This window comes from Falco biarmicus, chromosome 9 (genome assembly GCF_023638135.1).
Source record: "Falco biarmicus isolate bFalBia1 chromosome 9, bFalBia1.pri, whole genome shotgun sequence".
Taxonomy (NCBI): domain Eukaryota; kingdom Metazoa; phylum Chordata; class Aves; order Falconiformes; family Falconidae; genus Falco; species Falco biarmicus.
The window spans coordinates 24,249,408-24,393,586 of NC_079296.1; the positions used below are offsets into that span (position 1 = coordinate 24,249,408).

Sequence of the window (144,179 nt, forward strand, 5' to 3'; positions counted from 1 at the left end):
CATGCAAAACCCTATCCACATGCATTAGAAATACCTCATTGCTGTGTTTTTAACACAAGGTGTCCTAATTTTTCAAAAATGAGCTGACACTAGAGAAAACTAAACAAAACCCCAATTTGTCACATTCTTTTCTGGAAAATATTACTATTTTATTAAGAAATCAGAAAGTATATCTTTTTTACTAGAACAGTTGGGTTTGGTTTTTATTTTTTGTTTTTGTTTTTTTACCCCTTAAGATGGCATCTTAAAGCCTTTTAGAAGACACTTACAGGAAAGAAGAAAAATAAAAGCCTAGTTCCCTTTATCAGAAGATTTTACTGATAAAGACTGCCAGACTTCCTCCTGTGCTGAATCTTATTCAACAGTTTGTAGATTTTGAGATACGTATACCATCACTATAAATAATATGTTTCAATCAGGCAGAAGCTTCCTCCAGAAAAACCCTGTGTGAACAGCAAGGATGATTATTAGCAATTTTTTTGTTTGTTTGATTGGAGTTCTCAGTTGTTGCAAACATGGTCATGATTATCCTATTAACCAGCAGACATAATAATTACCAAAAGACAAACCTGTGGGTTACTACTAGATTGAAGTTACTAAAGAATCCCATTGTTAATTAAATTCACTAATAACTCCTTAGCCTGAAGACTCATAAGTAGATCTTAGTTTTAAAATCTGTTTCAGCCAATAATCATTTAACTAATTTCAAATTCAATATCTTAGGATATTTCTCAGGGAATTGCATTTGAATATTATTATATCAACTAGGGAAATGTTTTCTTCCTAGCTATGAAAAGAAAAAAAAAAAAAGTCAACAAAAATGCTTTTCAATGGGATTTTAATTTATTTTTCTAAAAGTGAATTCAGCACTTGGCCACCTTGGAAACCAGCATCCTTCATTTACCCACAGACTGTAAGTGCTAAATTCTGCTCACATCATTATGTCAATCTACCTAGGTCATAGTTAGCAACATCTGTATCTTTGCTTTTCACTGCTGGGACACCAAACTGGTGTTACTGCTTTAAATAAATTGTACATTTTCCCAAGAATTAGATTTTTGGGAGAGGAGAAACCGCACTGTACACTCATTTGAGGGAAATTCTGACAGGCATTTTCTCCAAAAATATTTTTTTCCAGTTCTTAGTTCAGTTTTGAATATGCTGGTTTCACCGGAATAGAACATCACTATTTCTCCTCACAGAGCGTTTTTACTCACCAGAGCAGAACAACAGTGTAAAGTCTGTATCTCTGTTGCTGTGTCCGTAGCAGCCAGCAGTGTTTGCTGCAGAGGGCCCCGCAGAGCTCACATCAGTCTGGCTGGACCCTTCCCTGCTATATTGAAATGCAGCAAAAGCAGTTTAGTTCAGCCTGAGATCTTTTCCAGAATAACGAACAGAGGAGGAACCTTCTGGAACTCAGTGCTGCAGGCCCCAGGGTTGGGAAGCCTGTGTGGACAAGCCCACGCAGCCCTGCAGATGCAGCACTCTGCTGTGGGACGCGCTGGCGTTGGGTCTGCTCCAATGTGCTGGCACGGGCAGGTGAGGAAAGGTGAATATGAATAGGTTCCCACAGTGGTGTTTTTCTCTTGTGGGGATGCTCTGTTTTCCCCAACTCTTGCCTCTCCTGTTGTGGTTATACCACAAGACATGATCCAGAAAGGATGGTTCAGGGTTATTTTGAGGAAGATGCTCTTTTTTTCTGTAGAGATATTCCTATGGCAAGTGGACTTCATAGGCAATCCAGGCTCATCCTGATTCAGACTTACTCACCAGGGCAATCAGGGCATGAGGCAGGAGCTCTTGAAGGTATCCCCTTTCACAGCCTGTTCCTGCCTCCAGCCAGCAAAGAAAGAGTGAAGATGGGGTGGGTGTCTTGAGCACTGAAAACATCACAAACTAGAAAAATTCACTCCAGTTCCTGCTTTGAGCTTAGTGATGTCTAGCTGAGCTATTTCCTTTAGAAAGACATTTATTCTTAATTACAGCACTTGTGTCTTTTTGGTATAACATACATATATTTATATATAATAATATATATATATATTCACTTTCAGAAGAAAGTGAATTATGTGAGAAAATAAAAGGTATTCTAGAGGGTTCTGCAGAGCTTCCTCAAGACAGAAACCCCATTCAGTAACTAGATAATGAACAAGACCACAGCACTCACCTTTTCTCTACCACTGCGAATATACAGGAAAGATGAATCCCTGGAGAAGGTCTGGAAGCCACCAGGATTTGTCTGAGGTTGATCACAAACGGTAATGGTATAATACTTTTTTCCATTTAGTCTAATGACAGGATAGGGAAAAAAAACCCAAAAACAACCAAAAAAAGCCACCACAGTGAAAGAGCAATTTGAAAACTTAACTTTAGATATTCATATCCAGAAGGAATCTGTCAGTGTGAACTCACCTGGTTCTAGGGCTGAGCTATTTTTAGATGTGCTGGATTTAAAAAAAAAAAAAAAAAAAAAAAATTAAGATATAGGCTGGAAAAAAAATTGTTTTGCTTATGTCATTTGCCTGCTTTTTGAGCAATGTCATGTAATCTCTTGTAGGCAGGGCATTGGTAAGGAAAAGTCTACAATAATCACTATGAATTCTGCTTCCTCAGGTAGAATGCCTGCTGATAAGTCGTTCCACAAATCAGCCATACATTAACCTTCCTTCTGGGAGGTGATGGTGCACTAAGCAGTCTGAGAAAAGCACTGCTTAAGTAATAGGATCTGAGCACTGATTGTCCTGCTTATGCTTCTACAGTGGCATTTGCAGCCATTTTCACGCCTATCCATCACACTTAGGCAGGTATCCGCTCATCGAATCAGCGTGGTTCAGCTCCCAGCCCAAAGCACTTTATTTACCTGTCTCTGAACTGCTCTGAAGGTGAAGCACTGCTTTATAGCACTTTTCATGGTATATATTGCACTCTTCTAGATAAGCTGCTTTCTTTTTTAAAAAAAAAAATATCCTTTAATCAAGTCATCAGGAAGAGATTTCAGAACGCTGGAGAGAGAGGAAACAGAATGGCTCCATTATGAAATGAGAACAGACCTCACCCTGCCAATTTTCCAGCACACCGGGCCTCTGCCCTTGCTTTGGAGGAAGCTGAGTGGGTTGCAGTGATATGTGCAGGCAAACAAGAGGTCTCTGGGGTGGTATTGCTTTAATCACTTCAGTGAGTAAGGAAATCAGGCTGCGGCAAGTTGTCATGTAACGAGCTCATGCATAAAAGCCAGTGAAGCAAGAACTGCTACACAGGAAGACATTGTTCCTTTGTAGTCCTTTCAAACTTAATGCTGCGGGTTTTAGCTGTGTTTGTGTATAATTATACTATTTAGTTATGACAACAAAGATAAAAGAGTCATTGGGCCCTGAACTGCAGAATCATGAACATCCCATAAGAGAGAGATCTTCAGCCATGACTGGATGTATCGTGCCAGCAGGGTAAAGACCAAACAATTTCTGGTCTTCCAAATAAAAAAACTTTTTTTGTAAAGTCTCAGTTCAGCAAGGGCTTTTCAGTAGGACATGACAAACAACAGCTTGTCACATTGATGGTGGTTTCTATTGCTTCTACGCTGACAGACACATGGATAAGACTTCTCACTTAGCAAAGTGAGAGGATCTGCTAATTATAGCCTGGGTGTTAATGTAGCCTTTGGTTTAACTCAGGGGTGCTTCAATTAGGTTGCTTTTAGACCTTCTGCATTTGTATTTTCAGTACAAATTGCTGATCCTTCTCTGTTGCTGTCTGAAGTGATAGGCTGTGGTGCAGCCATAGAGCCTGGTAAGGTACAGCTACAAGCAAGCACGTTAATAAGCAAGTACAACATCAACAGGAATGGGACCAAAGGCTGGGAAAAAGTGAGGAACAGGTGAAAGTCCTACCCCGGTGGCTGTCATTGGGAGGTTGCCAGAATTTTGTTCCCATTCATCATGTATATCATCATTTAGAGGGCATCTAATGACTGCTCAGACAGGATATTTTAGCTGTCCACACATTGCAATTGACCTAGAAAAGGTCAATTGATGTCCTACTGCAATCAGCAGGAACTGATTAAACATGCAACAATTGTGGTGAACGGTATTGGGTGGGAGAAACCAATGTCATTCCACTGACAACTTCAATAGAAATCTGATATTTTTCACTAGAAATTGTCCAAAAGCTCTTGAAGTGCACTGGAGTTATGCCATTACCTTCAATGAGCTTCTAATCAGAACACACATCTGGATAAGGAATAAAATTAGTGTGTTATTCTTTAAACATGGAAAAAAATATATTGGAAATTCATTTTGTTTCACTTAGGCATATGTAATTCCCCACTACCACCACCCTTCCCTTCATTTGTCCTCATGCCTTTCACTATCAGAATGCCAATGAAATAAAGTTAACTCTCTTTGTTGTAGTACAAAAATAACCAACTGAATGCCTCGAAGCTTAACAAAGGTGGAGATTAAAATTAAATAAAACCTAAACCCCAGAAAAGAAAGAGAAAGGACTTAGCTTAAGCACACAAAAATACTGGTAGAAGACCTTTAAAAATTACCTTAATAGTTGCAACTGACAATTTCAGCAATAGCATCTGGAGAAAAAAAAAAATATACTGTCTTGCTTTGTGTTTTCAAGGCTGGATGTGAGGTGAAAGGGAAAAATAACTGAAATGCCCTAATATTCTTGATTTAGATGAATACGCCCCGAATACTTGGAGTGATGAATATAACCAAGAGGTGGCAGCAGTTCATGCACTATTCATTTATTTTGCTTTCAACATTATTTTCTTCCTATAAGGTACAAGAAAATTAAGTTGTTTTTAGCTTATGATGTAAATTGTTTCCATTATTATTAAAGGGAAAGGAGTGGCAGAGACAAAGGAGACAGGGAGGAATAGTCTGAGGAAGGGATCTGGAAATTTGTTTTGCACATGCATCTGAGGACTCTTTTTGGAAAGAAATGTTAACTGCATGCTGTATGAAAGAGCTTAAAAACTCCTCCAGTCAGAAACGTCTTATGGGCATACATGCTGTACAGATACACTACTAACTGGTAAACACATTTCCTGTGATCTGCTACGGTTCTAGGATACATCCCATTCTCACAGGCAAGGGTAACTGCTACCATCTGGAGAATCTTACATTTGCTTTGAAGACAGGATGCTCAAAATGATGCTCCAGTGAGTAGCTTAAACCTTGCTTCTTCAAGGAAGGAAACTGCTTCAGATGCACAGTAGTAGCATGCTAAAGAGAGAATCACAAGGTTTATGTTTAGTTACACATGCGCATCAAAAAAGAAATCCTCCTGTACACCGAATCACTGATTTTAACTCAATCAGACATACTTAAAGGCATCTCTTTCTTCAGGACCACATCTCGTAGGGACTAGACACTTCCCAGTGGCTTCCATCTTTTGTATCAATGAAAATGTGACACCTGTAAAAACGAGCAACTGTTTTGGCTAGGCAATAGAATTAAAAAAAGAAAAGCTGAAATGATCTTATTCTGAGGGTATTCTCTTCAAAGAGAATGCCGAGTAGATAAGGCATTGCTACAACAGTCAAAGGAAAATAGTGCAATTATTAGTTACATTTTATAAAGGACTGAACAGAGGGACAAAGACACACTCCAACACCCCGATTGTTTCAAGAAGAAAAAATTTGCATTAAGAAACTGAGTTAAAACATCTTGAGGGATTCAATAAATGTTCCATGACTTGGGAAAAGAAGATTGCATCTATAGAAAACTTAGATCATTGCTCAGTAGTTCAAATACAGATAATCATAGACTTGCTTAGCTGACAGGTAGATAGCTAGATAAATATACAAAAAACCTGAAGTTATCACCACCAGACTAAATTCCTTTGCATTGTGATTAGCCTAGTTAACCACCACTGTCTTTCACAGCATCAACAAATTATGCTTTTCTTCCTTCACTGCATCAGAGACAAAGGAATAGTCATGACAAAATCCAGGATGCAGATATTCCATCTGAAATGGCTTTAGGTCTTGTTTAACCCCAGTCTGCAGTCCAGGAAGGCGATCGCTGAGTATTGCCCAAGCACATCAGATATCACAGGCTTTTCTCCTGGACAACATGGGGGAAAAAAAAAAGAAAAAAAAAAGTCCTTTATCCTTTGTATGGCATATGTTTGAGCACTGCATACGTACAGGAGCACATTCATTTAGCCCATAGATCTTGCCAGCATGGTCTGGACCGAAGCCGAGTGGCTTAGTGCTGCCTAAATGCAACCAAAATCCTTGAGAAAGGTGCCCATCCAGGAAGAGCTGCCTGAGAAAGTCTTGCAGGTGCTTGTAAAACATAAACCCAAGTTTTCTGAGTACAGTCTACTCTTTGCCTACTAGTGCATGCATGAAAGATGTGGAAGATCTGCCCTGTAGTTCCCCTCCTTTCTGATTTTGTTAGATAGGGATGAAAATATCTGATTTCCCCCTGTCCTAACTGTCTGTGTTAAGTACTGGCCTTAATAGTCACATTTCCTCTCAGTGGCCCCCACAACAAGTTTTGTATTTCAGGGTGCAGCGTGCACTGTTACAAAAAGAAGATGGTAGTGCTTACCCCACTTCCAGAGTATTCAGTCACAATTCAGAATCAAGATTTTGAATCTTCCTAGACCAGAGCCGTAATTCCCCGTCTCCACAACAATCACTTTAAAATCAGAGGTAATTCAAAAGAAAGGATACAACAACAGTAGATTTTTTTTCTGGAAGTCTTAAGTAGCGCCTCATGATTATTATTGGCTAACTCTTAAGTGGCTGTCCTTTCAGCATAAAGAACATTCTTGACTGTTTTTCAGAAATCGCTATTTCTTCCACTCACACCATTCACTGTCAAGGTAAGCTAATATAAACAGTATGACTTTTTGCCCTAAAGCTAGGTGGTGAGATGATACAGGTAAATAATTTCAAGGACTTCATTCACATGCTTTCATAAAATGACATAGCATGACATGAAATACTCATCTCTTAACTTGCAACTAAAGAAAGCAGTAAACTATGGTCATTCTTAAATATGAGTACATTTCTCAAACAAATGCTAATGCTATTTAAACTTTTTTAAAAATTCTGAATATGTCAAAATTTATGTCATGAATTAATGTGCGTTAAAAAATGCTGCCTATTTAGCACTTCAAAATTAATAAGCAATGTTTTGCCAATTTTTTTGAGAAACCTCTGTGTCATCATGAATTTGCTTCCTAAGTATTTGTGTGGTATCCAGAATGCTTGTTTGCAGGCAATAGCTATTGTCAAGCTACAGTTATTTTCAAAATGATCATATGGCATAAATTCTTAACTTACAATAAAGATCCTACTCACTTTTTTTCAGTTTTCCTCTCCTTTGACTTTATGCTAATGTAATGCCATGGATTCTGCTAGGGTCAAAAGGATATAAAACTGTAGTAGCTTTGCTTCTTGTTGGAGGGAGATTGACTACATGGAAAGACCTACTCAAAAATTTCATCTCTCCCTGCCTACGTTTCTTTTTTAAGGAAGATTAATTTAAGGAATTGATTGAACAGGTCAGTCCACTAAGGAATAAGAGTCCTAAATGTAGAAATGGCAGCTTTTCCTGCTGTAGTCCAAAGTCCCTCTGGGGATCCAGGCCTGGAGCCATCAGCTTGTCAAGCCAAGGATGCCTTCTTACTGTGTCAGTAGCACCAGGAGCTTGACAGGCCACGCTGATCCCATCTGTAGATGTTACTGATATCTCTAGAACCAAGAAAGATCCAGAAAAGACTTAGTACCTTAGGACTGACACACTTTCTCTTTATATTGCCAGCTTCAGTTCGGGAAGATCCTGGCCATAACATTTTCATGCCCGTACATGTCCTTACAAAGCTCTTGGCAGATAGGCAGGAAGTGTCCCATGGACCTTTATTGCAGCAATGAGCCTTCTAGGGATGGCTTCTCAGGTTTCTGAGGTTATCTGTTGGAGGACTGAGCATTATCACCTTAAAATCTTCTCAGTCCATCCAGGAAGTGAAAGGATGCTGAGAAATCCTGGACATGAGCAAAGCATTCCTGTGAAGACCTCAGATGAATTTATGTGAAAAGTGCAAAGCATGATTGTAACAGTAGGGTAAAAATGCAGATAACATGGAAAAAAAGAAACGTAGGCAGGGAGAGATGAAATTTTTGAGTAGGTCTTTTCATGTAGTCAAATCTGTGTTAGTTCCAGTAATGTAGGAAGTCAGTGGGTGTCTGATTATCATCTCCTGAAGACAGAAAAATTGCCACTGTAACATTTTTTTTTAATCAGACGAATTTTTAAATAATAATTGAATTATATATAGCAGCTTTGTTGGGTTTTTTTTGTTTTTTGCTTTTTTTTGGGTTTGGTTTTTTTTCCGTTTCCCTCCACCTGGCTTTCTCATACAAAAGCTTCCCCTTCTCATACCGTTGGCAGCTTAGAATATGAACAATGTATTTTGTCTTCAGCTTAAGTTCATTATGTGTTTCTGAACTACTTGGCGGGAGGGTGGGGGGAATTCCTTTGTAATGGCTTCTAAATAAATTCAGTATCAATTTAAACTATTAGAGGAAGTTAAATCAAAATAATTGGGATATTAAAATACTTTGTGCATTTCCAATCACTGGTTTATTGCAAATCTGGATCTTTTCCAAGGAACAATAATAGAATGAATACATTAGAATGTTTCCTTCCCCTTAATATGAAACCATTTGCTCATGAAAAGATGATTGATAACTTGCATTAAACACAAAACCAGATTGATTCGCAGACATGCTTGAGGAGGGGCTGGAAGGAAAGGAGAATAAATGTCACATTAACAAAACATTACACAGACGCACATTCACACACTCTGGGTATATTAACCAAATAAAAAAGAAAACAACATAAAAGCTTTCATAACACCTCTTCTCATTAGAAAATATACTAACCCTGTGCAATGTAATTGCTAAATACACCTTGGCATGGGCAGAGAGAGGTATTTTGAGATTCTGATTGCAAGTGCTCTGAACCAGTTCAGAAAAAAGCTAGAGCAGGGTACAGAGAGAGATAAATGTAAGCTGATTGCAGTGTCAGCTAAGTTATTGGCTCCGTCTTGTTTCTGATCCCTCTACCATTCTTCTTCACAAAGTGAAGAATTATGTCTTCCAAACTGTATAGTTTACTGGGACTAGGGTAGATTTAGATTAGATATTAGGAAGAGTAGATGTTTCAAAGAAATCCTTTACTTTGAGGGTGGTGAGGCACTGGAATAGGTTGCCCAGAGAAGCTGTGGATGACCCATCCCTGGAAATGTTCAAGGCCAGGCTGGATGGGGCTTTGGGCAACCTTGTTTAGTGGAAGGTGTCCCTGCCCATGGCAGGGCAGGGTGGAACTAGATGGTCTTTAAAGTCCCTTCCAACTCACACCATTCTGTTATTCTATGAAATAAGCTTGCGCTGTGCAAGTCCACGGTCTGCAGGAGTTGCCACAGTCTTCTCTCTGCCACTGCCACAGAAATGTCTGTTTCTAATAGTTGCCACATTTGGTCTTAGGGCAGTCCTGAGTTTCCAGTCTTCGTTTCAAGCCCTGGTGCAATGTCTAGTGTGGCAATTGTTGCGCACAGGTACATATGCATCCATTGGCACGTTTCTGCCAGCTGGAGAGAGCAGGGCTGCAGTCAAAGCCCATTCTTGAGCAAAACACAGGGGACTGAGCAGTATCACTTGAAGATATCTCTGCATTTCTGTGACCCCTCAACACCTTTCTCATTTGTAGGTTTTTTTTGTTCTGCTTACTTTGGGGACAGAATTTTAATTTACCATATTCTCCTTGTTAGCTTTCAACTTCTTTCCTTTGCTTCCCCCTGAAGAAGACAGGTATCGCTGCAGTGGATCAGATTCAGTCTGTCTGTCTTAGGCATTATCCATTCACAGATTCTTAGGGTAGAATACAAGAAACAACATAAATATTCAGCCGTCTGTGGTACATTTCTCTACCTTTCTGAAGAGAGCACAAAGAGTATACCCCTTTTCTGTTCACTTAAATGTATTTAGAGTCACTGCTTGGGCCGTCTGGCATTCACAAAGCTTCAGAGTCACCTGATATACGCACTACTTGGTAGTCTAGCTCCTGCTGCAAAGGTTCTTGCACCTTAACCTCCTAAGAAAATCAGTCTGATTGTAACTAATGAATCCCAGCAGAGACAGAAGGGGAGTGAAGGGTGCTAGACATAGCTACAGCCTACATAAATGGGGAAGAGAAGAATTCCGCTGTAGTGAATTTGAAACAAGGATAAGTTTTCTTGAATCAAGTGAACATGTTGTTGCCAACAAAAGACGCGGGGGACAAATATGCATTACAGCATAAACAGAATTCTGAGTAGAAATCAAGATGCTAGATTTCCTCAGTATTTGATAATGCTGCGATCACTGCAGCAATGTTATGTCCAGCTCTGGCATCTGCCTGCATTTCAGGAAGGATATTGACAATTGTTCTGAAAAGAGGAATGAGCAAAATACTGGAAAACATGCCCCAAAGACAAATATTTAAAGAATTCAATCTATTGGTTTATAAAAGAGATGAAGTAGCTTCATCCCATTTCATATGGATTTCAGTGGGGAGAATGAACTAGTTTACTGTTGAAACTGAAACTGATAAAGCTACAGTAAACCCAGGGATTAGAATCCAAAGTTGAACAAACAATCTGTGTGATAAGATACACATTTTTAATAGGGAAGATATTAATCATTAGAATAATGCACCAAGAGCTTTCAGAGTATCACTGGGCAATTTCAGATTGCCATCAAATGCTTACAGGTTTTGTCTGATTTTGTTTTCTTTCCTAAATATATTGTTTAAAAGAAGCTTAAAGAGAATGTAGTTCAAGCATGTAGGAATATCCACATCATACAAGTAATCCCTTAGAAGTTCACTTTGGGTCCCTCTTGGATTTTATAACGTAGAAGCTGATGACTCCTGAAATACCTAAGGATGTTCAGCTGCACCTAGTGGAGCACAACTCTATCTCTGCAAACATATTTCAGTGCGAAGGCAAAGCAAAACCATACCTGATGCAGCGGCCCATTGATATTTGAATGTAAATCCCTTGGGTTTTAATTTATATGTCCTAAGATCCTTGTTTAAATGTGTGTTTCCTTTCTTGTAAGTCACCAAATAACTCCCTGCTAATCCCCCTCATTTACATTGAATATTAGCTTTGTGGAGAATGGAACTAATTAATCCTGCATAACTATAATTTAGTAGCTGGGCTGCACAACGGCATGAGAATTAGCATGGCACTGGGCGCCAGGTTATCAGATCCATTTTCTGGGTAAGTCTTATTATGTTCTGCAGGACAGGCACAGCACAGAACAGATTTAATTACACAGCCTTTCAATCAGCTTCCTTGTAAGCCAGGAAACTATCTTCTAACCCTCTCACTTTACAGCAAGCAATGCTTTCTCTGAAGCTACTCTTGCTTTGTACTTGACCAGCTGATCATTCTACCTGGACACTAATTATTAGTAGGAGCTAATGACTAATGACCTTTTCTGCAAGGTCATATCCCAAGATGACACCAGAGTCTATAAACATTCTCCTAGTTAGTTAATGACTAGTAGTAAAATGATGATTAACAGCAAACAGCCCACTTTCTGAATAAAATATAAATGAACATATGATTTTCACAATAAAAACAATATTACACTACTTAATAGCATGGGCAAATAAGTACATAAATAAATAAAATCTCAACTTCAGTTGATGACAAAGTGTGATGTTGTCTTACATCCTTCTCTCTAAAGGGACTTTACACGTCAGATGTTGTCCAGTAAAAGGTGTGGGTTTTGCTGCCAGGTCTGGCAGTGACCTGCCCCAATGAATCACTCAGACTTTCTCTGCCTGATCCTCCTACTGCTCTACTTTTTTTTTTTTTTTTTTCTTTTTCAATGTTGATAGTAAAGTAGTTTTGTTCAGTATCATGACACTCACACCCCCAGCAGAGACCTGTCCCGTGAAGGTGATTCTCAAATTGTGCTGTCAGTGGATACAGAACGTCTTTTGAGGGGGTAGCTCAGATCTGCGGTAGAACAGAGCACCCTTTGCAGGTTCTTCTCCAGGATACACAGTAGGTAGGCTCCTAGTTTTGATGATTTGGTTAAATACCTTGATATCATTAAAAAAGCCTGCCTTATGCATGCTCATTTCTCCTCTCTATCAGCTAAGAAAAAAAGAGATGGCAGAGTAAGGGAGACTTTTAGGCTTTCTTACTGCTAAAATGTTCGGATTATAAAGATACATCACTGTATTTCACCAAGGAAGGAAAAAGCAAGTCCAACCACGTGAAAACATTCAGGTGTGAGAAAAGCAGCACAGGACTACAAAGAGATTGCTGGAGATTCTCCTTGTTTCATTATTTATATTTCCCCACAGTGGCGAAAAACCACATTCCTATATTCAATATAAAATATAATGCATTTAATTGATCTAAGTAATTTCAAGGCTGCTGAATAGCAGAAGCCTCCGGAGTGGAATATTCTGACTTAATGATCACATAAAATTGCTCGAAGTGTTTTTAATGTCATTGTAATTTCTGAGTTTATTTAATAGTTGAGGGGAAGAGAGGGTAACATTAACAGTCATCTGCATGGCTTGCATGACTGTATATAACAAATGAGACGTGCGTATGCCACAAGAGCCATCATTTTAAAATGGCTGCAGTAAAAATGCAGTTTCACTGAGCATTTGCTTTAGGCCATGACACAGTTTAACGAGGATGATACTGCATTAAGATTCAGGACACCTCAGATTTGTTTCCAAGTGTTTGGCCTTTTATGGAGTCAGATCTCTTCTTGATTCCAGATTCCTTTCTCTTTCTTTCTCAACCTCAGCCATTCAGTTCATACAACCACCAGCAACAGCTGTCCAACTCCGATGTCTACGACAGTGTGGTTGTAATCCACGTTACACCTGGAAAGTATATGGTAAAGACATTTACTTTTTATTTAGTGTGTGTAAACAGCTGCCGCTCATCCCTAATCATCAAAACCTTGGTTAATGTCAGATATTATTTTTCTCACTGGCTAAGCCCAGGCTCACTTGCAGATGAGGGCCAACACATTCACCCACAGGCCAAAAGCGTAAATCCACTATGGGCCTGTTTTGAAGCACGAGAGGGGATTATGTATGCAGTCTGCACAGATGCTTTTTCCAGTGCTGGTGGCCTCCCTGATTCCAAACCAGTGATAGGTGGAGCAGCAGCATGTGTTGCTCTGCTGGATATCTTTATTCCCCTCATCCCAGCGTTTGCTAGTTGAAGTCTTTTCCCCAGTTTCTACTGACAATTTTCAGAATTATTTTGCAGTATTAAAACAAGAATTAAGATTTTAAAGCTAGTTCCATATTCTCCTCTACTCCTTCTACCCGTCTGATCTGTTTGAAGTTATTTTAATCTCCTCTCAACCTTGCCATTTTTTTTCCTATTGGACTTGTCTAATTTGCTTCATTTCTAAGTCATGATGATATCCTCAAGACACCAATTCATAACTTCCTCATGCTGAAATTGTTCATTAAAATCTAATTTTTACCGTCTAATTCTGGCTTTTTAGCTAATGAAATCAGAGCAATTATAAATATCCATCTTGCAACATTGCATATTGACATTTGAATATAAAGTCTCAGAATGGAAGAAAAGCATCACTGGAGAACTTTCTTTCCTCTAGCTGCAAAGGAAATTAGCTCAATCATAAATATATAGATTAAAATACTCTCATCTAAATTAATTTCAATATTAACTTTATACTGCCAATAAGGTTTGCCTGAACATGACCCATAAGGGGCTATATCTAATTTCACATGAGATATGCCTGGTTTGCTCAGATCCATTATTTAACAAAGAAACTGAAAAACTCAGAAAGAAAGGTACAGCTTGCTGTATTTGATCCAGAGTTCAGCAAGGGTTTTAACATCTTCCAAAAATATTAGAATATATTGAAGGAAAGAATCACTCAGGAGCACTCATAGTACTTTTTCCTAGACTTATTTTAGTTGTTGATTCTAGACTAGGTTCGTGGTTGAATTTTATGGGATCACTTTGCATTAAGACCCCCTGTGACATCAAAGAGCTACACCACAATTTATATGAATTAAAAGAGGAATTTCTTTATATTTCTAAATGTTTGGCAATCCTCCTAAAGTTATAAACATGGATGGATATTAATATATCGATGCAACAGTCTGAAAAATGTATAGATAAGGGTAAGACAATCAGACTTGCAATAGCTTAATATATTATCACCACAGGATGGGGATCTGATCCTGTGTGTAATTCTGCAGTTATAGATCCTTTTGAAATAGTTTGGAGAGCTGGATGTCAGTTCTGCAGGTACACCGCTTTAAAAAAAGACTTCAGAAAATCATAGGTAAGGTATTGTAAGGATGATCAAGTAGGTATGTAATATTTGTTCAATCAAAATTATTTACTTAGTGGCATCCATTTTCATAAGCTTTCTGTAGATCCCTGCTCAATTTCTTGCCAAACTGCTTTGTGAAGTGTGAGGATGCTTACTTATTGTTTGTGCTCCAGTGAGGCAGCCAAACTTCAGATTGCCTTGCAAATGGGCCCTGCTGGGCTTCCATGTCCTGCACCACAGAGCCAAGAGCCTGAATGAGCTGAAAGCCCCAGCCCATGGCAAAAGTAATGTCCTGACAGGTAATCTGCAATCTGAGAAGCAAGGAAATTTCAACTCCACTGGCTATGGATTGATTTAAAGATGAGAAGTGAAGTTTAACTGCTTTTTTTGGATCTAAGAGCCTAGACTCCTAGACTTGTCCTTATTCTAACTTTTCAACATTCTAAAAAGAAATACTTTGATGTTCTGTATCCTATTTTTTGAAAAAACGAAGCAGCAGATATAATCACTGAGGAAAGAAGTGCTGGGAAGAACGAAAACGCTAGACAGAAATTTTTTGCTCAGTGCCTCAGCCACAACAGAGTTGTTCTCTCTCACTCCATATTTCACACAACAGCTCAGAAGAGGTTTGTCTAGTGAAGGCAGCTAAAATCATCATTACCAGTCTCCACAACGTACAATTACTTTGATTCATGCAATCTGCCTCTGTGATGAGATGTCTCACAGTAAAGACATAATAACCACTAAAATAACTATTTAGTTATTATGGCTAGATGATTCTAAGTTCATTTTATTCAAAAGCTTCAGTATCAGCTGATTTGATATCTGTTGGCAAAAATACTCTTCTTGGCAATGGACCAACGAATTCACAGAACAGACACAAGGGAGACTTGTTTCAGGCCCAACATCAGTTAAAGGGAAATGTTCTTCATGGACATTGTGTCACAGCAGAGAGAATGGAGAATGGTGTGATTCAGTGGCAAAGATGAGAGATTCCTGCATGTAAGAGCATGTCCAGGCAAGCATTCCCTGGGCATGAGTATAAGCTGATCCTCCAGAAATTTGCAGCTGCAGCTTTTCATGCTGGAATTGAGAGCATCAGGCTGCAGCTTTTGGTTGGTAGGTCCTGATAAGATAACTGGCGGGCCACTGACATTGGTTGGTGCCCAGGAATGCACTGACTCTGGGGTTATCATTCATTAGCTCTTGTGAAAACAATTTAAGAATTTAATCTTGTGGCCATCAAAAAAGAAAGACCCTAACACTTCATACCATGCAAATGTTTGTTCTATTTCAAAGCATGGAATGTTGAATCTCTACAGCAGCCTGCTGGCTCTGATTTTACTTGCATGCAGAATGGTTATTCTGGAAGTCAGCTTTCTTTTGGAAATAAAAAGGATCTGGCAATTACTGCAACTGAGTATCGACATGAACAGAAAATGGTCACGCAAAGCAGTCTGCAACAGCTATCATTTACTTCTGTTGCTGGTTTGGTGGCATTAATGCACTGCATACCTGCATTTCAGAGAGGTCAGTGGTAGGTGGCACATGACTTTTTCAGATGTGAGCAACAGAATAAGCCTTTTGAAAGCATTGGACTTGGAGATGGCAGTTACACTATCATGGGCATAAAGCTAGTGAAGAGAGCATATGGAAAATACCCTGGACCTTGGAATATATTTGTTTGCAACCCAGCTTTTGTACCAGGGAAGCCCAAGTGTAAGGATTACCAGGTCAGTTAGGCCAAATCAAGTCAGCATTGCAGCCTACAGCTAAACAAAGAGCTGGTATAACTGTCTGTTCTCTTCCTCTAGGCACAAAGATCCAGAACCAAAATGCACAGATGCCAGTATGTTGGTTCATCTGTCCCGCTGCAAAACCCTAAAGAAGGTTTAATATTTTTCCTGAGAGGATCACAAATGCAGCAGGACTGAAGTCAATTGATGATCCTTTAGGGCACTCAGACCTATTTTGCAGTCTTCCTTTGTGTGATTATCTGAGCCACTGTCTTTTGGCATCATTGGTGCAGGGCCCAGGTATCCATGCCAGTAGCCTGAGTGCTCTTGCCAGCAAGTTACATAATTCATCAAGGAACCATGAGGGGGTATATGTAATTTATCCTTTTATTCCATGACCTATGATGCAACTCTCTATATAATACTGTAAATAAGCCATCCTGGCTCATCAGGCTTTTCCCCAAGCTTAGATAACAGATGCATGCAAGGAAAAGGCCATGAAACTCTATAAATGCACTTTTTAAAAGGCCTTACTTGGCTTCATCCTACCTAATTGTAAGCACCTAATCAGAAAGTCCGATTAGGGAGTATGGGCACCTTTGGCACCTTATGCCTTCAGTGAAGAAAATGCATCGATCTAAGAGATAATTTGATCTCGGGCACAACTCTTCCTGTCAAGGCTTTTTGCCTTGTTTCCTGCAGTGGAAGGGCACCTGACTTAGAAACCTCGGTTCTGGCCTAAGATGGGGGGAAATTATAGTCTGTGGTTTTTGCGTTATTCCCATTCTCTAGTATATTATCCCTATTTCTCTCGCTGTGAATCTTCAAATCCTTCCTCTACTTATGATTTCCCCCCCATCTCTCATTTCCTCTGTATGCAGTATTCCTACCCTTTGATTCTCTATTTCTTGCTTGTTGCACCCTCAGCTGCTCAGCTCTTTCCTTTCTCTGATCATGTGTTGTGCATTGAAGTGGATATTGAATTAGCAGTCAGTTTTCCCAAAATTGGCCTTGAAGCAGCTAGACTGGAACTTGGGTACTAATATCAGATTTGGTTAATAGAGTTAACTGAAAAGCAGAGGATATTTTGAAAATATATATTAAAAAATAATTACAGATTTTTCTCTTTGAACTGCCATTTTTGTGGAAGAATGAAAACAAAGGAGTTTTAAAGCTAAAAAATGTTTTCCCTTGAAAAACAGTGAAAACAGTGAAAAAGAAAAACTTTACATGACAGTAAAAGTACACAAACCAAAAAAAAGAAAAATCTCAAGACTTTTAATTTCAAATTAAACAAAATACCTCAGTGAAATTCAAAATCAGTTGGTTTGGGGTTTTTTTGTTTGTTTGTTTAGGATTTATGCTTGTGTTTTTAAAAGTTTGTTGCCATTAAGCTGTGAGCAATTTTTAAAGTCTTTCTTGGTCCACCACAGAAATGAAAGATCTATTATTCACCGAACTCTGTCTCCTGTTCCTCCTTTCCCTTCTATTTCTGAATCGTCAATTTTCTCTTTGTCTGGCTGCCATCGGTATTATATTGTCTCTACACGGTCTAGTCCAACCTCTCACACAATAGCACTCACTGGTCTATAAACACTAACAAATTAATGTTATATTCAATGGAATGAAGCAGTACCGTTGAAAGAGATTGAGGGCTAGCAATTGAGAAATCATAGATGTATTTGCAATGTGATACAGCAGCAAAAGGAAGGGCAATGCAATCTTAGGCTACGGTCAGAGAGACATTACATTATGGAGCAAAAATAAAAGCCAATAATTTTCCTCTGTACAGCTTGGCTGTGACTGCACCTGGAATATTATATTCAGTCCAAGGCACCAGAGAGAGATCGACAAATGGGCATTCAGAGAGAAGGGCTGTAGCAGTTGATTTACTGGGGAAAGTTTAAATGAGCTAAATAAGAGGGCTGTGCTCTGGGCAGCACAGGACAGAGAGCAGCATAGCTGGGAGCAAAGCACATACTGCCACGGGGACCTGGCTGTGAAGCTGTCTTCTAAGGAAGGTCAAAGCACCACCGGGCTGCATCTACATCCTACCTTTTCCTTCATCTATTCCCTCAGGATAAACCCTTCTGAAACTAAATTTTCTGACAACCAAGCCAAATGAACAAATTCGTCCTGGCCTGGGTGTAAAATATTTACCCTTAGAACAACAAAGCTCCAGACCATCTGCCAGGGGTTTGTAACCTCTGCCCAGCTGGAAGGGCTGGACCTCTGGGGAAAGTTTAGTCCACTCCTTTGCCTGTCACAGCTGGAAGAAGCAAATGTCACAAATGGATTAGCTAAAAAGGCTGTCTTATTTCCACTTCCCACTTTCACATCAGAACTTGGCACAAGATACTCAATGGGCTACAACAAACAAGATTAATAATGGAATTAAACCAACTGCGCAAGATCCAGACAAGACTAGGGTCCACATATTCTTTAGTTGTGCAAATATGTACTGTGGAAAGCCTTGAAATATCAAGAATAAGCAAACATCCTGTGACAGCATGCAATATGTTTGTATGAGATTAGATAGAACATTTGCTTTTCGTGATGCTCTAAGAACATCCGCGCTGCCCCTGCCCAAGCCGTCAACTGTACTTCTGCAAGCCATCTGCCCCCCCCAAAAAAGACACATTACATTCACCACAAAAACAGCAAGCCACTGCCCCAGCCCAGAGAGCTTCCCTCCTAGTTTCTGTGACACATCTGAGGAAAAACAACTTTTTTTGCAGGCGACTGTAGAAGGCTGTGAGTTGAGACTAGGTATAGAAACTGAAATTTCCAAGTTGATCATTTGGTATGGGAAGAGCTTGTTTTTTTAAGAGCAGAGTACTTCTGGTTTAGGGAGCACACTTTGGATGAGGACCACTTCCATGCAGACAGAAAAATGCACCGTCCTAAGGAGGTGTAAAAAAGGACATGATCAGGCACTTACCAGCGCCTGGCTTTTTAAGGAAGCTTCCACTCTTCAGTGTTTTCAATCCTGCATTTTCCTAGTTCTGTTAAGACTTTCTCCTCTGTCTTAATTGACTCTGTTGTGCATTGTGTCTCTGAAGACACACACTTGGGAAGCCAGCAGACACCCGGTGAAGCTACAGAAGCGTGGTGCAGTGGAAGGCAGGCTCCAGAGGCCAAATGCTACCACCTGGTTACTTCTCCAGGCAGAGCCCATCTGAGGGGTCTGAGCATAGTCCTGTGATCTGCAAGACCATGGAAGAAACTGGCATCGAGGATTTACTCAGATCTAACTGACCTGAAAATAGCCCACACTCAGCTGAATGTCCTTGAACCAGGTGCGTGGTGACAGAAACAGATACTGACTTAAGTGCAACTGAAGGGAAATAAAACTGTTGTCATTTTATAGAAAGGAGATGTAGGTAGGACATTTTAGCAGAAACAGGAAAAAAAAAATCAAAGTCTAATGTACATCCAGGAGTTATTTGAAGCTAAGAATTCACTGTGCAGTAAGAAGTAGAACTTGCTAACTGGCTCAACTATCATTTAGAAATCAACAGTGAAATAGCTAATTTATTATACAAATTAGACCAAAGCAGAATAAGGTATTCTGTTTAATCATAAAGATTGGGTGTGGGGTGTGTGTGTGTGGAAGTCCTATATTTTTGAGCAAGACTGAATATTCTATGAAGTCAAATCTCCTCACTTCAATGAAGGTATTAGAATAGAGGGAAGAAAGTGGAAGAGGTCATGTAGTTTCATCAGGATTGCTTTCAAGTAGTTAGTCACTAACTGATTGGGCTTTTCAGGAGAAAAATGGCTCAAGTTTCTCTTGCAGCTAACGCAGCTGCTACATGATGCAAGAAGTGGCTAGTTAAATTACTTCTATAAACCAAGAAAGGTCAGGATTTCTTGTCAATAATTCTGTCTGGGGGATAAATATGTTTCCTTTTTGTCTGCTCCCAGAATGTATTATATACATCTGCTCTTTGTGACATTAGCAGTAAGTTGAGTAAGTGCTTGATTCATCAACTGGTTCACAAGCAGAGATAATTCTTATCTTCACAGGCAGGAAAAGTGTCTGCTAGGAGGAAAACCTGCAGTTAATTTCAAGCTTTAATCCCAAGAAGCCTGAAGCATGCGCAGCACTGTTCCCCTCGAGGAACTTTGTGTTAATTATGGTCGTTGGCCAAATTTGTGAGGATTATGTTAAAACTGTAGTCCCCTAGCCAGTAAAATGTCTAAATATCTCTACATCCTAACCCCTTTCTAGTTTTACCTGGCCTGGGATTGCTTTCTCAACTCAGTTATGCTGTGGGAAGGATGCAAAGATAAAGTGATTCTTTGAAGTTCTCAGGTCATCCTGACCTCCACTGCTTCGCTAGAAATAGATGGAGCAAGAGAAATACCAGCCCCCTGAGCCTTCTTTTCTTCCTGTTCCAAGCACTTTGAGAGGAAAAGTTATCGAGCAGATGAAACCAGAAAGACAAACATTGCTTTGCTACTGGTAAGGCAGCCAGTGAAGCTTGTTTCAGACTTTTTTTCTCTTTTTTTTGCCAGTGAAGTTCAGTGTGTGAAGTACTGCACAAGACCTGGGCATGCTTTGTCTATTAAAGGCCTGGTTGAAACTTTCACAAAGTCAAGGCAAACTGTCCATTGAGATCATATGCTTTGGATTAGGCTTTAAAACTTCTGACTTAAAGCCATTAAGATCCAGACTCTCATGCAAAAGTTCCTGAACTTCAGAAAGGTTTCTGTGAAGAGTTCCTTGGGGAAGCGTCATTATCTTTAATCAACTTTTGGGATTCACAAAGTAAGCTGTTGTTGATGACATGATTTATATATGCTCTTTATAGACTTGGAGTGGCTTTATGCATTATTTTACGGTGTTTATTGCTTATTATGGAAACTACATGATAACAGTGGTTTCAATTATAAGCCTATTAGGCAAGTAATTGACAACACAAGTACACTATAAAGTTACACTCTGCTTGCTTCAGTACAAGTGCTGCATTGTGTTTTTAGGCAGGCAGCACTGATAATCACTTCATAAATGATTTCCTAATTAACTGCTTCTGTCAGGGTCCCAGTTTCACTCAACAAGCGAGTTGGCCAAGAGTTCATCTGTCTCTTCCCTTTCTCCCTCAGCTGTATCATCTCCTGTGGTGAGAAAATATTAATCTCAACAAGAGTCTTGCCCAAACCATGGCAGAAAACACATTGTCTGTTGTAATGTCAGTGGCTGCATCTCTTTTGAGCTCATAGCTGCAGAAGATCACTCTAAACAACAGGGTGACAATGCTTGAAAGTGGATTCCGATTCTCACCCTTGAGAGATGCTCCTAATGGAGTCATGAGTATTTAGTTCAGCCCAATGACTCTCAGGGGCTCCTCAGGACAGTTGCAAATGATACCCGAGTTACAAGTTCTAACTCATGTTCCTAATGCATCAGAAAAGTCACTAAAGCTTTACAGGATTATTGCAAGGAGAGATCAAATCCTGTGTGAAAGGTTGCACACCAGAAAAAAAAAACAAAGAAAGAAAGTGAGGAAAACACTAGGAATATAATCCAGGTGTTCTGAATGCTTGTTCTTCTCTTTGAAACAAGAAAGGCAATAGTTCAAAAAAACCATACTGATCTGGGTGTTTTTGCAGGTAATTAGCAAAGGTCTGAAGTATGCTCCAAAACCCAGTGATTAAAGGTTGACCAGTAGAGTGATACATTCCTCCTTTCTGCTGACTGAGGTGCTGAGATGTCTGAACATAGATTCCTCCTTACATCAATCAGAAGAATGTACAAGTTTTGCAAATGCTTTTCTCTGTATGAAAGACTGAACACTAAAGAAAAGCAAGCACTGTCCTCTTCAAAAACTTTTAACCAGGCAGCTGCCTGCATGCTATTAAGAAATGTCTCTGTGTTGCTTCTGAAACTTTCATTGTACTTCAGCTATGACAGAACTATGGTGAAGAAAATAAATAAGATTCTAATCTTTCTTAGTTATTCTTAAACCTTTAGGCTTTCCTAGACAGCTACATGAGAGAGAAGCTGATACTGAGTTTCTCAAAGAAATTCTAACAGGTGCTTTCTGTCAAATTTCAGCTCAGCTCAGGGTGACCTTATGAGCTTTTGTTTGGAGTCAAATTTCTGACCTCCCATGGTGAGGTAGCATTGGTAAGTTTTGCATTCAAATTCTGAAATGTCTGCTGTGGAGTTGGAAATACCGTCAAACCAGTCCAGAGAATTAGCAAATCATCATTTTTGTCTGGCTGCCACTGACCTTGTTGCTTTCATCATCATAGATCACTACAAATCTCCAACATGGAGCATGTTCTGTGTCATTTCACTCCATTTTTCTCATTTAGGTATGCCCTGCAGTTTTTCTGGAAAGGGGAGATGCATGAAAAGTCTCCTCTCACAGTAACAATTTCTCTTTAATCTCTGAGCATAAGCTGACTTTTAATTAAGAGTTTGATCCATTCTGTTCAGAGACGTTCTAATAAGACAAATAAGGAAATGAAATTTGTTTCATCTTTGCCTTCAAAATGTTGCTTCTCTTGTAACAGCTCAAAGGGAGAAAGAAAAGGAAACAAATACTACTTTGATATTGCCAGGGTCCAGAGAATCTAAGAATTAGTGTTTGTTGGATAACAGGCACAGTAAAGAAGAGAAAAGCCCCTGTGATCTTTTTTCAGTATGAAGAACAAAATGGCATCGCTGAGGGCAAATATCTTTCTTGACTATATGCAAGTGAACCGCATTGCCTATTTTCCCACCTTCCAACACCACACTTTTTGGCCTGGAAAAGAGATAGGACCTTCTCACCCAGCATCTGTTCCTCTCTAAGGGCCTCCCAAAGGGTAGGAGGGTAAAAGGAGAGAATACACTAGTTAACAGCTAATTAAAAGATCTGCTTTTAGTGGCCAAGAAAACAGGTCTAACTCACAGCAGTTATTTCTGATGGACAGATGATTTTCTGCGTTAGCCATATTTTAAAGTGTTCTCTTTTCACTGATGAAGGTTTCTAGGTGCATTTGTCATTACTAATAAAGCAAAATATAACGTGGAATTATGGAATGCAAGTTTACCTGCAATCCCAGTTATCCTGCTGATCTTAAACAACCTTCTTATGGCATTTGACCAACAACCAGAGAAATCAGCTGAATATTGGATATCCTACAGTCCACTAGACTTCCAAGAACATGGTTTCGACATTTTTGTGGAAAAAAAACCCAACAACAAAACAAACCACCAGAAAAAAACCAAAAAACCAAAAGACCAAACAAACCACCAAAAAAACCCAAACACAATTCCAGTTGTGAAGTCCTCTCAAGATCTCGGTCTTTCTAGTGAGTATGTATGCAATGGTCTGTCTGTAAGCATTCCTGACTGAAAAAGTCTTTGAATGAGGAATTAATTTTCTCAGGTATTTTGAACATTCCCATCACACTGGAGATCTCAGTGTAAATAATTTTATTATTTATTATTAGTTCTTATTCTTACTGTATGCAGGTGATGGAGTGACACCATATGCCTGCTTTCCCAGAGTTGCTTATTTAAGCTTAAATTTCAAGCTCCAAGCTTCAGATTTATAATTCAGTTTTATATTTCATTCTTAGATGCTGAAATAATGCTGGGTTTTTTTTTACTTCAGTTTGCAAGATTAGGCCCACAGTCTAGTTCAGACATTTCTTTCTGGGAAAAAAAAAATGGCACCAACAAATGAGGGGACACAATACTCAGTACGAGACTGATAAATATATATTGCAAAATAGGAGGTTCAGTCAGAAATGCTTAGGAGATGAAACTTGGTCTTTTCATGCCATCTACTTAGAATGGCAATGTTACTGTTTAGATGAGAACTGAAATTAAGATTTCAATTGCTTGTAAATTAGGAATCATGCATGCACATACACGCACATATGCACAGAAATTAATAAAACCCAGAAAGAGAGAGGACAACAACAATAGGATGCAGAGGGGGTTTGATTATTTCAGCGTGTGGCCTAAAACACAGCAGATTCAGCAAGATGCAGATTTGCATAATGTAATGAGACTGGAATCAAAGTATCAGAAAGACAGACCAAGTGCTAATTAACTAGACACTGCAGTAAAAACACCAGGATGGCAGGACAGTACAATACAGGAAAACATTCCAGGGACAAATGGATAGTGGTGTTAATTGCATTAGAAAAAATAAAAAACCAACAACAAACAAACCACAACCTTTTGGCTAGAATACTCTGGAGCCTTTGCTGCAAACCTTAGCAGACCATTCAAGAAGATTAATGTCAGCTTGAAGCTGTTTGGAGCTACAGGTTCCCGACAATTGCTAGACTGCTAAAGAATCTGATCAGTCCTCCTCTGAATGGAGCTAGCCCACATCCATAGGTTAGTGCCACAGTGCTAAAATGGACAGCAAGAAGTAAGCCCTCCATCCCCTCTGGAAAAGTCTGCTTTGTAGCTTGCCTTATTTTTAATCTGTGCATGCAAGCCATTGAAGATACTCTATAAAGGACTCTGTGCTCTTTTTGTGTGGCTTTCTGGCAGTGTGCCATGCCATGGCTGGAAAGGAAGAGTTTAGGCCTCTTCCTTTACTCTGAGGACTGAGATTTGAGACTAGGATTATTGTCTTTTGCGTACAGCATCACTGATCACCCAGAAAATCCTAACAACTTTGTACTCTTTTTTTCCTCCCTTCAGGGTTCTATAACCAGGGCTAAATTGATAAAAAGCTTTTAAAATAAAAAAATCATGAATATTTAACAGCTGGCATAAAGCTTAAAAATGTATGTGTGTCTATTTTACATAAAGGTCTGCAATCCTCTATCAATAATTTAGGCACATGAGTTTCTTTACACACCTCCAGCAGTTCTATTAATCTGGTCCTTTCTTCCTTTATGAGGATTGAGTGGGTAGTTGTGGGTGTGTGGATAGCTGTACAAGGGGGAGTACGTTCTGGAGGACTGCTATGCCTTCCATGTGCCACACTCATGGAAAGGAAAGGGAGCAGAAGAACATGCTTCCAAAGTCTGAGGCCAGCTGCAGAAGCTTCTCTTGAACTCAAGCAGCAGTATATGCTTTTAGCTCTGACACACTCCTCTACTGCCTGCCAGCTGAAGTGTAACCATCACAGGCATGTAGTCTTTTCTCAAGTGGAAAACTAGTCCTGCCCTCAAAGGCCTGTTCAGGGGAAACAAAGCTCACTTAGAAGCCTCAAGATGGGGCCATTTTCTGGGAAGAGCTCCAACAAAACTTTAAGACACTTACTTCTTGCTTTCATTAGATAAGTGGTTCTTCAACAAGTGTATTAGGTGAGCAGGAGATGCTTCCGAATCCTGCTTAACAGCTAGAAATAACGATGAGTTCATTAGATGTATTATACTGTTGTTCCCAGTACTGCTACCTGACTTCAGAACTGTTCAAGCAGTGGAGAAAAAAAAAAAAAAAAAAGTATTTACAAATGAAATTCTGAAATGTGAAAACGGAACACCATAGGTAATAGATGCAATGAAAATATTTTGACCATCTTATTCAAGAAAAATTAGACCCAAATAACTTATGCAGTAGGTGATAGGCTTTTTAGTTGAACAGGCTGGCTAGAATCTTTTGCTAGCTGTTGTGAATGACTACACTGCACATACCTATCTCCGTTTCAGGATATTCTTTTTTCATAATTTTCTATAGAATACTTTGCCTTATTGTGACTGGCCCTTATACATGGAGTTTGCATGCTCCTTGAACATCATTTAGATGATAACTAGAACAGGTGTTTCTCAATCAGATAAGAGAAGAAATTAATCCCAGTCCGAATGTTTTAACTAAGTCAAAAGGGAAAGTGAAAAGGATTGTTTTTTCTGATTATTAAAAGACCCACAAAACTCAACAAAGAAATGCTCAGATGCTTACATTTCAGAAGTTTCTGAGATATGAAAACTGAAATAGCCTTTTCTGTTCATTAGCTGCGGACTGGCGACGCAAGCAGGACCATGGGAAATAAAAAAAAATATTAAGCCGTTGACTCCCTCCTGGAATACTGTTTATTAGAGACCCAGGTTTATCTGCAGGCAGGCAAACAGGGACTCTGAGACAAAAAAGCCATAAAAGAGAATCATGTTGAGATGAGAAGAGGTGGGGTAAGGGGATCTCTTTTTCTCTTCACTCCTTTGCCTTCCTTTCAAGCTCATTAACATTAATATACCCTGACACACTGAGCCATCCCAGCAGAATTAAAGAGGCTTGCTTTCTATAATGTGATCCACCACATCCCTAGTCACTGCCCTCTGGGAAACAGGGAAGGTCAAAGGTTTCTTTATACCTGATAAACAGCAGGGCTGAGAAAACCATCAGCTCCATTTGCATTTGATGCCAGTGACAGGCTGGTTCTGGCGTTTCTTCTTTTGCAGTTTCACGTTTGTATTTGCAATCAGAACATACATATCCTTCCCTGTTCCCATTCCTCCTTAGTACTGCCACATTCCAGCTACATCTTCCTTCTGGAAGCTGCCAATGACTTTTCCAGAGGTGAAAGCTGGTGTGTAGGGAGTTTCTACTCAGAAACTGTATCCAATTCCTTTGAGATGAGTTCACCTAGTTAGCCAGGATGAACTGCATCCCTGAACTATATCAGCAGGCATGGGGGAAAACTACATGTCTTCTGAGTACGTGGATGAATGCATGTAATGCTCTTATTTTGAAAGTTTCCTCTGGGTTTGACTTTCTACTTCAACTTATCAGGCCCTTCACTAGCTGGTAGATATCCTTTGGGTAGTAAAGTATTGCTCATGGTCATACATCATCTGCGGTATTTATCATATATACTTCAATTCATCCCTGCAAATTTAAAGACTAATGCTATACTCAGTCATGGAGGCAACACATACAGAAAACAGGAAACAGCATGGGGCTGCCTCCCTAGGAAAAAATCTCTATATATCAGTGCATAGTTATTAACTTCATTTGTTAAGGAATATGTCATGATCACAGCCACTCTGTAGGGTTTACAGCATCCATTGATCTCCCAGGGAAACCCAGCAAGTAATTGAATTTAACTATTAGATGCCAAAAAAACCCCTGAACAACTATATATTTGGGTTTGATCCTCAATTATTTTAATGTTATGCAATGAGAGAAAAAAGAACATGAAAAATGTCAGTCAAATGACAGCTATAATCACTTCTAAAGAAAGTTTTTTGTCCTCTGTTTTGCGGGGGTGTATCTTTAACCTGTTTCTTACCCCTCCTTTGTATTACGTTCCTGACAATTTTCAACATAGGATATCATCTCAAAGCTTTTGAAAATGTATTTATTCATTTGGAAATATCTGACTAAATTGTTTTTATTTTTCAGGGTTTACTATTTTTTTCTTCCCATTTACAATCTGAAAGATTTTGGCCATTATCATTCAGTGTCACCAATTCAACCAACCTAAACCAGCAATTTAAAAAGAAATATTTTCTGGAAAAAACAATAACAAAAATTTCCACCCCAATGCAACATATTCTCTCTCAGTCAAGGAAATTACACCCTGTCAGTTTGTTTGATCCCATATTTGTACAAAACATATTAACAATCTTCCTCTCCCACTGTCCAAGTAAATTCTACATTCACACACAAACAAATTGTTAGATTATACAGTATATTAGATTAAGACCCTAAAAATGTACAAATCCCAGCAGGGAACTAGCACTTTCTGCTAGAAGATCATTTCAGTTTGCTCCCAGGCATTTCTCACCCAGCAAGAAATTGAAGCAAAATGTCAGTAAAGTTTGATATTTTGAGATGTAGCTGACAGGAGAATTCTGGCCTGTCAGGTTGTGGTAGGTTTTAAAATATTTTCTGTGTTGCAATTTATTGATTAAAAAAAATTTAAAAAAGTAAAAAATAAAATGGCCAAGTGCTATCAGTCAAAGTTTTAATATGATAAGAATAATTATGTTCCTGATCCATTAAAGTTGTGACACACACTCTATAAATGCTTCAGGGAATAAGATGCAATATTGTGATGGTAAAACCTGTATATGTTGAAGGGAAGAGTGCCACTAAAATAAAGGGAAACACTGCAAAGAAATTGAGTTTTTATGAGGTGAGATATGGCAGGTAAGCACAATGAAATGCTAATTTATATCCTTCGTAGTACAGTCCTTGCTGCTACAGCAAGAACTAATCTTCTTCTGTCAGTGGAGAAGAGTAAATGTTGGAGACAGATGACACCGGGCACCACATCAGTGATGAACATACCTCTTTTGGAAGTGGTCTGATCAGCCCTGTGCCTCTGCATCAGGAAGTCCTTAGCTGTTCTCTCCCGAAGACTTATCCTGACGTGGTGCAAGTTTCCACAGAGCTGAAATGTCTTCCTAGTTCCCTGCAAGATCAGACCTGCAATGCGAAAGAAAAAGTGGGAAAGCATAGAGCAGCTGATTCCTAGTTTGGAGCTGTTAGAAAATGGACACAAGGATATTTGAGAAGCCCTAGGACACCCTGAGGCAGGCCAGGAGAGCTGAACAGGACAGGGACAGATTCCCTGCAAGGTGAAGGGGACCACAGAGTCCCTTCCTCCAGCTCTCTTCCTCATCAGTATTATGGTTGCACCTAGCCCTGCTGGAGCTGGGCGATGGTTTTATTTTTAATTTTTAGGCAGATGGTCTGTTCTCTAGCCCTACTGTGATTTTGTGTTGAGGACCGGCCCATATACTTTGTGTATTTTCACACCCAGACATTGCAGTTTGATAAACCAGACCATCTCATTCTAGTGCTTTCTAAATGAGCATTCAGGCTTTTTTAAAATGGCACGTTTGATTTCAGAAAATGTCTCTTTTAAGAAAGGAGACTTTTTCTTTATGGCAGTAGTTTTTCAGTCCGGCAATGAACCAACTCCCCTCATTATTCACCTGACTCCAGCCTTTTACTAACACACTGGAATCACACAGAACAGGATCTAGGACACATTCTTTCTACCCACACAGATATGGTTTCTGGGCATTTTCAGTATCTTTGATTGCTTCTTTGCTCTAGTGAGAACTTTTCTGCTTTTATACCCTTCACAGATGAAAAAAAAGTGAGAGGGCAGTTACTTCCAGTGCGTGGTTAAGAAGAAAATAATGGGAGTTTGGCTGCATTATGGAACAACAGAATTATGTCTTTCCTCCTCCTTATTAATTCTGGTGGTGACTTAAAATGCATGAGGTACAAACTTGGGCAGTTTGGAACAAGATAAGAATGACAAGATTAAAAATAGAGCCTTAAATGCTGTTCAGTAGTTTGGGAGCATGCTTCATTATAACCTGCGGAGGACTTCAAACAGAAAAGCACAGCTGCTTTGGATTCCTGTCCAGAGAAACCACAGATACACAGCTTGCATAAAAATAAATACGTTGCATATTAAGGAAATGGCCTGTTATTCGCCATAGAAACATTTTAATCTTATTCTTCCTTCTTTTGAATCATGTTATAAAGCCTCAGAGTTGTTCAGTCACATTCTTGTTGGAATAATTTTCGTGCCTTTGACCAATGAATGACTATAATTACTAGCCAGGACACAGATACAAGAGCATCAGCCACATGGGTTATTGCTTCTAGTCATTTACTAACTAATTCCAGAGGGCCAACAACACATCAGTTTCCCCTCCAGTAAGCCCAGAACAACCCCTGACTCCTCCTTTTCCAAGCACAGTAAGATTTTAGATTGCTAGTACCACACACCCCACCCACCCCAAAAAAAAACCCCAAAAAACCCCAAAACCACAACAACAACAACAACAAAAAAACAAAACAAAAACAAACTCCTCTAGTACTGTGCATCACAGGAGATCTCAAAGGCACAACCAATGCTTTGGGCCTGCAGGATGAAGACATCCATTAGGAGCAAATAACCAGATGTTGATACAAAATGCAGTATTTCCCCCCCCGCCAAAAAAAAAAAGTTAAAAACCCCAATGGCCACTGCTAATGTGCCTGAGGAATTAATTTCTTCTTGACTCGAACTCTGGAGCCTGTTCTCTTTATGCCAGTGTGAGCAAGTCACATTAGTCTGGCCAGGAAAACATTTCTTCTTTCTATAAGTGGTTGCAAGAGTTGTGGCATAGGAAGGCACAGACCCCAGGTAAGACCCTTTTTGCATACTTAAGTACCGGTTATATACAACTGCTTATCCACCCAAGTTCTGCCCTGGAAAATGCCTACTTATGACAAATCACCTTTGCAGCCAGCTCACACTCCATCAGGCTGTCCACTTGCTCCATGCTCATCTGAGGAGCTATCTTCTTCCCCCATACTTAAGCTGTGGGAGGCTTTGGGCATGCCCCTCATTGCAGACAGGTGTGCACAGAATTGATTTGCAGGTGATCTCAGAGCACTACATTTTAAGACATAATCACACCAACCTGGCACCCAGACAACAAACAAAGCCTTTTCTCAGAGAGGGTCCTTACAAGAGCAGCTTTTTTCCTACGTTCATGTCAAAGACATTTCAGCCAGTGCAGAAATGGAATATTGAGGAAATATTCTGGCATGGCCAGGTGCACAGTCCTGTATTATGTGTAAAAGTGTGTAAGAGGTGTAAAACTTCTGTTAGAAACCATATAAATGACTACAAGTGCATCCTAGACTGAGGAGACAGAAGCCACCAATACGAATGACATCCCACCCTGCAAAGGTCTCCGTCTCCAGATGTTGACAAGTTGCTACAACATCCCAGCAGCGCCAATGCCAGAATGAAACCACTGATCTCAGCACCCTGAGGAGCAGGGAAAGGGGAAGCATAACACCAGGAAAAGGGTAGAAAGCAGGAAGTGTATGTATAACAATTCTAACTATATTGTTATCCTTTCTTTTTCGGTAATAGTTAGATCAGGACTATTAATGAAAAGACTTGTTAAGATTCTACTATATTAACAATAAACTCTTGGTTTTATATATATACATACGTGAGGTGTTCTTTCTTTTTGCCCATAAAAGAAGGTTTTTGAATATAACACTTTTCATAATACAGATCCTTTGTACTCTGAAGTCCTTTTTGGAAGTAGAAGAAAACATTTCAAAATTCACAAGCATGGATGTTCTCATGGTATTTTCAGCCCAAGTACAAGCAGCTTATAAAAATCTCTTGAGAAAGACTACTCCCTTAGTAACAATTAATCTAAATGTTCCTCTACCAATATCACTATCTACTATACCACACTAAAAATTTATTAGATGCGTAGAAAAAATATCTACTGTCAATCTGGAGTGTTTGAAATTTATCTTACTACACGATGCTTAACAGTACATGTGTTTTTAAGGAGGTTGTATGAAGCGCTTTTCAAATGCCTTCACATTTTCAAAGTGAAATGAGGTGTTTAATAAGATTCAGTTCAGTATTACTACTTTTGGTCAAAAACTGCATATTGGGGAAAATATTACAGTTGTTCAGCAACTCAGGTCTCCACATTACAATGACACATTCTTGACATGTATTGTTTTAGGCCACATGTAAGGTTTGATGCAAGAATTATTAGGTGATGTTCTTTGGATTGTGCAGCTTAGGAGATCAACAAGAACAGACTTAAAATCTGTGCTTCTACAGATCATATACTGAACTAGCAACATTTATAGAGGATGACTTTTTTATTTTTTTTGATGAAAGAAAATTGCTTGGAAGTTGCGAAACACTTGATAAGGTTAAAAAACTGGGCAGCATAATGTCAGTGCAAACACTAATGAATATGAAACCCAGTAGTAACACATTACAAATTCTGCCTTCACAACACTGAACCCCAGAGGACCTTAGCTGTTCCTTGCTGTGAACGCCATGTTCCTTAGCACAAACCTTAGCATCTCCGTTTCAGTCTCCCATCTCAGCCAAAAAGGCAAATGTCACAATTGCAGAGTACAAGGAATTACTTCTACACATTGCTGAGTTTTAATTTTACTGCAAAGAAAAGCAAAACCAATGATTTAGCACCACATGGACACAGAATGCTAGATGTGTTCCTAAAATTCTGGGATCCAGATCTATGCTGGATTAATTTATGTAGATCAAAGCATGAAAATAAGCAAGGTGTTCCTGCAGACTGTGGGTTGTGACACAAACTCTGTTCATAAAAACTCCCCAAGAATTTCTTCCTTGTGTCTTTTTCCTCCTTCCCAGGCATATTTAATGTGTGCTACTGTTATTCCCCCACATCTCCCTACTTGGGAAAGTGATGTTGGAGACTTTTAGGAGTGGAGAACATAGGTGGATGCAGCTGGGAAGAGGTGACCAACATGGGGTGGTATCACAGGCTTAAGCAAAACCGAACTGCCCACACAATATTTTCAGGGCTGCTCTGTGCTCAGACCAGTGACTTGCAGCCACTGGGTGACATCCCCTGCTCCACTGTTAGAGACTCTGAAGCCAGTACTGCTGGACATGATATACTCTTTGGGTAAATAAATGCTTCTGATATCTCCATTTTGGTGCTGATGGAGCCAAAAGAACAAAACAGAGAACAAGTGGGGCACATGAAGAACACTTCATCTTGGGGAGCCAAAAAGGACTTTTGAAATAACTCCTTTCTATTCATGTAATGAATAATGACCCACCTAGTGGATGAGGGAAAGGCTGTGGATGGTGTCTACCTAGACTTCAGTTAAAGCCTTTGACACTGTCTCCCAAATCATGCTCCTGGAGAAACTGGCTGCTCATGGCTTGGATGGGTGTACTCTATGCTAGGTTAAAAGCTGGCTGTCTGGCTGAGTCCCAGGAGTGGTAGGAAATGGGGTTACATCCAGCTGGTAAAGTGGTGTTGTCCAGGGATCTGTGCTGAGACCAGCCCTGTTTAATATCTTTATAGATGATCTGGATGAGAGGATCAAGTGCATGCTCAGCAAGTCTGCAGGTCACACCAAGATGGGGGGAGTGTTGATCAGCCAGAGGGCAGGAGGTTCTGCAGAGGGGTCTGGGCTGGCTGGGCTGATGGGCCAAGGCCAATTGCATGGGGTTCAGCCAGGAGCAGTGCCGGGTCCTGCACCCGGGTCACAGCAACCCCACACGGCGCTACAGGCTGGGGCAGAGCGGCTGGGAAGCTGCCGGGCAGGAAAGGCCCTGGGGGTGCTGGCTGATGGCCGGCTGAAGGTGAGCCAGCAGTGCCCAGGTGGCCAAGAAGGCCGACAGCATCCTGGCCTGTATCAGAGACAGTGTGGCCAGCAGGACCAGGGCAGTGCCCGTCCCCCTGTACTGGGCACTGGTGAGGCCGCACCTGGAACACCGTGTTCAGCTTTGGGCCCCTCACTTCCAGGGGGACACAGAGGTGCTGGAGCGTGTCCAGAGACGGGCAACGGAGCTGGGGAAGGGGCTGGAGCACAAGGCTGATGAGGAGCGGCTGAGGGAACTGGGGCTGTTCAGCCTGGCCAGGAGGAGGCTCAGGGGGGACCTTGCTGCTCTCTACAGCTCCCTGACAGGGGCTTGCAGGCAGGTGGGGGTCGGTCTCTTCTCCCAGATAACAAGTGATAGGGCAAAAGGAAACAGCCTTAAGGTACACGAGAAGAGATTTAGATTGGATATTAGGAATAACTTCTTCACTGAGAGAGTCATCGAGCATTGGAACAGGCTGCCCAGGGAGGTGGTGGAATCACTGTTCCTGGAGGTGTTTAAAAAATGTGTTGATGTGGTGCTTAGGGATGTGGTTTAGTGGTGGACTTATCAGTCCTGGGTTAACCATTGGACTTGATCTTAAAGGTCTTTTCCAACCTAAATGATTCTATAATTCTAATATCTCCTCCTCTGTCAGGAGTGGAGAGTTACAGAGAGTGGCAGGAGAAAGAAGTTAGCACCTTGAATCAAAATTTGATTGCTGTCTAGGCATAAATTAAGCTGTAAACTTACCCAGCCAGAGAAATTAGTTGAGGGAAATGTTGGCATTTCCAGACTGGAAAAGAAAACTGACATCCGCTCACATGCATGTCTTGTTTCAGTTAAGCAGCTCACTGTTAATAGTCAAAGCTGTGAGGTAGCAGATATCCAGCTTGCCAGTAATGAATAACAAATGCGCCTGCTTCACACTGGGATGTCATTTCTGTTGGGGTTTGCATTCAAAATTTCAAATGCTATTTCCATCCTCACTGAATCGCAGAGCCACCAGAAATACATATTTCTTCAGCTGCATATGTAAAACCTAAGCAGTGCTACAATGGAAGGCAAACCCTTAAGCACTATATACCAGTGGCCTCTTGATGATTCCTTGAGCTCTTTCCTCTCAGAAACCAGCACCTGCCCCAGAGACAAATCATCTGCATGGACAGTGATCAACCCTTGTGGGAAGGAAGAAGTCTTCATAGCTCTTCAGACTTTTCCTTTGTCCTGGTCATAGTTACAGACTCAAAAACTCTGCTGGTTTTAATGTACTGTTGGAGAAACAGGTACATCTCCTGCATATGTTGATTGATTGTGTTTTATGCACCTAAACCATTGATTTTCAGGATGAGAAACTCTTCTCATGCAAATCCTGTGAGTTTTCAAGTGCTGGAACATGCCATCCTGGAGAACACTAACATAATCAGTTAGCAAAGCTCCAAACAAACACAGATCCCCAAAGAGGTGGAGAGACAGGGACAGAGACACAAGACACCTAAGAAAACTGCAAATTATTAATAACTTCAGCATAGGGTAAATGAGATTATATTTACAAGCTCTCTGAACAGAGGATATAGTTCAGATGAAGATAACGGTTTCAAGGTCATTTACGATCAGCCCCTTACACAAATATCAGCACATATAAACATGAAATCCACCTTTTGTGAAGACAGTCTCCTTCGTTCAATACAGCAGGAACACTGCTCAGCAGGAATACTTTGAGCAGTTTTCAGCAATGAATGAAAAAAATATTTATCATCTGAGAAGAATACACATAAAAACATGTCTCTAATGGAAAAAAGCAGGTTTGAGAATTTTGAGGAGGAAATAGAGTAGCAGTCTCTAAAAAGCTATTGTGGAAAAAAAAAAAAAAAAAAAAGAGTATGTTCTCCACGTTGTAGGTTAACATGTGAACTGGGTAAGTGAGATTCACATTACCTTTAAAGAGGAACTTTCCAACAGAAAGGAAGATGAAGGACTGAGATGGACATCCTGGGAAGGTAACAAGGATGAAAGTGTTTTAGGGCAGACTGGACAACTCTCATTAGATTTAACACTAGCACAGATGGATGAATTAAATGACCACTTGAAATTTTTTCCAACCATATGACTTTATGAAATAAAGTGCATTTGTGGGAACTGAGCATTTCACTTTGGCATGTGCCTGACTAGTAGTGGATATAAGATGAATTAAAGACTGAGCTTGTGATGAAGGAGAGAGAAAGGTGTTTAATTCTTAGCTTCCTGGGAAAGTATCTATTCACCTTTCAAACTTGGGTAATTTAGGTAGACACAAGATGTATGATCCAATCCTCTGTAACAAGTAAATGGCAGAGGAGCTTTTAAACATATTTATTTCTGAGTCATGCATTCAGCTCTTCCGTAAGGAACAGACTATTTGAAGATCAATCTTTAAGTAGTCATTGATGTGAGCAACATTTTCTTACTCTCACAACACTGCAACTGAAAGTAGTTCAACATAAGACATTAGCATTTTTCTCTGTATCTACAGCCTTCACAAGATCTCGTGGCAACACACATCTCTGTGTGACACTAATGAATGTAGTATTGATGCCTCAAAAAAGGTGCATCTCTAGCAATGGGCCACAACAAAGCATGACTTGGTGTAGCTAGGTTGAAAGTGCTCCAAGGGAGGTTTTGGCTTTGGGCATCACAGGGAAACTGAGCTTCCCTGTATGCACGGTACCCTTTCTTACCTTTTTGTTTAAACAATGCTGAGACAAAACCTAAGACTATTTATACAAAAGAACTTTTGCCATTTCCTGATGTCTTCCAAAAAATCACACTTCAGAAACAGGACTTGGCACACAGTATTTTCTGTACTTTGTTTGCCTTGCTCCAGAGAGTTAAACAGATTGTTATGATAGCAGGGGCCTCCGAAAACCACAGGGACATATACAATGGTATGCGATGTGCAAATGCTGGAGCTAGAAATAACCAACACAATACAACTGCCTAACATTGCTCAGAGCTGCAGACTTCGTCCCAAAGTAGTACAGGGGCACTTGCATGATGCTGTCTCTGAAACACCCTGTTCTGTTTCTGCAGACTAGTCCCACTTTCTTAATCTGACTGTATGATCTGTGCCACTGTTACCCCTAGATCATCTCTCATTGCCTAGAGCATACATAGCCTAATTCAGGTAAGATAATGTCATCTCAAAGGAGAAAGGGGTAATGCAAAGCCTTTTAATGTTTGTTCACTTCAATGAACCTTGTGTCCTGATAACAGTGACAGAAATCGAGCTGAGGGGAGATCTGAAAAAGAAACGGAGTGGTTCAAACAGAAAAGGAAGCCCTTTTTATAAAAGCCATTTGGAATATATGTATGTGAATATTACTTTAAGCCTTTAGGAGAAAGATTTATGAAATATATGTGAAAGCAGAATATCTCTGAAAACATCTCCAGGAGACTGGCAGAGGAGGGGATTTATTAGGTGGGATTTCATTGTAGGAAAATAATGAAAAATGTAAGAATTGTTCAACAGCAAGTTTGGTGGCATACCTATAGCTTCTTGCCACTCAGCCATAAACTGGGAACGGAGCATCTTAATTTACTAGAGAGATTTTACAAAGCAGGAATTAGTACAACATAGTGGGGCAGCAAGACTGAACAGTGTGACAGACACTTATCGTTGTGCAAGTCTGACAGTGCAGTCTCATCTCAGTTTAAATGCAGTCATTATGGGCTTTTTAAGGATACTGTAGATTTTAAATTGTACTGTATCTACTCAGTAAAATGTAGAAAACCCACAACTGTTAGTTTAAACACTTCTTTATATTAAAGCCTGTAGACTACCATAACCACCCTGCACTGCAGACAAAGTCTGAGGGAAGCAATTGATCAAGAGCATTAAAAATATGTTGATGCCTGTAGTTACCAATTTATCATATCTACCCTCCTGCTCTTTTTTGTAGTGAAATGAATGATGAACCCATTCCAAATCATCAATTCCTGTAAAAGGTATACCTCCAAGTAGGAACATGCTAAAGGATTTATAAAGAGCACAGTAGGCCTGGATACATTGTCTTGTTTCACATTGCTTATACAAGAAACCTTAAATACACAACTTGATTGATCTGTATATTTCATCAAAACTTGATTTAATTTATCAAGGGGAGGATGCCAATTTGTGTCACCAACAGATAAAGTCAGGTTAGAGTCGAGCTGCTGGCTCAAACCCTGTTTTCATATTGCCTTTAATTGTACTCCCTATTCTCTTTGGCTAAAGGCACAAGTGTGAGACCCTTCTCCTCCTTTTTAAATGTTTTCTGAAAAGTTTAGGTGAACAAGACAGTAATGTCACTTACTCTGTGTCTGCACAGGACTTGCATGATAAGTGAAGTTGCAGGTTTGGTAATTTTTCAGCCTCAATGCTATAGTAGTGATCTTTTCACAGCTCTGGAGAAGTCTGATTAATCTCTGCAAACTGAATTAAGGTGGAATTTGAGGATTTTTACAGCAGATATGAGACCTAAAGCCTGTGCCACATCCTAGTGGTGCACATAGCCTGAGATATGCAGCCCATGACACAAACAGGAGTTGTGTATCTAAATTCCATAGTAACCTTCAAAAGTTTGTGTCATTTTTATTCCTGTCCCTTCTTTCAGCTGATATTTTTCTCCTTCACTTGACCTCTAGATCCCTCTATTCTTTAGGGCAGTAATTCTTTCTATTAGCAGCCGTGAAATCCTTCCCAGTTCTGCCCCTACTCCTCTGAATTGAGCCTGAGTGTTTGTCAGCTCAGGAATCATTTCAGGAAATCCTTGCTAGGGGAAGGGACCCAGTCCTTACTCATCTCCCTGACTATCAGATATGGGTGATATTTCTACAGACATCTCTCAGATGAAAGCCTCTTGCAGCTTATGAGGCTTATTCCCTGATCTGACATCTGCTCACTACACAGAAACAGTTCAGTAGTCATCTTGTTTGCCTGCAAAATAAGACGTCCAAACTCAAAGACAGGTCTCCAAGTCAGCCTAGTTTTGAGCACCTGTGTTTTCCACTGATTTAAATGAAATATCAGAAGAGCTATGCTCTTATGAATTTCATTCCACTTTCCATGAAGTGTCTCCATAAGTGAGAAGATGTATAATTCTGAGCCTGATTTCAGTCTGATTTAAAAATGCAATTCTGTTCTTTCTGCAGCTTTATTGGAAAAAATATATTTCTGAGCTGTGTTTTCTTGCTTTTTCATATATAATTAATTATAAGGGAGGCTTGTTATTTAGGGAATAAGATACTCTAATGTAAAGATGTCACATCTGTTAGATAAGAGGACAGTGAAATCTGAAGCATTACCTGTGGCTGAGCTGAATGCTGATATTCAGTGGCTCTGATGTAATTAAAGAGTACATTGCTCAGTCTGGTCAGGAACATAGGAATAGAAAACACTATTTAGAAGAGGCTGGATTGTTAATACAGAGCCTGATTCAACAAAGCACTTGAGTATGAGCTTCAGATTAAGCACACATTCTATTCTTCCTTCTACTGCAAAGCATGTTAAAGTGAGCGTATGCATACTTGTCTTGCAGAATATGTTAATTATGTTTAAAAAAATAAAACTTGCAGGGCCCACTTCACTGAGATCATCTCATAATCTTTAACATGTCTATCCTCCCAGTCCTTCTGTGACAGAAAAACCTGCTATTATCTTCATTTTTTTTATTCCAAACAGGATGGTGAAGAACAAGAGAAAAAAGACTAAGATCATGGAATTATTTAGCCCTTCAGTACCCCACTGATTTTGATAATGTGAAGGCTCCTAATAAACTTGGACAATTTTCTGCCAGTAGGAATAAGGTACTCTGAATTATTTTAGCAAATATGGGCCAAAAGTCCTAGTCCTGAAAGGTGCTTTGTGATGTTTTGGGATCCCAGCAAAGCAGCTGAGCTTTCTTCTTCAAACAAATGCAAAGTGAAACTTAAACTCACATTTCCTGATGCAGAGCAGGACACGTTTACCATACATCTAAGGTATCCATATTTACCAAGGTTACAGTAAATGAAACATTCTTAACATCTGAGCTTTTAGGTTTGACTCTCACCAAGGTGTCTTTCTCAGACTGTCAGGTGCTTAGATGTCAGTCTGAACTTGGTCCAGAAGAATATGCTAGGTAAAATTATACACAGATTAAGTAATCACATTGCTGAAGTATTTCAAGCTCCACTTAAAATAGATTCATAAGATACAGTTGGCTTGTTTTATTACAAGAAAAAGAGATTAAATCTAGAAGATTTGGGGAGAAAAATGTGTATCATTTGTTTAAAAATGAAGTATTACAACTGATGATCCAACATTTTTTCTCTAGAGCTGAAGGAACTTAACAAGATAAAAATAAGTCATGGAGAGTTTAAAAAGTACTCTGATACCACATTGGAAATGGATGGGGGGGGGGGGGGGGAGAGGGAAAATGTTGATTAATATGATAAACTCCTAAATTAGATGAGTTCTGTTAATGATTTCATTCCAAAGTTCCATTTGCCTAAATCTTGGTAAAAATGCTTTATATGAAACACTCTTCCACAGTCATTGAAATCAATCAAAGTTTCAAAGATGGCAGTACAGTCCTTTGGCTGAAAATTCTTAGGAATTGACTTTAAATGTCCAGCATCACAACACAGTACACTTTCCAATTTTATTCTTGGTTCCAAGAAACCTGCCACAGGGCAGGAAAATGCTTCTGACTTCCATTAGCCTTTTCAGTAGGACTGTCATAAATTTCTTCCCTATCCTCAGGATACATCAACAGGAAGACAGACCACTGTATGCACAAATTAAAACTAATCTGTTACAGAGAAGAAAGGTAATTTTGTTTCAGTGCATTTGTCTGTGTGCATAATTTATTATATTACAGACCAATGAGTTTGGCATGGAAGAAAAAGAAAAGAGTTGACTAAAAATAATAGAAACTACATTCTAAAAGCAGCTAAAAGTTCTAATTTCCTAATGAGCTCATTTAAACCAGGTAGATGACTGTGCTCTTTGTTAAACCAATTGAAAAATAAATTGCATTTGGAAAAGCTTGCTAGCACAAATCCACATAGAAGAGGATTATATTCCAAGGAAAATATGTGAAGCATATTAGAATAAGAACTGCAATGACAAGAACACAATCAAGCAAAATAATATTGGGAGTAAATACAAGAAGCTTTGTGATGAAACACCAATCATAGAGTCCTGAAAAATGACCTAAATGGCTATCTCCAGGGTTGCTGCTTCATTCCATGAAGTTTATTTTAGGGTTGAGAAATATTTAGTTGCAGATGCTGCCTTCTAGCTCTATTAGGAATTGAGACAATGGCAAAAGGCTTAAAACATGTTACGAGTATAGTATGGCTAAACAAGCAGACACACTTGATATAGTCCTTCTAGTTACTGTTATTATTATGGCAATACTTATACGTCCTGTCAATCTGTGATTAGATTAGCTCTGCTCAAGAAAAACATAGATGAAATAAAGTAGGAAATGCAGAATGTCATTTTGTGGAAATGAAATTTCTGTCTACAGAAATACCCCATGTGCGTTCAGCTGAGATTTCACTGGGGAAGAGGGTCTGGGGAAGGTTTGATAATACGTAATGGAAATGTGTAGCAAGGCTTCTTTGATTTTTCATTTCAGACTGGATTCTGGGCATCCATTCTGCAGATTTAAATGTAACATTGAATGCTGAAATAGCTCCTATTTCTTCTTTGCGTTTTTAAATCTGTCCAAGCATAACATAATTCCACCCCCTTTCTCCCCATCATTTTCTGGTTTTAGTCTTGATCAGAAGAAAAGTAACTGTCATTACCTCAAAACCCTTCCTTCTGACACATTTGCAAAAGGGCTGCTCGGTCCTTCCCATTAGAAGGCTGGGAAGATTAGATGGAGGATGGATGTGGGTGCGGCTGGGTTACATGTACGCACTGGGGATCAACGACAGAAACAGGACCAGAACTCAAAAACCTGAATCCAGGTGCAGTGTTACAATCCTGCACCAGAGCTGATGTCGACAGGGAAATAACTCACATCAGGGGATAGCTGAAAGATTTTAAATGCCTGTCATATTTGGGAACAGTGCTACTGTAATATTTAGGTCCACATCTTTCTGCTACTCCCTTTCCTGTGCTTCAGCTGCAACCTGTTCAGAAAAAGGACACCCTCTTTCAAACCTTCTCTTGGAGCAGTTCTCACATTGAGCTCCATTAAATATTTCCAAGCAAGTAAGTTGTATTGAGTCCAGACTCATTTTGTTTTCAAACACACAGACACATGCTCTTAATCTAAATACATGGTGAAAACAATGCCTTACCCTGCATGCAAACAAAAAGAAGCATCTATCTTTTATGGAAATATATTATTGATATACATAACACAAAGTAAAGCAATACCTATTTTTTAATGTCAACCCAAGCATCAGTCTTGGCTTTCTAAAACACCTAAACCCCCATATAAAATGTTATGTATATTCCCAGTTTAAAGAAAAAAAAAAATCCAAACCCTTAGTATTCAACGACAGCCTGACATTATTTACTGCAGTTGCTTAATGGTCTTCCACTAAAAAGAAAAAAAAACCCCACAAACAAAATAACACACCCCCCCCTTCAAACTAAAAATAAAATTAAATTTATTAAATAGCTTAAATAGTTCAAAAAAGTAAATTCCTGCCAGCTAAGAGATGGTCAGTAGGGTAGAATAGAACGTGATTTCAAGGATAGGCTCTTAATCTGTCTCTTAACATATTAAAACTGCTGCCAGTCCTCCTGGACACCTTAGCACCAAGAACACTGGTGTGGCCATACTCCTATCTAATCCATGCCAAAAAACCCATCAGCTTCAGCAAGACAGAATGTGGCTGCAAACAGGTAACAGAGTGAAAGGCTCTTTGCAAGCAGATATAAGCTCTCCCTGGGTGCACTCTGAACTTGGGTGCTGAACAGTTGCTGTACGCCCAAGGTAACAAGACTTCCTGAATGGCAAGGTGTCTTCCTTCAGGCTCACCTGTGTGCCACTTCCCTAAAGCTGATCTGTACTGCTTTTGCAGGTATTTAGAGCACAGGCAAATACCTAGCATCTGTCTGGAAAAAACAGGTATAGCATCCTAAGAAGCAACTGTAACCTCAGTAGCTTGAGTGGGAGCCATTGGAACAGCAAAAGAAACCTGTCCTTGTGCTGTTCCATGGGTCAGTAAATGACCAGGGGGTTACATTCATTACAGTTTAAACAAAGAGAAAGAATCTCACTGAACATTTAATCAAAGTCAGACTAAATCCTAACTGATATTAGCAGGGAAAGCTAAACAAAGGCAAGGCAATAGTTTTGTTTTATTTAAAGGATGCAAAAGGAAACCCATTTGTCCCAAAGTAGGTCAAGAACTTTCAAAGAATATTTGCACTTTTCCTTTGCATGTAGGGTTTGGCAAGAACTTTCAAAGAATATTTGCACTTTTCCTTTGCATGTAGGGTTTGTCATGACTTTGTATAATTACTGCAGTATGTGAAAGAGTGAAACTTTTAAAGAACTCTTTTGTTGCCAACTTTTTTGAGCTGGTTCAAAGCACTAAAGCTGGTATTTATTGTACAGATACACATTAGCTGCATTTCCCCAAACTTAGCGGGCTGGGCAGCAGAGGCAGTTGTTTTCTTTCTATGCCTAGCCTGGACAGTAGTGATGGGTTAGTAGTGCAGAGCTTACCCAGTCTTGTGCTAAGGCTGCAAGTTCCATGTGCAACACAGCAACTCGGTTGTCATACTGTGGATTTCAGGGTGAGGCAGGAGGTTCAACTTCTCAGGCATGTTGCTGAGACCTGTGCAAGTGCAAGTAGTCTGTTATTGCTTTATGATCTAAAAAATTTCAAATAAGTGTAGCCATACTGATGTTATCTGTCTATACTGCTGGCACTCTAAACCCAGTGATGTTGTCTCTAATAAATTATGAAAGTATGATGGGTATTTATTATCTTCTTGCCCTCCGTACCCTTCATGGAAAAGGTGGAGTGGGGCTTTTGGCAGAAGAGAGTTTTGAGAGAAGTCTATATCTTGGGAAGTGCCATCGCAAATGAAGATTTAACAGTGAGACCAAGGACTGAAATACCTCTTAAACCTCCACTGACTGCAAATGTATGCTCTTGCCAGGAAGGTGAGTGCACCCATGGCCAGAAGGAGCACCCACTGACATCTAAAATGTAACATTAATTGTCCCCTCGAACCACATCTATGCAGATCAACCCAGAGCTGATTACTACCTTTCTGTGCTTCAGATTTCTTTCTTCCCTGAGATTTCCTGATGCCTGTGACAGCCCATCCAAAGTGTCCCCCTGATGCCAAAGAACACCGTTCTGCAAAGGCAGCACCGTGGCAGGGGATCAGTGTCACTTTGACTTGCCCAGGGGTGCTTTCTGCAGCCGGCTGTCAGCAGGCTGTGAGGCTTCTCTCCTCATTACTGCCCCAGGTAGGGATGTGGTGTGGGGGCAAGCACAATGTATTTGCCTGTTATGGCTGTGCCTGCCCGGGCACTGGAATTACCCTCCTGCTGACGGCAAGGGAAGAGGGAAAATCAGAAACCCTGAAAAGAGAACACTTTACCCTTTCTCAGTAACTAGAGATGTATTGTGCCCACACAAGGGAAGGAAATTTCACAGGTTCTCTGACTACTTTCATCCCTTGGGCAACAAAATGCAGAAGTGGAAATCAGTAGGACTTCTTGTGAGCAGATAAAAACCAGAAGGGAATTTGAGGAAGGCAAAGAAAGTTAGGGATTCTGTCAATCAATACGTAGGTGTTTTTTCTATCAAATGATACTGAACATTTATGATAATCCTCCAGGTGCCCTAAAGAACTACTATTATGTGACAGACATGGCAATAGACCATTAATTATGGGTTAACAAATACCAGTTACATCAGGGTGTTGACAGAAGCAATTTGATAACAGAAACAGCACCATTGTATTACAGGCAGAGGGCCAAGGGCCATTCCCCTCTGGCTGGGTCACAGGCAATTCCCCTTTCCCCATTCAGAGAATAAAGCACCTTTCTGTTGCCATGTGGTCCAATGTGGTGGTCTTTCCAGTCAGAAAAGAATCAGTCTTTAACAGCTAAATAAAATCAGCAGGTTGACCTGGTCAACATAGTTACAAAGACACAAATACTGTTGAATGTCTCAGGTTTTGGATATCTAAGATGAGATAGATCATTGATGTATCAGACCATAAAGGAAATCCTCCTCCTGACAAGGAGCCTCCAACTTATATTTCCAGAGTTGGGATCAGAAACAGCAAGTTCTTTGACCCAGAAGTTTAGTACAAATCTGAGTTGCTTACTTACACTTCTTAATCCTGTTCTTTCATAAAGTCATCCTATACTCACAAGATTCTATTAAAATATTCAGTGCCTTCCACTCCAGAGATGGCTGCATTTCACAGGTGAGTGAAATGATCACTGCATGCAATATCTGTAGAGCACTTGCTGAACTTCTGTAAACTTTATTATTACTGATTCAATCTGTGTAAGAGGAAAAAGGGCGTCCAAATGGCACTTAAGATGGAATAAGGAGCCCTTCATAAAGCTATTAAGAAATTAATAATTACAGGAAGACAGATGTAATTACATCCAGAAGATCAATGCAGCTTTTAATGAAGAAGAATTTCAAGACCCTAAATACAAATTGAGATAAGAAACTTCTGAGACTTTCCCATGTACCCCCTGCTAGATAAACGTAACCAGACAACAAAGGAATTCTGATGTTACATAAGACAAAATTATTCTGGGGTCCTACCAGAAACATTGAGGAAGCTGGTCTGAGCTCCAAAAGCATGTCTTATGTTGATATATGATTATGCTTGATGTTTACAATTGGTCCTAGTAAGAAAAATTTTAGTGTGCTCACTGCAGATGGGGAAAAGATATAGAAAGTTGCCTCTTGTTCAATACAGCTTCTGTTTCTCAACGGAGATGAAAATCCTTAAAGACTCCTCAAAACTTAAGGAGTTGTAAAAAAATCATTGCTTTCCACCCTAAAGAAATCTCTATTTAATGTCATGCAGGTTATCACCAACCCTTGCTTGTGGTTAGAGCTAGAAGACATCAAAGGACACTTGCATGTTGAGTGTCTGTGTTAAGACTGTAGCTTGGCCCAGGAAGAGGAGGGACAATGCCATCGCTCCCTCGCTCTCCTTCATTCGAATCCCCTGGGCTTAGTGTGGGCAAGCAAAACATGATCAAAAGAGCAATTCCATTGAGCCAGAACTTTTCTTTAATTCCTCTCTGCTGTGGAGAAAGTATACAAAAAGGAACAATAATAGGTGACTCGTATATAATGAGGAATTATACAGGAACATGAGCACAGAGGAAACCAAACTGAATCAGCAAGCCCACACATGATTTAAAGTAAGCCTACAAACCCCAACCACTCCACTTAATGTCCAGCAATGAAGCAGATGCCCTTGACACAGGCACATACACACTACAGACGATTGAGTGCTTTGTCAAAATACTAAAGAAAAAAAAAAAAAAAAACAAAAAAAGAAAGAAAAGAAAAAAGTCCCTAACCAAACCAAACAAACCCAGAGCATCATACAAACAGAGCAAGGGGGAATACGCTATTGCTAAAATTCTAGGGTCCTGAGAAAGAGCTGAAAATGGTGATACTTGGAAGGAGTGTAAGCATCAGCTACAGAAAAAGACAAACAAAAAAACCCAGGGTTTTTGCCAATCAGCTCTGGAGAATAAATTCTTTCTTGACCTTCTCTCTTTCCACGCCTTCAGCATTCCAGTACCTCTCTGTGCTGTCCTTTACTTATGACTGTCTCCAAATCCCATAGATTTGCACCCCAATAGGAGAAGTAACAAATAATTCCATACTTGCTACATATCTCCAGTAAGTAAAAAACTTAATTAAAAGCAACGCTTTGTCTGATCAATGGGGGGAGTTGGAGGGGAAAAATAATCAAACTGTTCTTAGCACAAAACAGACATTGAAGAATAGCTGCAGCTAAAACATTGCAGAACATACTGTGAAGAACAATTCTTCACTCACTAAGAAGGGTGGGAGCGAGCTCTGCTCCAGACCTGCAGCTGTTACAGCTCTGCAGACTTTGCAGGAAGCATGCTAATTTGTACCAGCCAAAGATCTAGCTTACAGGGGAGTACGTTTGAAGGAATTTCCTGGTCAATACCTGTTTGAAGTTTGTTTCCTGCACTCATCAGAGAAGTTCATTTGTTGTGATGGCAAAAATAAAAGCCTCCTCTGAAGAGAAAGAAAATCCTCAATTATCAAACTAGTGGCTTCAGCAGTACTTTCTGAGAGAGAAGGTAAAAGGACAACCTTTCAAGAGGTTTTGAGGATTAGTGGGGATTTAATAGAAAAGGTACTGTAGACAGCAACTTGTGTCAGTAATTTGAGACCTGAATGGTCTGATTCAACAGGACAGAAGAGATGAGAATCTGACACTGAAAAAAAGATTCACCGAAACCAGAATAGTAACAGTATGAAACAGCAAGCCCAACTTCCTTTTCATAAAGTCAATGCATATTCTCTTTCTCAATCTGCTTCAGATCATGGTTACAATATTACTTCTGAGTGTACATTTGTCAGTTGATAAACATTATAGACAATATGTTGACTTGTAATATGCTGAGCATCTGGCTATGGGGTTCAGCTTGAAAAAACTCCCTGTTCTTAAAGCAGCAATATGCTTAAAAATAGAAAACTTTCACTAGAAAAGGATTGCTTAGCACTGTATCAGATGCAGCCACAAGGTGTGTAGAAAGATGTACAGAATGCCCAGCTGGGAAACAGGATGTCAGGGACTTTGTCTGCTCCCAGAAAAGGTCTTACATGGTATAGCCCTCAATAGCCAAGATACATAAGATTATTGATAAGAATTTGAAATGGAAATTTGCAAAGACATAAGAGATGCAGAAGACAGCAATTTAAGCACAAGATTGGCAACCCACCCATATGAGTTTCCTCTTAGTGGTGAGTTCTTTTTATTGTATTATGGGAGAGACTTTTGCCTGGCCATGGGTTTTCGAATAGGACTCAGAACCAGGTTGTCCTTCATACACAAGAAGTTATCAGACTTGACAGCCTTCTGTCTATAGTATTCCCAGATGGGAATGGAAAGGGATTAAATCCAGGAATAGAGTTTACAATGTGACTGTACTATCCACTGGGTTACTAGGTCAAAAAACTCCAGTGGGTTATTAATATTACAAACAATTTCCTTGGCTTTACTTATGAGCCAAGAATATGAAAAAGATATTTCAGATTGAACAGAACATTTTGTATGATACAGAAGACATGCTTTTCCATTTGTTTCAGTAATAACCCTCCCCAATTAAACGTTATCAGAGCTGGTATTTCCTTTAATTTGTTGGTGTGGGTATTGGATGAAAAATCAATTGTTAATTTCAGTACACAAATAAGTGTCCTCAGCACTTTTTTGTAGGATAATGAATGTACTTAGCATGATATGAACTTCAATGACAAGATCTATGTAGGGTTTTTTTTGGGGGGGGGGGTTGTTTTTTGTGTGGTTTGGTTTTGGTTTGTTCCTTTTGACATGTCTCATGTATGAGACTTAGCAGAAATGTTACTATCTCAGCCTGCTGCTACACTTTGCTCTCAGAAACCTGCCTGACATGTTCCTGTGATGTGGACAGAAAAATCCCCTCTGAATTGCTTTGATTTCCATTGTTCTGTTCTTCTTTTAGGCTCTTCTCCTCCTCCTCCCAAAAAAGGACTGGTACTGTTTGGGCAGCACTCATGCGGCACTTGGAAGGTTATTCACTAACTGAAACATACTGCATTTGGGCAGCCTTACCCATACAAACTTCTGAAGCAGGGATAGGAAAGAGCTGACCATGCATCTCCAGTGCTCTGTCCTCTGAGTTACTGGGCAAAAAGAGGAAAGGAAACAACCAAATCTAATTCAGCTTTGGAACTCCTACACATTGATTTAAGTCTTCAGGGACAGTCTGTGTTATCACCGAAGACAAAGAAGCCTATCCTATGTGTGTCCAGGACCACTACATTTACAGTCCTCTTTGTCTTCATTAGCTCTCAAATTATTTTACCACAAAGGGATAGCAAAAATGAGGCAACATCATTTAAATTCCCGCCACTACCTAGCCATACAGAATTGCAATAAGTGTTGGGCCCCCCATACATAGTCAGTCTCCAACAAAATCCACTACAATCACTAAAGACAGGGTCCTGCAAAGCATCCAGGGTTTCTGTGTGTGGTCTGGCAGCCTTCCTACTGTGCCAGACTTCACAGGAGTCCCGTATGAATCCCTAGGCTCTCGGCCAGGACAGCCAGATACGGGCTTTGGGAGCCTGTCAGCTTCCACTTTGGAGTCTGGCATTGGTTGGTCTGTCTGCATTAATGCAACTGAAACTGCAAGTCCATCTGTGTGGGGTCACCTATGTCCTGGTTTTGGCTGAGATAGAGTTAATTTTCTTCTTAGTAGCTGGTTCAGGGCTGTGGTTTGGATTTGGTGTGAAAGCAATGTTGATAATACACCAATGGTTTTGGTTGTTGCTGGGTGGTGTTTGTGCTAAGTCAAGGACATTTTAGTTTCTCAGGCCCTCCAGCGAGGGGACTGGAGGGGCATAAGAAATTGGGAGGGGACACAGCCGGGACAGCTGACCTGACCTAGCCAAAGAGGTGTCCCATACTATGGGACAACATGCTGAGTATATATAAGCTGGGGGAGGAAGAAGGAAGAGGAGGACTTTTGGCATTATGGCATTTGTCTTCCCAAGTAACTGTTACACATGATGAAGCCCTGCTTTTCTGGAGGTGGCTGAACACATCCTTGCCAATGGCAAGTGGTGAACAAATTCCTTGTTTTGCTTTGCTTGTGTGCATGTCTTTTGCTTTACTTATTAAGTTGTTCTTATCTCAACCCTCAAGTTTTACATTCCTTTCTAATTCTCCTCCCCATCCATCTGGGTAAGGGGGGAGTGAGCAAGCAGCTGCGTGGTACTTAGTTGCCAGCTAGGGTTAAACCATGACAACCCATAACCTGGGCAAAGCTGGAAAGGTGTTTCAGATAAGTCCACTTTGATCTTATCTGTAGCTATAATAAAGCATTGGTCTGTAGTGGCTGAAACTGTTTCAAGAAGCATTTGAGCCTGTTGAAGACTGTCCTAGGAGCTCAGTTTATGCTACTGAAACAGGATTGAAATGCATGAGTCATGAGCGGTGGCGGTCTGAACAGGTGACTGTGCTCTTCAGTTTTACTATTACAAAGATTACTTTTCACTACTCAACACCTTCATGTACTAAAGAAGAGAAGACATCCTACTGACAAATATTAGCCATGCACAGGCATAAAAAAATTATGCTGATTAAGCAGCTGGAGTCTCATTGCCTATAAAGATTTTTTTGTCTTTCATTCATATTAGAAATTACTATGATCACCTCGTTGCCTTTTCCCTCCATCAAAATGTTCAGGACCTCTTAAGATTTCTCTTACTTCATTTCCAAAGCAGTAATATATCAGTCTATGCAACATAGCTTAAGCATGCCCATCGTATGGATGGTAAAACAATTCTGATTCTTCATCAACAAAAACATTATTTTACTTCCACCTCCTTTCTCCCTCTTCCTCTAGTGCCCCTCTCACACTCTCCACGGTACATTAGAAGGAGCACTCTGACAACAACAGAATTCATTAGTCAAGCCAGGTACTGTGGCTTCATAACTCATTCCCCTTGTTACTTGCTATTGAGTCACGGGGCAGAAGGTGGGTGTCTTGATCTTGAAGGTAGGACAATGATATAATCTATTTCCATCAGGTGCTGGAAAAAAGGTTACAACCTGCCTCATACAGAATTCAACTAGGAATCACAGAAAGGGGAAGTAAGTTTTTATTAACTCACATAGATGCCAGAATGCTTTCAATCTATTTCTGTTTCATCTCTTTCTTCCAAAAGATTTTTAAATAATCACAACATTAGATTAGTGATTTTAAAACAGTAGGTGATCAATTTCATTTCAATGCCTGGGGAAGAAATTTAGATTCCCTGATGTTTCATGGAAAACACCAAAGAAGATTCAATTGAGAAGCAGTTCTGACACTAACTAAGTTATCTACCCAAGTATTTCTATTACACCGCTGTCTGGGCATTTTTGTATCATGAAGCACTTCCTGCTTGTTCAGTACAAAATGTGGACAGACTCAAGCAGACAGGGCTTCCCCTGTTTGTGTCTTCAAAGGCAGAGCTGTACAAAATTAAAGTTAGTGTTTGATATATTCTATTTGACCTTTATTTCTAAATATTTGAGGGAAAGACATTACAAAAAATTAATTTGACATGTCTGGTTTTTAAGCCAGTGAATGCCAGGAGGGCATGCGAGGTTGTCTTCTGTTAGAAATTATCAGCTGCCTCCATAGAGGAGAGCCAGATGCTGATCTAATGCTGTGTTAAAGTAAAAAGCGATTATTTTTTTTTTTCCTTGAAACATTCTGAACATTTTATTTCCTCTGATATTTGGAACAGGTGAAAATAAATTTTCTTTCTTTTCTTATTTGTATTCTATGCATATGTGTGTGGGTATAAAAATCAAACTATCTTTAAAAGGTTGATAAATGCATATGTAGAGAAGATAGTATTTGGAAAACAAAACAGTTTTACCAAAAAAAAATAAACATACTGATATTCCCAAATCTAGACATGTCATTTAAATTTACTGTTCTAACAAATTAACCTTTTGAGGCAGTTTGACCTTTAAGTACCTGAATTTTTTGCAAAACTATATCAGCTTGCAGTGATAGCTTGATTTTCTGATGCTACCATTTTTCCTGATAAGTCAAGAACCATCTGGAAGAAAAATCCATGTTCTGATGCTTGATGGAGATAATTTCTTGCACATGGATTTATGTCACATATTTATGTTAACATTACCAGATCTATCAGTTACTTTCCATAAAGTTCAGGTTCCAGAAGTTCATAGGGGCATTGCTGAATAATTGAACCCATAGCTTCTTTGTGTCAGTCAACAATGTTTTTGCTCTAGCTTCATATTCATTGTGGCCATAAAGAGAGTTAATGAGAAAATAAAGTTGAAGCTGCATCCTCTGTGCAGTTGGCACATATTTGATGGGTCAGATGGTCTTGCAGGAATTGCTTATTACTTCACTAATTTCATCTACTGTCTGCATCACATCATTAATCTAAAGTGCAAGATCTTCACTTTAGGAGTTTGAACTGGTTGGAAAAGGAGGGTCTCATGGTAAAGATACTGAACAAAGGAGATATTTACTTCCCATCTTCCATTTCATGTATTCTTGATGGAACAGTAACAAATTCAGATCTCCCTGTTGGTGGGTGTCTCAGAGCTGTATTGTAGATTGTAGACTGAGAAAAGGCTTCTCAGCCAGAAGATGTGATGAAAAGAGTGGTCAAGCCGCCTTCTGAAGACCACATCATAAACCTGAGGTCAGCACCTGGAGAGGATGTTAGGTGCACGGTTTAAGAAAGCAGTGAGGGAAATTCCATCCAGTAATTGATGCAAAGTCTTTTGCAAAGTAGCTGACACAGTTGAATTTAGACTTGCAGCTTCTAGTGATTGGCACTGAAATGGTGCCCAAGAGAAGCGCTGACTGCTGCCCACTCTACCTTTCTACCAGACTTCATCACCCTCTTAGCTGAGGCAGCAGAACGAATGATGTGTCCACCTCTGAGCCTCTGCAATTCAAAGCCTGATGTATTCACTTCAGTGTCCACCTGGAGAGGTGCCTAAATCTGTGGAGGTTACATCCATCCCTCCCATGGACAGCGCAGGGTTCACAGAGCCAGCTCAAGTTTTCTCAGCAGTGGAAGCAAAAGTAAATGTTACCCCTCTGGGCTGAAAAGTGATGCCAGCCCTCTGCTGTCCTGGGAAGCAGAGAGGAAGGAGAAGGAAGGAGGACTGGGACAGGCACCTGGCGTTAGAGACACACACAAAGCTGTGCTGCCTGTTTTTGCAGCTCTCCTGAGAGTGGGATGAGTGACATGGTGAGAAGCCACATTCAGCACAGCCATGGGTCTGAACGCCCCAGTCCCGCTCAGCAGCGAGCAGGGATTTCTGTAGCTGTGCCACAGCAGTGAAGCCACAGCTTTCTCAACAGCCCATCCCAATGCTCAAGGAACCTCTGCCTGCTGTGCCATCACCTGGTCCTTCATTCTATGTTTTTAGGAGGTGTTGCACCAGAGCTAGCTTTAAAGTAGCTAAAAAATACTGTGAGCATGATGACTGAGGCAGCAAGAACTCAGCAGAGACCGGCCAGCAAAAATCTCCATCTTTCTCCTCAGTTCCTCTAAGCTGTGTGGGGCCGGCAGCTGGCCAGGGCACAGCAGCACTCTCCTGCTGAGGCTGCAGAGCAGGCAGAGGAAGAGGAGTAATTTAGCCTCTTTGGTTACAAGATGTAAATGAATATAATCCTTTTGCTTGTTCAAGGTGGAGGCATGTATGTTCCTAGGCAACCATGGCTTTTGGGGGAATTTTGGAACTCTTTTGATTCTCTCTCCTAAGGCATAGACTGAGACCTGACCATTTCAGTTTCCTACTGAATATTTATTACTATTTTCTGCTGCCTAATGCTTGGTACAACTGGTCCTAAGTTCAGTGAGGAGTTTTATGCACCGCCACTAATACAAACTATGCCTTAGCAATAGTAATGATGAATTCATAGTGATAGAAAGTGGAGATTTCCAGCTAAATCATAATAAATTCAATAAACCTAAACCTGGATAACCTACCGTGCATTCAATTACAATGCTTGCCTGCCACAAAAAAAACCTGCTTACTAAAAACCACCACCCCATCCCCCAGAAAAGAAACCAAGCTGTCCTTCCAAGGAGATTACTCCTTTCTGCTGCCCCCACCTACCGCTGTTAGCCCAACAGCAGAGAGAATACATGTGAATTCAAACTAGGTCTTCCTTGGAGGGATGCAAAGGACAATCTAATGCATAATGCTGTGGGAGTGATTTGTAGTTTCCCCCAGAGCGTGAGCTGATTTGTTATGAATAGAACTCAGCCTGCTGCTCTGTTGAAAGCCGAATCTATGTGACTGATTTTCTTTTAATGCATTTATGGTAAAGAATGATCCTGCATTTGATTGTGTGACTGATCACCCTGACACATACAGCTGATATTCTACCTGTGCAATCATAATTTTACATGTACTGAAAAAAAGAAAAAAAAGCTATGGCTTAGCTGACTGCCTTACTTTCTCATTTCGCTAGTGCAAAGGCCATCTGATTCAAATTCTTTAAAAACACATCAGCTGAAAAGCAGCATTTTGTGTAATCATTTTAAGATTGTATTTGCAGTGTGGTTTAAAAGGATAGCATATGTGGATTTTGACTTGAGAAGCCACTTATTTGAAAGTTAGAACTTGGTTAAAATATCTGGGATTATATAATTAATTCTTGGATGTTCTTGTTAATTAATGAAATTTTTAAAATCTTGTCATTTTCCTTGAGTAACCAGATATAAACAAAATCAAGTTTTACATTTCAGGCCAGAAACTTACTGTCCCTGGAGGACTAGGGGAATTAAATCCTGATGTATGAAGTCATCTCTATTCCAAGTGCTTAAATAGTCTTTTCTCTCAGGATCTGAATAGAAATTATTTGGCACAATATAGTGAAAATAAATCCTGTATTGTCCTTACCTCTGCTGGCCTTCTTCCGTAGATGACTGTTTTACAACTGAAACAGCCCTTCTACACAGCGACTTCTGTGGCCAGGGACAAGACCCAGAACAAAGTGGTTCAAAGCACAGGTAGAGTTTTCCTGACATGGATCTGGCCCACAAAGGAGGAACACTGGTGAGTTCCCATTCTGCAGGGGATGTGAAACTTATTTCATAAAAGTGTAGACACCTGAGAGAAAGGACATCAGATAATTCACCCAGGGCTGACCCATGGCTAGAAAAGGAAGGAGATCTTTAAACAGGTGAAAATGACAATGGATAGAGAATAGAGCATAATATCTTTCCCTCCTGTTTTCTGTGCATTAAACAGAGATGATATCTTGTTTTTTTTCTAAGGAACATCATTCAACTAATTCCATGCCATCACTCTCCCAAACCAGAGAAAAGACTAGGGAGGATGTAACTACTAGAACTGGCCAGAAGTGACCAAATCTTAGCAAAGTTTGGTCTATGTTGTGTTCAGATACACGTGCTCAGAGAAAAGTCAAAGTCATCCACCATTCTTTCTTTAGTAAACACTTCCTTGTACATTTGTTTTGGTTTTGTTTGCTGCATCACTATTACCTGAATGATCTAACCAGCACATTCAAAAACTACTTCTCCCCACTCGTAATCATTTATATGGATGACTCTGGTATCAGTCATCTGGGAGACAGTCAGTCTCATCTGACAGTGTTATTTTAACTATGTTGTTTCTGATTTTTAAGAGGCGATGATAGCATAGCTGTCAAGCATTACATGAGCATCACATACAAACACTCAGTGACGACTTAACTGTGCTTTTGCAACAAATGTAGTAGTAGCATGAAGTTATAGTGATCTGTGAACAAAGACTCTGATTGTAAGTTTCCAGGGATCTGTTTATACTGACACAATGGTTTGAGCAAAACGTTTATATTACATCTGAGTTAGCTAATAGCAAATTACCACTGCTATAACTACTATTAACAATATTGTTGGGAGTTTATTTTACACACACACCATACTTCCTCTAGCTATAAACTCACACTGTTCACCCACACATTCACAGTTTAGGAAAATATCTCCTATTGATTTCAAAGGAATTTAGACACCCAAATAATTTTTGAGGTTCTGACCCATAGGTAATTTTGTAGATGAGGCTAGAATTGGATGTGACTGTTTCTTAGATACTATCAAGCAGCCATTTGTCTGTTGAGCTGTAAAAAAAGAGAAGAGAAGGCTCCAGGGAGACCTTAAAGCAGTCTTCTAGTGCCTAAAAGGACCTACAAAAAAAGCTGGAGAGGGACTTCTTAGTAGGGCCTGTAGTGACAGGACAAGGGGTAATGGCTTTAAACTGAAAGAGGGCAGATGTAGCTTAGATATTAGGAAGAAATTCTTCACTGTGAGAGTGATGAGGCACTGGCACAGGCTGCCCAGAGAAGCTGTGGGTGCCCCATCCCTGGCAGTGTTCAAGGCCAGGCTGGATGGGGCTCTGAGCAACCTGGTCTGGTGGAAGGTGTCCCTGCCCATGGAAGGGGGGTTGGAGCTAGATGACCTTTAAGGTCCCTTCCAATTCAAACCATTCTATGGTTCCATGTAACGGTTAATTGGTGATAAGTGGGTCAGGTGTAATAAGAAAGAAGCAATCAACACTTGCTAATTTTTTTAAAAGGGGAAAAGTCTTTTGGCATTAATCCCTGTGATTCATAAGAAATAGAGGCAGTCTGGCAAAGTTTAAATGATTGAAAATGATGCCCGTGGCCTTCTGCAAAATCTGATTACAGCTCAAATGATCGATGGGTTGCCATTAACAGAAGGAAAAAAAAGTTCAGAAATTGAGTCAAGTAAATCAAGAAAGACCTTTTGAGTTTACAATGAACACTTCAACATGATTCAAAAAGTGTTTTAACCAAGATTTCATTTTCTGTAAATGTATGTTGCCTTCAGAATATGAAGTATTCATTTTCACAAGTCCCTCTTGAGCCAAGCTTTTATTTGGCCTGAAAAGATGCCCAACTTTCCCTGCCAGCTTTTCAAGGCTTTCTTTGATTTACTTCAGTGACATTGGGAGACTTCAGCTTCTGCATCTGAAGTCTGGCACGAACTCTCCTCTTTTCGGTTATAGGTGGGTCAGATGCATGAAACTTTGAAGGTCTTATTGCGCATTCTGAATTCCTTTTCTTCTTTTAATATCTGAAAGCATTTTTTTTTTTTAAAAACAAGGAAACTAGTTTCAGGTTCGTGAAAATATGCTATGAATTCTTGTAATGACAGGCAAGTATTCCGCTGCAAAATAACAAGAGAAAAGAAAAAACTGAAAATAAAATTGTTCCAGCATTATAAGCAGTGGAGCAACAGGTGTGACTGGCTCACGGACTCAACTGAGAGACCGAGATGCTTTCATGTTAGGAAAATATTTAATAAGTTTTTAAAAAAATCAGAAAACTAAAAAGTAGGAGGGGTTATTTTATCCTAAGTGAAATATTTCTTTTTTGTTTTGAGTTTTCAATTAACATTGATTTATTTATTTATTTTTAGAGTGGAGCATATATCAAAAAGAGAACAGAAAGTCTTTCCATTCAAAATGAATGTATTCATTTTGTTTGACAAGAAAAATATTATTTTCATTTACTGAGAGAAGAGGGAGAGCCTGCCAGTCACATTACTCCAGAGAGAAACTGTCTCAGGCAAAATTACAGCTCATCTATTAATGTTTGTCCTAGCCTCAAATGAAGACCCAGCTGTACCATTTTGTAATTTTCCTGTAACATCAGTATCTCATGCCTTTTATCTCAAGGGATCTGAAGTCTTAGCTCTGACACAGAGCACCTGTGCAAACCAAGGCCAACCCTGGTCTCTATTAATTCAGAAGAAATAATCTGAAATTTGCAGACAGTGTCTTCATAGTTATACTGAATGCCACTTCCTTGGAGTTTTTCACCAGAGATTAGAAAGCTTTCTACAAAATCTGGTTTTTTGCTGGTGAGCAGAATTGCTCCGAGGTGTCACAGGGAGGGTCAGAACAGCTTTCAAGTGAATTTTTAGCACACCTGAGTCTACTGCCAAAGCCCGGACAACGTTGTTGCCATTTTTACCTCGGAATATGCTGGCTATACATGAAAAGCCCTGAAAGCACATGTATCACCAAGGTAGCATTTGGGAAATTTAAACTAAACCAAATCACATAAAGCAAACAAAAGAACAATAGACAAGCTCTTCATTTACTAGGTCTCCTAGAGAGCTCTGTGACATAAATAAATGAATTATGGGTAAGTTGATTTCAGTTTGGTTTTACTCACACAGTGTAATGTAGTTTTTTGTTCATTAAGAAATAAAGCATAACCTGACACTTTTTGGGGAATAGGATTATAAAGATGTGATTTTATGTTAGACTGTTCTATAAACAGACTAATTCCCAGATTTTCAGAGCAGTGACCATTTTGATAAGATACCTGGAAAGCCTCATGATACCAACAGTATAACCTTCATAATTATGTTATTATTGAAAAGATGGCAACATAAATGAATACATGATAGAACTGATAGACAGATAGGACTGACAGAGTACAGAAGTACACATAATCATAAAGGTTTAAGACTGATGCAGAAAGCAGATGAACAAAATTGAGCATTTAAGTAACATACTTCAGAACTCTGTATGCAAGTCCTTGTGGTATTCTTGTCCAGAAAAACCAACATGGGTTTATGGGCAGAAAAAGAACTGCCAATTTCAGAGATACAAAGGGCTGTGGTGAGACTGTCTTTGCATGTTCACAGCACATTGTAAATATCTCTTTCTTTCCTGAAGTGTAGCATCCCAAGCTGATTTTTAACAGCTCCTCCTCATAATGCTGAAGACCCAGGCCTGATTAGGCACCAAAATCAAATTCCTTGTGAGACTCCTTCTCTCCTTCCTCCCTGTACTTCAGGGCTAGAGCATCCTTTGCTGCATCTCACCTTGAATACTGTGTTCAGCTTTGGGGTCCTCACTTCAAGAGGGACACAGAGGTGCTGGATCGCATCCCAAGAAGGGAAACTGAGCTGGGGAAGGGGCTGGAGCACAAGGCTTATAAGGACCAGCTGAGGGAACTGGGGCTGTTCATCCTGGCCAGGAGGAGGCTCAGGGGGGACCTTATTGCTCTTTACAGCTCCCTGACAGGAGGTTGTAGGCAGGTGGGGGTTGGTCTCTTCTCCCAGACAACAAGCAAAAAGACAAGAGGGAACAGCCTCAAGTTGCTCCAGGGGAGGTTTAGATTGGATAATCGGAAAAATTTCTTCACTGAAAGGGTCATCGAGCATGGGAACAGGCTACCCAGAGAGGTGGTGGAATCACCGTCCCTGGAGGCATTTAAAAAACACGTAGATGACGGTTGGCAACGTGGTTTAGTGGGGGACTTGTCAGTCCTGGGTAAACAGTTGGACTTGATGACCTTAAAGGTCATTTCCAACCTAAATGATTCTATGATCTCTGGTGGGGATCCAAAGTGTCTAAGAAGAAATTTAGTCTGCTGCTCTTGCAGAAGGGCCACTGGGAATGGGAAATAGCCTCACTGTGAAATGACTCCTTCTGCAAGAAAGCCACTAGAGGGAGCAATGCCATCAGAGCTGCCCTTTAAATAAACCTATTTAGGATTGCTGGAGCAGCTTGGTGTTAGCTCATTGGAAGAGAAGTACTGCTTCTTGAGTAATATTTTTAATTAAGCAAAGACAGCACTCCAGCAATCATGGGACTGATGATGCAGCAACCTGCCAGCTTCATTATAACCGAAAACTTATTCCTAGGTCTGTCCTGGATTGCTCTTCAAGCACCTGTATAACATCATCATTCCCCTTCATTTCCAAGGAGACTGAGATTCAGTTTGGTTTGGAACCACAGAAGCACTCAGGCAAGAAGTTGTAGCAGAATTGGGACCATTAGTCAAATGTGTAGGACTCTGAAGTTTTCTGGCTTGTCACCATAGCCTTTTGTGACAATTTACAGGGCATAACAGTGTGCCCCAAAGGGACTAATTGAGGCTTGCCTGTTCCTCCTATGCTGATCTAGTACAGCACATAAAGCTTGGACATAGAAGGCTAACTAGTAGTCATCGATGAGATTCCTTAATCAAGATGACACCGCTGCCAGGTCATCATTTCCCTGCCTCTGAAGCATTTGATTGGAAAAGCCCAGTCTTGAAATATTGGATTGGTACAGTTCCTTTCAGCCTTATCCACGCTGGCTCACAAGGACAGCCCCAGAAATGCACTAGGGACCAGCCTCACGGGAAACTGTGAGCTAGCCTCAAAATACAGCCTCCACAGCACACGCTTAGAGCAGCAGCTGGGTCTCACATACTCACAGCCCACAAGGTGAGTTAACACCTTAGGAACTCCTCTCCACAAGGGCTGTATTAGCTGGGCAACCATGTGGATAGAGGTGAGGCACAGCACTCTCACGGATGGTCTGGACATGTCTTCTCCAGCATCATATCTATGTTGGCTGCAATTTTTCAATTGCAATTCATCAAAAGATGACAGTGTGGCACACTGAGCCTAGTCTCTGCAGTTATAGATAACATCTATAGACCAACTCCATCTTTGAATTAAAGAGGTGTTTCCCCCGTTATCGGATGTAGACTCCAGAACAGTCCTGCTCCAATGGTTAAAAAAAGAAAAAAATTTCTATCATATGGTTAGACTAGCTTGCTCTTTGGTCAATATCCTCTTCCTAAAATCTTTCTTTTCCCTATAAAACCTACCCAGTGCAGGACATCATCTTTGCTTGAAGTAGGCTTTTTTCTTTGAGTAAAAAATGCTCTGTTTTCAGTCTCTTAGAAAGACTGGATTAAAGTGTCCTTTATTGCTGACATGATTGTTTGATTTTAACTCTTTGGACCAGGTATGGGATCCTAACTGTACTTACTGTGTGATGACACGCACCACCACCTCCCTGGCATATAGTAATGTCACAAAATAGTGTGCAACAGGCAGTGGGGATGACTTTTCACAGCAGTAAGAGCCAAGTACTGTTCCAGATGCTGCTACTAATCTCCAGCATGAGGTCTGCAGATTCCTGCTTCTCCCCTTTTCCTTCAGTTACACAGGTGTAGCAGCTACACTTGCCTCCTTTACAGAATATTTTCAAAGATACTAAAAAAATTGTACTATAGCTGAGTATAGTACTTTTCCACACTATCTTTGCTTAAATTTGCCTTCTGTATACTACATGTAAATACAACTACAATTTGTATTTAATGCAAATATTTTATCCTCTCCTAGCATAAGGAATTCCACCAATTGAAGAAAAAATCAAGGCTTGTGGAATTAGGGCTATGAAGAACCTCCAATCTTGAAATAACCAATCCCCCCATCTGTTTTAATTTAAAACCTGCTTAAAACCTATTTTCAAGTTTCCAGAGCAGTTATAAGGTGCTTTAACACACATGAAGCAAATGAAATTATTCGGTAATGAAAGGCTTGTCATACATCATTAGGATCCTCCTCCTACCTATAGGGCCATTTAGGAAGCTGAATAAATCTATCCAGCTTTATAGCTGTAAGAGACGGTACATTAAGTTTGCTGGTCCCAGAGTGCCTGAAGAAATCCAAGCACCAGTATTCTTCAAGTTCAGCAGATTTTGTATTCTAACTTCCAAATGTTGATTGGCAGAGATCTTTAACAGCAAATCCTCATTTGGCAACCATGAACAGAGGTTTACAAGCTTTAAAGAAACATTTTTCACAAAGGACACCAAAAGACATGCATGTTGAGCTTATAGTGAACTCATATCTATCACCTCCTCACATCCGTGTCATTGGTCTTTTCAAGGTACAGAAACCCGGTATTCTGGACCTTAATTTAGTCCATCTCCTGCAGTACTGGAGCTTGCTGTAAACCACAAGCAGTCACAGCCAGCTCTCAGATCTCAGCCTGGGATTTTGGAGACCCCATCACTCCAGTGATGGGTGACACTCTCAGCATTTACTGCCCTCCCCGCTGCACCGTGACACTGAGTGCACAACTGCTTCTGGGGCTGCAGCACCAGCTGGGCCACACAACTGCTCAGTATTATGCAGCTGGTGATGGCATCCATGGGAGTATATATAAAAAGAAATACTAGACTTTTTGAGCACTTGGATTTTAAATAAAAAAAATCATGAAAATCAGACACTTATAATAAAAATATGCATGATCAAAATCCTTTCCCTTTTTCTTCAGACACACCTATTGGAATTACTTTCTAACATCCCAGCTGTAGCTCTTTCAATCAGACCTCAATTATTTTCATTCCTGTTATGCTAGTACCCTTTTCTATTATCCCAGTGGAAAGGATGTAATCGAATTAATGCATTTATTGGTTTTGATGCTGGTTCTGTGACATTTTGCTTTTTTTCTCTGCTAGAAAACTGACAGTTGCTTGGTTTCATTTGTGTTTCTACTGTAGCTAGATTAAAAACACTTTTTTCAAAACCACCTGACTCCCTGTATAAGGGGTGTGGGTGGGAAAGAAGAATTCAAATGGAGTAAGTTTTGTTCTAGCTGAATAGAGAAGTGCAAAAGTATTCTGACCAGCTTTGACAATTTTTCTGGACCATCCTGGCAGCTTGATGCCTGGTTTAACAATCTCCTCCAATTTTAAAGGAAATCTAAAAACAAACAAACAAAAAAAACCAAACAGATAACACCCCTCCCCCAAAAAGTCTTTGGAAAATCCTACAAACTAAAGCAGCCTGCATAACTACCAAGACAAGTGGATGAAAATCCAGGGAAAGCATAAGCTTCAAAAGTATAGCGGCACATAAAGTACAAGCTTTTTTTATTATGTCCATTTCCTTGCTGCCCTGAACCTCACAAACACCAGTGTGCTAAGCAGTTTGTAAGATGCAGTGCCAACAGACAGCATCTGCCTCAAAGGCAATCCAACACAATTAAACAGTGGAAGGAATGCAGGGCAAGTGTTAAGAAATTTTTTATCATAATCAATACCTGCATTTCTAGAAGGCATTTGTGCACCCAAATGGTTTTCTGTTTTTTCAAATATACTAGCTAGTCTAACAATCAAATTTCTTCTACTGACATTGTTTGCCTATTAACATCACATTATCTTTGCTACAGCTTACAGCTACTATTATTTAAGCTTCTAGAATATTTATATTTAACTAAATTTAATGCTAAATTAGGCAAGTCTTGAGAAGGAAAAGACAGTCTTATGACAAGACAGATGGTCTTTGTGCCAGGTATCAATATAGTACTCTTACTAGCTTGGAAAGCTGGTCAAAGCAAAGACAAAGAACTGGTCAAAACCGCATTTAAAAATAACATTAAAAAAATTACATAGGTATTTCTGAGTCTTTGGATTTCAGTAGTTGAATGCAAGGCAACTATCAACACCTTGCTTTCCAAAGAGGTAACGTGCTTACTTTGCATAAGCATTGCCTTTGAAGCCTTGTCATTTACTGTGTTAATAAAAGACAGTATTTAAAACATTAAACCTTAAAAGAATCCAGTTCACAGATTTGTAACAAGTGCACAAAGCAAGAGGCATTTCTTCCTCCAAGAGAACAGCCATAAAAATACCCAACCAAACAAACAAACAAAAAAAACCCACAAGATGAGAATGTACTTCTTTTGTCCCACCCAAATATCATATTTTGATAAAGCAATCAAAGTTTTCACCTGAAAGCAAAACAACACAACACAACTAAAACCCACCTACCCCCAAGCACCAGAATATAGCACAGAGCCAGAAGAATAAAGCTGAGAAGGAAAGCTCAGTCTCATACAGACCTGGGGCTTGACAGGCTCAATCACAGAGCACCAGAGAAAGTCAGGGAAGAAAATACTCCTTTTCCCAGGCTTTATAGATCGCTCTGACAACAGATGCTTGTAGCCAAGCTAATAAAAGGAGAGAGAGGAAGAGGAGAGTGGCAGAAGGAGCAGGTGGAGAAGGATAATTGTTGCTATCATTGCCCAAGTGTTTTATTACAGCTCTGGCAATAAACTTTTGCTGTAAATCAAGGTTCACTGTGATATACTAAAACAAGATGATTATGAAAATCTAGGAAGTAAATCTTTTATATTCTTGTTTAAAAACCAAGAAGAAAGGATTAGGAAAGAACCTGAGGAAGGTTAACAAGACAGTTTTGCACATGTTTATAAGGAACTCCTGAGCAAGATGAAAGGATGACTGTATCTGTTTGATTATCAAACAAATTACAGCCTCCAGCTGCAGCACATTATGCTTTTAGCCAGGCTGGTCTGTGGCAACAGATGAGAATCCTCCTTCTGAAATAAGGACTACACAATAGCTTATTGATTACCTGGTGGTCTAAAATGTCTTTTTTTTTAAACACTTGCTACATTATATTTTGCCTCTAAGTGTTCTTCTTTACCAAGCCACTTGCTGGTGGCTGAGGCTCCCTTTTATATAATAGATAGGAATAAAAGTCCATTGCCTTAATAAAAAAGTTGTTTCTCCTAATACTTTCACCTCTCATATAACACATACCTATGGAACTGGTTAACGTGGCTGCAACAAAATTAATGTCTGGATCAGTTTGTAGCACACATCTTAGGATGCTGTTGTAACATGGTCAACACTCAAAGTGAAGAGTTAATGTCAAAAATTTACTTAAACAGGTCATAATTAAGGATTTTTTTCCCATGGTACCAGAGAAATTACCCAGAAAAACAGGCCACAGAGTTACAGGGAATTCTGAGCATTAAAAAATTACTATTTGCTAGTAGTTATACCTGCAACAAAAAAATTAGAAATGACTCAACATTTACTCGACACCCTCCACTATTATTTGAACCTGGGTGAAGGCTGCGTCTTCTGAGCTACCTAAAGGCTTCAAGTTGGCATAACAAGGTACTGTTACTGGGCAAGACCCCTGGGGCTGGAAGGAGGAAAGGGCATAAAGACAAACCAGCTGGTCCCGTGTTTGTTCTTTTAAGTTAGCAACATAACTTTATGATATTGGTCAACACAGAGAAGGTAAGTCTCAGCTTCACCAGGTCACCTGGTATCCTCTGACTGTCCTTTCTGCGGGGCTGCAGAGAGCAACACACTGCCAAAGCACAGATGTAACCTTGCCAAGGAATTGTAGGAAGCCTAGAGCCACTGGCAGGTGCATGAAAGACAAATGAACCTAATAAACTACGAAGAGAATTAGTGCTAGACTATTAAGCCGAGGTCCCTGGTGGCATGTAGATATTTAAAAATCAGAGGGAATTAGAAGTCTAAATATATGTGCAGCTTTTGTCTCATGGATTAGATTGCTGTACTGGAAATTTCAGAGCCATCAGATGGGCTCTGGATTCCCCTTGGAAAATCAAATGAGAAAATGAAAACTGATGCTCCTTAGAGATTTTCTTGTTGCAGAAACCTCCCTTTGCTTTGGTAATACAGCTTTCACAACAATTGTCTTTCCTCTCTGAGATTCCAGTCATCCCATATACCCTCCCCAGAAACTTCAGACTGCATCCTTTTCTAGAAGAACTGTACCAGTTTTTATGGCCTGATACATCACTTTCTAGCCATATTTGGGCTATTCAGAGGATAAGAAAAAATATTACTATCTCATGAAGAATTTAGAATTTTGGCTATGCAGATCAATAAATGTTCCAGAAAATGCATGTGGATATTTGTGTGGTCTTACAGAAGAATGGTTGGGGAAAAGATTATGTAAATAACAAAAAAATAATAATAAAAAACTAAGTTAGGTGACCCAGGTCAAGTCTATTTCCTTATTTATTTCCCTGTATTGTTCCAGTGTTTATTCCAGGAGAACGAAAAATAAAGGGAGAGGGGGAGGAAAAAATAAACAGAGGTAGTTTATAAAAATGTTGTAAGAATAATGCTGTTCCCATTATCACAGAAGACATCTGTCAACTCTATCCATTTCTTCCAGATGAGGTGGAGAGACCTCTGACATTTGAAATACATCAACCTAATCAAATCCCTATCCTCCTGAAATGCTTACTGAGACTGCATTATAGGTCTACAGAAAGCCATGAATGAATAATTCTTTGGAGAATAAGTTAAATAGCAGGAACAGAACTGAAATAACTGGGTTCAGCAGCATTAAAAAGTGAGGGAACCATTAATCCCCCAAGATAACATATTTTCAGCTCTACGCCACTGAGATCTGGAGGGCTGTAGGGAGAAGACAGTGTGTTCCCGTTTGCCACCACAGAGCAGTGACATTATCAACACTTCTCACTCTGCTGCGCTGCCTGGCTGGAGAGCCAAGCATCGCATTTCATGAAGGGCTGAGGAGCTTCTAAAGGCAGTTGTCAGTCTCAGCTTTTAAGCCAGAGGATTTATCTGACTTTCTTCTCTCACAGCCCTCAGCAGCCACTTTTCAACGTCTCTCTCAATCACAGTTTCCCTTGTCCTTCAAGTCAGGATTGCAGAAAAAAAAGGTATGCGGCACATGTCATGGTCTAGTACCTGAAACCGTTTAAGAGTTACATTTGTTGGCTCAGTTACAAGAACTATAATTGGCTTGTGTGATTTTGTATTTCTCTTCAGGCACAATTCACCTGATTTGAGCTGAGCCACTAAAACAAGGAGTATCTAGTCTGAATCAGAGACCTGGACTGACTTCTACAATCAATGAGAGGTAAGCACATGCAGAAAGCAATTCTTCTCGACTCAGGACTCACTTCAGACTAAGTCATTTTATGTGTATTCCCTTCCTTTTTCCCCTCCATTGACTACAGAGAAAGTGTGGGGGATAAGGTCAGGTGAGGATTTGTTTCATCTAATCATATGTGTCTAAACGTTAAACACCTATACTCCCTAAACAGTCAGTGAGAGTAGTAGGAATCCCTACATGGTAATTTGTTCTTTCTGTCTTAAACAAGGACCTTAGGGTGGAATGAGGCACCCTGTGGAAGTCCTTATTTCTGTCTGTTGATTGTTGAGGCAGTCTAAGATTGGGTTTCACAACATTTTGGGTATTTACCACACAGGGTCAGCACACAAATATTTGAATTTCTGTTATAGTTAATATCATTTATACAGCATAGCACCAGAAAATGAGATAAATATCGTAGCAAGGGAGAAAAAGGGAGAAATATAAAGTCAAAAGGAAGCAGTGAGTAGTCTATAATCACAAAAGACACTAATGGGACTCTCAGAGGTCCTTTAGTCCACCCCCATGATCAAATCTTGATCAACAAGAAGCAGCCATGCAGCAATAAGGATTTTGCTTTGGCTGGGTACAAATATTGCACTGCTATTATCCTAACTGCTTAGATTCTCAGTGTACATTTTTCTTCTGCATGTGGAAGCAGGGTACTCCAGGTTTCAAATACAAGCACAACGGGCTAATATGGAGGAACCCAGCAAGTGACTTCATGCTCTGTGGACACATTGCTTTCATCTGTAGTACTATCAGGAAACTAAGGATCTAGCAAAAATGCACTGAAATTTTCTTGTCAAGGCACTTAGTTGGTGCTATTGTTTCTGCAAAAGAGAAACAAATGAAAACAGCTTTCTGTGAAAAATTTAAAGCAAGAAGTGTAGTGTATGACAGCAGGACCAATTCACATGGTTCAGTTGAATTCATTAGCAGGATCCCAACTATGCTGATTTATGTTACTTAGGATTCTGGTTCAAAATACTTTCCTAACAAAATAGTGTCAGAGTAAAACTAGTAATGGGACCTTCTCCAAGAGGAACTCACAGTTAATTTACCACCTTGCAACTGCTGAGCAAGGCTTAGGTAAAAGTTTAAATCATGAGCTTGAGCAATGAAACTTGCTGGAAAATTTGAGACAAAATAAATTTTGATGGAAAAAGTTCTATAAGCTAGTATTTTCCTACAGAAATCTGGGGTGGTGGTGGTGTGGTGTATGTGTGTCTTTTTTTTTTGTTGTTTTTTGGTTTTGTTTTGGTTTTGGTTTTTTCCTTTTGTTTTGTTTTGTTTTTACTTAATTTATTAAAACAAACAAAATAAGAAGTATTTTCAGACTTCTCAGAAGGTAATATTTTTATTAGCTAAACTGTAATAACACATTGACTACTGTTTCCAATCAGGAAAATGCAGTCTAGGATATCTCAAAGCCCCATGAGAGTCATAGTGGACCAATCTTGAATTAAATTCTTTCCAAAAGGTAGATTTCACCACCTGGTCTATATCTACCATGATATAATGTAACTTCTCCTCTGACAGTGTGGTGGTATGGGAATCACATGATTACAACTCCATGTTAAGAGCAGTTAAAATTTGTTGATATACCACTGTAGGTACTGCTCTTTTCAAGGTGAATTTCCTGACAGCAAGTGGAGTTAGGTGAACATAATATCAATATCAGAGCCCCTGTATTGTGGAAAAGAAAGTGGCACTCCCTTCACTCACCCCCACACAGATAATTCTACAACATGGATTATATAGGAAAAGGTGAGGCTGGAGTTTACCTTTCTTTCAGGAGATCCAGAGACATATCCTCCTCTTATACTGTTGGGGTAAGTACGTGAATCTTACAAAATGACCTGAAGAGCTGTAGGAAGTGCTCCTTTCCCTTTCTCTTCTTCTGAATATTTGATCAAGCTGAGAAGAATGAACTCAGGATATTTGTCAGTAGGTATGGTCATTGACCACTACCAAAGACAGCCAAACAGGCAATGGCACTGAGCCAGCCATGAAAGAAGAGTCTTCCTGGTGTCTAAGCAGAGGGTAAGGTGAAGATGTTTCTATGTTAATTTGCTTTTATAAGCAGTGGCAGCAAGCAAGAGCTCACTTGGAGAGTTTTAAATAGGGATTATGGGTATATTTGCAGTTACTGATCTTAGCTGCTATAGTTTAGGAAATTCCATTTGGTGGTATAATGAAGTAAGGACACATATCTTAACTGTGGGAGTGGTGCAGATGCAGCATAGTAAAAGGAGTTTGTCACAGGGCTTCTGTCATCATCATGTATAAACATGCTCTCCCTCAGCGCTGTACGAGTACAAATGAGATATAGCAACCCTCTACCCTCAGGTTGGATCTAGTGCAATGCAAAACTCATCACTGTCATTTTTAAACAGATTCTCATTCCGATTCCCACTAGTTTTCATAATAATATCATTCTGGAAGACTTTTGATTATTTATAAAGAAAGGAAAGAGTTTAATCACATGTTACCTCAGCTCCTGACAAATGTGGGAAAACACCAGGTGAGCTCAGCTCAGTGGCAGGAAGCCCAGCACATAACTTCTAGCAGAACCTCTTATTGGGAACAGCAGCAAAATGGGAAGGTTAAAAAAAAATAATAGAAGAAGGCTTGAGGAAAAAATAAGGAATTCAGAACTTCTCCAGGGTGTCCCAGAATCCCTGAGATACAGAGATTAGCTGGATCATCTGCTGTTTCTAAGGGGTGGTAATTGACTGTTCTCTGTGAGCCTCTTAATTATAAAACAAGGTATGGAAGACCTGGTGGGATCATGATTAAAAAACATCACATGATCATAACAAAACTAGCAAAGTGTCCTTCTTACTCTTCAGATCCAGGGTAAAGTGAACTGTGAACCTGCTAAGGAAAATATAGCCACAAATGTTGAGGTCTTGGACGTATAACATATTTTAATCTATCTGTACTGGTGCAATAAATCTCCATAGTCTGGGCTAGATGGCCTAAAAATTGTCCAGCAAATGGGACAGCAACCTGAATAAATGAAAAACATTGTATCCCTGTTTATTCAAAAGAGTTCAGCAGTGAGATTAAACATAGTGTGGCTTCGTGGTTACAGTAACTCAGAGGCAGTCTAAGTTAGTTTCAAATTCTATGGACTCCCTGGGTGGTACAGGCAGGACATTACTTATTCAGATATCTGTTAGACAGGCATGGTGGTCTTCTTTTTTTTTTTTTTTTTCCCCATCTGTTTAGAGATCTGTCAGACAAAGACTTTAAGGTATATGCGGCACTCTCCCACTTGAGTCTTCTTTTTAACCAGTGCTCTAGATACTTACAGAATAGGTCAGAACAAGCATAGTACCTCGACCCTTTGATGCAAAAATGTTTTCCCTATTTCCCCCATATTCTCAGCTGATATTGCTGCTCTTTATCATTACCAAGATGCTTCTAATAAAGCTATTCTGGCAGAACTTCAACAATATTATGTATTAGATTGTATAGAATATGACAAAATAGGGCCTTTTGACTGTTCTTCTGCTAAGACTGCACCAGAAGAATGATCTACAGGCAACATGCCACCTCTGGGGCAATTTAAACTGGCTCACTGTTACATTATTTCAGTTATGACCTAACACAAGGCCGGAAGCTCAAGATAAGGGCGTGTCTGACCTCTCTACTTTCAGCCACTTAGCCTCTAAATCCAACCTCACATCCTCACCGAAGAAGAGAGTTGCTTGCTGGAAGTAAAAAAAGAGAGGCCCGAATTGTTAACTGAAAATTTTATTTCATGCTTTGAAGATCCTAGAAAGATTATTATCTAGATTGTGTTTATGAACATCTCCTATAAGCTGGTTTATTTTGAGTAAATAAAGCTACTAGGAACACGGGGAGATGGATTAGTCTTGTCTAGTCTTTTTCATTTAATTCTGCTAGATGTACCTAAGAACCACTTTTGTTTTCATTAAACATTTTAAATAAAAATAAAAATAAAAATAAAAAAATATAATCTGGGGAAGGATTTCTTAAGAAGAAGAGTTGTTTTTTTTTTTTTTTCAGAAAACTGACAATTTTTGCTGTCTTTTCCTGTAAGTTATGAGAAAAATCAAGTTCAGATTAAAAACAACATTCAAGGAAATATTTGAGAACTATACATTAGGAAAGATTTTGTTATAATCATTCTTTGTTGTGACTTCTCTCATGTCTTTCCATATGCCCCACATCCAGTCTTAGAGAGTTTTCCATGTACATGTCTTGCACACTTGTGGTGGGTTGGCCCTGACTGGACTCCAGGTTCCCGCCAAAACTGCGCTGTCACTGCCCTCCTCAGCGGGGCAGGGGCGGGAAAAAGGCTCCTGGGTGGAGATAAGGGCAGGGAGAGCACGCAGCTGTTACCGTCTGGGCAAAACAGACACCGCTGAGGGAAATTAATGTAACTTATTACCAATCGAATCAGAGTAGGATAATGAAAAATAGAACTAAATCTTAAAACCGCTTCCCCCCAGCTCTCCCTTTTTCCCCAGGCCGAACTTCACCCCCTGTGTCTCCCATCCTCCCCGAGTGGCGCAGGGGCTGGGGCTGGGTCAGTCCCTCACACGCTGTCCCTGCTGCTCCTGCCCCCTCAGGGGGCTCCTCACACTCTGCCCTGCCCCGGTGTGGGTCCCCCCGCGGGTCACAGCCCCCTGCGGGCACCCCCTGCCCCGGAGGGGGGCTCTGCCCGGGCTGCAGAGAGGGATCTGTTCCACCATGGACCTCCATGGGCTGAAGGGGGGATCTGCTCTGCCATGGGCCTCCGTGGGCTGCAGGTGGGGATCTGCTCCACCGTGGGCTTCCGTGGGCTGCGGGTGGGGATCTGCTCCATGGTGGGCCCCCGTGGGCAGAGGGCACAGCCTGCCCTGCCGTGGGTTTCACCACAGGCTGCCGGGGAATCCCTGCTCCAGCTCCTGGAGCCCCTCTGGCCTCCTGCACCGACCTGGGGGGCTGCACAGCTGTTCTCTCACACAGTCTCACTTCTCTCTCTGGCTGCAGTTGCAGAGTTTTGTTTTTCTTCTCCACTTCTTAAATACGTTATCCCAGAGGTGCTGCCACTGTCGATGATGGGCTCAGCCTTGGCCAGTGGCGGGTCCATCGTGGAGCCAGCTGGCATTGGCTCTGTCGGACACAGGGGGAGCTTCTAGCAGCTTCTCACAGAAGCCACCCCTGCAGTTCCACCTTGTGCTACCAAAGCATTGTCACACAAACCCAATACAACACTGAATTCCTCATTGCAGGTGGGGGGCAGGGGAAAGCTAATACCTTTTATTTGAGGAAACTGCTCAAATGTTAATAAAAATGTAAGCTTATAGACCTACAACTATTTCCATAGGAAATCTGGTTTTCTTACCTGTTGCCATCTAAATTGTTCTCAGCCATTCCATGTTCATTGTAGCAAATGCACTTTTGCAAGGCTAGACTGGTGAAAGAATACTCATAGAACCCTCGATGTGGCTCCCCAGCTGTGATATTCCTTCAGGCTGCCTACCTCTGTCCCAGCTTGTCAGATTTCTTCACAATCAAAATTGAGGTTTCTGAGGGGCAGCTGGTTTGCTGCTATCACAAAAAGCCTGTGAGCTAAGTACCATGTGACCTGATGAGGTGTAATGAGGGAAGAATATTGTCCTTGCCACCCTTTTCTGACATATCTGAGAGTTCAGCACTGCCATCACCTCTTATGATGCGATTTTTACTACAAGAGCCTGGAGTCCATTTGGTATTCTACGACACATGGCTGTTGTTTTATTTTGGGCAAGAAGAAAACAAAAGGGTTTCCACAGCAATTTAAAGATTTTCCAGTGAAGCAGTGAGGTGATAATTTGGAAGAGGATAGGTCAGACCACTCTCAGTAATAAATAACCCAAGACCTCTAGTTCAGAATCAGACCAAAGTGAAACCTCTTTTAGACATTGTGGAAAGTTGGTTTATTTCACTGTGGAAAGACAGATTATTCATCTTGATTAGTGTTTGCTGATATCTGTACTTAGCAGCTGAACTGGGACCATGGTCTTTCCTCATGATACTCCTGGCCAGGCTGAAATCCAAGTGATAGGAAGAGAATCAGATTTCGCAAGACCTAGAGCCCGGTTTGAAAAGAAGAAGATATAATGGATGGCTTCCAGGAACTTTTACAAAAGTACCTGAGTGAGTTTTGCAATGTAGAGAAAAAAATGGAACAAATACTACCTTTTAATTCCAGTTTAAGACTCTCACTTGCATACGATCGACAGCCATCGTCCTAGTCCTCTAGTATGTACCATGAGTACCATATATGTACCATAAGTTGGCTGCCTGGGGACTATTGCACTATTGCTGAGACATGTAACAACTGGCAACATGTATTCAGCTGGAAAGCATGTCATATCCTTGAAGATCAGCAAGGATGTCTCCCATGTTCTGTAATTCCTACCATTCCTCAACTTATTCTTCAACTGTGGCCAATATATTTTTAGCTTTCTCCTACACACAGCAGTAAACCTGCTTTTCCCACTACTCTGATAGGATCTTCCCATAGGTAGTAAACAGTCCACGGTTGATAGGACAGATTCAGAAATTATATCTAAGGTTAGTTCTAGGTTTGCCCTTTGTACTTTATAAGACACCTCATTTCACCCAGCTACTCTGTGTATTTGATTAATTTTAACTCTGCCTTCACGAGAAGCTTTGCTTTTGTCAACCTCTGTTGGTAATTGGTTTCTAAAACCTGAAAAGGACTAACTGTGTGAACACTTTTAATGTGGTGGCATTTAAAGTCATGCAGGATAGCATAAATAACCTTCAGACGTGGCTAATCTAAGCTGTTTCACCTGCTTTATAAGAGTTGAGGAAGATTCACACAGTCAACCCAAGAACCCAAGTGGGCAGTTCTCCACTGAAAGGCTCCTCATTGCTGAAGAGGAGGTATGATTAGTGTTTGTTAATCAATCAAGAAATCAAATGCAGAGGACAAATTTTCATTGCACTTCACTTAGCCCATTTGAGCTTTTGTTTGAATGAGTCTTTATTATTTTGTAGTTACTCTTGAATTTTTTTTCAGTCTAATACTGTTACCGATTTGTTAATAAGTTAAGATTGATTGACTTTATTTGATTGATTATTTGATTTTATAGAATTATTTTATAGAATAGAAATATAGAAGGATAAAAATATATTTTGAGGAAACTTATAATTGCTCAGTAAAAGCTGCTATGAGACCCTCTGTACATCCTGTACCAAGGCCAGAAGAATGGGCTGGAATCATTGTTGAAACTTAGGTAATAATTTAGGGTTTGAAAGGTTTCTTTGTATCTGACCAGTTTTCTGTATGTAGAAAGTGTATTGAGATGTTGGAATATGAGATTAATGGAAATTGGGAAGAGACGCCTGGAACAGCTTGTAGTTGCCTGCCAAGAAACTGTGAACTTTAGTAAAAGGTAATTCCGACAGGGGGAGATAGCGACCACCGACTTATATACCACCTACCCAAATCATACCTCAGACCCATTTCTAGACCTTTCTAAGCTCTACTGCGCAGAATCGGATATGGGAGGAGAATATGTTAATGATTTATGGGAAATATTATGATTATGCATGAATACTTAATGAATATGTATGAATAAGTTCTATATATGGAATCTGATTTTGAAGCTTGGTGTGCGTTGATCGTGAGAGGACTCGCTCATGCACCCGGCCATCAATAAAGAAGTGTCTGCTTATCTACATCACATTGGTGTCGATAAGTTTTTCATTCCGAGATTTCGGTAACAATACAACATACAAGAATTATTCGAATACTGAGATGTAGGAAGGAAGTGTAAGACGGAAAGGGTACCTCAAGTTAAAACATCTTTGCAGAAGTTATTCAATTAGAGTTTTCCATGTAATAGAAGAGTGAATATCTGAAGGTCTAAGGGTGGTAGTGAGGGAAGTGAGATACACATAAATGTTTTAAAGAAGAATCAAACTGAAGAAAATATCTGCCCTCCAATAGATTTTTTAATTTTGTAAGATATTTGCAGAAGTAGGGAAAATACAGAAGTGCTTTTTGAAGGCAATGAAACTATTCTTACTGTTAAAGTTAAGTGCATGGGACCAAGCTTATGACTGCATCACAAGAGTGAGTCCTGTTTGAACACAGTGGTTGAAAAGCTTTGAAACCTGATGATAACTAGTGGTGGAAAACAAGATTTGAACCACATATATGCCTATAGGTATGCTGGAAATAGTTTGCAAGAGTTAAGCTCATAAACATGACTCCAGACACTGGGTAAAATACCTCTACACAGCAGTGACACTTTAATGAAATTGCATGAAACCACCTGTTGTTGGTAATGTTTATTTTACAATTTTATATATATATATATGGGTATAAGTATTTTATGGCATTAAAAAAAAATGTACTTTTGCCTTATATAACTGGCCCTTCATCAAGCAGTGCCAGATAGCTGTACTGAGAATACTGAATAAATAATATATACAGTATTTCTTATTAATTGCCCAGGCACCAACAATAGAAATGTGAACTCAGAGAAACAGGAGCTACATGTCAGGAGATTATGGTGTCTAGATCCATCAACTTCAATTAAAGTCCCTGTCAGAAAATAATAAAAGTAATAATGACATCATTCAGTGAATGTGCATCAACAATTTCTGATGGCAGCTCCTGCCAGAAGGTGGGAATTGAAGGAATGAAAAGGAAATAGGTAGGTAGCACACAGGAATTTCAAGATGCCACCTGGCTGTGCTGTACGGATAAGACTTTTGACAATGCCACTGAGCCTCCCACACTGATCACAGCACAGAAGGTGGCTCCAGCCTCCTGTAGCTATTAGAAGTTTGTCCTGAGTGTGAGGACACAGTTATATACCATGCCCCGCTTTGCACTTCTCACTGCCCCCTCACATACACTTGACCATGCCATTGCTTCCCAAGATATAACTTGATCTGCATTCCCTGCTTTGACAGCAAATCCTATATGTTTTGCTCATACTTTGTATGGCCCGTACTGGGCATACCCGTTATTTGTGCTTCAGTACAGAAGGATTCAGTGTCATACAGTGCAAAGCACTGCAAGAAAGGGATGTCACCAGGATACAAGTACCCTAGCATCAGTGAGGTGGAGAGAAAGCACCTCTGCAGGGAACATATTGGACTAAACCCATTTGGCCCATGGTCTCATGAAAGGTTTTGTCACATCACAGAAATAACAGTAAGATAGAGAGGAATTATTCCAAGGAACCTCAGCACCTGAACTATTTCTCTAAGTAGTGTTCCTTAGTTTCGCTCCTTAAAGTGGGTATAAACTAATGTAAGGTTTCATTCAGGACCTGAACAGGGCAGAGAAACCTGAACACAAATGATACTGCAGGAATGCAGTTACTTCTACTTTTAGGCTGAAGCTGCGATTTCATTTTCTGCTTTTGCTCCTAGAACTTTTTTATTATAAATTTAAGGAAAGATTATACTGTAATAAAGAGGTTATTCAGTGGAATTAATTGCTGGGAAATTTAGAAGAGATTAACAGGAGAGGCTTGCTGTGCTGTGTGTCATTGGCTCATGTAATACTTCACTGTTGTCTCATGGGAGGTCAGCTAGTCAAACACAGTAGCTCAAATCTGGGAAGGGACTAATAATATATGACCCCTACCATAGCTTAGAGTTATGCAGGCTTTAAGCATGAGTAATCAATTTTCATACTTTGGAGAAAAAAGCTACCATTGTTAAGAAGGTATTTGAAACTGCCTCCTCCAAGCTACGGATGCTGAGGGCTGAACAGTCACCCTCCGATTTGGTGAGTGGTACCACAGGCAGGGTCCAATCCTTCATGAAGTCACCAAGGGCTTTTTATTGATTTTCCTCGAGCAGAAAGTTCTCCCACACGTGCACATGTTTCTTTCAGGCTCTTGCAGGGTGAGGGTGGTGCCAAACAGAAGGACAGAAAGAGAGAGAAGAAAAGGGCAGGCTTTACTGTTTTGCTACCTTAGGCAAAGGCATTTGTAAATGGAAAGAATTCAGACTTGATAAGCAGCTACTGCTGGTCCAATTTCCATAATTTCCATGGAAACCTGAGCAATTGCCAGACTGTACATGTCAGTGTACATGAAAGTACACTTGTGTATGGGAAAGGGATATTGGAGTGATCTGTTTTTCTGAGCTCCTTGGGGGCTTGCTAGCCCCCTTACTAGCCACTAATAACTTCATCCTAATTACACTCGCATCTAGTCAACTAACTCTAATGAAAATGAAAGGTGGAAAGAGGTAAAGACTGCATAAAAATCATAGGGTGTAGAAGTATATACGAGCCCAAGTAGTTATTTGTAAGGAGCACTATATACTTTAAATGTATCTGAGGCTCGGCCAGCACTGCATGCCATTCAAATACATTTATGTGAAATGAGGTACCTCCTTATATTCAAGTTACAGAGCACTAGAAGAAAGGCCAGATTTATGAATTTCTAAGCTGGAAGACTGCTTCCAGATGGTTTAACAGCCATTTTTAAAATTACAAACCTTTGTGTACAAGTTTTGGACATTGAAACATGTTGAGAAAGGACAAATCTAACCTACAGAGGGAATTATTAATTTTTAATAGAAATGAATTTGCAAGAAGGTTCTACATTTTGGCTCACTTGTGGGACAAAAAAAAAAATAATCAAAAAATCCAAAAAGCAATAGTTATTGGAACAGATCAGTTCAAACCTGGTAACCTGGTAAGGAAAATCAGCCAGTTTGCAAGGCTGGCAGCTAGTCAGCCAATGAACAGGCTCTCATGGCAACGAATCCCAAGCAGTGATTGAATTCAGCACAGGATTTCTTTCTCACTTTTGAGTCCTAGTTTATAGACCTCAGGACAGGTTTGTTAAATTAGGCTATAATTCCTCCATTATAAAATGACATCTTAATGGTTCTGATCTTTTGGAAGACTTTTAGCAGATTAGGAGGTGATGGGATAGGGGAAAAGATTTATTGCATGCTCAAAGCCATGTGGTAATCCAAAGGGATTTATAGACAGTACTCTTCACTATGTGTGCTGAACAAGGATGTGAATTATTTGATTCTGATAACATGAGAATCCTCTTACAATACAGTATGAACTTGGCAAAATGCAAATAGTGCTAAGAAAACCATTCAGAAGTAGATTTTTCTCCTTTTCCCATTAGTTGCCTTTAAAGAAGTAGAAACTTGGTTTTGTATAATTTTTAAAAGTCCCTTTAGATAGTTTTTGTTCTGAAATTCCCTCTGAATTGAATGTCTATGAATACAGATAGTCGAGAATTTCCATTAAAAACATTTTTTTAGCTGTTGGAGTGTGCAAAGCCACTGAAGTTAGAACTTTGTGCAAGGATATTAATTTCAGTTTGGACAGGAAGTTTTCTAGGATTTGGGAGAGAATTTTAGGTCAGCACAGGGGAAACCCAAATTCATGTCCTTGTTCAGCCTAGTTCAGACAAAATGCTTGCCTCAAGGGGGCCCTTAGACATGCTGTTCTGCTGCATCTGAGCTACAATGACTCTCCAGTTGCTTTCCACTCCTAATATATTGCAAGGCGAAAAAACCTTCTCCAAGACTTGCCATTGAAACTGAATGTGTAGCAAATAGCTACTCTATTTTCATCAGAATTATGTAAGCTATGAACAAATGACATTTAAAAAGTTTTCCAACTGAATCCTGGCTGCATCAAAAGAAACCTGACCAGCAGGTCAAGAGAAGCGATTCTTCTCTTCTATTCAGCTCTGGTGAGACCCCACCTGCATTACTGCATTCAGCTCTGGGGCCCCCAACATCGGAAGGACATGGACCTGTTGGAATGAGTCCAGAGGAGGGCCTTGAAAATGGTCAGAGGGCTGGAGCACCTCTCCTATGAAGACAGGCTGAGACAGTTGGTGTTGTTCAGCCTGGAGAAGAAAAGGCTCCAAGGAGACCTTATAGCAGCCTTCCAGTACCTAAAGGGGCCTACAAGAAAGCTAGGGACAGATATTTTAGTAGGGCCTGTAGGGACAGGACAAGGGGTAATGTCTTACTGAAAGACGGTAGGTTTAGATTGGGTATTAGGAAGAAATTTTTCACTATGAGAGTGGTGAGGCACTGGCACAGGCTGCCCAGAGAAGCTGTGGGTGCCCCATCCCTGGCAGTGTTCAAGGCCAGGCTGGATGGGGCTCTGAGCAACCTGGTCTAGTGGAAGGTGACTCTGCCTGTGAGAGGGGGTTGGAACTGGGTGATCTTTAAGGTCCCTTCCAACCAAAGCCATTCTGTGATTCTACGATTCTATGATAATACACAGTATACAATAATCACTATGTGTTTGTTTGAATCTGAAATATTCATGCATCTCTGATTAGATTATCTTATGAGCCTCATTAATATATAGCTCTGGATTAATTATAGAAATATTTTCATAAAAGGAGGTAGTGAAAAATTATTGTCTACATACACCAGAGGAGACAGACAAAGGGATCCAAGGTTATAGGTGATATTTCTGGGAGACTCAGTAACAGAAGAAGCAGACCCTAATGCTTCATCCTTGCTTCACTATCCACACTTTGTAAATTTGCTTTCAAAAGTTTTAACAGAATCTACAGAAAAATTATATTCTTATCTGAAACGGTAGGGAAATCCTAGAGCAAACTATGAGCATGAAGCAAAATTCAGTTGGGAAAGACACAGTTGTTAGTTGTTTATTTAGTAGGAGAAAAGCAGAACCCAGTTAAATAAGCTTGATATACTTTTTTTTGTCTTTTTATTAAATAAAACCACAAGTTTAGTTCCAAGGGGGTCTGCTTTTTACACTAATCTGAACTGTTAAACAAGCTAAACTCCCTAAAAGTTTGTGTGGTTTTACTACATCTGAGTGCTAGGTCACATAGTAAGTAACTAAGAATTTGGTCCACATACAGAAATTATATTTCTCATACCTGAGAGAGTTCTAAATTATCCTGGAAAAGGCAGAGCAAAAGCTAGAGACTGGCAGTCAAAGCCAGACAGTTTTACTCTCATAACAGGCCTTGATTTTATTTTTAACAGTCATGATAACCAATCATTTGCACAATTTACCATGGAACAAAGCAGATATTCCACCACTTGAAAATTTTAAATCAAGTCTGAGTGTTTTTTTTAATGAGATGTATTTACTAAGCTGGCAGCAGCATGCTTCAGCAGGGTGGGAGAGGGGAGAAATTACCTGAAGAAATTTGTTACTCTGCATCGTGAAGGAAGATCACACAGGAGATTCATTCTGTCTATCAAACCCAACATCTTTCTTTAGTGATAAGCAGTGACAGGATTTCACTGTTGTTAAAATCTGCTTTAACCAATTATGTGTTTCTGCAGGGAGGTGGGGAAGGACCCCAAAGAACTAACTATGGAAAGCCTGGTATAATTGCTCAGGTTAACATTTTTGCTACCCACAAACAGCATGCTTGTGCATGTTTCTTTCTGCTTTTGCTCAGAGCTAAATCTTTGCAAAGATTGATATATTTCCATCACCACTGACAGCTGCTACACCTTTTGTGATTTTACATACTTCTTTGCCAAAGAACTCCATTTGATTATTCTATTTCATTTCGCCCCTCCATGTTCTTCCTATTGGAATCCAATTTGTAATGCAACTTAAAAACCAGTGCCATTTCAACTGGGTAAGATTCCTGCCCTTCTGAAATATATGTATTTATTTCCTTTAGATGTGGAATTACTGTTCGCACACAGTAGTTGCCACAGAACATAAAATTACTTCAATGCTAAATTAGCAATTGGAATTACACCCTTGTCGTAATGCTTTTAATATGTCATTACTTGTTGGAACAGAAACTTTTTAAATAGTTCTTTCACTGGCTGAGACTGACATCCACTGGAAGAAAAAACAGCTGTCCCCAGCCATGATAAATTAGAGATTATGACAAGCCATCGGTTTGTATCCAGGATGTACAGTATGCTTTATCTCGCTCTGCTTGGCAATAGCTCAGCGCTACAGTCAGCACTGTATGGATTGCCCTGTAATATGTCTACAGAGTACCTAATAATCTACAGTGATTCATAACAAGAGGCTCCTTATCATGATAGTGTTAAGATCAAATTTAGGAAATTCAACAGGGTTAATAAATAAGAAGGAGACATGCAGTTCCATGCAGTAATAGTCTCAGTCTATTTAGAGCTCCATCGTATGGGCTGAATTGAATTGTTATGAAGGGGTAAAGTGTAACACGTTGTCACTCTTGAGTGAGGATCTGAGCTCTGCAAAGCAATTGGGCAAGCTGAAAGCTGTTACTTGACTGTCTTAGGCCAAACGTATGCCAGACAGCAAACCTGGGAATCGTAGGTGCTCCCCTGTGGTTTCTGTCCTTTATTGGAGTTCATGTCAATGAGCTTTACAGACCCCAAGTGGGAGTGATGCAGCGGGGCAACCACATCTGTCTCTGGACTCAAGGGATTGCTGTGTTGCAGTTGCCATACTAAAAAATCCCTTCTAGTCACAGCTTTTCCTAGCCTCTCTCGCACCTTGCAGGAGACTTTGCAATGTCCACAGGCTCCCTGTTTAGTGTCAATCATCATGTTTGGCTATTTGTTCTAGGCTTTGTTTCTACTGCCTGCTTCCCAGATCCCCTTTCCTGCTGAGGGAAACCCATCTCCGCTGACTACTCCTCTAACTTGGGCATTTTCCCAGGCAGGCCCAGCCCAGGAGGTTTAGGCAGATCTGTTGGGGCTGTTGGCATTAAGCCACCCCCAGCTATGTCCCCTGTCATCCAATGACAGCAGCACCTGGCACCACTTTGCCACTGTGAGAGGAATTTACTGTTTTTTGTGGTTTTCTGCTTCTGCAGAGATGCAGAAGTAACCTCCTTAGGCTGATTCAAGTCCAGCCCTACTTTATAAAGGGGAATAAGACACTGGAAGTGGGAGTAATTTTGAAGTAATTTTGGAGTAAATTTGAAGAGCTTGATCATGTCACATTGACTGTATACAGTCAAGTATACAAGACTGGACTGTAAAGGCAAAATGTGTTTCCATCACTATATTTCTTCTCTCACATAAATGTTCACACAACACCGGGCTACTTGTTGGCTACCTGAAATATGATGATTGTACCTTGTGGTGGATAATAAACATCCCCAACCCTATAAAATAAGAGTGGTCCTTGTCTCACTCCTACTCCAAACACTTTAAAAAAGCAATGCGTTAGGCAATGGTAGTTCAACAGCTGTCTAGTTAGACAAAATGACCATTAGTCTCTCTGCAATTGCAGCTCATTCAGTTTTCCACCTATTCTTCTAGGGAAAAATCCTGTCAAAGACAATGGTGTTTTACTCAGCACTATTTTTACGTACAGTGCTGCTCTTCACTTCAGTATTTCCTGATGAGTAATGTGTACATTCTGCAAGGCAATGGATAACAGCAGATTATCCTGTCTTGTTGGATCAGTAATATTTCACCAAAATCTCTTCCCCAAACCTGATAAGGGTTATGGAATATGAAAACTATATGACAGAGCTGTTGGTTTTGCCATTTCTATCTAATTTTCATCAGCTGGCCAACTTCAACTTATTTTGATGAGACATAGGACTCTTGCACTCAGCACCCCTACAGGGTGTGGGTCAATAATACTCTCAAGGGACAGTTATGTCGGTCCTGAACTTCCATACAAATCTGTTTGGTACTTGTAAGTTTTTTTCTTATCAAGTAGGGAAACCAAGGGCTTTCAAGTAGTCTAAAGGGAGATAAAGCTATTGACTTGAGGAGGATGTGAGGTTGGAGAAGTAGTAGTAGGAAATCCAATACAGTCAAATGTAAAGCTCATAGAAAAACAGACCTTGTTAGGTCTATTGCTTGTAAGAACTAGTTCATTACAAGTGCTGGCTTCTGCAAAATTGCAGTTTCATTTTGCTCAATGTTATTTGTTATGACTATTTTCAATTTTACCCTTGGGCAGGAAAGCCAAATAGAAACAAAACATTTTTTAATTTGGGTTAAATTTGCCTAAGCTAATGGAAAATGTATTTCACATAAATGTTCCTCACATTCTTTTCCATGGAACCGATTTTATGGCCATACTACCTGTCTCATGAACAGTCACTGCTGCTGAGAGGTTCCCACATATTGCACTGTTACAGCTAAGACCATTTAATTTTGGACCTGCTCCAAACAAAAATTAAACATTTTTAAATGGGATTATGTTAAAAAAAAAAATTGTTCCAAGAAAGGGGTTCAGTGCTTTGTCTTTTTTTCCCAATTAGGATAAAAACATGAATTAAAATACATTAATTTTATGAGAGGAGAAATCCGATTCCTGAATTAGTCTAGCTGTGATTATATGGTTACTTAAAAATCACATTTGAATCTGACTATTTATAATTTCATAACCTACATCATCCTCTTCAGATAAATCTCTTGATAACAATTAATGAAAGATGCCATCTAACAGGTGAGGAAATATCATTAAATGGGTTTCTGATGCAGACTTATTGAAATCTTTGGAAATTCTCTTTGAATTCAGTGGCCTTTGGATCAGGTACCTGGTGTATTTATCTAGCTTGAAAATGTTCCCAAGGTTGTGCTGCCCTCAATAAGAAATAAAGTAATTCAATTCCAGTTATTATGTAATTTAGCAGAAGGGAAAAAAATTGAGGTCACGGTGTGGATATGGATTTTTTGTTCTTTTTTGCCGCTTTTTCTCAGTGTGGAAGAAGGTAAAGCTTTCATCTCTTCTGGGCTAACAGTTATGTGGATTAGATAACAGGAAGAATTTCATTTAATCAGTTCAATGAATTTTGTTTCATTATAAATTCATGCAAATTGTCAAGTTCTAAGTCCTCCCAAGATTGCCCTGGTTTTTTTGAGCAGTGCATAGAAAGGTTTTATCCATAGACTGTTGGGTTCAGCTAATTACATTAAAAGCTAATACGATTTCCTTGTTTATGCTGTTTGTACAGGAAGATGATGGTCTAATCCTTTAAGCAGTACATTTAATTTTGGTTTCTATTTCAAGTCTTTAAATTGTGTTAACTACTTCTAGCTCTCAAGGTAAATGTAGTTTAAATCTTAAATGTTTACTTCTGAGTAGCTTCAAGGATGAAGCTGCTCTAGTTTCATTTCAGACAAGGAACATCATTTCATGCCTATTGGTTCTAAGCTGGAGGGCAGTGGTGGAAGCAGGTGAGAGGGAACAAAAAAACCTCTTTTCTAAAGCAAGTTCAGGACTTCATCTACAGAACTGTCACACAGTGGCTGGCTAAATTGTTCATTTCTATACAGCAGTTATTATTGCTAATTATCTGTCTGTCTGTCACATATGTCTAATCTGGCCATCCATCTCTATATAAGTATTTTAAATTTGCATTTGGAAGTACATAATGAAATTATACTTGGCCTAGAAAATCTGTGTACATCAGCTATATTTCCTGTCTTTGAAAGTTGTGTTTCTGTTGTATCTGAAATAGCATTGAAGGGAAAAAAAAAGTGTCTAAAAATCTTGACAAATAGATAAATAAATGTCACTGCCTAAAATAGCATGCAAATAGCATTGTCAGGCTAGACTTCCTTCTCTTTTTCTACTTTCTCTTTTAAAACAAAAAACAAAAACAAAAAAAAAGGAAAACAATTTAAGCCACCAAGGGTATAACCTTTGTGGTGCTTCCTGTAGCCACTAATAAAGAAAGAGAACAGAACAATTCCCAACATCATGTAACTAAATCGTGGATCTTGTTGGCACAGTATTTTGTAGATGGTCAAAGTTTTGATGGATTAAAGTAGAAGTTAAGTAAGATTCGGCCTCACGGGTACCTGTTAAAAGGGATATAACCTCTAGTTCAGTGTTGTCAAAAGCTGGAGGGGTATATCACAAATATTTTCAAAAGCATCCAGCATCATCTGCTGTTAGCAACCCAGAGAATGGCTGGGACTTTGCCTGACCTCACGCAGCTATTCTTTTATTGTATTCTTTTTGTTATACTATTACTGGAATGTTCTTAGTCATTATTGCACTACATTCACAGAACATTGAGCCCTATATCTGGGTCACAGTGGTAAGACAGGTCATTATTTATCCATATCATGTCATGTAAGCTCAAGACACAGCATTATAATTATCAACATGTGTTTTATAGAATTGTCACTGTCACCATCATCAGAACATGCCATGGATATTTTTTGTATGTTGAAAGAACAAACTAGATTTATATTTTATGCTTTAGCCAGCAAGGAGTTTTCATGTTATCACTTTTTCAGAGGGAAAACCAGAAATTAACTGCATTTCCCATCAGTAAAAACATTGCAACAATTGTGAACTATTATTAAAAAACACTATTCAGAGCTAGTTGAGATTATTACACCTTCATCAATGATGCTCTGGCTGAGATAATGAATCACACCTTGATATTCTTACATCTTTTCCTCACACAAACCCAAAGCTGTAAGTAACTGGGATGATGCCAACCCACTCATTTCACATCTAAGTCATTCTTCACCTGCCATTAAAAAATGGAAATGGAAGTCTGCTGACTTTTTTCCTCTGCCAGTCCTCTGAGGAACTCAGCCTGACAGATGCAAAAATTGGATGCAGTCCTTTCCTCCACCCAGTCCAAAAAAGAATGAATACCATCTTAGTTTGATGGGTTTCAGCCTCATAATTTCCATTACAGTGATGGAAGGCAGAAAGCAGAGTAAACAGGAATGTGCTCTTCTTCACAGAGGATCAGGCTGCGAGAGCTCAGACCCTGAGCTGTCCTGCTACACTACAGAGGAGATAAAGGAGGCCTTCAGCTCATTCTTGCCTGTGATAGCTCACCAGCAAGGGAGAGCTGACTTTCAAGCTCCCACTTCTACCTCTGATAATCATATCATAAAATCAGAATTTTGATGAGCCACAGCTAAAATGTACTAGCCTATATTTAAAAGGCAGAATAACTGATGCAGTAATTCAGGAGGTTACTTGGGTGTATTATAGGTGTAGTTTGTCTTATCAAGGACACTGTACATTTACCTTATTTCCAAAGTCTTTTGGACATGAAGTTAAAAAATAATACCTTAGACTGGTCTTGCAACTCAAACTAAACAATTCAATTGGAGTTTATCAACAATCTTTTTTCATATTCCTTTTAAATGGGCAAAAAAATTCCCCTCATTTACACTCAAGTATTGTATTGTAACCTCTAGATACAGTATTTTCACTTTGGTATTTAAATTACAGGAAATTGCATAGCATTTGTATGTAAATCATAAATTTCTAGCTAAAAAAAATGGTCCCTAGTTTGCAAATTCAGCTCAATAACTGTTTAAATTCAGGTTGTATTTTAAGTTGACTGCTTTCTCCTTACTACCTACATCACTAGCATGGATATTGATGAAGAAAGGAAATTCCTTAGAACTACTTGAGCAACTGTTGGGATTTTTCATAATTAGAATTATATCCGAGGGTAGTTTTCATTATCAACAATTTCTGAAGAAATTTTATTTCACATAAAGATTGGATTTGGGATGAAAGGAAGAAGATGAATTGTTGTGAGGGTTTTGATTGAAACTAAAATTTTTTAGCTAAAAAGTTGATTATTGGAAAAGCAATAATCTGTTTTGTTAAAAAGACATTTTTCTTCAAAATCACTAGTTTTTTATTGATCTGTTTCAGTGGCTATTTACCATATTTCAATCCAAGGAAATGGACTCTGTAACACATTGTTACTTCAGGCATATGATATCTCTTCTGAACATAGGAAACAGATTGATAAGGTTAGCTCCTCACATTCCAATGATTAACAAAGCTTTTGGCAACCCTTCTTCAATATCTGAAGGACAAAACAAATAAATAAAAGAAAAATTAAGAGGCAGACAGAATTCATGTCTGGATTCAAGACTGCTGATGAAAAAAGACTTGTGCTTCATTTGAACTGATTTTCCTAACAGGCTTGTGCCTCAGTGACAGTCCTGTCTTAGTGTAAAGATAGCAGGTTATAATTTTAAAGTGAAATTAGACTCAACATGTATTCTAAATTTTACTATTTTGCACATGTGCTTAGATGAAATATATTATACTTGTCAAGCTGAAAAAGCTACAGAACTGTAATAGTCAAGAAACTATCCATCTGAATAGCTAATGAAAATTAATTTGTCTGGTCATAGAAAGCCATTGATATCTCAACAGGTTGCACTAAAAATATAAGCCATGTTATGTTTATTTGCAGGAACATTCCTGTAATTTCAGAAGGACTTATTGCCACAGCTAGTAAGTACTACCTACATGTTACTGATTATGGCCTCATGCTCAGGGTAAAATGTTGCCCAAACCCAGATACATCGATGTTCTTAATGCTGAAAGGAGTTCTATTATCCATGGAATAACAGTCCCCTATGTCAGAATCAAGCCCAAGGGACTGACTGTAACTTAGCTGTCCACAGACAGCAGCTTCTTGCAACACCAGGAAGAATTTCTCCACCAGGAAGAATTTCTTTTCTACAGAAGTCAGCTGAAAAAAATAAATGTACCCTTGTCAGAATTGATGCCTATCTGAAAGCCCAATTATTTGCATATGCCTGTATTTGCTGGTGGGTGATGCTTAGACAGAGAGAGCCATGGGGATGTGCACTCCACAGCTGTGGAAACCATCTCATCTCTGGCCTTGATCCTCAGCAGCTAGAAAATCAGCATGATCCCACCAAGTAAGGACACAGGAATGTACTTTTATTCTGGAAAGTGACAAAATCTAAAGTTTTCTCTCGAAGATGTGAATGACCTGCTAAAAATGATGTTAACCTTAAAAGAAATTGTATGTACCCTGTCAGGGCTCTGGTCTCCATAACCTATCCACTCCCAGGAAGACCTGTGACTGAACTCAGCAGATTAGTGCTTCTCTGACTACAATGATCGTGACAGTGCCACAACCCTACTTAAGGGAAAAACTTTTGAATAAAAGAGGGATCCATCAGCACAAATTCTGGCTCAGACATGAGCTAGGCATGCAGGATAGATGTACCTTTTCCATAAAACTATTCGGGCAGCCTCTGCTCTCAGTCCTATGGCAGAGTAACTGCCTGGCTCATCCTCATAAAACTGTTGATAAACACAGTTCCAGTCAAAGCTAAGATTCAGGTAACTGGGAGATTCAGATTCTCCAGATTCTCTCAGAATTGCAATCAAAGTTATCTATGGAACAGTACTTGAGACTCAAGTCCACTGAGCATACCATGTGCAGACATCATTGCTATTAGCCTCTACTTGACACAGCATATTCAAGAAGAGGTTTTACTGAAGCCATCTTCAACCAGTCATTTGTGATTCAGAAGAGCGTTAAAAGCAACACAGACCTTGTAGAAAATACTGCATTAAAAATGATGTTGGTAGATTCATAGTAGTCAACAGTGTCTATCACAGAAGTCTAAATAAACACACATGTATATGCATATACACACACATATATGGAGAGAGATATGTACACATAAATGTATACATAGGCACATGCACAGGAATACACATATTACTTCTGCTTGACACTTGAGACACCAACAAGGTGAGGGACCACAGGGTCCAAATCAACAGAGACCACTCCTGTTGTGTGGTGAGTGGTGAGTGGTGAGGAGCCACACTTTTCTCCTGAGTCAATGAACCATAAAATGATTCAAAGAAGTCACTCCCACAGGTACTCTCCGAACTCAGGGAGCTGATACCAGATGGGCTGTAATTCCAAGCAAGACCTCATCATACACTTATCCAGCCTGCCTCCCTACCATTTTGGGGACAGCCATCCCACACAGTACCTGAACAGCCTTCCCTGGCTGTCAGTTTTGTGCCCTGGATCACAGAGCTCCAGGCATTTCTTTTATTTGTCACCACAGAAGATAGTAGGTTAAATCAGCATTGGCTGTAGTGTTTTGTATTCTGGCATATCCTGGTGTGCCAATAGTTACAGTCTGAGACCCCTGCATCAGCATGTCTTTCAGTAAGACTAAATCATTCCTGACAAATAGATGCCTGCAGTAGCTGATGAAAAATGGATGGGCTTGCCTGACATAAACAGGGTTTTGGGGAAGGAACTTATTGACTGGCTTGCAGAATTTCTCTCCTGGTTAAGGATTCTGGGGTTCAGTGCATTAATGCCGGGTACTACAGTCACCACCTTGCTAGTTTTATATTCAACTTTATTAATTTTCCTGTGTCTGTCCTTCCTCCTTCCCTTTCCTCCTACCCCCAATTTCTGGTATCAGAATGTCTGAGAGTCAAAATTCAGGTTTTTCTTCCATCTCTCAAATCTTCAGGAGGCTGAGACCTGCTCAGCCAGAATATTTTGAAAATACACTGGTGCTGATAAGCCTCAACCAAATGTATTCCTCCCTGGCTATGCTGCAAGTTACTTCCCCCCTGCACCCATTTGGTGTGATTTTCATGAGTGTCATCAGCAGGAGCTATTTCAGAAGGTCATTTTTCACATGGAATGAGTAAAATACTAGGTGACAGGAGAGAAGCAGAGTAAAGTTTCATGAACTCCCCCTTCTGTTTGAAAATGATCCCCTTAAATATACATACTAGAATCTTCACCATTTCCTTCCCCTTGTCAAGGCATCATGATGTTTGCTGATTTGCTCTGAATGCCAGTGAAATAAAACATGTATTCTGCAGAGCTCAAATGAAAAAAAAAAAAATCCCTCCCCTAAAAAAAAACCCCAAAACACATCAGCAAAGCCTGACATGAATTGAGTTTAATTTCTTTGCTGTATGATTGCTCTGACTTAATAGTTTCCACAGGACATGTCATTATAACATATTGGCCATTGACTAACATGGTGGGAGCTGAATCCATGGGGAAAAATGTCCCTTTTAGGAAGAGTAGTGCCCAGTTTTGTCATTTCCACACCTGCAGAGAAGTTACAATTCTCTCTGTAGTGCCTTTTTTATGATCTAGATGGCATGAAAGAACACTGATTTTGAGTAGTGCTTGCAGGCAGTCAATACTAGTGATGAAGCCTTTGAAAATCAGGTTCACTGCTTGTACCACTGAACTACAGTCCATGGGGAAATTAATGGCCTTTCTACACTCTTAAATCTGAGTAAAACAGGGGTCCATTTCTGCCCACTGCAAATGAAAAAAAGAATAAAACCTGGTCCACAAAAACATGATTTCTGTATGAAAGGAGACTCTTTTAAGAGAGAGAAGGATCCTGTGGTTTGAGCAGCAGCCTGCGTTTGTGAGACAAACACTAGCTCTCCAAACCGATCCTATGATCTTAGATGACTGGGACTGTCAGACATATTTAGATCTTTATACCAGTGTTTTAAGGACACCAAAGTATCTGGTGCCTCTGGACTCGATTCTTCAGGTATGTTTGCATTGCCAAATTCGCCAAATCATTTACCCCCAAGTCCTCTTCCCCCAAATGCTCACCACACACAGGGATTGGATCATCTCTTTCAAAGACAGTACCCAAAGCACCATGTGGTTCTTAGTCTACTTGCTGCTCAGAAGAGTTTACAGCATGGAGGCAATAACAACAAGAAGACTGTCCTATAGCAGATGCATGTTGAAGCCTTGTAGACATGCTTTGTCCCAACCAGAGACATCTTTCAAGCAGTCCTCCTGCAAAAGGGGCTTCAAAGGAATTTGTCTTGCTAAAGCACCCATATACATATGTCACAATGGTGAAGCTTGAGGTGAACATACATCACATAAAGGGGACCCCAGAGACAGGCTGTATCTTTGTGAGGGAAAGCTTCCTACCAAATGTGCTTTAAATCCAGGTCTTGGAAGATGATGTTCCCCAGCCTGCAGTATTTTACAGGTGCTATGGGCTAGAAAAAGAAAGGCAGCAGCCGTGTTTTGCTCAGGCATGAAAAATTAAGTGCTTTAAGGGTGTAAAGGAAAGAACAGCTGCTGGTGTCCATAGGGAGGGTATGATGATCTCAATTCCACTGAGGTAGCTTGTGGCAGGAAATATCTGTCATAGCATGACTGTGCAGAGTGGCAAAGAAAGGCACAGAGATCCCATAGACTACCTGAATGGGATAGGTCTTATACCACAGTAGCCCCATGCTTTGCGAGTACACAACCCAGGCCTCGTAAACAATGCCTTGGATGTGTTCCTTCTGTCTTAAAGAGGTCATGTGAAAACATATGCATTTTAAGGATGCCAAGATACATTCACAGAGGACACATATATACACAGGTTGTTCCTTTATTTGAAAGGAGTGTGTAATTCTCTAGAGTGGTGCATTTTTTCAAGAGCTCTTCCTAAGTGGTAAGGGAGAAGAGGCTGTTACTGCATGATAAGGAAGTTTCTGAATGATAATTTAAAGATAATCTTTTAAGATTTGGAGCAACCTCATTATGCACACTTCTAAGTGACTTAACTGCACATTTTAATTATTCCTATCTCTATCTTGCAGTTTCCTCAAGAAGCCTTTCAAAAAACCATACAGGTTATAGCTGAACTGGGGCCTTGCAACAAACTGTACTTCAACTTGGTTGACTGGAAATTGGTGTAATCCAATTGCTTGGCAGCCTTCACTGGTACAATACTACTGAACAAATAACCACACAGGCAGTATCACATTGCTTTTCCTGCCAATCTCGATTTTAACTTGATTGTTTCTTAATGCCATAGGCGATGTCAGAAAGACTCAGGACAAAACGTTGCCAAAAGGCATGAGTTGAAGAATAATAGACTGAACTACTACTCTTAATGCTAGTTTATATGTACGTACAAATATTAGCTATAAACCATAGCCAGATACCTGTAAGGACATTTAATAAGATTTTTATTTCCCTAATCTAAGTAGTTAACGTGCAAGGTAGGAGAAAGACAGATAGGCATACAAAGGCAAAAAAGAGAGAAAGACCATGAAAAAACAAGTGTTGTCTAATATTTTGCAACTTTTTCACTCCTGTTCTTATTATCAGAATGAAAATACTTTGCCTGACATTTGTTTTATGGTTGTGCTTCTTTCTTGATCCTGAGAAACACTTAGCACGCTTAAAAGGGCCATGTAAACTGTTTGCCAAGCCAAAACCAAAAACCAATAGGGCACAATAGCCAGAGGAAAAAACATGGCAGCTGAGACCTTTTCCCTCCTCCTCTGAGGATTTTCCCCTTGTAGCAGTGAAGTATATTATATAAGGAGGTAAAGTTTGGTTCAACACCCAAAACCTCACACCATCCTTTCCCTTCAAGGGGTCAGCAGGTGGCGAATTCAGCTGTGAAAGAGCAGCAGTGACACAGCTCATTTCATTTGTTGAGCCCATAATGCAAGAAGGAAGAAAAAAACAAACAACCAACCAAGAGCTTTTATATATATATATATATTGCACATGTGAAAAAGGAAAACTTTGTGAACTCCTTTTACATCCTGGACTAGATAGCAATCTCTATATAACAGAATTGATACCTAACTCCTAGGATTTTTGACTTTTTAATGTGCAGCACCATTTTGGTTAACAGTTATACTTGACTCTTGAGTGTATTCGTGTGTTCCTTGTGGTGTTTCCATCTGAGAAACCCAATTTTTTTCCCATTCTTAGTTTCTAAACACATAAATTTTATATGTATTTTTAAATACATTTTGTATTCTTGATTCCATCCCAACATTAAGACTCTAGTCCTCAAATTCTTTCTGTACGATAAACTGACCATCTGTGTTAACAACACTTTCTATCTTCATTTCATCAGCATATTGGCCTAAGAAGTGGGAGTGTGTTAATACAAGGTTATTATTGAAAATATTAGGTACAATCAATTCCAAAATGTGTCCTTTATGAACTGTATTAGTTACTTTTTTCAAGCTTCACATACCTCCTTTCAACACTGCTTATTATCTTTTAATTTCTTATTCCTCTACCACAGCATTTCTTTTTTAATCTTCCCCTTTTCTTGTCCTTCTCTATTTTTTTTTCTTCTTTGGAACTTATAAAATGCTTTTATAAAGACAAGAACACCTGTCTTTCCTAGAAGGGAAATTCCCTCATCAAATATAGTTATTGAGTTAGTCTTGTGTGATCTACCTTTGGGAAACCCATATTTTATTTGATCTCATTTTTCAGCTATTTTGACATCTTGAATTACTCTTTCTACAAAAGCATTTTAAACATTGAAAGGCTACAAAGAACTGACAAATAGGCCTGCATCATCATTTTCCACTTCTTAAACAAATACGCACTATTTGTTCCTCTCCAGTCTTACGCTACCACCTCCTAACACAACAGACTAAGGAAAATAACTTTCTAGAAATCAAAATTCCTTGGAAAAACTAGTCTTACTCTTGGCCATTTCCATATAGAATGATACAGCGATATTTCTCCATTTTGAGCCCAATCAAATGGGACTTATCCCAAAAAAGAATGATCAAACTTATCAACACAAGAAAGTTTCCATCTAAACTATTGAATTTTCATATCTTGTTTTCAACTGATGGATTAGACAGTTGAAATAAATCTCTAAAGTACTAGAGAGCTTGAGGGTTTATGAGATTAATCTGAGAAAAGGAACAAGTATGCTGTGCACTATGCAATGTCTTTCAACTTCATTGCCTGCCTATTAAGCTGCAAGAAAAGAATATTTAAGTGTCTGTTTATTAACTGATTGTCAGAGAGGCCTGATTATTTCAAGGAGATAGCTTTGTACAAGAAAAAGGAAGATGAACTGAAGAGTAACAAAATGATTGGCTCATTTCCTTTGGGGGAGGGGAGGGAATAAAATAAAATAATGAAACATAAATGTGTCAGATCCATTTATACAGGATTGATATTTAATGTAGCTCCTTTTGAAGCTGAAATTAAATTTCTTAAGAGGTATTATTAAGAGGGAGATGGGATGTAACCTTCCATCAAGATACCATTATTTTAATACATCTTAAAAAAATGAACTTTTTTCCAGAAGTGTGCTAGTAAATTGATTTATGCAGATCCAAGCAGTAATTATGAAATGTGCTTATCTAGACACCTTCTGTTTCTATTGATCCTACATGTTATTCTGATGAAAAGCTCATAATTCATAGCATTCTTGATGTTTAGAATTGTTGGAATTATTTATAACTTGCAGTCCAAGGGTGCTGCTAATGAAATGGAGTGTGAAACTGATTTGCGATGCACTAAATTGTCTGTTTTCAGGCCCTGAACACAGATAGTTACAGCACTCTGCTTTGAAACCCACAAATGAAGAATGCAGCACCACTGCTGTGGAAAAAACAGGACCAGTGTGGGAAAAGGAGGTGCCCATCTTTCCAAGGGTTTCAGATCAGGAAAATGGGTAAAGCCAGAGATTAAGAAATTTCTAGAACTGTTGCAACAGGCAAAACAAAGGTTTTGACGGGTGCTAGGAAAAGAAATTTGATTAAGTCTGTCCTAATACTCATCTGCTGGTGATAGTTACCTCTTTCAACAACCTGTGATGTTTTAATTTCTTTGGAGAATTTCTATGAGCCAAACCATCTGTTGAAGTTGCAACTCTACTATAATTAAAAATTGCTGGGGAAAAAGGTAATACCCATTCCTTCTCTGAGCAGCGAGGACTGAACTGAAGTCTTCCAGTCCTTGTTGTAATACTTGCTCCAAAAGTACCTTCTCATTGGGTCACTGCGGGGGAAGATGCCATGTGTCAGTCCTGAGATCTCTTTCCTACTGGTTTGCTGTCACCTGAAACCCACACAGGCGGCTGCACAGAGGCAGCAGCTTCCCCTGTGTGGGTTTGGGGATAGGGGAAAGAAAATAGACAAAAACTGAGAGGTCAAGTGATTCAGTGAACAGCTGGTATTTCTCCAGCCACAGCCCAGCCTGGGGGTATGTGAAAGAAGGGTGAAGTGTCGCAGTATTTGGTTGTTCCTTGTGATGCTACTGGGATTTGGCTGTTCCTAAACATGCCTTTCATGGGGATAAACACCAGTATTTGTGGCCCTCCCCTCCCAGTATTGATTTCAGGAGCTAATTATTATTTCTTTATTTTTTCATCCTGGCAGGGACAAATCTTACCATAGACTCTTTGGGCACCTCTGCAGGAAGTCCATGTGCCATGACAAATTTGAAGAGCAAGTGGCATTTATGCTAGAAACATTGCTCCCTTACCAGATAGCCATGACAGCAGACCTAAACCACAGGAGGAACACTCCCAGAGACACAGCTATGGCAACACAACCTGACAGCCATTAGAGTCATTATCATTTATCATTATGGTACCAGCTAATAGCTTCAAGGACATCTTAAAAGTCCTTTAATGGCAGATTTCTAGTACCGTAGCAGAAAGAGAGCTGGTCTAAATTACTATGGAGATTATACTTGGAAATTCCTCATCCACATCTAAACACAGCAATGCACAAAACAAAATTTTTGTTTTCCTGCCATTATTACTTCTTTGAATGCTACATTGGATTAGGATAAGGACATTTTTCCTCATCCAGACAGGCCTCTCAAGCGTCTTTGGTAGACCTTCCATTAATATGCAACTTGGTGTCATCCAGAATAAAATTATCATCTACCGCAGGGTCTGTGAAACAAAATTACAAGCCACAGATGACCCAGAGGCTGTAAATTATCCACCTCCCAATTAAGTAGAACAAAACAGGGCACATCCAAGAAGCTGTCACATACATATGATGCTACAATGAACTACAGTGCTCTGACTGTAACCAAACACAGCACAAGGATATTGTAAAACAATTCCATAAAGAACTGCACAAACAGGAGCACAAATAATTACAAATACTAAACAGACTCATAGCATTTTTTAAAATCCAATAGAACTTTCAAAACTGAAGCCAAGTCACATCCCTATTGGCAGTGATCTTAATGTTTGAAGATTATGCTAGATCTTAACAGAATTGGGAAATTGCAATTGCTCAGCAAACCCAAAAGGAATTAAATCCATTAATAGGCATGAATCCCAAGAGTCACTTGCATTTCTGTTCAGTGTGTTGTCACACACTCCATCCAAACAGGTGTTGGGCATGGCATTAACAACAGGAATTTAAATTCTAAAGTAGTCAAAATTGTTTTTATTTAAATTCAGTTATTCTTTGCTGGAAAGAACTAACCATCAACAGCAAAATTTTCCTTAGATGGGACTATGTAGCTGAAATTACATTTAGGAAAAAAATCAGAACAAAAGGGATTATGTTGTTCTTTGTCTCATAATGACTCCTTATTTCTAACTTTATTTTCAGAAAACAGCCATACAAATAAAGACAACAAAAGAAACAAAATACATTCAAATAATTCTAAAAACGTAAGCTGAGACTGCCTTTCACTATTGATCTCCTAGGGCTTTCAGATTCATTTTACAGAATAATTCAAAGCTAGACTGACTTTATGCCTGAAATTCTTTTGTGGAGCTCCCTGCTTCTTACAGTGACCAGTTATTTCTAATCCTGTGTTTGATCTGCCTGTTTTGCAAGCTCTAATGTACAAAAGTACCCTTACCCAATGTTAATCCCAAAATAATACACTCAACCACCAAAATTAATACACTCAGGGCTGTCTAACTCAAGCCCAGCACTGGAGGGGGTACCCAGACATTGACCTGGAATATGGCTTGAACCCAGAGGGGCTGGAACAAGATGGTCTTGGGCTATGAAAAGCCTATATTTTACCATTAATATATTTTGTGCCTCTGCCTCTGTCCCTTATTTCTAATCAGATGTCAAAGCAGAATGCTTTTCTCCTGAATTTAGGAGCAGTCTGTATTTGTCACCTCTTTAGCCAAACAAGGCTTTATTCTGTAAGACACAAGGATGCTGGAAGTGAAAACACCAATTAAAACCATCAGGCCCCGGCCTCAGTGACCAAGAGACTCAGGATGTCGTGTGGGCAAGAAGCATTGATGTGTTTATAAAGTCAATGATACTAGTAAGTTATTGCATTAGGATTAATTTACTTTTCCAATATCACTCGATATTTTTTCCTATCCTTCTCTCTCTTTCAAAGAGACCATAACAGGAGTCTTTGGAACTTGGTGATCAACTTAAATGAACTCAGGTTCCCTCAACAACTTAATCAGACACATGCTCTCAAATTCGAGTAACACTTTTTTCATCTTGTTTCAGAGCTGCTGACTCATTTTACTTCCAGATTCAACCATTCTTTAGTGCATCTGTTCCTGGTCACAGCATCTGCAAATTTCTGGAAAATTAAATGGACAATGAGCTCTTCTCTGACATTGATCCAGTCAGCTGTGCTACCAGCTGTCCTTGCTTATTTGGGTCCCTTTTTTTTCTTTTTTTTTCTTTTTTTTCTTCTTTTTTTTTTTGGGGGGGGGGGTGGGTCAGGGAAAGGATGGGGTGTTTTTGAGCAATGTGGTTCTACAAAAGCTCATCCAGGAACACAGTAATGAGAAGATTCACTCTGATAGCAAGGAAACAAATTAAAGAGTGAGCATCGCAGACTGAGCCAGAGGCTGGGAAAGTTGATGAGAACTGCTCTTCTGTTGCCCACTGCTTCCTGCATTTTGTATTAGGTCATTAATGATCTTCAGTTGATGTTGGTTGAATGACACAATAAAATATCCACTGAGCTTTAGAGTCAAACTGCATGGAACTGATTATTTTAATGGATTCTATTCCCTATGTATCATGGGGAATCAGCAAAGAAAAAGGAAATCCCTAACAGTGAAAGGAAAACCTTAATTTAGTGAAGTGCAAGAAACTTCTCTCACAAGTACAGCTGTAAACAGGCTCGAGGTTGTATATCTATGACTAGTGTGGCCCTACAAGCTTTGGCCTAACACTCCAAAAAAGTGTTTTGCAAGATGTTGTCTAAGGAGAAGGAAATTACTCATAGAGCTTAGAAAGTTTTCTTTAGAGCTCAACCCGTAGGACAATTAGATCTCAGAACACCTCAGGGGGCTGCTGCCAACAGAGGCTTGATTTGCTGTCCATCATCAGCTTGCTGTATTTTCTTGGAAACTGTTCCTTTCAGGCTAACTCATTATTTTATATACACCCTGAGGTGACGTGTATCTACTGTAAGAGCAACTAGGAAAGGATATTGTGACTGAAGAGATGTGGTACAAAGTTTTGGTAAAGTATCTTTCTGAGTTTTGGAATAAATCTCTTGTATTTCAAGGGCAGAATCAGACTGGTTTTAGACCATCCTTCTTGCTATTTAATTTCTTTGGTCAAAAAGGAATCACCAGCTTTGAGGGATCTATTTCAGTTTGGCCATTACAACCTGGCTACTGAATAGCCACCAACACAGTTGTATATAAGGACATGTCCACCTTCATCTTTTCTTATCTTCCAAGGACAGTCCATCTGTTGAAAAGAAAGGGACCTGAATAGGAATACCAACACCTTGACATTTTTGGAGGCTGGGATCTCAAACCAACTTTTGCTGCTCTTTCTGCATTCTGTCTGCCCCCGCGTTGTGTGGAAATTAGAAGGCCATCGTCCTTTAAGCAAGACTGTGTTGAACCCAAACGCATAATGCTAAACTATTTACGGCTGCTAGGAACTAAAAATTCTTGTCTCTCACTGAGTGTTAACAACAGCCACAGCACAATGAGCAGAGTTTTACATAATGGTAATCCCACAGAGTACACCAGGCACCTATCACAGATGTAGATGTAATCCAGAGTTGGGAAAAAATCAGGTAAAAAAAAACCCCAAGACACCTGAAAAAAATTTTATAATACACCACTTCCAGGCAGAAACCTAGCATTAGATTTCATAGATAGTCTAAAGTAGGAGAAGTGGCAAGAAATCTTCCAGATTACTCTGTGTAGACATTCCCATATACATGGAAAATAAATTCCCATATATTTCAAAAGCTAGCAATGCACGAAGTGATGAAACTGAAGTCTGCCTTCTGCTTGGGTTCCAGTATGCAGAAGCAAGTGTTTCCTGATTTAGTTCCCTGTTCTTCAGATGGTGTTTTTCATCCCTATGTCTTCTTTCTTTCTCTTCTACCTCCTGCCTTTTTTTCTATTGTTGTTCTTGGTTTTGCTCTGTCCCTCCTAGTGATACCTGTGCTGTAAATATCACCTGGAAAGTCACATCAGAGCAGCTTCTTAACACCACAGGAGATAGGGAAAGGAATACTTCCCGTGCAGACAAACTGGTTTTGCCAGCTCTGTAACAGGCAGAAATACAATCCTTCTTGTAGAATACACAACATGGCTTGCTTAATACGTGTTTGATTCACATTTCATTAAAATATGCCTATGTAACAATGAAGGAATCCTGTTTTACACTCTATATTTACATGCCTAAAATTACTTTCATTCAACCATAGATTATTATTATTGAAAGACTGTGGGCTTTTTCTGTGGGTTAGCTGTCTGGCTGGAATTTTTGTTGTTTAGTAAAGCAAAAACCCTCTTGCAGCATTTAAGCTAAAGCTACAGAAAGATCTAACAGAAAACAAACATTAGTCTGGCAAACACAAGTATTCATACAAACTTTGCCTGAAAATCCCCTCAGTCTAATCAGGGAGCAAAAATGACACCATTTTTCCAGGGGTGGTGTTAGATTCCAAACAAAAGTTGTTGGATGATGTTATTGGCTGAATAAAATGACTAAAATAATAATACCTGTTGGAGACATTTGTCAGGCTATGAGATTTTCCAGTAAGGCAGAAAAAAAAGAGAGGTTACAAATTATTCATTACCAGTTCTTTCATACAGGTCTATAGTAGCCTGGCACTTAGTGTTACCTTGACACACAACGCCGTTTGTGACAAGGTGATTTAGTACTAAATCCACAGTGGGTTTGTCTAGTACCCAAAAATTTATACTACATTACCAAGGGAAGGGTCTTTGTCTTTCTCAGCATGCTGAGAGCACCACGGATACTTCTGCTGCTCCTGAATGCTAATGTTAAACAACAGCATTTATTCAGGATAAGGTCAATGCTTAGAGACCATTCCAGAAATGTTCACAGACTCTCCTCCCCTGACCTGACACCAGTGCATTTGCCTGCAGATACTGTGTCACCAAATGTCAGCCTGTGCAAGCTAACGCAGCACGCAGATTTCCCTATTAGTCACTTGCTGAAGCACTTCATTAAGTAGTCACTTAAACTGCCTCTTATCAGACTCCTGATGGTGTGAATTTACTGGGAATGAGCAGGATTGAGTAATTTAGGCCCAGAGATATTTCCTGAAGCCTTCTAGCTGCCTCCTAGCAATTTAGCCTGTAACATGCAGCCTGCTGCAAAGCTTCTACTCTAGATATCTTTTTTCCTCTTTTTCTAATTTAAATTAAAAGCTTGGCATTGATACTTGAAGTATAATTAATCTAACCTAGGTAGATAATTGAAACTAGATTCACTGTGAGACATGGATCCAAGTCCAAAGGGAAGTAGGAAACGCTGAAAACTGGCCCTAAAATATAAGGAAGAAATCCTGTTTATTTTGACAAAGCTAAGAGAGCACCTTGATTTCTGTGCCCATAGGGCATATAAGAGGACAATATGAGAGACATTGTGTGTATTGCGCTTGTGGCACCTGTTGCAGCGGGCGATTTCACTTCAAGACTTCTGTCTCACTCCAAAGATCCCATTCTCTCTGTAGATCAAGGCCAATTTACATTGCATGAACATCTCCCCTATTTCGTTCAGAATTTTCCTTCCTCAAGCAACCCGTGCCAGCAGATGCTCCATTGTAAACAAATCATTGTAAACAAAACATAGTTACAGTTTATCCCTATCTTACAGAAACTGAAATTACCTCAGCTTTCTTAAAGATGCAAGTTCATCTGTGCCCCTGACTTTGGATACTTTATTGTTGTATATGATTTCCCCTGATTCACAGCATGTTCTGCATGCCTTTCCCTGCAACTCAAATGCAGTTATTGTGCCTGCCTCTTCTCTCAGGAATGTCTCTTTTCCAGGCAGAGCAACAGTTTCCCCCGTATTTCTGCATCTCTGAGGCATAAGGCTCCCCAGACTGTGTTCATTCTCCCATTCTGATTGTGTTATGTGGTAAGACTGGTAGCTTTACTAACACGGCTAATATGCCTTCAGTGAAATCTGTCTGATATATTCTATGTTTAACATTAAGCTTTATGTCAGTAGAAGGGAGAGATCACCAGCGACAGTTTTCACCAGGCAGTCCAGCTTTATTCTGGTATCTGTCATGAGGGAAAAAAAAAACCATTGTATTTTGTAATTTTAAATGAGATTATTTAAAAGTCCAATAATAAAACGAAGAGGAAAATAAAGCAAAGAGTAAAGACAGAAATAATAAACATCCTTCCAGGGAAGCTGGGAAAAAAAAGAAAAAAAAAAAAAAAAGGAAGAAAGAGTTGATGAAGCAGAGATGAAAGCAAGGCTGTTCCAGATGCTAGGCATGCTACAGGAGAAAAGGGCTGCAACAACATGCAGACTGCTTGAAAGGGCAAAAAGTTATTCTAAAGTTAAAGTACTCTTCAGGTAGAGGAAAAGAGAAGGAGAATATTAACTAACAGTAACTGAGACTAACTTAGTTTGCCCACCATATTTACAGGAAGCAGGTAAGAAGAATTCAAGATCACTTTAGTTAAGTTGCATTCATGCACGTCATCAAGGTCTTCAAAAAATAACCTTAAACTATCTGGGGGACTCACTGAATGAATCTTCAGTGACTAGTGTGACAAATCATGGAGGGCAGATATCTCACAAGATTAAAGGCAACTGAATATTTATTCAGGTAAAAGAGTTACAAACTGGTCATGCTGTCTTTGAGAGAACATGGAAAGATATTGGGACAAAGTATTGCACATTCTGTTTGCAAGCACTGGAAGATAACAAAGCCTGTTGTCATAGTGGTTCTATCAAAACTGGACCATATCAAACCAGTCTAATTTCACTGTTTGTCAGAAATATTCTTGTTAGTGAAAAAGTAGCAGAAAGTGTATTTAATAAACATGGACCTTAATGAAAACTATTTTTTTCAGTCTCGTATGATGTTCTCATCAGACACCTAAGAAAATATGGTCAGGTTAAAATTAAAAGAAGACAGGTGCAAAAAAAACCAAACCCAAAACTTCTCAGAAAGCAGTTATGACAGGTTTGTAAACAAAACAGAAAGCGATCTGTCCCAATAGTTCCAGGTGACACTCTTCTAAATGCCTTGAACAGAAGATGGGCTGAACTTTCATGGATGCCTCCAGGCTCAGGAAGACTGAAATCCAAAATTACTTCAACTGCTGGACAAACTAAGCTGAAATTAATATCATGAAATGCAGCAAAGTCCCCCTTGTTGCAAAAAGGATTGGTAGCTTTGCTACTAGATGCTAAATCAGCTGCTGCAGTTTCAGTTCCAAGTCGTGTGCACCCATGGTCTAAGTGAAAGTAATGCTCATTACCTTTGTCCTGGCTTCTGCTAAAACTTCTGGCTTGGAGACTGTTATGGGCACTACCCCTTGCCAGCAAGTCTCACAGCTAAGACATATACTCCCATTGCAATACCATGTTTCTCTTTACTGTCCAAACCTCCTACATATCTCTGTAGCTTCCCTGTCCCACGCTAGCCTCAGTGATCTTGAAAGGTAGCATCAGTTCTTGGCTTCTTCTATATTTGAGCATGTTCACTTTAGTGTAACCCCACTACAGAGATGCTGGAGCAATGGATCTCTTAGAGTAAACTCATTACCCTAAGGTGCTTCTGCTTGAAGTTGAAGCTTATGAGAGAAGAAGGATACAGAGCAGATGACTCCAGGCATAGCTTCTACCTACACTGCGGCACACCAGGATATCTTCATTTTCAAACCAGAATTTATAAATGGTTTCTAGTGAGGTAGACAAACTAGATGCTACAGTGTTTCAATCAAATTGAAGTGATCAAACTGAAGTAGAACAATTTCTGAGTTCAAATTCTGAAGAGCCATTTAGATTCAGTATTATCTTTCTATATTGAAAAGGCCAAATCCTAAAGTCTTTCCTTATTGTTTAATCTGTCTATATTCAGATCCAACAGAGACCAACAGGAATTTAGCTCTCAAAGAATAAGTATAGATTATATTCCTGTTAAGAAAGATTATATAAAATACATCATGGATGTATGACATGCCAAGTATGACAGTTCAATAGCATAGCACACAAAGAGAAGAACATTTCTTTTTCAATTATGCAAAAAGGAGAAAATTAGCATCCAATTGCTTTGCCAGCTTCCTTAGATTCCAATTAGATCTGCTATGCTAACAAGAAACTTGTGCTAAGAACATTTCTCCTTTTTAGCATGCACAATGTGACTTCACATCAAAAACCAGCAGGATCTGGCAGTCAGCAGCACTTTCCTACAGGGAAATATCACACATAGCTGTTTTCTCCGGTGAAACGCAGGCTGGAGGGACTCAATTGTCATGGTGGTTGTTACCACCTATAATTACTTTTAAAGATTCATGTCCTGTAATGATCCAAGACACTCCTGTTATCTCTTTCCAGTGATTGATCTGAAACATCTGTCATCAACACCCACATAGCTAAGAGAGCTATTTTGCTCAGGAACGATAGGGAGAGCAGACATTGTTGTGGAGTTACACTATGTTATGCATGCAAAATCAAAAATGTCACACAGCAGTCTCCAGCTGAAGATTTAATGGCATCTAAATTGAAGCCAGTAGCATTTTGTTTTGCAAGGTGGCAATGTAAACATATTTGTTTACAAGCCTGTTGCTCTGCAGGTCTGATGTGGCAAAGCATCAGCAGAGGATGACAAAGCAGAACCAGTTTCTGATGTCTCCAGCCCTTGCCAAATCACTCCTGATCTGATAGAGAAGGATAGATTCAGAACCTGTCCCTGCTTTGCTAGTTTAGATAATCTGTTAATTACTCTTCCTTCTTATTACTTGACAAAGTCCAACCTCCAGCAATTTGACTGCACAGAGAAACCTCCCATTGACCTCAAAGCATTTGTAGGACAAGCTTTTGAACAGATCCAAAAGTCATTAACCTATATGTATTGAACTTCTTTCTTTGCTTTAATGAACAAAGTATGGCAAGGTATTTGTAGTGTGTAATTAGCAAAGACAAGCTGGCTTCTCCAGATTAAATAATAACTGAAGACCAGATTGTAAACTGAACTCATTAAAGCTATTTGGATTTGCATTACCTTAGAAGCTAGCTCTGATACAAAATTTGGCTTCGGATTCAAACCAGGCTGACACAGCTTAGGGGAAACTGGCACTTGTTTCATTATTTTCCCATTCACCTTTTCACATTATGGAGAGAACAGGGCAGAAATATCTGGACTTGATTGTTTCTGGCCTGGCTGAAAGGTTGGAGCCTTTCACTTGCCCCACAGGTGATTCACGGTCCAGCTTGCAATGGACAGGTACAAATTTGATCAGTTGCACAGAGCTAGTCAGAAGCTGCTATTTGCTGCTGACGGTCGAGATGATTTTAAAAAAATGATTAAAAAATTAAAAATAAACTCCCGAAATGTGCCAATTTTGTGCATGTGGATTTGTTAGCGTGTGTGTGCGCTCATGAGTATGCATTCAAAATTTTCTTTCCATAAGCGAGAAATCACGAAATGATGAATGAAGAAGTTTCTCTCTGGTTCTGCTCTCTTCCCATTAGTGAGTAGGGAAAACCAAAACAAACAAAAAAGTTAGGAGTACGTTAAAAGTGGAATTGCTTTGGATATTTTTTAATTGGAAAGTACCAGTTTTACTGGGGGGAAAAAAAGAAAAAAAATCAACAGACTTTTCCCTGGCACTGTTTCTCTTTCCCCATCTCCATTTTTAGTATATCAGGTAACTTTCTAGAGAATACTACACATCTGAAGACACAGGGAAATATTAGCTTTGACCTTTGGGGCTTCTCATAGGAACCTGGAATGACAGGCAACAGCCACACTGAAATCCATACTTGCTTTATCCATCATCCACCCTAGACTGCTGGAAGCAAAGAAATCCAGTTCATATAAAATTTACGTAAATGAACAGTATGAGACATTTTCCATCAAAGTTAAAATATTGAGAAAATGTAGGATTTTAAGATGCTTTTACATATTTGCTACTACAAGAAAAGTATACATTTCATACACAAATCACAATATTGTACACTGAAAAGCAAGTAAGTATCAATAAAACAGATTTCTGAAACTTATATGTTTTTATTAAAATTCAAGTAGTGCTGCTGCAGTGGTGTTTCCATTTTAAGCAACTCTTCCCCAAAGCCTTGCCCAAAACGCATGACATCCCTCCAAGTGCCCAGCGTGCCCTGCCGTTCCAGATCATTAGCATGATCCCCACTGACACGCCGTATGGCAGCGAACAGCTCCACTCCCAGCCACGAGCAATACCAAGCTGCTAATGATGCCCTCAGCCCAAAACATGTATTTTATTGAATGCAGTGGGACCTTTCAGTTCTCAGCACGCAGACATCACTGGCAAACAAACACTCAAGGTTGTGTTTTGCTGCTGTGCCCCAGAGAGGCACATATACATTTACACATACATATTCAAAAGCTAACCCTCGTTGAAGCGGGAATACGTTTTGTTTTATTCTGCAGGCTCAAAGTGGCTGCAGAAAGCCACCTGAAGAGGTCAGGGTAGCTTAGGAGAGAGGCTGCAAACGGGTGGAGGGAGGGAGAACTCTCTTCTCGCTGTATTTTGGCTTTGATGTTTTAATATCTAATATTATTGTAAAGAAGCCTGAAATGCGAGGACAGCCTTTTGTAAATATATTTAGTCCATTGAATCATCTCCGTTCCCTACAGCTAGGTCAAATGGTGTGGAAACCCTGAAGCAGCACAAACTACCAGCATGTTAAGCACATTCTTTCTTCTCCCTTACTTGCTCTTTCTCTTTTGCGTTTTTTGTTGTTGTTTTGTTTGTTTTTTATTTCAATTTCAACTATGAATGACCACAGATCAACAGCCAGCAGTTAAACACCTGATGAAGGAACACAGACAGATCAAATGAACTATTAATGGATATATGCACACAGAAGGTTGGCCTCTCCAAAAACTTGAGGGTCAGCTTTCCACATTACAAAACCCCACTGTGGAGACCAGGTATTCAAAACACGTATCAGTCTATCGAAGCAAACAGCTACACAGCAAATTTTCAAGAGTGAGTAACATCTAAAAGGGACAGAAAAAGAACAACTTTACTGTGCGTTTCACCCAATGGGCAAGAAAACCACAGACTAGATAGGCACCAAAACACACTATGATTTTACTCCTCTTAACTGAGCTGGAAGGTTTCAGATTGGGTATGTGGAGGAGACTCTAGTGCTGCCTATGTATTTGAGACTTCCTTTGCTCACCTTTGTTACTTTTTTCCCCCACTTCTAGCAAGGGCCAATCCAGAAGTAACACCTTCCAATCTTTGCAGTGCCATTCAGGGCATTTCTGGGCAAGGTGAAAGGATGCCAGGAGAGCTGTAGTCAGTAGCTCTGCTGTGCTGGGAGTGAGCTTCAGAACAGAGTCTGCATGGGACCTGCCAAAAGTAACACTCTGGATTGTCAGCAGAAATGGGGAGACAATGAAAAAGTATAGATTACCTTTCTCCACCATCTTTCCCATGCCTGCTGTAAATATGAGGGAACAATCCTTCCTCCATAGCAGTGATCATCAACAATTTATGGTGGCAAGGGGAACCTGACTTCATATTACCCACTGCCACATTCTCCTGCAGCTGGGAGGAACAAATAATTCTGAGGATTAAAATGATCACAAAGCTGCTATTTCTTCAAAGCAAAACAAGCCCAGGAAATTGGATGCATCTTGTGGTATCTGAGCTGTTGTGCCCTATAGCCAAAAGTTTCAGTTAAAGTCATCTGTATGGAAATAATGCAGATAACTCTTTTCCCTTCACTGATGCTGAGATATGAGGTGCACATGAGAAGAGGAAACTTCAGAGGGATCAGATTGCTTATGGGCAGTGTTGAGTGCTTTTAAAGCAGGAGATTAGGGAAATTCTTATCAACTGCTGAAAGCAACTCAGGAAACAAAGGCAGTTAAAGGAGTTTATCCTCCAAGCAGGCAAAAGCCAATGAAAGGCAGTTTCCAGACAAGATGAGCATGTAGATGGGTCCTGTTCTCCCTGATTAAGTTGACCAGGAAAGTGAAAAAAGCTATTTTATTTGTTTCGGGCATATTTATTTTCTTGGATGTTGCCGAAATACACATCTGCTCTCTTAAGTAGAAAGAGTATCAGTAACTGTTTGGCTTTTATCATTTTCCTGTTTCTCATGCCATAATCCCCAGGGATCACAATGCACACCCAGAAAAACATACTTTTAGTGGTATACCTTGAACAGACAAAAAGACTGTTTTTTCCTGGCTCCTCCAAACAACACTGTCATATCCACTGTTCATCAGGCACAACAAAAATCCTGTTTTATGGCTGTATCCACACTAACCAGAACTGACACACAAGAGATGCTGCCCTCCAGTTGTGAAATTATCATGTGCAGATTGATAAGAAAGCTTTGTTTCCAAAAGCATGTGGTAGTGCTTGTCTTTGCCAACAAATATGCTTTTTTGGCATTTTGCGTGTCAACAAAATACAGTAGGAAGCTTCCGGTGAGACGGTGTGCTAATAGTCTTTTTAGGACTATTTTACTTTTCAATGCTTTTCAAATTGCCTAACATACTGAAGAAGGATGAAGAGGCAACTCTCCACATGAATATTCAAGTCTTTTTAAAAATCAAATATTCCTGAGATTTCTCAACTGAAGATAAAAGGCTGGAAAGTAAAAGGACAAGAAAAAACCCCAACTGATAAGACAAAGACAGATTGCTATGTCTTCTGGCCATTTGGGGTCAAACTGTGTTGTCAATATCCTTAAAAGTCAATAATTGTAATTTATTTGTATTAGAGGGTTATTTAGAGATTTTCTCAACTCAGTTTCTGAATAACCAGCAACTTGTCAGCCATTAAGAAGTTGTTCACAGGATGACTGCAGTAGTAGAGATAGTGGGGTTCAAGAGACAGTGGACACACCTTTCCATTGAGTTTTTCACAATACACGAGAGGCCAGTAGCTGTGAAGATCATACAGCTGGAGAAAGCAGGCAGCAGGTTTGCTATGAGAAGCAGCCCTGTTTCTAGTCACTGTTGATTTCTTGCCTGAGGCACGTCAGCCTTTCAGTTTGACTAATGTTGAGTTTTCCTCCCTCTTCCCATGCCCTTTAACCCCCAGCCCAAGCACCCCTATTTTTCAGCCATGTCTTTCACCTCCTCTTAGCCACCTTCCCCCGAACCTGCTTTGCAACAGTCACCACCAGGATATGTTCTGCTCTCTCAGACAAATCAAGAGGACAACTTGCCCCAAGTCACTCAACAGACCTCAGCACCCAAGAGGGTTCATCACTACAGCTTCCAGATCTTACACTACAGCTGCTAGGGCAGGTAAGGGCAGTTTGTGGCTAACAGGACATTTGGCATCATTTGGCAATAGCACTGGTGCTAGGAGAAATGGCACACTGCTTTTCTTAGTATTTTCAAACACCACATTACTTTTCAGCAGGGGAGAAGATGCTGTTCTGTGTTGGCAATAGAGTTAGGTTTATAAACAATATGGAAAAGAAGGCTTATTGGGATTTCCACTGAACAGTCACAAAAGCCAGTGAAAGATAGGTCGGTTTTGTTTAGTGTACCTCATGTTAAGGTCTCATTGGAAGTAGGGAATAACCTTCAAAATTCTGGTAAACAGAAGTGGGCTTAATGTCACCCAACACCAGAGGCTGATCGGTAGACATTTGTTTAAGCATTTTCAAGATCCATTTATAGTTAATAGGCAAATGAATCTCCTAAGACGCAGCTCTGAAAAAAAAGCCCCAAACCCCCAACAAAACAAAAAACCCCAACAAACCCACAAAATCCACAGATGTTTCTAAGAGGCCAGATGAAGCTAAGCCAGAGTAGCCATTATTTTATTGACTATCAGTGAGTCTGGGGAGACTAGCTCAGATGGAGATCTCTCTCCTGCAAACGCACACAATTAATTCACAGAATCATAGAACGATCAGGGTTGGAAGGGACCTCTGGAGATCATCTCATACAACCCCCTGCTAAAGCAGGTTCTCCTAGATCAGGTTGCACAAGATTTCATCAAGATGGGTTTTGAATGGCTCTAGAGAAGGAAGCTCCGTGACCCTTCTGGGCAGCCTGTTCCAGTCCTCTGTCACCCTCAAGGTAAAGAAGTTCTTCCTCATATTCAGAAGAATTTCTTGTGTGGCAGTTTGTGCCCATTGCCCCTTGTCCTGCCAATGGGCACCACTGAAAAGAGCCTGGCCCCGTTGTTTTAACACTTGCCTTAAGATATTTGTAGGCACGGGTAAGATCCCCTATTGGTCTTCTATTCTCCAGGCTAAACAGGCCCAGCTCCCTCAGCCTTTTCTCATGAGAGATGCTCTGATGCCCTAATCATCTTCACAGCCCTCCATTGGACCCTCTCCAGCAGCTCCCTGTCTCTCTTGAACTGGGGAGCCCAGAAATGGACCCAGCGCTCCAGATGCAGCCTTACCAGGGCAGAGGAGAGGGGGAGGATCACCTCCCTTGACCTGCTGGCCACGCTTCTCCTAATGCACCCCAGAAACCCATTGGCTTTCTTGGCCACCAGGGCACACTGCTGGCCCATGGGCAACTTGCTGAGTCATCCAAGACTTCCTCCCACTCATGCCTTTTTGTAAAACATGTCCTGGGATCACATCTTAGACTTGACTTTCAGAATTTTCAACCACTTGAACTTAAAAAGCAAACTACAGAATCAGCTTCTCCCTCCAAAATCAGCTCTGGATGGTTCAGGAACATGATGCTTTGCCTTCTTCCTCTGGTCCAGTCATAGAAAGTGAGCAGAGAGAGACTTCCTTGCTTTTTATGTTGTGACCCTCCGACAGTTATGTGTGGATGTGGAAATAAACAGCTATGGATCTCATTTTTAAAGCTTTCCCTTTCATAATCTACTAACCATTAGTAATATTTCTCACACACAATTATGTGGGGTTTGTGTCACACACATATATACACACAAAAAAACCCCTTTTCCACAGATTAAGGAAGTTGAATTTCTAGTCTATTTAGAATTAAACTGAGTGTGGCTTCAAGTTCTGTCAATCAAAGCTGTGGCAGGTTGTAATCATTGTCCCATTTAATGAGTTAATGTCTGTACAGAGTTTGAACATCTCTGACGTTGTATAAATTGAGTGTATTATTATGAATTTATCTCATTTCATGATAAGCTGTACTATTCTCAGTCTTCAGTTTTGATGCATCTCTAAGGCCTTACCTTAATTTAAAAGGTTTCCAAAGAAAGTGATCCTAAAATAATTTCTTAGCATGGATTAAATTTATCCTAGGAAATAAAACAAGAGAAAGCTAACCCAAGTCACCAGTTCTGTTCTGTTACAGAAACAGCTAATAAAACCTCTGAGCTTTACTGGTAAGAAGTTTTTCTTGCTATTACACATGCAACATATATGCAATTTTCTTATGTATATAATTACAAGAAATTCATGGTATTTACTATTGTAGATATAACCAAGTATTTTAAGTAAATTCCTTTCCAATATGTCAGAGAGTGCCCCAAAGAAACTTCCAGATCCTATAGCAAGTAGGCAGCTGTAACATCAGGTTACAGGATGATGGCTGGACTGACCTTTGTAGGTGATCTTTTGGGCATCCCATGGGTCTCACCGTCACTCTTATCCACACTTTCCCTCATCAAATCTGGTCACCAGATCACAGGTCAGACTGACCAGTTGTGTTTCTTGTTCCCAGAGAAACAAACTGGACTACAAACACACACAGTAGCATGAGGTGAGAGTTCATTATGCAAGTCCCAATCTGACATGAATAAAATGTAACTGGGCAACATCCTGGCAAAAGCAGCATTCATGTCCCTGATGAAAATGAAATTGAGCCAGCAAATACTAAAGCATTGAGGACTACAGATTTCATCTTGCTGTGCAATTCTTGCAGTTTCTCATTGCAGCACTCTCTTGCACACAGCAAAGAAATGTTTTGATACACAGATAAAATAGCTTTGTGTTGGACATTACTCTTATCTTGGGATTCCTGCATTAGCATTTCATCATGGGGTACTCAAACTCCACACACTAACCAAAAAAAGTATACTCAATTACTTTTATAGCCATTTTTTTAAGCAACCTTTCATTTTCTTCTGATCTCTGTAAATAAATGAATGAATAAAATGTAGATGGTCCTTGCTAATCTGGCAGTATATTCCAGCCTTTGATCTCCATGGAGGAAAGAAGATCAGAAAAGCATGTAATGTATGTCAAAGTCTGACACTGATCATCTTTGCCTTGGCTCCTTCATTTACAAGATTATGTTCACATGGCAAACTTGATGGAGCAGCATTAAATAAGATAAGCCACTAGAGTCTCTTAGAATGCCATGACAGTACCTTTTCATGAAGGTGTGACTCAGAATACGAAGCAGCAAAAACCATATTGAAACTAATTCCAAAAATATGTTCTGGATTTGTTTACTTCCTACTTAAGGTGGATGGAGGGAAAGATGTGGAAACATTATTTTTTTAAATCTTCCAGTCTTGGAATGCAGTTTTTAAAATATTCATCTATGGCTATACATTCATATTGCATCTCCTCACTGAGCTAGGGGAGTCTATTTCTAAAGAAGAGCCAAAGCTCATACATGTTCTTTGCCCCAGGCTAGCTCTCCCTGGGTTTGGGGAGATAGCAATATGAACTAGTCCCATGCTTCAAGAATCCCACCTCAATCCAGCCTGTTCCAAGACTACATCAGCACCAACAAGAAACAAAGATCCCTGCCTTTCCTTTTCATTCTTCCTTACTCCATTACAGAAATAAAAAACTTGAATAAAAGGGCCAAGATCTTCATTAACTTCAAGAGCTCTACAACTTTAAAATCTGGAAACTGAAAAAGATGCATTTTCTCAAAGATTAAATGAGGCTGTGTCTCTGTTTTAGCAGAAAGGAAGCTGCCACAGAAGCCTCTGTCTCTTCTATGGCAGGGATCTCCAGCTCCAGTCTTCTCCAGCCCATAGAAGACCAGCAACCAGTTCAGACCTCCCCCCCAGGTACACCACCACTACCTTTCAGTCTTCCTCTTCATTTCCCAGAACAAAAATCAATGGAATATACCTGAATTGTTAAGACCTCCTGTTTCCAGGTTTCCTACTCATTACTGTGGTCCCTGTTATTAAAAGTTACTGAAGCTTTGTTGCCATATCCTAGTTGTCCTAGTTTATTCTTTGATACTGTGAGTTTAATTTATACTAGGGACACAGTAAAATAGCAATTCCAAATAAATATCTCTCCAACTTGGCTTTCTCTCAGCATGTGGCAAAGCAGGTGGCTGTTCCTATATTATGATCCTCTGAAGTCACAATTCAGTCCATCACTTCAGCTCCAAGACAGTAACACAGCTAATAGATGTCGCACACAAACAGTTATAGTAGCATTTCCTCTAGTGCAATGACTCTTTCAAAAGGGCAAAGGTTGCTGTTGCACAGAACTTAATTATTTTAGGTCCTGTCCCAAGGCTGCATAATGAACTATACTAGAAACTAGGGACTGCCAGAAACAATCCCCTCTTCTCCTCCAGTTTCACACTATCTGACATTACAATTTTCTAACACAAACTAAGAGCTACATGGATATTTTTAATTTAAATATTAATTTAAATAAATGAGTAAAGTGTTCCTTTTCCTTCAAACCACTATCAGAATAAGACAAGACATAAACCAAGTAGGAGGTAGAAAAAGCAGCACCAAACCAATTAGTCACATTATTCACTAGGATACTGATAGATACAGAGTTATTGATGGAAAAAGCATGAAACAAACACCTGATTGAAACAGAAATGCAGTTATTGCTGCAGTGGAACTACGTAGCAAAGTATATGTTAAAAAGTAGCAGGAATGAAGAATTATCACTGAAAGGGAAAGAAAAATTAGGTTCTACTATTACCCCAGATGCAAAATTCAAGTTTAGGAAGATGACAGTGGAGGCAGATTATCACAGCTAGAGGTAGACAGGGATGCAGTATTACATCCGCCTGTCAAATAAACAGTATTTCCTGCAGATGCCTTCAGTTCTGCAGGGTAGTATCTTAGTTCAGCAATCAGCTTAAAAGAAGAGAAATGACCTCTGAAGCATCTAGGTTTTCCCTTCAGAAGAAACAGACCCTTTCTGACTCAACTTAAACATGTAAGATGGGGTGAGAACACAGCATGAGCAATTAAAGCTACAGAACCTAAACTGTTACGGTCTGCATCTTTGCTATAGCAAAGATAAGATTTAAAGGCTCGGAGGGCAAGTTAGGCTTTTTGTTGAGGAAGAAAATAATTTTCTTTCCTGACATAATTTTTCACACAAGGCCAATCTAAATATACAGTTTTATTACCATACCATTTACGGTTCTGAAGGAATCAGAAAGCTTACCTACTTGGAAATGATCAATATCTCCTAGTTTCAGAGTTGGAATGGATATTAAAGGGGGGGAAGCACAAAAAAACCAACCAAACAAGAAACTCTGAGAAGAATCTCATGAATTTTCTACCAGCTGCTGTATTTATTTACCCCCCACTATCCTCTCTACAATGCACAGGCCTCTAACACAGGCACAGGAGACAAAAATTGTAGATTACTCTTTGACCCCTGTAGACTTCAATCAATAGAATCACATGTGACCTGAAAATTAAATCTCTGAGGTTTCCATGCATGTGAATGAAAGTGCAAATTCTAGTTCTATTGACAAGGCTATACTCCTGTTGCACAGCTATATCACTTCAGCTGAAACAATATTAATATTGACATTTGACAACGGATGTATCACTGGGAGGGGGAAGAGGACACAAGTTAAAATGAGGCAAATCTAATAAACCAATAATGCTGTAGCACTGGGTTCATTCTTTTATAAGCTGTTAATGCTTTTTTTTTCATACTACTGAAATATTTTAGAGCATTTTTCTTGCAACACTGAAGTGCAAAGAAATTTTAAATAGCACAAAAGGATACAAACCTAATCAAAAGTAGTTTATGCTGTAAATCCACCCAATCATTCTCTTAAGGAAAAACTAAGCATCCATCAAAGTTATATTATTTGTTTATGACTTGCTGTATCCAGCTCTGGAAGGCATACTGTTTCTCTGTTCCAAAGAGCTACTTTTATATGGAAAAACTGCTTGTAGCATCAGCTAGGGTAGGTTCACCTAAGGACAGACTTACCCTACGGCTCTCAGTGGTCTATATGGGAGTCTCAACTTCACTGGAGTATGAAGACAACAAAAGTTGCTTGGCTGCTCTATAACAGTCATTTCTAAAACCCAATAACAAAGGAAAAAGAAATCAAGCTGAAGTAGCCCACCTTGACAGCAGAGCTAGGTGATGCTGAGAAAGCACAAACTATCTTCTGCTGTTACTTAATCATTTACATGATCAGAGATAAACTGCAGAGAGGAGATCCACACTATGGGCTGAGCAGTCATAAGAAGCACTTAAAGCAAGAGATAAAGTTTGAATCAATCTTCATCTTTCTCTGGCTGCTACTGGCACCTCTGACAAGGCTGGATTGAACTTTTCACTTCTTCCTCATCACACACAGCTAGCGACACCTCGGTGAGAACAAACCCTAGGTCAGAAGCTCATCTAACTTGGCCTGCAATATAGAGGGCTGGAGTCAGGGAATAAAATCCAGGACCTTTTCATTATGAGGGCAGTACACCCGTGACTTCTGTCATTCAGATTCAGTCCTGTGAAAAGGGTCCAGCAACATGAAAGGTGAAATGGTATGATGGCCAGGCAGATCCAGCCAACTCATTAGGTAATGATCCACAGACCCCTTTAAAAAAAAAAACAAAAAAACCTCCATCTGATTTTCCACATCAGAAATGAATTAACAAATCACAGGAGCACATCATCTAAAGCCCTGACATTAGTATGCATTTTAATAGCTAATTACAACACTTGCACCTTTTATAATTGCCAGCAAAACCCAGACAAAACCTTCTTCTTGAACTCCAGGCCAAGGAAATGAAAACGTGCTGCTATTGCAACTGTGGAAGAGAGGCAGAAGTACAGATTTTCATGTTACCTTTTACTGCGGAATCTACTTGCTGTGGGAATCTGACATTCATTTCAGTCCAGCAGTTTTTCAGAAGAGCTGCTTCTCTTTCTGTTCTGGTGTCACACTCAGTCACACTAACTTATTTAATTATTATTATCAGAAGTGCAAAGGCAGAAATTCAGATATGCTCAGCTTTCAGAGCTTGCATTGTCTTTACCTGGACTGCAACCAGACAGAGCATTCAGAACAAGATTGGGGGGGGAGTGAAAAAGAAGCAAAATTATTTCTGCTTCCTCTCACAGCACTGTCTAACAGATTTTATGATGCCATTGGGTGATGGTGGCAGTTCCTTACATTCCAAGAAGACCTGAGGATATATACAGGTGTCCATCTGCATCAGCTTTGTGGAAATTCCTCTGGAAACTCTCAAAACTCTGTATGTGTATATTTGAAATCCCGGGAAAGGGGAGCAAAGAATATGATGTTTACAGAGTTTGAAATGAATGTTTGTTTTGATATTCATCATTAAAGCTCTGTAATTAGAGTAAAGTCTGTTTTCCTCATGCAAAGGAACATAAAGCAAATATAGCATCAAAGGTTTTACAGAGGAGTTCATATGATTTGGCAGAACTATTGCAGTCAGATTGCCTGTGGATTCACATCTTGAAAGGAATTTCCTGTATTCTTTGTGCTTGCTTGCTCTATCTGATAGGTTAAAAAAAATAAACATATTTAAGATATCCACACTTCCATCATCATCTGATCAAAACTGGCCTGAGTTCAAAGGTAAGCAGGAACACATGCATGCTGTGCTAATGAGTTTAGCTTCCTCAGCTGGAAAGAATCTGATGCTATACCAAAGGTTGCATATAGGGCACTGACACCTTCTAGAGTTTTCATATGCGAACCTTAGCCAGAGGCACCTGCACATAATATCAGGCTTGGAAGTGCTGCACTGAACTGATTTTTTTTTTTTTTTTTTTTTTAAAGCAAATGGACTCACAGACCAACATCTGCAGCAAAAAAAGGCAGGTTTGCTAAGAATCAAGGTTGTGCATGCCCATGCAGAGAGGGCACAGGACGCAACATATAGTGAGTGAAAATCACATATATAGAGCACTGGTTCACAGCTGGCAAAAGGCATCACTGGGAACTGGCACCATTCAGTTTTCTATCAGGCTCAGATAAAACCAGATTTAAGGTGGGAAAAACAGGGTTTGAATTTTCATCAATCCAGTTAGCCTTGCACGCCTCTCCCTTACACTCAGATAAATACTCTTTTCAAGAATGGTCAAATAGAAAAAGGAGCCAGTATTAAACTCTAGTCATGCCTTACACTGCAGAGAAAATCTAGCCTGTAAATCAGTGCTGTGGTGCTGCAGGAAAGGATATGTTTGAAAGAGAGAAGATGGAGAAATTCACATACTTTGGACAGGAACTTGGAAAGAGAATCTAAAGTCCTGGTACAAATGTCTTATTACTGTCTGGAGCCAGTGTTGAGCTTTCTATAGCTACTGTTTCCAAGCAGGTAAAAGACTGAGGAAGGCATCAAACCTCCCATGAACTGGAGAACTCTGCTTTTTGTGTCCTACTTCCAAACTGGCAGGATTAAAGATACAATCTTGAGGTAGTTGCAGTGTTGGGAAAATACTGGAAATTCTGCCTGTATTGTGAAATGCAAAACCATTTGCCTTGAGTTGTTCACTTTGAAATTTCATTGCCACCACAAACTAAAAAAAATAATGAATAATGGGCATCCCATCCAGGTTTAGGAGAGATAGCAAATATAAATTCCCTTCTCAACACATTTCTGCAGATGTGTTTTTTATGATGAACATCGAAAAAAAGCATCAATGCCACACCTACAGGGTCACATCACAGAATTCCCATGGGACTGCTCTTTCCCCAGGGAGAAGAGCTTTTTCCATTTCGCTGAGGTCGTGGAGAAATGAATACCACTAAGCAGAAACACTTAAAATAAAGAAATAAAAGAGGCAGTTCCTTCTCCAGGTGTTCACTGCACCTTTACAAGGGTCTCTGGCTGTGCCAGCCCCGGCGAGGCTGGGTGATGGAAACACAGCTTCACAGCTATACCAGGTTTGATGAAGCCAAAAAAAGGAAGAGGCCAGAAGAACATGGCCACACTACATCCTCCTGTGCCTCCCCTGGCAGAGTACCACATAGGACCTGCTCCCTCCAGGAGCCAGCATAGCACAGGACTGAGCTATAAACCTTACCTGTGGGTGAGACAAGTGGGTGCTATCATAGCTTGTGCTCCACGCTGCTCTGAAAATTTCTTCCTTGGCCAGTCCAGGCACATGCTGTGCCCGCAGCAGGACATAAACCCACATTCTCAGCCCACCGGGGCCAGCAACAGCTGCAGCTCTGGGCATTCACTTAAATGTAACTGCACACAGCTGTGGCAGAAAGAGTATTTTGCTGCCCTTTCCCTCACTGCATTCATTTGCAATACAGGCGGAGTGAAAGTAGGAGCTTTCCAAAGCTTTTTTAACTCTTTTGAGTAGCTCTGGTGTTCCTATTGTTTCTTTATTAGTACTTCCTTCTACCAGTAGTTTGCTGATGCAGGACACCAAGCTGCTTTTTTCATGAGATAGCCTAATTTGATCATAATTTTGAAGGATGGTTCTTCCACTCTAAATTTCAAACCACACAGCAGGCACTTGTATTCACACTTTTCACATTTGTCTGCCTGTGCATGTGCACACACAGACACACTCATATTTAACTGTCAGAAAATGAGTCATTTTCTATAACATAATTATTAAAAATATAGAAAAAGAGTCAAAAGAGACCTCAGGATGACTACCTCCCCCACCCAGATTCAGGAAGTAAGAATCAGTTATATGTAATGCATTTTTTATAATTATCAGTGCAAGCAGTTCTTTAATGTCTGCAATGATGTAGATTTCCAGCCTTCCCAGAAAAATGATTGCCATCTTTCCTATTAGAAGAAGGTACCCTGGTTTCTCATCTGTGGCTACTCTGATGCCTTTTAAACCAACGTGTCCTTGAACACTTGACCATGGACATGAAAAAAAAACTCAATCCCTTCTTTGGCCACATGGCTAAGGACATGATTTGCTCTTCCCTGCTAACGACTGAACTATTCTGACACCAAAAGGACTCTGGCTGGATCAAAGTCCAGTCTATCCTGCTTCTGTTGACTCACTGGTACGGACAACTTCTCAATTTAAAATGTGAGCTATTTTATGTATATATATAATATGTATATTTTATGTGTTAACTTTAATAAGAGACTTGTGGCTTCAGTAAGAAACTGGCAATAAGCAGTACAAGCACTTAGATGTCTCTTGCCTGACTAAATTTTCCAATTAATTTCAGTTTATTTCATACCTTGAATAATTACACTGAAATGTGTAAACCAGAGAAGCTTTCCCCATTATTTTCATTAAAACATTGCTGTGTTTAGAGAAAAAATTGAGTCTTTCTCCTCATCTGATTCAGAATATCAGATCTGTGTACACTGAAAGAAACAAAAAAATGTGTTCTGGATTCAAATATTCCCAAATGATGCCTAATCCCAGGCCTCAAACACAGCTGCTTTCTGTGATACAGAATGTCTCTTCAGTGCATGCAAGCTTTTCTGATCATGGATGGAAAGGCTCAGAATTTAATGCTCTTATTTTCATGTTCACATTTTGATACAGAAAGCTGATCAGACAGAGGTGAAAGGTTATTTGTCACTTTCTTAATCCAATCAAGGTTACAGGTTTCCTTATCTCTTTAGCAAGTCGCTGGTCTGGAAAAGTATCTTAAGGTGCAAGACTCATCCCACCTGCTCAGCTAAAGTAAAAGGCATCCTAAACCCTAGCAGCACTGAACCTGAATGTTCAAGGTCTAAAATAGGTTATGGTTCAGCAAACTCCAGTTCCCTTAACTCCCAGCAAGAGTGAGCCTCCAAAGCCTCATAGGGAAAAAAAAACCCCAAACACAAAAAACCCCAAACAAACAAAAACCACAACAAGCAGAAATAAAAAAAAACCAACCCCAAAAAACCCTGAAAAGAAATCCCAAACCAAAAAAACCTGCAAAACGTAATCAAACAAGCACTTTCGTGCTTCAATGAATTTCTGTCCTGTGAAACATTAACCATTTATAATGTATACAACCTTCTTCCTGAGGACTACCAGAGCCTTTTGCAAACATTTTATGCAAGACTTAGATGTAGTGGTGCTGAATTCCAAGTTTACAAAGCTTGGTAACAATTTACTCCAGATTTTACAATAAACTCTGTGTGCATATGAGTACAAGGAGTTTAAGGTACATATTTTCCCATGTTGCCTTTTAGTGGCTTTTTTATTACAGGGCAGGAGAGGCAATGCATTCATATTGACCATTAAAAGGTCTTATATCAAACAGTGTGGGCTTTCAGACCAGGCAAGGCACCCACCTCCTGCCTCTTTCTTTGAGTATGGCATTCTAGGTATTATTTCTCAGCTTTTGTAAGCAAAGAAGATAAAAACCAACTAGTGGAACTAAAATATGGACATCATGCTCTAAAAGTATCCCATTAAAAAAAAAATAATTAAAAGCAGACATGTCCTTATTGTCTTTTTCCATCAGATTTTGTGTGTTTCTTGTGAACATCATAATTGTGTGCCTTTTGCTTTGGCTTTGCTTTAGTTGATGTGGTTGCATACCCACGCTGCTGTGTGAGTGAGTAGGAGCCACCTTTCTCAGGAGCTTTAATGTAGCTGCATGGGTACGTCAAACTGCAGTTCCCTAAAGCAAGGAGTATAAGCAGGGAAACTGTCATGAAGAGAAATCTGGCACATGATGCGTATCTCATAGCATCACTGAAGGTCTGGCATGTAGTGAAGCATGGTCAAGGCTTTCTGGTGTAACAGCTACCTGGGTTAGCTGGTATTGTTTACACTCTTTACTTTCAAGGATAAAAGCATGTTTAACAACTCACTTTAAAACCATTTTTGGAAACTTACAGCCACTTCTGAGTAATGGATCCATATTAGACCCCTTTGGGACCTCACAGAAAGCTATTTTTAGGTTCATTTCTATTCCTCAGAGAAGGTTGCAGGAAGATTTGTAGAAAATAACATCGGAAGAAAGTATGTAACGCAAATCAAACCACACAGACCCATCAATTCAGTGAGACAGGCACTGAAATATTTTCTTGGTCCCAAGTAAGCCTCACTAGGGACTTTTGGGCTCTTTCTCTTCCAGTTTCCAGGTGAACAAATACTGCTGAACTAGTCCACATGGATTTTAGTTCTAGCTATATAATCCAAGGGAATGAGAAGTAGTAGTGAAAGGGGCTAATTATAGTACTTGAACAGAAGAATCTTAATTGAAATGAATCAATGCCAGTAGGGATGGTGGGAAGAAAGAGCTGATTGAAGAGATTTAAAATGGAAGAGACTGAATTACCCTTTTAGAGTTACCAGACAGTCTATGACTGGTTGAGAGCAGCATGTTTTTTCACAGGGGAAAAACAAAACAAAAAAAACAAACCACTCCAAAACCACCACATGCAACTGGTCTGGTTTATGTCGCTCGGAGTTATTGCCACAAGCACTTTGCAGACATGAAACTGAGAGTAGTTGCAGTTGTTACGAGTGACTGGCTCAAAAATTCAAGGAGATATCTAAACCCTGAAAGAACTGGAATAAGAAGACAAAGACTAACTAAGAATATGATGGGCTGGTGTTGCAGCTCTTTTCTGCTTGAGCAGTGTGATTGCTGAATGGATGGTCACCCGAGCTTTTCTGAGTCTCTGATGTTCCAGGATTTAGCAATATCTCAGTAAATAATTCTCTTCAATTCTTTTTTCCTTCTCATCCATGATGAGTGTAGTAGAACTGGTCAAGATATTTCCAACTCTCTTCAAAACTGAAATGCGGTCATAAGAACTGTTTGATCTTAATTTCTTCCCCATCTCATAAAAGTTTGGCCAGAAAAGTTCTGGAACAGCTTACTAGCTGATAGCAGAACATTTTCTTAAGTTTCATCCTTGTTTCTGCTGCACCAAATGAGGTACAGTCTAGTTTCCACTATTTTCGTTGGCCAGCTTTGTCACTCACTTCTGCACAGGTACAGATTCTTAGATGAATGAGTCTATAAGGATTTATGATGCCTCCATGTGGACAGCAGTGCTAGAAAGGAAATAGATGCCATCACCTGTTGTTGCCATAGAAGGGTCAGAGCTGGAGACCAAAGCAACTCAGATACCAGAAGCTAATTGTCAGCTATCCATCCTCCCACCCTAGAAACTCATTCATCCTTCAGAATCAGAAATGACCAAATCTAATTGGGGAAGATCAGGTGGCAACACAAGATCTGCCTCTTCTGCTAAGATGCCACTTAATCTTTGTCCGTGGTTTGCCTTCTTTTCTTTCTTGTTTTATACATCTCCCTCCCTTCTTGTCTGTCTCTCTCTGAAACAACGTTGCATGTTACCCTGACAAATGTTTTTATTGTCATGTGTCCTCCTTGTTTATTGACACATGGCTAGGCAGCTATTAGAATGAATTAGAGGATTAATTACACCAAAGTCTGCTCCTGCACACAGCATTAAAGGCTATTGCCAGCACTGAGGTCAGAAAAACAGCAGAAGGAAATTCAAGAGGGCTTAATCTTTTTCCACAACATTAGGATTAGCTAACGTGCGAAGCAATATGTTCCTCTGTTTAGGAGGCATGATAAGGAGGGTTGATCACTGCTGAGGGTCAGACTTAAAGGTTCCACTCAACGAAGGGATCAGTGAACTTCACTACCAGACTCCCCAGGCTGGGTCTCACCTTTCCACTTACCGTTAATGGGTTTGTTGGGCAGATTCTGACAAGGTCAACCAGCCATGGAAGACAGAGATCTTTCCCAGCCTTGCTCCCATGCTCATTTTCTCTTTGTATTTTTCAAGATTACTTTTGCCTTAAGATGTTGTCCAAACCCAGAACTAATAGCTATAATCACCTGACATTCAAGAGGTCTATTTAGAAAGCAAATTCAGGACTGCCTCAGTATTGACCTTGAAAGTTAAAAACCCTCATCTGGGAAACTACAAAAGTGAACTTTATTCCATTTTTTCTTGTCTTCGTCTACAATGTTGAAAGTTTTTTAGTGCAGGAAGAATGTTTCTGCCACTAAACTCCCATCAACCAGCATATAGGTTTTTTTTAGGAAAACATGAGTTATCAATATATTAGAAGTTAAACTGCAGTTTTATTTTGCATGACCCAGATTTGACCGTGGCATTTTTCCCCATATATATCTGCACAATATTTCTGCACAAAAATGTCTCAGTTATCTTTCACTTTTAATACCAGTTCTTGAAAATACAGAGGTCAACAATTAATAAGCTCATTAAATCTTACAAGCTGCTTTGATTAATATTCCTTGTCTAGTTCCTTGAGAAATGTACTGTATCTCCCAGGCTAATGAAGACAAGGCAGAGTTATTTAAGTGTTTGTTAACAAAGCTGATTTGCATATAATTAACAGAAAAGATCCCTGTATTTACAACACAAACTCTGCCAAACTCCTTTGCTAGAGTGTTTTATGTAAACAGATTGAATTAACAAAACAAGTTGTGTTCTTTGAAAGCTAAATTAACTCAAAGGGGTACAACTTTGGGGGCCATAAATGATAAAAACTAAAGCATATATTAAAAAACAAACTGCCTTCTTTCAAATGCTGTTTATTCTGTCATGTGGGATTTTATTTGTTGTATGCTCTCATTCTTTTAATCAGTCAGATTGTTTTTAGACAATTAAACAAAGACTGTCACATTGGATTGCTTTTTCCTCTGACCTACTTATGGGAAAAATTCCTATCATTTCAGAAAGCCATGCTTTTGCACAGATGTCTTCTATAAATTTACCTATCTGTCACACACCCTGAAGCTCTGAATATGAAAGGCTATATAAAATAACTAGTAGACGCAGCCTAAAGAGTGACTAGGCCTTCCTTTACGACATATTCCAATGCAGACAAAAATAAAGGCGTAGGCCTTTTGTCATTCACTTCCCATTTTGTAGGCTTTTCAGCACATGGGTTCTCATGATTCAGAGGGACAACTGAGGGAGCATTTTCAGACTCAATATGACCCAAACAAAATAACTGTAAACTAAACTATCCGATGAGATCTTAAAACTTAGGATCATAAAGGGTTGCATAATGGCATAACACAGTTTAAGGTAGGTGAATTTGTACAGCGACGACTGGAGAGGGACACAGGAGCTCCTAGTTTGTGACCTGGCTATGTTTCAGGATCCTGTGTGACCTTGGTCATGTCATTTTTCTAAGGCTAAGAGGTAATAGATTAAAAAAATAAATATTAAAGTTATAACCCTATTGATATCTGACCTACATCAGGTTACATAAAAACTGTATGATCTTGACAATTACATTCAACTTCCAATCTGCCTCTTCTACAATTACTCCACTATTACGTTACCTTCCTACTTTATAGCTATTTCTCCCATTTATTTATTTATAAAACAATAAATAAAAGAAAACAAAAGATAGCCCATCACTAGTCAGTTCCTGCAGGGGACGTGAAATTTTAGGAAATTTTCTGAAGAACTTTACAACAAGAAAAACTCAAGGAACCTGGCATGGCATTTAGGTCCTTAAATAAATACAACTCCATATTAAAGTAGAGACAGACAGCAGTGAGCAACAGAGCTTTCAGATTTGCAAACCTTTCTCTGCTTTCCTTGCTACTCTAGCAGCTGTATGCAGCATGAAGAAGAAAAAGAACTTACTGAAGAAAAGCTCCTGGACACACTAGCACTTCCAGTTATGAACTTGTTACATGAGATGTTGTTAACAGAGTCCGCCCTCTGTGGAGAAAAAACCAAATAACAAACACCCACCCACCACAACTACCACCCCCCATCAAAAATATCAGTAACAATAAAAATCATGCCCCCCCTGTTTGATCAGAACTTTTCCTGGTTTTGGATGGGATAGAGTTAATTTTCTTCTTAGTGCCTGGTACAGTGCTGTTCTGGATTTAGTATGAGAATAATGTTGATAACGTGCTGATGGTTTAGTTGTTGTTAAGTAGGGCTTACTTTAAGTCAAGGACTTTTCAGATGTTTTGCCAGCAAGCAAATGTGCAAGAAACCGTGAGGGAGCAGAGCTGAGACAGCTGACCCCAACTGGCCAAAGGGATATTCCATACCATAGATCATGCTTGGGGTATAAACTGGGGGGAGTTGGCCAGGAGCCCCTAATCACTGCTGGGGGACTGGCTGGGCATCAGTCAGTGGTGAGCAATTGTACCGCGCATCACTTGGGTTTTTCCCCTTGAGTTCTATTCTTCTCTCTCCCTCTCCCTTCCTGTTATTGTCATTATTATTATTATTACTATTACTAATTTTATTTTAATTATTAAACTGTTCTTATCTCAGCACACTGTTTTTACCTTTTCCAGATTCTGCTCCTCATGCCACAGGGGGTGGGTTTGTGGGTGTGGGGGGTCGTGCATGGGGAGTGAGCGAGTGGCTGCGTAGTACTTGGTTGCTGGCTGGGGTTAAACCATGACAGAACGGAAAAAAAAACCCCAATGAACACCCAACCAACCAACCAACTAAAAAAAAAAACATCTCAAAGGAGTTGGAGGGAACAAAAACAGGGAGTGGGAGCAAGGTGGAAATAGTATGCTGAGCTTGAGGATCTTCCACTCTACTGTGCTCATTTCACCTCTTCATTTCAGAGAGGTTGTTTTCTCAACAGTCTCCATAGTTTACATGTGAGAAGTTCAACACAGCCCCTTGCTACTGCTGACAGCCTGCTGGTGCATGACTGAGAAGTGACCTATTTGCAAAGGAAGAACAGACCAGAAAACTGCAAACAAGCAATAGCTGGGGAAGCTGTCATGGCCTCTCTGCTACTGGTCTAAATCATACCAATTACCCAATGCAGATAACAGAGAAAGGCAAACTATCCAACAAAAAGCCAGATCCTACCCACCCTGTGAACAGGCTCCACACCAAATTAAATCATTTGAAGTGAAAAAAAAAAATTAGTAGCATTAGTCTTGACTTTGAAATGCCGTGAGGAATTCAAAAGCTTTCTAGGCTAAGGGGTCTGCTCCAAAATAGGGTATCCTATACAATAATTTATTATTGCTTCCTTTTAAGCATTACAGCTGAAACACCACTGGTCAGGACCATTCTAAGCTAAGGTGTGAGAAAGTACATTGGTCCTACTGAGCTGAGCACAAAAGTTAGTGCTCTAAAAAACCTGGCCACTATAAGAAGCAGTCTTCAATGATAAGTATAATTAGCAGCCAGAACACTGATTATTCAATGGTGCTAAGCATAATCCTACTGGAAAGAAACCTGAGGGAGAGACTAGAGAATGGTATTAAAAGGTAATTCACCATTTTCTCCTGATCTAGATCATTCTTATTTTCCCTCCTACAATATTTGTACAACTTTATCACCTCATAAATACTGCTCAAAAAAAAAAAAAAAAAAGAAGAAAAAGAGTGAGAGAAAGGGAGAAAAGAGATGGCACTAAAGAAAGTATTTCTCCCATTACTGCTGGATAATTCAAGTCACACACAGATGAATGGACACACATGAGTTTTATGCCAACTCTCATTTTGCTGCTTCATTATTAATAGTAGGATACTTACTCTAATCACAATCATTACTCTCTAGACAGAGTCTACAAAATACAATAAATATGAATCGAGCCATTTGCAAAAATTTACTGCTGGAGACGGATGAATATTCCTAGAGAAAAAATGTCTGGCACAGTAATGCATAGACGAGTGGGACTGATCTCAGCCTCAGCATCTCAAAGTCTGAAAGTGCAAGACAACTGTCACCAGGCTTGTTCCAGGTAAAACTGTGATAAAGATCCATTCTCTAAAATTCTTCCACACACATGGTTTGTTTCTAAAGCTAGCTTTAATATGGGAAATTTTGTGCTGCCTTAGAAAACTGCAGCAGTTAATTCAACTCTGCAAGGACAGAGCTGTGGAAAGGGGCCCAGATGGGAAAGGATCAGGCCCCAACAACCTGTCTCACAACCTCCTTCGCATCGACCTGAAATGTCGATGCTGTGTTTACTGATGTGGGTAGGGACACAACACTAAATCTAATTAAATTGACAAACAAAAGGACCCTGGATTGTGCAGAACCATGAATGTAGCCTGTCTTTTAGGCCATTCGCTCTGCATGATTGTGCTTTCCCAAGGCTTTCAGGGAGTTTCTCTTTGGAAACAATGAAAGTGTGAAAAAAGGACTTTTCTTCCAACTGCAAGGTGAGGGAGTTAGATAATGCACCTCATTAATTACAGGGAAATCATCACCACAGTACATGAAGCCAAAGAGGCCAGACTGACTTTTTTTTTAATTATTATTGTTCAGCCACAGTGACAGGAAAATAAGTAATATATCAGAATCAGAGTGGACTTGATGGCTTTATTTTGCAACTCATCTTGCTATTGTGACAGGCTGGCACTAATTAGCACTTGATGCACAGGGGATGGATTTCCGTGGCTAATGTATCTCATTAACAGCTGTGAAATTTTCATGCCAAGACCAAGCACGACAAAGAACCGAGACCCCAGCAAATCACCTGTCAGCGTGTAAGCATCACCACAGAGCCATGGGTGCATAGATCAAAGGGCACAAAGAGAGCCCACGTCGCCAGCTGCCTAGGGTTTCACGGGTTTATTAATTCACTTTCTTGTGAAGACAGAGAACCTGCCAAAGAGAAAAGCCCAGTGTCCACAATTTCTCACCACTGTTTGAGTTGAGCCAGCCTACGGAGAAGGAAACTGAGGGCACATCAAAGCTTCTTTCATGAAGCCGTGTATCAGCAGATGTGCCATTCCAAGAGTGAGCCAGTCTGTGATCACCTTGGGGGCAGAGGATGGAAAGACACATTGTGGACTTTCTTATTTGCCCAACCACCTATTTGCCTTAAGCTTATAAGAAATTGCTTCTTGGAGACTTGTCGAGCATGGTTGGAACTGCCCAGCAGCTTCATTAATAAAAAATAAAGGGCGAGAGAGAAATCAAAAGAACCATACCCACAAGCACTGAGTGGCTGCATGAGCCTCCTTCTTTAGGAAATGGGGCTCTGAGCCTGCTCTCTCCAGCAAACCCCTTCAGCTGAGCCCATGTCATCCCCACATGCCCACTTCCCACAGGCACTGTCAGAATGGCCCTGGGCACACCAACAAAGACAGAGGACTCTACTTCAAGGCCAAACCCCTAACAGTCAAGTCGATCGCTGCAATAGCAAAGACTCCTTTGATCTGGGCACTTTTTAGGTAAACTGAGACCCAGCAGCCAAAAAGTTTCCCCCAACAGCCTGTGCTCTTCCTAAAACATCAAACGGCAATAGAGCCAGGGCTCTCAGGTGATCTCATATGAATGGTGGGATGTGATTGATTCCATGTCTGAATTAACAAGGAACCCATGGTGATGGGCTCTCCTCACCCACTCCATATTGTACTGCCTCCAGGATGCAGGCACAGTGAGCAGCTATACCACAGCCATTCAGGTGACAATTTGTTCCCCTGCTAACTGCAGTGGGCGAGTGTGTGTCCCCGCCGTTACACAGTGTCAGCGGGAGCAGCCGGACCCTGCTGACCATACCAGACCTCCCCCAGCCCCTTGCTATGGCAGGGGTTTCCCAGCCCAGGGGCTATGCACCTGACAAAACAGCATCTCCCGTCTCCTACAGCTGTTCTGAGAAGCATGGAGCCAACTCTGCTTAAAAACGTGTTTTAGGGAGAAGGCAAAAGAGACAGCATACTTAGTTATACCTTATCATGAGCTAGTGTTGATTCTGGCAGGTCCTTTGGCTTATGGCAGCTTGCAGGTGGTAAAAATGCAAACAGTAAAACATCAGGGCTGTAAGTGGACCCATTTTCTTAAACACCCCTCCAGGGAATAAAACTTTAACCTAAATATTTGTGCTGAGTGTATACTTATTCTTTTGTTTTCTTTTTAAAGGGTGACTTCTGAACTGAAAATAGGAATAAACCTTTTTCTTCTAAGATTATATAATGTAAAAATGTTGGGTTTTAACTGAGATTTTTCCTCCCGCAACTTCACAAAGTAATAACAGATCAGAATTGGGCATTCAAGTAGCCTCAGTGATCTAATTGCTTTTAGGTTTCTCTTTCCCCAAAGATGTGTCAAGACACAACATTTAGACTGCAGGAAGTAAGAAAAGGTCATTAGCATTTTTTTTCATTTTTTGTTTTTGAGATGAAAACCAGTAAGTTTATTCATACTCCCTTCCAGAGATTCTTTGAGTTATTTTAACCAAGAAGCAAGAGAAAGGTCGTCTTATGTTTATGGTACAGCAGTTAAGATAGAGGTCTGCTATCTACCCACAACCTTCCAGGCTCAGCTGAATACTTCAAACAGAAGACAGTTTCTGGTGTACAGAACTGGAATATCGGACCATGCTGTTTGTGGTCAGGCCTGTATACATAGCTTATTTATTTATGGCATTTTTAATAGATTGAACATCAATATTTGATGATATTCTATGAATGATTAAAAATCAGGAAAATCAAGAACATGAAATAAGAACATCTACTTTTAAGTGACGATGGGGTTGTGATATCCATAAATAAATAATTTGGTGGCCAGTTCCAGCTTTGTGAGATCGAGTTAAATGAACAGGCACTTCAGTGAATTTACAGCACGTTTACAGCCATGTCTGTGGGAGCAGAATCTGACCAAGGGATTTAAAAGTGCAGTCTAATGAAGTTATCCCAGAGCAGTATGGGATTTTTTAGCTCCTTAGAAAATGCATTATTTAAAGATATATATATATAAAATCTTTGCTTAGAAAGGGACAAGCAAATTAAATTTAAATAGATGTCGCTCTATTTTTGCTTTTTGGCTTCTTTATGATAAACAACAAAGGCCTGGGTTTGCCTCAAGACATTTGCTCTAAAAACAGAAAAGAAAGCTTTGGAAACATGTGAAATAGTATACCTGAAAGTAATTTTCTGCAGCTGAAGACTTCTTTATGGTTTATGGTCTCATAATTTAATTGACAGGTAACATTCATTAGAATAGTTGTTGATACTGTTTAGCTATTTATTAAATGAAAAGTGTTTGTTAGCCAGTAGGAAATACTCCTTTTCTTTGCAGCAGTGAACTGAGATAAAAGCCACAATATGTAAGTATCTTATCTTTATATAATAATAGCCTAGAAGACTTTCTTGCCTAAAATGACAGAAGACAAAACGTGGGACCAACCCTAACACCATAGTTAACAGATGTGGACCGATTCCCAGAGAAATAAAGTAATTAAGTGAGTCTGGTAGTGAATGTACTTCTCATGCATCCTCTGTCTCTAGCAATGAGAAAATTCCTTTGTTCCAGCACAGTTTCAAGAGTATGAAATTTGTAAAAACCCACCTTCTTTTTTTTGTGGATAACTGAACACCAAGGAGGTAAAAGTGTGAGAATGCAGAGACAGGAGGCAAATAACTAGGTTTTAGGGCAGCTAAAGTTAAAAATTCTAGGAGATTTTATGTCAAAACCCCCCACCAAACCACTAAGGACAGCTCAAGAGAGACTGCAGTCACCTCTAAAGGAAGATACCATGAGCCAAAATTCAGATTTTGCCTGACACTGTTTGAATCAGCACAATCCTATTAACAAATTGGATTTTTTTTTTCTAAATTCCAAATTAACTTTTTCCAAATATGTTTGTGTATGTTTGTAGCTTAAGAAACAGTAACAACTGTATTGGTACAAGTAGGTACCAATATGTGCATGACAGTGAATTTAACAAGTGTCATCTATCTGTTTCTTGGCACTAAGCAGATGTCATCTCTTTCTTGCTTGGTTGCACTTTGTTACTGCTTTGTGAATAGCTTACTGAAAAGTACCTTAGACATCTCTGAATTTTCTAGACACTGTAAATTGTTCACAAACTATTTGTTTCTGCAGTGAATTTACCTGATTCCCTCACATTTTGCTTGTGTGTGTGTGCTCGTAGGACATTGCAGATGTGCCAGTTTTACCAACACGATAGTTGTATGTGTAGATCTCAAACACCACTATAGGGTTGTATGGATCATTATTTCACAGGAGATAATAAAGGGGTGCGGATAAGATGAGGTGACCAAGAGCTGCAGCTAATTAATAGATCAACCATGAGAAAGCTGAGGTCTCTTGACTCCCCAGATCATTGCCAAAAGCTTTCCAACAGCTCTGTGAGCATCAGTATCACGACAAAGTGCAAACTGTCTTTTGCCTTCATAGCTAAAATATCAGTCCTTAAATGAAGGGACATGGAGCTTGCTTAACTAACAGCATCTCCTTTATCCCATCTATGGATTGTGCCTTCCTGAGAGATAGCTACTGTATCATTATTCGTATGTGCTGTATCACCTTCAGTGAGGGATGGGGACCTCACATGACCCATCCAGCATGTACCCTTAAACAAAGATGTCCCTTGACATATAGGTTTCTATTAAGGACATGAAGCCACTGAAGAAACCTGCTGGCTGTATTGCAGGAATGACAGCAATTAACCAGAATCCATTTGACACACAGCTATCTTAAAGAACTGCAATTTTAATTAAAAGCTGGAGCACTTCATACATTTGCACAGTATTCTCCTATCTGGTTCCTTTCTGTGGTGGCTGCAAATTACAGCTACCTCTTCCCTCCGTTTTAATTAAATGTTGTTAACCTGACATAGTCAACTCCCCTTGTTTTTGTTTTTTTTAACAGTCATTAAAGAAATAAAACTCATGTGCTATTTAGTATTTGCCAGATTAATACAGGTTAAATACAACAACACTTGTTAGATGCCTCAGGGTTGATTTGATTTATTAATTAACCTCCTTTAGAAAATTTTCTTCCATGCTGACAAAAGATCAAATCCCTGCTCGACGGGGACAAGCGCATTGTCGATGTGTCAAATGCATCTGCTGGTGGTTTCATCTAAAGCATGGCAGTGGCTGTGTGACCAGCCTGTTCTGGGGACGCGGGGACCATGGCATTGCTTTCCACTCTGCTGAGTCCCTGTGAACTGCACAGCCTCACTCACAGCAATGTGGGAGAGTACAGGTCTGCAGCAGCAGGTTTTCCCGCCCCTGTGCAATTGTTTACCCTCTTTCTTTCCCAGGGCACGTCCAGAAGGGGGAATTTCCCCAGATATGTGACTTTAGCAGAGTTTGCTAAAAACGTGACTTTGCTGAACCTGACTCTCTAACTCAAAGATCTTTTGCTTTCCAGAGTAACATCTCCTGCTAACGTTGAGAACATCAGGCACAGCCTATTCTTTACAAAACAAAACAAGTTTCATTTGATAAATTCAGTGCAGTGCTTTGGGATGGATCCCAAGGCTAGAACAAGAAAGAAGAAAGTGCAGCCCTTGTGAATTGTTTTGGGATGGATCCTAAGGCTAGAACAAGAAAGAAGAAAGTGCAGCCCTTGTGAATCACAGCAGGGGCTGTGCAGACTGCTCTCCTGTCTCTGACACTGGCTGGAAACCTACAGAACAACAAAAAAGCAAGGTAAGCAGAGTGCTTTCCCAAAACAATCTCCATTCTCTAACCATCAGATGGCTGGAGTATTCTTGAGCCAGGCATGGTTTCTGTGTATTTAATAACAATCAGTGGATCTATTTTTCATGAACTTGCCCAGCACAGCATGAACCTATGCAGTCCTTTGTCTCCTATATTGTCCTTCAACCAGGAATGGGGGCACACTTCAGATAGCCTCATTGCCCTCAAGAATGCTGGGCAGACAGATGGGCTGCCAATAATGGCTTAATCTTTTTTGCTACGCTGTGCAACTGAGACTTCAATGCCTCAAATTCAAATACTAACTCGTTTTGTTATTGCTGCACTTCAAGCATATAATTTCGGGAGGTACGTTAGGAAACCAGATTCAAGCAGAAGTGAAGAGAGAGACAGAAACTGCTCTAGAAAGCCACACAAAGAATTTAAATTCTAAGATCCTTTTTATTTTTCCAAATGAAGTTTAACCATCAGTGAGTGTGGCATGTTTGATAGTGGCTGAAGGAGGAGCTCAGCCTCTCCAGTGGAGCGATATGAATTGGTCTCTCTGTTTCAAGCTCTCATACTTCCACATAAACCTGACTGGTCCATCCACTCCATATCCTACCTCCAGCCATGGCCAGCAGCAGACATTGTGAGCTGCCTCATTTAATTTCCATGAGGAGACTGAGTCACAGCATCCAGTTAGCCTGAGAAGCTATTTATGAACCTCCCAGGGCTTGTCTCAGTGAAACCAATCCCAGGTTCCTGTTTACGATGCTCATGAAATAGGACCCATTAACAAGACACTGTCCTAAAGCAAAATTCTCCCTTTAACTTCAGCCTCGTCTCTCTAAAGTATCTCTGCTGTTGCCTGACATCTTGCCAAACCTTAATTCCTTTTCCTGTTTGTCACACACCAGTGGACTTAATGTTTTTTTAAAAAGAGGTTAATTAAATACTGATTCTAAGGTTTGGTGCATACAGTCATTTGTCCATAAGAAAGCTAATTTATGTGTCTATATCATTTAAAATCTCTGTTGTTTTTATTTCCCTTCCTTTGCTTCCAGATTTTTTCCTGTGTGGATTTGTGTAAATCACTCTCCAGGGTCAGGAATACCATCTTTGGTTGACTTGATTTGATCGATCGATTTTGGAGCACAGAACACCATCATGGTAAAGCAATATTTTCTGCAGTACGTTAAGAGGAAAATGGAAATAACTAATAATAACAGAGAGGTGGTTTTCATTTTTGGAAGAGCTCTTTGCCTACGCACAAGACCCTGGGCTGAATTACTCTTCCTGCCTAGCTAGTAAACCCAGCTTGATTGCATTTACTGGGGTTAGAAGGTTTGTAACTGAAGGCAGGATTTAGCCAGGCAAAAAAGGAAGCTTAAATATACAACCTTACATTTTCATATCTCCCTGTCCCTGATGCTCTCTATACTTCCAGCTCCTACATCCCTTTGAAAGTGTAGAAGGTTATGCAAATGTTCATTATTATTATTATTACTCACTTCACATTCCTATTCCACATGCGTTTTACAGCATACGGTCCCCCATTCAGCAAATTACATAAGCATATGCTTAACATTAGGCTGCTTAAGTGCTTTTTCTAAACAGAGATAGCTGTTAAAGTTGGCTGATACTTTTACCTAAAATATTTGCTTTAGTGTAGACAGGTAAGACCTCTGTTCAGCTGGTTTAATGCCTTAGGTTGGGCACCTACCTCAAACTGATCCTTTGGGGAAAGAGTCTGGAAAACTGATTAATTTGATTTAAAAAATTAATAAAAAAAAAAAGCCTCCCCATTCACAGACACACATACACACACAATTGCTCATTCTTTTCATGCAAAAAATAGAATACAATAAATCTGGCAACCACTTCGGTGGGAAACTATGGTGACCCCAACTTCTGGAACAGGCACTTAGACTTCTGCAGTTACCCTAATTCCCACCCAGAGGAGCCAGGAATTCCCCTGGGATGGTTGGAGGATTTTTTCATTCATAGAAAAACCTCTCATCCTCTTGGAGCACTTTCCTCCTGAACTGAGAGCCTCAGCGCTTAGCCTAGGGTCTCAGATGTGAGTTACAGGTAGGAAGGCTGAATCCAGTTCTGAATGCACGAGCACTCAAAATTGGTAGCTTCATTTACTTTAAAAATTAAATTATGAACAATTCCCCCACACTTCAATTTATTTTCAGTAAAATTGACGTTTCAATGTCTCTTACTCTAGAAATGCGACATGGAAATAAGCACTTCATAGTTTTAACTGGCTCCAATACTAAATAAGAAGGAAAAGCCTACCTTTGTGTTGGTCTGAAAGGAGCAAAATTATACTCGTTTGTGAAACCTGCAGCCAGTGGTTCCTGATTTACAGTCAAACACTCCATCTTTTCATATAGGATTTTTTGTTTGTGTATGTTGTGCAGGTAAGCTTGTATACACACACATGCATGCATGCACAGAGATCAAAATCTGCCTGAGGAAATAAACAACCTCCTTCATCGGGAAACAAGAGACAAACACAATGTCCAATTAAGGGTAAAGCCATTTTTCTCTTTATCACAGTCCTTTCTGTGCTTAAATTTTAATCATCTCAGATGCTGGCTGTAACAAAGGTCTGGTTTTACCAAAGGTGTATGATTTTTATTTTGACACACATCAGAGTCCCAAGGAGACAGTAGACACTGAATTTCTTGGCAGCAAGTTCATTAACTGGAGGCTGTGCATTATCAGCCTTCCTCCAGCTCCTCTCTGCTCTAACTGGGCTCCATGTGCCACAGTTGTTCCTTTTTTCTGCGCTTTTTCAAAACCTCTCAAATTCAAATCCATTCCGTCATCACGTGCAGTCTGCATGTGATTGAGTGGGTCAGGCTTTCAGCAGACTGAAAAAAACCTGGGGTCACATCGGCTGGGGACTTAACAAATAAGAATAACAAAGAAAGTCAGCGGCAAACAATATTAATAATTCACCTGTCCGTCACTCCAACTAACAATTGGAGGAAGATCCTCTCTCCTCTTGATAGATAGGCAGGAGGAAAAGCCCTGTCTGAGATGATTAAAGGAGGCAGTATATAACAAGCTTTCCTCATGCTGAGAATGACAAGAGAGAGGCTGGTCACTGATATTTAAACACACATTATCCTTCCATCTTCCTGTCATGTTGTTCTGCAAGCTGTTCAGATTTGTCTGTGCCAGTAAGGCGGCTGTGAAAAGCAGCTGAGCAAACAAAAAGAAAAATCAGTCTGAGAACGGGATTTGGATTTCAAAATCTGTCCCTGGATTTTTTTGCCCTATTTCCTTTCTTCTTTTTCCTCCCTCTCCTCTCTTATAGGCTCAACATCCCATCAACTTTCAAATATACCAACAGCCAAGCAGAAGAGAAGCAATGCAGCAAACGGAGAAAACGCCATTGTGTGAAAGTGCAGAGATTTTAAACACGAGGAGGAAAGCATAGCCTCAAACTTTTCTAATCACCTCTCAAAGCAGTGTTTTAAGCACTGGTGGGATTAGTTATGTCTTTCTGTATGCCCTCCCTGCTTCACCCCTTCTGCAGCCTGTCAAGTCATTCAGGGCTAAGGCACAGAGTACACTTGTCCAGGATTGCTATTGCCCTGTGCTCGAGGACCACTGACTCCAGCTGCCTGGTGATACAGCACATCTCAAATGTAAAGTTAAAGTTCCTTTGGGGTCTTGTTAGATGTTGCTTCCTTCTCTGTGGGAAGGACGTTCAGACTGGTGGCCACCATAGCGGTACAGGACCCTGTCCCTGGGGGGAGCTGCCCCAGCCCAGCCAGTCCTGCCCTCACCAGACCTACAGAAGGCTGATCCGAGGAGCAGTTTTCCCTCAGAAGAGATGGGGAGGGGGGGAATCAGGAGACAAGGCCTTAGCTAAACACAAAACACTTCAGGATTTATACCAGCCTGGAATAATGCCTAGATTTTGTTTGCAGAGTGATCACAAAGGGCATTCAAAACCAACATGTAATGCATTAGAAATGGCTGAACTTTGTCTCCTTCCATTTGGACGTAAACTGAGATCCCCAGAAGGCAAAGGAGGGGTTTATGCAGCTTTTCCCTGTAACAGATTTCCTTTAAAACTTTAACATTAGGCTGGCTATGGAAGAAAGGATGGCATTTACCCACCAGGTACACCTACACAAAATAGATCTGCATGACTTGTTACAGCTGTCATGGAGTTTGACTAATCTTTTAATTTCTAACCTTTATTGTTCTTGACCAGCCAACTTCAGGTCTTAAAAAGGCCAACCCTCTGCTTGTCCCCAGGATGAGCTGATGCAAGTAGGAGAAATCAAAGGCTACAAAGAGCTTAGTATTCCTGGTAGATTTTTATTTTATTTTATTTTTATTCTAACCCTTGGTAGATTTTGAAAGTGTTAACCCATGATATTTGGCAACTCACAGCACCTTTTTATTTAACATGCTCAAAAGTTCAGACATAGGAGATAGGGATGTAATGTTGTTTGTAAATGAAAACATCTGAAAGAACAGAAATGTTAATGGACTTTCTGAACCCAAAACTGCCATGGTATGGGAAGACAACTGTATACATATAAACCCATCCTTAATCAAAAAAGTGCTTCTGACTCCTTTGATTTACAGGGAAGTACGTGATTTAAAACTTTTCTAAGGTGAAATGAAAGTGAATGAAAGAAAGTCAGAGCTTCCTTATAAGACTTCTTCCAGGACATCTTATTCTATATGTACATATGGAGTCTCCTGACATTTGTAACAGCTGCCAACCATATAAGTCTCAGTTTAGAAAGATTAGTGATAACCTTAGTAATAACAATCAACACCCCAAATTAGATCTGCAAGAATAAAATGATCTTTCGATTTCACAGTCAAACTGAATGAATTGGTTTGGAAAAGATCAATTCTTTTGGAAGCAGATTCAAAATTCTGGAGTTCAGGAAGTTGCTTTATTTAATGTGAATGTTCTAATCAGAGAAAAATAAAATTCATTCATCTGCCCTCAAAATAAATTCAAGAAAAGAAGCAAAAATTACCTTTCTGTATTGGATTACCATCAAGATGTGATTTCAACCACATCAGGCCAGGTTAAAGTCTATTTCACTTTATTAACAACCAAGTGTAATTCTCTTTAAAATCAGAGATTAGAGGGTTGCTTATTAGTTGGGTTTTATGTTCAAACTGGACTGTAACCATTAAGCTGTCTCTATTTTACATTTCAAAGATTTAAATAAGATAAACACAATCTATGTTATTTACTTTGATGGAATAGCTTAATTGCTCCCTAAGCTTTTCCATATGTGTTATAAACTATCACAAAGCACAGACAGAGCAAAAGGAACAGCCACGCAGATGACACCATAACCCTCCAGTTACACACACTGCCGCTTCTCTGCATTGAGCACTTAACAGCATCCACTAAATACATAGTGTCTCAGGCATAAAATTAAGTTCAGGGTAAGTTAAGGATTTATTTTTAAAAGGAAGAAAAGAAGATGGTCATCCCAATTATGCAACTGAGATCAAAAAGCTGTAAAGTGAAACACCTAATAGTCACGCTTGTATTGTTGTTAGTCCCAAGCCATGGAGCTGGCAAGAAAACCATGACACATAATCATTCTTGGATGCACCAGAAAAGATGTTACAGACCACAGCTAGCTATACGTGTATGGTGGTGGGAGATGCATTCATTACTCCCTGCCATGCAGAAATAAATCTCTCCCAATGAAGCTGAGGAGAGTATATGCATTGGAGGCCTTCTAAGGAAAATTTGCAGGGAAAGAATGTTTGCTGCACTGGTAGATATAAGGTCAAGGGATTCACATGCTACTGCTCATTCTGGAGCCCTCATGCCCCAGAGGACAAGCATGGATGTCCTTCGGTCACCAGGTAAGGAGATGTACCTCAGGCCTTTCATGCACGCCGGTGAATGAAATGTTAACGCCTTTTGCCTGTACTTCTCATGAGCTCCCTCAGATCTCCCTTTGCTTTGTTTTTCTAAGGAAATAACACAGATCCATGCTGAGGTCTAAAACTGGTGGCAAGTGTTACCTCTTCATAAATGTTGGGCATGATCTCATGGAACAACCTCAGTTACTCAAGGGAAAGTGAACACAAGTTTTTCCTGCACAGTCTGAGTAGAGCTGGTTAGAAGAGGAAGAAAAAACCCACAAAGAAAAGCACTTTCCTTAAAGGAATCATCTCCTATCGCAAAATACAACAAATGCAAAATCTGCTAGATTTTTCCAGAACTGCATTTCAGATAAGTATATGCATACACATTTGTGTGTGTGTGTTGGGAGGAAAATCTAACAATCTCAAGGCATCCTGCTTCAGCAGTTTTGACATTAAATAATTTGATTTCTCTATCAAAAGATTATTCTGCTGAATTTAATTTTCACTGTTATTTTTTACTTTATCCGATTAAAAAAACTCTTCTGAGGAAGAAGGTAGAGCCAGATAAGTGAAGCTTGTTTTGTGTGCAGTTCCTTATGAGGTTTTTTGTGATTTTATTTTATAAAGAGTTTTTTTTAATTCCTTTTTTATCCACTAAGGATAGGAAAATAAAAAATACAGAAACCTCAGCATCATCATACCACAAAGAGCGAGCTCACCTGGGAGCTGCAGAGCTTGGTAGTTTGTAACAATCTTTCTCATCTGACAACCTGAGTGACACTGAGCTTTGGTGGGACTCTGGGTGGATCTAGTTCCCTGGCTCTGCTCTGTTTACAGGAATCAGGACTTTGCAGTCCTTGCAGCCGGCTGCAGGAGCTGATCAGGAAGCCTCTGAGCCAAGGGAAAGACCTCTTTTAATATCTGGGAGCTTTTGAGTCAGATCCTATAATCAAATATTACTGTGATAAAAGCCAGAAAATGTAGATAGGCAGATGAAAAGATAGATCACCAGAACTACTTCAATACCTTTTTGAAACAACTAAAACAAAGGGATACAGAAAACTTAGATATTACAAAAGGAAAGAAGCAATTTGCATCTGTTATGTGAGATACTGTGTTCAGTCATGTACCTGCTCTTTAACCATATTATTTCCACATGTACATTGAACAGATGACGTAAACCTCTTGGTGTACCAAATCAAAACTTTGTCACTTAAAATAGCAAAGGTTTGTTAACATGACAGTCCTGGCAGAAGACTGATTGTCTGCAAGGGCCTGGTAGAAAACTGTAACCTACTAAACCCACATTAATTTGCATCACTATCATTTGTTAGCATTCCCTCACACACCCCCCAAAAAAAAAAAACAAACTAAAAAGAGAAATAAGTCACAGTGACTTTGGATTTGCTTGATTCTAATATGCAGCACTCTACTACCTCCTCCACTCCTGTGATTTGCCATCAGCTCATCCTCCTCAGGACATGAAAGAGCATTTCCAAGCAACAGAAACTGCCTTTGATCAATGGAGTTTGTGTCACTTGGCCGTATAGAAGAAGTCAGCAATTCACAAAAGATCTATTCCACAACTGCGAATTCTAGTCTTTCTCTGCTGAACTGAGTAAAAGTGCCATCTGCCTGCCTAAACCCAGAGCCTGTTTTTATGTTTCTTTTGTTTTGTACGCACCTGATAAAAGCAGATTTGATTAACATTTCCCTAAATGGAAAACTGCAACTGATGAATCTTAGCACTTGTAAAGATTTAGATCCCAGCCCCTGATAAGCTGCAGGTGGGTTTCCAAGAAGGTCTCACACGAAGTGCTGGAGAGTAAAACTGGGGCTGCTGTGTCAGGCTCAGTCTGCCCCACTATCTTAAAAAGTTTCAGGGGAACAGTCAATCTGTGATTTATCTGATTTAACAGATTTAATCAGATTGCTATACTTCATAGTGATATTTTTTGTTACCCAAATAAAGGCCCAATTTCCTTTTCAAGTTCTTTTTCTCTGGGATGTCTCACATCCGTGATTTCCACAACTTAATTTTGCTTTGTAAGAAAGAATCTGAAATTGAACAGAAGTTTCTAAATTTTTCTCATCTGAACAGCTATAGACTAGTTTGAGACAACTTGGCCATTTAACAGCTGGTTGGTGCTATCAGCTTCAGTTGAGCAGTCTCAGTTCTCTTTTTGAAATTCTGTACTATCTGTGATCATTTTTGATGCTAGTATTAAAACGACTCAATCAAGGAACAATTAGTCTTAAGAAGAAAAAAAATCCTTAGATCTGACTGGAATTTTTATGAGAAAATATTTTTCCCATGGAAATAACTGACTCATTAATAGCTCTGAAAATTGTCATACAAATGAATACATACACTGAATAACCTTTTCTTATGTGTGTTAGATAACTGGGATGAGTACTGTTTAGCAACAGTCGTGCAGCAGAACTACTGCACCAGGAAGAAAAAGTCCTCCAGCACTGGTACCTAAGGTGTAGTTTAGCTCAGGTACAAAGTACACAGTAAGACATGAAAAGTTGGAACAAATTGCTTGTGCTGCCACCAGCATATTTCAGTCACCTACCCTCAGTGTTGGGATTTGAAGACCTCTCACATCCTGACTGCATCTCAGCGTTAGTTTTTACATGCACATATGCTAGGTCAGTATTTTCTCTGTGAATACCTGTGGAAGCCAGTGAAATCATCCATTCTAATATACAAGTTATTAGAGCAAGTTGTTTACTGGGCTGTACCCCAGGAAAGGTAGGGAAAGACTAGTGGGTGATGTGATAGTTGGAGGCTGCCTTGAGCATAGAAATGATAGTGTCTTCAGTCCTTGAAGAAGTAAGGACGGGGGTCAACAGAACCACTACCTTGGACTTCTGGAAGGCTGCCTTAGGCCTGTTTAGGAGCTGGCTGGCTGGCTGAGCCCAAAGAGTGGTAGTAGATGGGGTTACATCCAGCTGACAACCAGTCACAAGTGGTGTTCCCAGAGCTCAGTGCTGGGATCAGTCCTGTTTAACACCTTTATAAAAAAATTGGACAAGTGGATTGAGTGCACCCTCAGAAATTTTGCAGATGACACCAAGTTGGGCAGGAGGGAGCACTGATCTGCAGAAGGACAGGAAGGCTCTGCAGGGGCATCTGGACAGGCAGAACCAAAGGGCCAAGGCCAATTGCATGGGGTTCAGCCAGGAGCAGTGCCGGGTCCTGCACGCGGGTCACAGCAACCCCACACGGCGCTACAGGCTGGGGCAGAGCGGCTGGGAAGCTGCCGGGCAGGAAAGGCCCTGGGGGTGCTGGCTGATGGCCGGCTGAACGTGAGCCAGCAGTGCCCAGGTGGCCAAGAAGGCCGACAGCATCCTGGCCTGTATCAGAGACAGTGTGGCCAGCAGGACCAGGGCAGTGCCCGTCCCCCTGTACTGGGCCCTGGTGAGGCCGCACCTGGAACACCGTGTTCAGCTTTGGGCCCCTCACTTCCAGGGGGACACAGAGGTGCTGGAGCGTGTCCAGAGACGGGCAACGGAGCTGGGGAAGGGGCTGGAGCACAAGGCTGATGAGGAGCGGCTGAGGGAACTGGGGCTGTTCAGCCTGGCCAGGAGGAGGCTCAGGGGGGACCTTGTTGCTCTCTACAGCTCCCTGACAGGGGGCTGCAGGCAGGTGGGGGTTGGTCTCTTCTCCCAGATAACAAGCGGCAGGACAAGAGGAAGCAGCTTCAAGTCACAGCATTCCTGGAGGTGTTTTAAAAAAATGTGTAGATGTGGTGCTTAGGGACATGCTTTAGTGATGTGCTTGTCAGTCCTGGGTTAATGGTTGGACTTGATGACCTTAAAGGTATTTTCCAACCTGAAGATCTTCATGATGATCTTCATGAAACACATGCAGAAGATTTTTAACGCAATGTGACAACAAAGCCTTGAAGGATTAATTTTGCAGGTTGCAAAGGCACTATGTGATCAATCTCAAACTGCAGGGGAGTGTTACATATTCTTCTGAGGACAAAGACATTTTTCATTCATAGATGGGATAAGATGGATAATATTGTTAGGATAGAATTTAGCACCATCTAAAAGATGCTATTCAGAGGTTTTTTTCTTATTTTCTCATTGCTGATACATTGATATTTGTCTGTGATGAGGTTACTTAAATCCCTGCAACAAATAGAAACAGTGATTTTGAAATAAACTCTTCCTTTTTGTGAATATTTATACACTGGCCAGGAAGAAACTTAGAAGTCTATTAAAACTCTGCATCTTAAAATTGGTAACATGTAAATTACGAATAGGCTGGATGCTCTGAGAAGTAAGTCTGGTGTAGTATTTTCCACCAAGCCATTTCACCACTGGTTTTACAGTTCCCAACATAGAAGTCTGATATACAGGACCTCAACTGAATAGAAAAATAAAATAGAGTTCTAAGCTCTGAATACTTAAAACTTCTTCTCTTTAGGGAGGAAAGGTGACAAGAAAAACAACATCTCCCTACTGCAAATCTCCCAAAACCCCAAAGCCTTTCCTCTGATGTTGGCATGGGATGATTCATATATGAATTTAAGAAAGGAGGCAGATGTAGGTATTGCAATTCTGTTATCAGTAGAGTTGTGATTGCTTGCCAGCAGTATTATCTCATCAAGACCATCATATCATCACTAATGTCTATACAAAGACTCCAGATCAGCATTTCCATGATAGATTTACATTTCTTCTAAAGCTGGGACCGTGATTCCTATTGCAGTCTTAGCTTTCTAACTATCCACTACCATTGCATTGAATGTCATGTATTTTAAAACTCTCAGTTATACCTCTCTCTCTTTTTACTGACTTTTTTCCTACATTTCAAAAGGTATGTTTCTGAATGATGTTAAGATTGACACCTGGCACCCCTCTCCAACGCATAACCTGTCATACTGAAAATGTGCAATGTCACCACCTCACACAGAAGAGAACATGTTAAAATGGGAAGAACCATCTCCTGCTTTGGCTTACTACTTAAACCGTTTCCCTTGAGTCACGAGAAGTTCCACATTACGAGCCTAAAAGGTCAACAACAGGGAAGTTGTTGAACGTTTCCCAGCAATAGGGATATAAAGAAGGAAGTTACAGTAATGCGGTACTTTTTTTTTTTTTTATCCAGGATGTTATAACCATTTAATTAAGATCATAATGGGGCACTTACAAAAGAACAGAGCTTGCGTGGTATACATCATCTTGGAAAATTCCCTCTCACCCTCAAACTAACAGGTCATATTGGACATCATTAATTCAGCTAAGTAGCTCTAGGGCACTCCTGAACTTCAATCCAGACCACAAGGGAGCAGAGGCACACTGCCAGCTAGTAACTCTGGGGAGGGAAGGAAGAAAGGGGGAAAAAAAAAAAAAAAAAAGAAAAAAGGAAGGAACAGAAAAAATGGCCTGAGTTACAGACAATTATTTTGATCTAACTGAAAATGGGTTGCCCACATGTGTTAAGAGTTAAGGACAGTAAGGAAAGAGAAGTGCTTTTAAAAACAAGTTGTGCTGGAGAAATGCCTGGGGATTCCTCACTGACCAGATTTGTTTTGTCAGGCTGCAAGCTTGCAAAGTCTCAGAGGCTGAAGGATATGCTTTCTGGAGTGTAACTCCATCCTCTTGCAAAGATGGGATTTAACATCAGCAAGCAAAATGTTAACGTTCATCCTCAAGCTTGACATCTCCAAGCAAGAGCCTGCAGAGACCAAGTCCATGTTCCATTGCCCCAGCAGTAATCACAGAAACCCTTGAAACTTTGGTTTGAGGTTTGTTGGTTTGGTTTTTTTGTTCTTTGGTTTGTGGGTTTTTTTTCAGGAAACTTAGGTTACACGTCACTCTTAAAAAGACTACTCAAGAGAACAGTTTGCAGTTTGGCTTGGAAAAGTCCTAATAATGACAGACTTTTGTGGCTTTGAAGACTGTGGGTGAAGAATTGCTATCCAAGAGATTAGTCAAGGGAAGCTTTAGTGTTTCTTTCCCAAGACAACTGTTTTCCATTCATGGCTGTGCTGAATTCAACAAAATGGTGAATACAGGTAGATATGCAAAGTAGGAGGAATTAAAGAATTTATGCCAGTCACTAAAGTTTTCTTAATAAAAAGTAAATGCATTAAGGAAACGATGAATGGAACTCTCCTTCTTAAAAAAAAGTCTACCATTTGATGGTGGTAGGTGGTAGCAAAATCTGACAAAGGAAGTAACAAAGAGCATTTTTCACATTTCTACAACTGTTCTGCAAGGAGAGTTTTTAAAGAGGACCAGAGCTTCATTTCTGACCTGGTTTTAAGCTTGGCCATAATTCTTCAGCCTCATTAGTTTGTGCACACATTTAATCTTTTCTGACATCAGCTTTACAGAGGGAACCATTTCAGCTGCTAGAACAACAGATCAGCACAAACAAGACTTATTCAGGTTCCTAAAGCCAAAGCAGTCTCACAACTAATACATGCCAGTTATGCTAATAGGTTTCCCAGTGTTTCATTTAATCAACATGGATTGTTCAAACAGGCCTGCATTTATAATGAAGCCACTAAAAATACAAATTCCTTGCAAAATAAATAAATAGAGAAATTAAACTCCCTGGAGAGGAGGAAAATTGTTTATTACCATCCCTGTTAGCAAAGAGTAGCCACCTGTACACTTAACAGAAGGTGATCTCTAGCTGCAGCAAATCTGTCTCATAAGTGCTTCCTGGATTCACAGAATAGTACTGATTGGCAAAAAAAACAAAACGAAAACACACACAGTCTGTGGAAACTCCTGAAATCTGTCATTACATGATTTATTTTCCTTCTCTTCAATGCAAAGGAGTTTTGCCCCATATTTATTTTAAATGCATCCTGATGTGTCCCAGTTGTGTGTCCTTTTTTGGGGATGGATCTTATGAATTGCTATATTTGAACCATAAGAAGGGAAATTCTATATGCGTGATCATTCCCTAGATCTTTACAGGATTGGACCTCTAGACAAACGGTGTGTTAAAGCTTATGGAAGAGGGAAAACAAAACACAAGAGAATGTGAGTCTTTTGAAAATGAAATGCAAATGAGACTGACATAGCAGTAAAAGCAGTCTACCCACATGATTTATTTTTACCACCCCTAAATCCACTTTTAGCTCATTTTGTAATTACAGTCCCTGTATTTCCCACCATAAAGTATACCAGATCAAGCATTCCTTTCTATTCCTTCCCTAAAATAATGCAGATCAAAAATTACGTCAGATTTCAACTAGGCTCTTTAAAACCTCTTACAGCAGAGAAAACAGAAGTGGTTTTGAATTATCCTTGTCCCTTGAATCCATCACACTGACAAGATGCATCTACTGCTTTCTTCAGAGAATAACAATGCCATGGTCCCACACACAGTCCTACAGACCTCTAATGACAAATATCACCGAATAGATCTCCTCCACCTGTCAACTCCATTCATTCTAGACAAATATAGTCCTTTCTGCTGCAGTGACCACTGTGGTCCAATGATGGGATTTGACTTGGGATGGGCATATCAAAGTTACGCGTGTGCTTATTGCCATTAGAATACCAGCACCTCTGTTACCTCTAGCATTTTTTCCTCCATCAGTCAACCTTAGAGCTGAATATGTTCCTGTAAGAAAGAAGGAAACTAGGGAATCTCACAGGAAGGAAGAAAAACTGAAAAAGGTGATCTTGCAGGCCAGTATGTTCATCTCAAGACTTTGATAGTGCTTGCCTATTGCATAAATTCAGTCTGAGTTTCATATATACCGTTGCTTATAACCCCTTCCAAGTTCAATAAAATCAAGGTGATGCATTCACTTCTCACTGCTTTAGACATGTGCTCATGTGCACTGTCACCATCTTGGTCAAGGCATAGATAGAGGTCCAGTATTAAGTGCTGCAAGTTATTTTATGGTTTCCCAGCAAAGAACAGAGAGACTAGAAAGCAGCCTACACCCTACACATACATCCAGTCTCCTCTGGACATCGTTTTAATACAACTCAGGCTGTATTTTTATTTTTTAAAAAAGCTACAGGCCTCCTACAGCATTCCACAGAAGCTTAGGGAAAAAAAATAAACATACTCACTGCTGCTATAGGGCAGAAGTGTGGTCTGCATCTGAAGTATCTCTCAGTAAGTACTTCATTTACAGATTAATTACCATCAGGATCAACTCCAGATTGTATATTCCAGTTATAGGATTTTGTAAGACCAGTGCAAAAGATACAAATGTCATCTGATTTCCTCTATTCAGCTTTTTACCTAAAAATTCTCAAGGTAATCCACATTGCTACAAACATAAACATCTATGCTCAGTCTTTGAAGTAAGGCTGACCACCACCCCATACTGGCAGCACTTTGGGGACACGCAGGGATGGTAGCTACTTTCTGTCATCACACATCCCCATACCCTTTTTCATAAGTTACAGACAGACTAGAATAAATAGGAAAAGC

General features: G+C 39.9%; 1 long non-coding RNA gene across 17 annotated transcripts; it reads right to left on the reverse strand.

Moving 5' to 3' along the window:
* Positions 1 to 821: 821 nt before the first annotated feature.
* LOC130155336 (uncharacterized) lies at positions 822 to 115,747 on the reverse strand. Of its 17 annotated transcripts, none has more exons than XR_008824034.1 (10): positions 112,504 to 112,669; positions 42,854 to 42,965; positions 28,307 to 28,444; positions 9,782 to 9,898; positions 6,570 to 6,659; positions 5,336 to 5,426; positions 5,133 to 5,234; positions 2,861 to 4,781; positions 2,168 to 2,288; positions 822 to 1,829 (listed from the first exon to the last, which is right to left on the reverse strand). It is a non-coding gene; the product is annotated as an uncharacterized LOC130155336 (long non-coding RNA). The 17 variants fall into 17 exon arrangements; XR_008824025.1 differs by having other exon boundaries at positions 2,861 to 3,002; positions 4,547 to 4,582; positions 5,336 to 6,659; XR_008824032.1 differs by having other exon boundaries at positions 2,861 to 3,002; positions 4,547 to 4,781; positions 5,336 to 6,659.
* Positions 115,748 to 144,179: the final 28,432 nt, after the last annotated feature.